The following is a 106,529-nucleotide window of genomic DNA, read 5'->3' as shown; positions in this document are numbered from 1 at the left end:
TTACAGAATTGTATATAAAAGAAACACTAATTCATTGCATATTTGAACAATTAACCAAAAATGAAATAAAACCACAGATTAATTTGGTACTAGATATTTTTGAATAATATGAAATATTTTGATATACAATTTAAAATATTTTTGTACGCAATCTAAACTATTTTGCTACTTGATCTAAAATATTTTGGTACTAGTGAATAATCTGAAATATTTTGATATAGTACAATTTAAAATATTTTTGTACGCAATCTAAACCATTTTGTTACTTTATCTAAAATATTTTGGTACTGGATTTTGATATACAATTTAAAATATTTTTATAAGCAATCTAAACTATTTTGTTACTTGATCTAAAATATTTTTGTACTAGATATAATATGTGAGCTACTTGTTTCTAAAGTTTTTCAAGATTAATTGTGAATTTCTTTATAAATAAAGAGATCACATGGTTAATTCGACACACCGAAAAAGTTTATGAGTTATCAATCCTTTTTTCTAAATTGTTCTTTTATTCATCTCCTTTTTATGACCTTCGAAATTAAGAGTGCTCTTAATATCATAAACCATTTTTAGATATAACGTGCCTCGCATATTAAGAATGATCTTAAGGGTGCGTTTGATTTGCTAAAAAATGAAGGACAGGACAGAACAACTCTAGTTGTCCAGTGTTTGATTTGTAAAACTGTTTCAGGTACAGAACAAACTGGAGGCAAGGGACAGGACAAAAACTCATATTTTTGTCCCTCACCAAACCACATCACAACTTTTTGTTTCACGTACAAATTGTCTAAAATACCAAAATAGCATTTTGTCCCTCAAAAATCGCATAAAACAAAAAATTACTCAATGCCATAAAAATTTTGTCATGTGTTGTTCTGCCTTGTGTTGTATTGTTCTATCTTGTACTGTTCTTGTTGAAGCAAAAATCCCTTTGAACTTGTTTTTAAATGATAAACAAACTCTTGTATTAAAATTAAGATTATAATGTTATTTGGTTATTTAATGTGTGCTTTTGAGTGAATTCTATTAAAGATAGGAAAGTCCAATTCTCACACATTATTAAAGCCATGTATCATTGGAGTTTCAAGCTCAAGCTCTCAAGAAGAATATGAGTTCATTATTAATCAAGAAAGGGTAATTAAATGATTTAATCCAAGAAAAAATCACAAAGAAAGCCATGCGCAAATGCAAGGGAAAATTGTCTTTCAATCATGTGCTAATCATTTGGAAAAGAAAAGGATGATGACATAAGCCCTATTATGTATCTTGATGAGCAAGCAAGCAAAAAAGGCATAAAGTACAATGACTTGGTGACCAAGTATGCAAATATAATTTATAAATGGTATCTTGGAGACAAAGCTTTGCAAGGACAATGACAATGATGCATCTTGGAGAACAAGATACAAACAGTAGTAAAAAGAAAATATATTTTCACTGTTCATGTACTTTTCACTGTTCACACACGCTCCTGGTCCATTTCAAGCTCAAGCTCGAGCTCAAGATCTTAGTGTTAAAAGTTGAGGCCGAGGCTGGCAAGCTCAAAACTCAACGAACAAAAGATGGGACAATGGCAGTTTTGCAATTCCTTTCAACAGCAAGGGCGTCTACACAAGAATGAATAGTTGCAGATATTGAAGGATGAAGGATGGCTATAAATAGAAGCTTTCTCTCAACAAAGAAAGCATGAATTTCCAATACAATCACAAGCCTACTTACAAGCAATAAATTCATCAATCTCAATATCAGAAATACTCTTACAGAACCAAATCAGATTTTCGGATCATCTTTCTAAGAGTATTACAAACTACAATCTCTCATTCTCTTAAGTTTGAAAGTTGTAATTAGATCCTAACATCAAATCACATTTTGATTGTATATCATCAAGCCTGTAAAATCTTGAGTGATACTGTAAGCTTGCTGAAGCTAATAATATCAGTGGTGTAAGCCTGGTGAGGCTTAGAGAATACATAGTTGTTTTAGCCTCAAGCTCAGAGAGAGCTCGAGAGTCAGTGTAAGCCTGGTGAGGCTTAGAAAATACATATTGTTTTGCACATTGCAAAAAGGAGGAAGAAACTCCCAAGAATTAGTGGATAATCTCACAAAAGCTGTGGGGACTGGACTAACCCATATTGGGGGAACCAGGATAACTTCTCTGTGTGATCTCTCTTAAACTCTATTCTTTACTTTCTGCTTTGTTTATTTTAGTATTACATATTTATTTATTGTTTTACAAATCAACCTACTCCAAGCAAAGTCTTGAGAGTTCAAACTCTCTAAGAGTACAGAGAAATTTTTAAAGGGTCACTATTCAACCCCCCCTTCTAGTGACATTTACTTCAACTTCAATTGGTATCAGAGCTCTACCTCGATTAGAGCACTTAACAGTGTAAGAGGAAAAGATTCAGGAAGAAGAAAATGTCAAAAACAGCCAAGTTTGTACCTGAAGGAGGATCATCAAATAGACCTCCATATTTTGATGGAACAGACTACTATTATTGGAAAGGAAAGATGAGATTATTTCTAATATCTCAAGACAATTATATGTGGCCAGTCATTGAACATGGAAATTTTGTTCCAATGACAACTGGCACAGCAACCGCACCCTCAGTAATAAAGCCACAAGCAGAATGGACAAAAGAAGAAAATGAACAGGTACTTCTAAACTCTAAAGCTCAATTATTTCTAACATGTGCTTTAAGCAGGGAAGAATATGATAGAATAGAAGAATGTACAACCGCTAAAGAAATATGGGAAGCTTTAAAGACTCATCATGAAGGAACTAGTCATGTTAAAGAAGAAAGAATAGACATGGGAGTTAAAAAATTCGAAACCTTCGAGATGAAAGAAGATGAAACCATTGATGAAATGTTTGCAAGATTGACAATCATTGTAAACGAATTACGCTCTCTTGGTAAAAAGTACACAACTCATGAAAGAGTCAGGAAAATCTTAAGAAGTCTTCCAAAGGTTTGGAGACCAATGGTTACAGCAATCACTCAAGCTAAGAATCTTAAAGAGCTTGAGCTTGAAGAATTGATAGGTTCTTTAAAAGCTCATGAATCCATCCTCATGGAAGATAAACCACCACAAAAAACCAGGATGGTTGCTCTGAAAACCTCTCAAAACCATGAAGATAAAGATGAGATGTCTTTTTCACAAAATCTTGAATCAAATGACGATCTCACAAATCAATCTGAGGATGAGGTTGATCTAGCCTTAATTTCAAGAAAGATTCAAAAAATGGTCTTTAGAAGAAATCAAAATAGAAGACCATTTCAAAACAGAAGAGAGCCTAAAAAAGAAACAGATAAAAGCAAGGTTCAGTGTTTCGGATGCAACAAGATAGGACACTACAAATCGGAATGTCCTATGGAAAAGAAAAAGAAACCTCCATTCCAAAAAGCTATGCCTGCCACTTGGGATGATGCTGACGACCAAAATGATGGAATAGAGGTTGAAGAAGCAAACTTATGTCTTATGGCAAAAGATGATGCAGAAGAGGTAATTTTCTCAAACTCTTGTCTCTCTTGTCAAAAGATAGAAATAATTTTTGATAACCTCTTAAACGATTCAGAAACTTTATCTCAAAAATGTTTATCTCAAAAAAATAAACTTATTGAAATGAAGAAACTAAATGAGGAGCTACAAAAAAGAAATGAAGAATATCTTCAAACCATTCAAAATCTAAAATTAGAAAATCTTAGATTGTCTGAAACAAAAATTACGTTAGATACTCATCCTTTGAAAAACATTGAAAATATCGATTCTCACAAAACTCAAATGGAGGAATCCACAAGTAATATTACAACAGTCAAACAAACCACAAAAATGTTTGAAAAATCAAGTAGAAGGATTAACGAATGACATTTCTAGTTTTGTTAAATCAACTGAAACATTTCAAAAAATTATTGGTTCTCAAAAAGGAATGCTCGATAAAACTGGAATAGGGTTTAACATTTCAAAGAAGCAAAAAATATATAAAGACTTTTTTATTCCTAAACCAGGTAAAAAAATCTTAGTTCCTAAAATAAAAAAGGAATGCTCTTTTTGTAGAAAACATGGTCATTCTAAGGATAACTGTTATAAGAAACCTGCACACCTTGAAACAAACTATCAGGTTAAGAAAAAGAGAAAATGTTCATATTGCAACAAATTTGGTCATCATGAATCCAAATGTTACAATAAAAACAAAAATCTCAAGAACACTAACCCTCAAGGACCCAAATCTATATGGGTACCTAAGTTACTACTAACCTCTGACACAGGAATGTATGCTGGCAACCAAGAAAAGGCATTGGTACTTGGACAGTGGTTGCTCAAGGCATATGACAGGGGATAAAGATTGTTTTCTCTCCTTCGAAGAAAAGGAAGGAGGATCAGTAACTTTTGGTAACAATGATAAAGCTAAAATCAAAGGTATGGGTGTCATTGGTAACAATAAATCTGCTAAGATTAAGAATGTTCAATATGTAGAAGGTTTAAAACATAACTTGCTAAGCATCAGTCAACTTTGTGATAGTGGCTTTCAAGTTATCTTTAAACCAAGCATATGTGAAATTAAGCAATCATCCTCAGGAAAAATCATCTTTACTGGATCAAGACATAAAAATCTATACATTTTATTCTTAGATGAACTTCCAACTGAATCTTGTTTCATGTCCATAGATAAAGATAAATGGATCTGGCATAGACGAGTTGGTCATATAAGCATGAAAACTATTTCAAAACTATCCAAACTTGATCTAGTTAGAGGTCTTCCTAAACTCAGTTATGACAAAGATAATATATGTGAAGCTTGCATAAAAGGGAAACATGTTAAAAGTAGTTTTCATCCCATAAATAATATTTCCACAAACAAACCTCTTGAGCTTCTTCACATTGATCTCTTTGGTCCTATTCAAACTGCTAGTCTTAGTGGAAAAAGATATGGGTTTGTAATTATTGATGATTTCTCCAGATTCACGTGGGTTTTATTTTTGAAAAACAAAGATGATTCATTTGAAGCTTTTAAAACATTTTGCAAAAAAGTTCAAAATGAAAAAAATTCATGCATCATTTCTGTAAGAAGTGATCATGGAGGAGAATTTGAAAATTCATCCTTTAAATCCTTCTTTGAGGATAATGGGATCTCTCACAATTTTTCTTGTCCCAGAACTCCTCAACAAAATGGTGTAGTTGAAAGAAAAAATAGAACTTTACAAGAAATGGCCAGAACCATGTTAAATGAATCAAATGTTGAAAAATATTTTTGGGCTGAAGCAATAAACACATCTTGCTATATCCTGAATCGTGTTACTATCAGAAATTTTCTAAACAAAACCCCATATGAACTCTGGAAAAATAAGAAACCTACCATTGCATACTTTCATATCTTTGGATGTTATTGTTACATTTTGAACAACAAAGATAATCTGAGTAAGTTTGACTCTAAGTCAGACAAAGCTATTTTTCTTGGTTATTCTACTACTTCCAAAAGTTATAGAGTCTATAATCTAAGAACCAGATGTACAGAGGAAAGCATGCATGTTGTCTTTGATGAATTTAATGATCTTAATGTTGAGAATGTAAATGAGGATGAAGATGAACCTTGTCATTCTAGACATCAACAAACCTCTGATGTATCAAAACAGAAGAATGAAGATGAACCAAATTCATTCATTCCTCCAAACTGGAAATCAGTTGTTGATCATCCTAAAGAATTAATCATTGGTGACACTGCTGATAAAGTAAGAACAAGATCATCATTCCAAGACAAAACAAACATGGCTATGATTTCTCAAATGGAGCCAAAATCCATAAATGAAGCTATCATTGATCAATCATGGATTGAAGCCATGACTGAAGAACTTTCTCAATTTGAAAGAAACAAAGTCTGGAATTTAGTACCTGAACCTCAAGACAAAACTATCATTGGAACAAGATGGGTGTTCAGAAATAAACTAGATGAAGATGGTAAAGTGGTAAGAAACAAAGCAAGACTAGTAGCTCAAGGTTATAATCAACAAGAAGGTATTGACTATGATGAGACTTATGCTCCGGTCGCAAGGTTAGAAGCAATTAGAATTTTACTTGCTTATGCTGCACATAAACAAATCAAACTTTTTCAAATGGATGTTAAAAGTGCTTTCTTAAATGGTTTTCTGAATGAAGAGGTTTATGTCCATCAACCTCCTGGCTTTGAGGATAATAAAAAACCAAATTATGTTTTCAAACTTTCAAAAGCCTTATATGGTCTCAAACAAGCTCCTCGAGCTTGGTATGAAAGACTAAGTACTTTTTTACTCAAAAATGATTTTTCTCGTGGACATATCGATACAACTCTCTTCAGAAAAAGTCTTAACCAAGACCTTTTAATTGTTCAAGTCTATGTTGATGATATTATTTTTGGATCTACAAATGAGAAAATGTGTGAAGATTTCTCTAACCTCATGCAAAGTGAATTTGAGATGAGTATGATGGGAGAACTTCGCTTCTTTCTGGGTTTGCAAATCAAACAACAAGAAGACGGCATTTTTATCTTTCAAGAAAAATATATTAGAGATCTTCTCAAAAAATATAAAATGAATGAAGCAAAAATGATGTCTACTCCCATGCATCCTTCCTCAAGCTTAGACAAAGACGAACAAGGTAAGTCTGTATCTGAAAAAGAATACAGAGGAATGATTGGATCATTATTATATCTAACAGCAAGCAGGCCAGATATCGTTTTTGCTGTGGGACTTTGTGCTAGATTTCAAACAGCACCCAAAGAGTCACATCTTACTGCTGTTAAACGTATTTTCAGATATCTTGTCGGTACTACTAATCTTGGTTTATGGTATAGAAAGGACAAAAAATTTAATCTTACAGCATATTGTGACGCTGACTATGCCGGAGATAAAATTGAAAGAAAAAGCACAAGCGGAGCATGTCAATTTCTTGGTCAAGCTCTCATAAGTTGGTCATGCAGAAAACAAAATACAATTGCTCTGTCTACTACTGAAGCTGAATATGTCTCAGCTGCAAGCAGTTGCTCTCAGGTATTATGGATAAAAAATCAGCTGGAAGATTACTCCGTAAGGTACACAAAAATTCCTATTCATTGTGATAATACAAGTGCTATAAATCTGTCTAAAAATCCTATTCATCATTCTCGCTCTAAACATATTGAAATAAAACATCATTTCATCAGAGACCATGTTCAGAAAGGAGAAATTGAATTGATTTTCATTGATACTGAAAATCAACTCGCAGATATTTTTACCAAACCGTTGGTAGAAGATAGATTTAATTTTTTAAGAGATAAATTATCTATTATTAGTTTATCTTTATTAAAATAATTATTTTATAATTCTCTCCAAACATTAAAATAGAGGATCAAAAATTTTACTACACCTAAGCTCATTTTTTTTTTAAACCTCTTGTTGTTATTTCCCTCCAAATACCACTTTTTTGAATGTCCCCTAAAACCACTATTGGTCATATCAATAGATGCCTTTTGCATCAAAAAACTTTTTCTTCAAAACTTTTGCCCTCACGTTTTCCCATGGAGTGTGTCCTTTGTATCATCATTGATTTTTTTTAATCCTTTACAAACTCTATCTTTTCATTCTTTGTCTACAAAAAGCTCTTCATCTTCTCTTATCTCTCAAACCAAACAACTTCAAATTCTTTTTTTTAATCCTGTTCCGCCGCCACTCTCACCACCACCTTCTTCTTCTCATCAAACCGAATCACCCGCTCCTCTTTCTCAACAAACTGATTCGCCACCATCACCACCACCAAACACTCATCTGGCTTTGGTACCATTTCTACCAAACAATCCCAAACCAATGACAACTGTTCCTCCTCCTAAGAACTCTTCTCCTTCTTCTGGTTCCAAAACTATTCCAACTGTTTTTGCTTCAAAAGCCCCTTCTGCTTCCTTGTCTAAATCAAATCGTTCAAAACCAAAAAATGCTAAACCTAAAAACTCTTCATCATCGATCCCTACTAGAAAGTCTCAAAGAATGAGGTCCGTGAACAAACCTCCAATAATTGATTCAACTGTGCATGTTATTGATTCTGATGGAGAAAGAACCGAACCTAGGGTTGCAGCAATGGACGAATCGCAAACTCAAAAACTCGCTGGACCAAAATCTGTTGAATCTCAACCTCAGAAATCACCTCCTAAGAGAAAGGCAGTTGAAACCGCTGTTGAAACATATCCTCCTCCTTCGAAACAGTCCAAGAAATCTGTTTCTAAAAAGAGGAAACAAACTGTTGAGCCTTCTTCGCCTCAACCTCAGAAAAAATTAAAGGACTCTGGCTCAAGCTCTCCGAGAGCTCGAGATAAAGGAAAATCTGAAACTCCAAAAAAGGACAAAGCTGCTTCTCTGGACTTTGTTTTTGGAGATTCTGCTATCAAGGCTGCTTATCTAAGCAAGTGGGCGGACAAAGCAATAGCAAATGGAAGGTTAGTGGATGTTGCTGATATGGCTTCAAGAGGTCAGAATATTAAACCTTACTTTGATGCCTTAGGTTGGACACCTATTCTATATGTAAAAGAATTACAGTATCCACGCCTCACTCGAGCTTTTTATGCTGCTGCTAAGTTCAAAGCAAACTCTATCTCTGTCACTCTCAAAGGCGTGACTTTCAAACTCACTCCAGAAATCCTGTGTAAGATATTTCACATAGAAAATAAGGGTGTTCATCTCTATGGAGATAACTGGTTCGATCATTACAAGCTAGATAGTGATGATGTATTAGCAAGCTTTCTAAAGGAAGGATCTGATGAAAAACCAACAGCTTCCAATCTTACTCCTTTGTGTCACTTATTTCATAACATAACCGTTCGCAACATTCTCTCAAGAGCTGGTAGTTGGGACAAGGTAAACAATTCTGACCTAATTGTCATTTATCATCTGATGAAGAAGAAACCTCTAAACCTAGGTTATTTGATTTTAACTCACATGAAACACTCAGCCTCTCGTCGTAGAACAGCTCCTTATGCTATGTTGTTAACTAAAATTTTTAGAGAGTTTAAAGTTCCTTTAGATGATGAAGTGAGCTTAGATGAATGTGCTGTGATTGATGGTTCAAATTTAGGACGCCTGGGTTTTACTATTGGTCCTAAACTTAAGGGAAAGAAAACTGCAACTCATAAGATTAGTAAGTCAGTTAAGAAAAAAGGGAAAGTAGGTGAACCTCGAGCTGAGGCTGAGGCTGAGGATGAACTACCTGAGCATGAAACAGATTTGTCTGACTCAGGATCTGAAACTCCTGAGCCTTCTGAAGAGATTGAGTACTCAACACCTACGCCAGAACCTGAATGTCCTAAGGAAGGATCTGGATCATCTGAAGCTGAAACTGGAGAATCTGAAGATGATTCTGAATCTGAGAAAGAACCAGGAAATGAGAAAAAGGATGTTCAGCAAGATCATGCTTTAGCTGAAGATAATTTCACTCCTGAACACAATACTCCTCCCATTCCTTCACCTAGAAAATCCCCTAGTCCTGTTCTTTTTGATCACCAATCCTCACCATTACCAAACTTGAATGAAGATGTCCAAGAAGGTTTTAACTCTATGTTTTTTGATCCTGCTTCTGTCATACCTTTCAATCTCAATCCCTATCAGTACTATTCCATGACTGGTGGATTTCATCCGGATGATGAAATGCAAGGTATCTCTCAAGGACAAACCAGTAACACTCTTCCTTCAACCTCTTTCATCTCACCAATAAAATCAACTGATAACCCTCTAATGGAAGCTGCTCGTGACTACATTGCTTCACCATTAATTGATCCTAAGCTTAACAAACCTTCTTCTTCCTCTCCCTTACCTGAACCTAGTCATTTCGGCTCACTTGGATCTTTTGAAAACAATAACTCTGAAAATGCTAATGCGCCTGTTGCTGCTCCTACTGGTCCCACTAATGCTGATGTGATTCTGAATATGGTTGGTTTGCAACAAACTGTTGCTAGTTATGGAAATAGGCAAGCTTTTATGAACAATTGGTTGCTAAGTGAATTTCTACCTGCTGTTGCCCCAAATCTCGCTGCTCCTTTTCTACCAGAAATTGTCTATCCCATCCTTCCAGTATCTGCAGCTCCTGCTCCTGCTCCTACTGCTGCCCCTGCGCCTGAGCCCTCTGATCAAGCTCCTCCTCCAGCCTGAGGCTGAGGCTGAGCTTCTGACCACCCCCTTACTTTTTTGGTTGCTGACAATAGGGGGAGAATGTCTTGAAAAAATCTGGTGTCTGCTGTTTTTATGTTTTTTATTTCTTGCTTTCTAAAAATTGCAATCAGTGTGCAATTCGTGCTTGTATAAACAATTGTTTAGTCCAATCTTTTGAAAACTAGGTAGAACTTAGTTTTAACTTCTTTTGAAATTTCCAGGATCTTTTTTGAGCTTAAACATGGTGTATGTAGCAAAATGATCCTCTGAAATTTTAATATTATGCCTATGCAAATATTTATGAATCAATTGTAATCATGAACTATTATGAAATGAATGATTCTATGCTTTTAAATCCTTCCATCTTATAATCATATCATTACATATTATATGCATAATTTGAGGGGGAGCCCCAAAATTAATATGATGCATAAATTAAGGGGGAGTTTTCATTCTAAACCTCCTTATGCAATTTTAATTTCAAGAAGTTTGTCATCAATCAAAAAAGGGGGAGATTGTTGAAGCAAAAATCCCTTTGAACTTGTTTTTAAATGATAAACAAACTCTTGTATTGAAATTAAGATTATAATGTTATTTGGTTATTTAATGTGTGCTTTTGAGTGAATTCTATTAAAGATAGGAAAGTCCAATTCTCACACATTATTAAAGCCATGTATCATTGGAGTTTCAAGCTCAAGCTCTCAAGAAGAATATGAGTTCATTATTAATCAAGAAAGGGTAATTAAATGATTTAATCCAAGAAAAAATCACAAAGAAAGCCATGCGCAAATGCAAGGGAAAATTGTCTTTCAATCATGTGCTAATCATTTGGAAAAGAAAAGGATGATGACATAAGCCCTATTATGTATCTTGATGAGCAAGCAAGCAAAAAAGGCATAAAGTACAATGACTTGGTGACCAAGTATGCAAATATAATTTATAAATGGTATCTTGGAGACAAAGCTTTGCAAGGACAATGACAATGATGCATCTTGGAGAACAAGATACAAACAGTAGTAAAAAGAAAATATATTTTCACTGTTCATGTACTTTTCACTGTTCACACACGCTCCTGGTCCATTTCAAGCTCAAGCTCGAGCTCAAGATCTTAGTGTTAAAAGTTGAGGCCGAGGCTGGCAAGCTCAAAACTCAACGAACAAAAGATGGGACAATGGCAGTTTTGCAATTCCTTTCAACAGCAAGGGCGTCTACACAAGAATGAATAGTTGCAGATATTGAAGGATGAAGGATGGCTATAAATAGAAGCTTTCTCTCAACAAAGAAAGCATGAATTTCCAATACAATCACAAGCCTACTTACAAGCAATAAATTCATCAATCTCAATATCAGAAATACTCTTACAGAACCAAATCAGATTTTCGGATCATCTTTCTAAGAGTATTACAAACTACAATCTCTCATTCTCTTAAGTTTGAAAGTTGTAATTAGATCCTAACATCAAATCACATTTTGATTGTATATCATCAAGCCTGTAAAATCTTGAGTGATACTGTAAGCTTGCTGAAGCTAATAATATCAGTGGTGTAAGCCTGGTGAGGCTTAGAGAATACATAGTTGTTTTAGCCTCAAGCTCAGAGAGAGCTCGAGAGTCAGTGTAAGCCTGGTGAGGCTTAGAAAATACATATTGTTTTGCACATTGCAAAAAGGAGGAAGAAACTCCCAAGAATTAGTGGATAATCTCACAAAAGCTGTGGGGACTGGACTAACCCATATTGGGGGAACCAGGATAACTTCTCTGTGTGATCTCTCTTAAACTCTATTCTTTACTTTCTGCTTTGTTTATTTTAGTATTACATATTTATTTATTGTTTTACAAATCAACCTACTCCAAGCAAAGTCTTGAGAGTTCAAACTCTCTAAGAGTACAGAGAAATTTTTAAAGGGTCACTATTCAACCCCCCCCTTCTAGTGACATTTACTTCAACTTCAGTTCTGTCTAGTACTTGCTGTTTTGCAAGCCAAACACACCCTTAAGTATAATCCCTTTGACATTTTTTGCCCCTTCAGAATAAAGAGTATTATTAAGATCATAATCCCTTTCGAGGTATAATGTCTCTTTCAGAATAAATAATATTATTAAAATCATATTCTCTCTTGAGGTATAATGTCTGTTCGAAATTAAGAATGTTAAGAGTATATTCTCCTTTGATTTTTGGAGAAGTTAGATGTTGGAATGGTGGTAGCACCGTATTTGAGTGGTGGTGGTACTATATCGATATTTTGAAGATGTTAGAGGCTAGATATTTTGGAGGTGTTAGAGGTTAGAAGAGTGGTAACACTGAATTTGTGTGATCATTCTACCACATTAGAGTGGTCATAGTACCACATTTGAGTTGTTTCAATATTAAATTTGTGTGCATATTAGTAGAGGTGTAATTCCAGAACAGTTTTCTACATGGCAATAGTAAATCACAATAGTGAATTGAGTTGTTTTATCCTGGATGTGGTATAATTGACAATCTACCTTGCACAATTTTGTTAAGTGTCATGAAACATTTTAAATAGAGTGACTTTGTCGTAACTCAATCCAATAATCTCTTTGATGGTGTTTTAGGTACTATTTTCAAGGTATTTTCGAACTCCAAAACAAACTTTTCAAGGTACTTTGGAATTCCAAAACCTACATATTCTGATCAAAATCAATCATATATAATAAAAAGGCTTAATTGCACTTTTGGACCCCTATCTTTCTAAAAGTTGCGGTTATGACCCCTAACTAATTTAAATACAAAACAGCCCCCTTGTTTGATTCTTTGGCAGTTTTGGACCCCCAGTCCATCAGTGAGGTGCCACGTGTATTATTTAGGGGGCCACGTGGCACCTCACTGATGGACTGGGGGTCCAAAACTGCCAAAAAATTAAAACATAGGGGGCTATTTTGTATTTAAATTAATTAGGGGATCATAACCGCAACTTTTGAAAAGATAGGGGTCCTAAAGTGCAATTAAGCCTAATAAAAACAATAGTAATAATCTCGGCACTTTAAACTCAAACTTCAACAAGTTCTTCAAAGTTTGGAAAATATTGGCTAAATGTGTTAAGATTTTTTTATTTTATTTTATTTTTAGTCAAATAATGACTACAGTTAAAAAATGTTTGATCCCTATAAATATACCAACTTTTTCATTTTAAAAATGTTATTTAAATGATTACTGAAGTGGCATCCGTGTCTGGACTTCATAGTTAAAAAGTCTCCCATCCACAATAGGTTTGTTGAAAGAAAAGGTCAGTTCAGTCCAGGGGCGGTTCTACCGTATGGCGACTCTGGAGGTCGCCCGGGCTCGATCGATAATTTTTGAACATTAGACTCAACCAAAAGCTCATTAACACATTTACAAAAAGAAAAATTTGGGCAATTTGAAAATTGTCACACGCAAATAGATCTTGGATTTTTTTTAGCACACTATTGACGGGTTCATCTCTCTTATTTTAACGGGTTAATTGTTCAAATTGACCCTGTAATATACTTTATGTTTGAAAAATGACCCAATAAAATACAAAACATATATTCTAGCATTGTAACTTGAATTTCTTCTTATTTAATTTTGACCACCCTATAGTATACTTGTAGTCTAAAAATGTGACCTACATGTTGAATTTTTTCACTATTTTTTTCATACATGTTTAGCACGTTAAAATGTAGCTTTACACAAAATTAAATTTCTTCGACCAGGGATAAATTAATTATGAATTTTTATTCCCTCATAATTATGAATTTCTTAAACAATTTATAATTAATTTGTATCTCGTTTAAAAATTATAAAATTTCATTGTGAAGGTTCTTATCATGTTCTAGTCATGCCTACAAAATTAGGGAACTAAATTTGACTTGTGAGTATACGCTTACGCGGAACAAAATTTCAATTTTGCACGTTTCAGTTGAAAAATCAAAATAAATTTAAACGACTTCGAAATGCTATGAAACTTTACAGATCTTTTTTATGTATTTTTATAGATGTCTCTGCAAATAATGAGCTCAAAATTCGATTTATAGATCGAGATTTCCGTTGTTTTGTTTTTTGAGCTTTTGACACTTTAAAAATTGATAATTAATTGGTCGTTTGTCGAAAATTTATAATTTTTTTGTTAAAGTCATATTTTAACATTCTTAACTAGCCTCTAGGAAATCATGAAAAAATTCAATCTCTCGGTTGCTTTTTTGGACTTCGCGTATATTACAAATTATAAATAATAAAAATCTCGAATTACATGGTCAGAATATATGTTATTTAATTATATGGTCAATTTTCAGACTTCACGTATATTACGTGGTCAATTTCAATTAATAACCTTATTTTAAATTGTACTTTTGTTGACAAAATGATAAACCTTTTTTATTTCGATTTTTTTTAGGAAAAAAAAAATCGATTTATGATTATTTATATATTATGTCACATGTGAATTTACGTTTAATTTTTTGCCCGGCTCCATAAATTTCCTGGCTCCGCCACTGGTTCAGTCTTGATGTACTGAAATTGTTGACGTTGTAGATGGGAAAGTAAATGCTGAGTAAGCGCAAATATACACATTGACATTGTCACATTGATATACCATTTACATGGTCCAAGGGCATAGTATTTTCCCATACGATTAACTAAACTATTCTGGGTTGGAAATTGTAAGCATCACATGAAACATCTCCATAACCAGCTCCCTATCTGCGTGCTGGAAAAGATTATTTATTTCATCAGTTTTAACATCATATATTTTACCAAATTCAAATAAGAATGTTAAACATCCTTTCTTTAACTTGTGTAACTGATAAAGCCAAGCCTCATTTAGCATCTCAAGAACATTGTCGGAGTTAATATCTTCAAGAAGGTTTTCCTCACATAAATCTTTCAGACCACCAATATCATACTTATTAGCTGCTCCAAGCAATGCAAGACAGTGTTTCCTGAAATCTACTTGTTTAATTGCTCCATACAAGTAACTAAGAAGAGCAGTGCAGGATTCAAGTGACATGTCTTCAATATGGATCGTTGACGACTCTTTTTCCTTCAGGTTGTGATGAAACATGCTTTGAAACACAGGAGAACTCGCAGACAAAATTGCCTTGTGAGCTCTCAATGTACCATCAGAAGTGATAATGGTTAGGTCAGCATGTATAGCCTCATCGAGCATGCGGGAAAGGCAATGGAGAGTACTTCTTTGAGCTTCATTGCATTGCGAGGTTCCATCAGATGACCATATAGAACTAGGTTCACCGCCCTGAGTTCAAAAGAATAGATCAATGCATAAGCAGAAAAAATATGATACCAGTGCAGAGGTTCAGTGTCAATTCTGTATACAGGGAAAAGTCAAATCGACTACACTTGTAGCTATTCAAAAGATCATTCTCCGGAATAATTGCTATAATTTTGATATAAAAAAGGTACTTCATTTGATATTTAAAATAGTCTAAGTGTTGGATAATAGGGAGTTCAAGGGATAGCACAAAACTGTAAATTTTTGCTACCCACGATTCCAATTGACATCATTTTGCACACAGCAGACAAAAAAATACCAAGGACCCTTTTCTTTCATTTTCCCAGTTATATTGCATGCAAAACACATAATCCACAAGATAATCAAGTAAATTTTGCTGCACATCAATTAGCAGATACATAAAATGCAAGTCCTGTGTATTGGTAATCAAACAGCTAAGATCACTAAAAAGTTACACAATGACTCGATCACTTTGTGCTGGGTTATTTTGTTTATTAAGCCACCTACTTCAATATTGGTATTTGAGAAAACAAGTATAGGTATTAGAAACTCACATTCATATGGCATATCTTCAGGTCAAGAAATTCAACATCAATGATGAAGCGACCCACGAAAGCAGTATCAATAGGCCAGACAAAGTCATCTTGTGTCCTAAGCAGCCTTTCATAAACTGCATACAAGCAAACAAAAATGACCAGGATCAGCATTTCATTATATACTCTTAAAACTGCCATAGGTAATTGCAATGGCAAATTCCTCATTTGCCAAATTGAGGATGCAATATGAAATTATCCATATTTCCTCATAGCACATAGAGATGCAATGATCAAGGAAGACAGGGGGCACCAGGCATAGAATACCATTTCAGGCGGAATTTCCTAAGACCGCTATAGTTGATCCATCTAAGACATTGGATAGAGATCAAACAACACTTTAGTAATTAGGGAACTCAAAATATCAGCTATCTGATCTAGATTATCTGCCTGAGTCAATTTGTATTAGAGACCTGATTAAGGTTATCAAATTCACGTATTAATACGTAAAAACATACAAATTTATGTTAGATGGAAAAAAACGAATGAATTCGCTTGTATATTCGAAATCCGGTTAATTCGATTTCAAAACCATTCTAATTTGGATAAATTCAATAATTTAAGGTAAATTCGCATGTTTTTGTGTTTTTACCCTAATTTCAAATTTTGCCCAATTTTTGAAGCACAATTCCAAAACGCAGTGTTTCCATCTATTAAACCCAAAACGGAGAGTTTCTAAAAATCCCATTTTTCTTTTCCCCTTATGAAAAACGAAACTGTAAGAGTCAAGTAAGCAAGTAAAGATAGTAGCATAGAATTGCAGTACAACTATACTATACCAGTGCTATATTTCTGATTAATTCTGCTTGCTTCATTCATCATCATGAGTGTACATTTATAGCATAATCTCAACAGTACTATTTGATATCTTGTGCCCTCCACACGGGATTCCCTCTAACAGAATCGGGTGACAGCCTAATAGATGACTCACCCTAACAAACCGAGTAAAATAGCTAGTAAGATATCTACAACCTTCTAGATATTCTCATTTCTTGCAGACATACCGCTTGCTCCTAAGCTGCACATAATCCTTAAGGTGTTTGAGTCTTGTAGTGTTCTCTTGACCCTAACTTGAGGAGTTGACTCTTCCATGTGTTATTTTCCTATAGCCCATATAGCTGATCCATATGGACCATAACAGAAACACTGCACTGGAATGATTCAACGATCGCCAAACGGAGTGAAACCAAACATCTTCAACAATCATCGGCAGCGTTTGCAGTGGTTCCTAGGGCGGCGTGAAAGGTGTACTAGTAGTAATTAGTTACTGTAGCCTAATTAGTTAGTTTCTAGTAGTAAGTTAGTTACTAGTTAGTTAGCCTATATAAAGATTTGATGTTACTACTTTGTAAATCACTTAAATCATTTCAATAGAATATTACAATTCCATTAAATGTGTATGAAAATGCAGAGTTAGAAATTCAAAATTCTGAAAACCATCTATATGAAAAAAAATCACCATACACAAACTTTACAGTTTTATCACATTTATACAAATAAAATGTCATGTAATGAAATCAGCAACATAATGAATTAACGAAAAAGCTTTGGTGCATATTTACTTTACCAGGAGAAACAATAAACTTGCGGGAAGAACCAGCAACGGAGACACGAAGTATGAAACGAGCAACGGGTGGGTGGTCCTTAGAAACTTTAGAAGGTTCTGGAAAGAGATGAATGGAGAAGAACCTATTCCTTACTATTGAAAAATACCTGAAAATAAATGAATTGAGGATTTCAAGTTTGATTCAAATATACAGAGAAAAATGAAATAAATGAATCGATACTACAGCAGACCAATTCCAGATTCCGAGCTTGAAAGGATCAGATTTTTTGTAAGAACAAGGACCGAAGTTTTCGATTTTCCATTGTGCTAGTCTTGCAACAGTGTCAACCCTATCCGCCATGGATGAGAAATTGGAGAGATGGAGTGTGTCTTTCTAAACTATGACTAAACCATTCTCATCCTGACTCGTGTTCGTTTCTCCAAGTCAAGTAAGAAAAGAAAAAAAAGAAAGAAAGGAAAGACAAACGTGAACGCATTCTACTTTTCCTTTTCTTACTTCTCCATTTACAAAAACAAATTGAAATTAATAAATTAATCATTATTTTTATGAATCAAATAATCTTTTTTTTTTTTTTGACTAGATCAAATAATCATTTGTTAAGGCGTGCTTCGTCGTACCCGGATTACTCCTCTTTCATTGGCTTCTACTTATCTTTTACTGGCTTATTTGTACGCAGCTTCATGATTGAACTCCCCTCGGCCAATCGTCACTCGACAACAGCTTCGTCCTAGTGTAGGCTAAAGAAGTAAAGCATCTGCCTCTCTCGCTTGATTGAAAGGATTAGACACTTTCCCTCTACTTTTGATAGCAGAACGAATTATATTATTAATATAAATAAGGTAAACTTATTTTTGCCGATTGCACTCGAATAGCACCCTGTTTATATTTTAGGAAAAATCAATTCACAAAATAAAGATATACAGAGATCCTCTCTATTTTTTATAATATATATGTCAATTACTAAAGTTCAAAAGTATGTCAATGATATAGAATATGCATTTTAAAATTTGGTGATATATGAAAAGTTTTAAAAAAATCATATGAAAAAAAAATCACATATTATAACTTTGTAATTTAAGATTTATCTATTTTTTATCTCATATTTTTTCACGCAGGCATAAACTTTAGAAAGTGGCCAAGAAGTTGATTTTTTATGATTTTTATTACACATGTTTAGAACATTAAAATATAATTTTTTACGTAAAATAATTTTTTTTGATGAGTATGATTTTCTTAAACAATTTATAATTTATTCCTCGTTCAAAAACTTTAAAATTTTATGATGAAAGTTCGTACGAGGTTATAAACAAACTTAGATGAGTCTTGACTCTTGAGTAAAGACTTAGGTGACCTGTAATATATGTTTGATAAGAACAAAATTATAATTAGTCAAAATTCAAAATACAATAAAACTTTGCATATTCTTTCTATATATTTTTTTTATAAATGTCCGGAAAAATACATAATTAATCTCTCCCTTGTCAAAATATCATACTATTGTCTTCGGTTTTTCGGTGAGTTGAGGAAAATGGCGAATATTGTTGGAAGTGGAAGTCCAATGATCGTGTGGAACGAAGGGACAAAGAGGTTTGAGACAGAAGACAAGAAAGCGTACTTGGAGTATGTCCTTAGAGACAACGGAAAAGTGTTGGATTTGGTACATACTTTTGTTCCTCCTTCCAAGAGAGGTTTGGGTTTGGCTTCTCACCTCACTCTCGCTGCCTTTAATCATGCCACCTCTCACTCCTTATCTGTCATCCCCACCTGCTCTTACATCTCTGTGAGTTCATTTTCACACCCCCCCCCCCCCCCCCTTCTTTTTTATTTGTCCCAATTTCACTATTTTGATTTAATTTGGAATTGGATATATTATTTAATTAGAATGATGTGAAATGTTTGTTTGGATTTCTGATCGAGGGTGAAGGAACTAGAATGGGATGGAAACTAGTAGAACCAAGTGGAATAGAATTATTATTTTTATACATTATTTGAATGTTTTAGTAATAAAAAATAGAGAAAATTATTGATTTGTTTCATGTCTTTTTCTGCAAATTGGAAATTGCAAATTGGAAGTAATAAAAAATAGAGAAAAATAGAGAAAATTATTGATTTGTTTCATGTTGGATGTGATGGAATGAAATTCATTCATGTTCGTCTTTTTATTAGTTACTGAACCTATGCGGATGTAACCTTATTCGAGACGTGTCGTACACTAATTGTGAGTACTTCTCTCAGTAGGGATTCGAACTTTAGTTCATTGCATGAGAGATGAGAGTCTAGCCCTCTCCACTAGACCCATCCTCCGTCCGTCGTTTTCGTCCTATTTTAAACATATCAAACAATAGAATATTTATGATTGCATTTCATTTCGCTCTATCCTGTCACATACTAGCGGTCCAAACCTAAAATTGACAACTATTATTGCATTTTTTTTGCTAAAAGACAGCTACTTTAGCATTTTGCTAATGTGAATGATACAATTTTCCAGCCGTCAACTATTAGAAACATACACTATAACAGATAATCCAAGGAGTAGTGAGTAGTCACCCCCAATTTCATTTTCAAACATGAATGAACATTGTGGTTTCTAGTATTTGTATGTAGGCCGCAATAGAAGAATATCAATAAGAACTCATTACCCTGAGACGACAAGTTTAACTCTTGTAAAATAGATTTGTTGAACTAAATTTGTGGTCTATGAAGTGCTCATATCAGAACCTACAGTTGTGTAATGTCACATATCACAACATAGTTGATTTGCTTAGATATCTTTAAGTCACCTAGACTAGAGATAGTTCACCAGGGAGGCAGGGATTAAAGACAGCCTCCTGAAATATAACGGGAGATTTTTTCCCAACGTATATAAAAGAATGTAGGGTTAGCTTATTTAGCTGTGAAATTTAGATGATTATTATGTCAAGCAACAAATGCAAAAGAAGCTTGAGTGTGTCTGGATTTTGCAAAGTATTTTACTTATAGAATGGAAAATATAGTGGTAGAAATAGAAGTTAAATGCTTGAGCTGAAATAAAGAACAATGGTTCATTTGCTCAGTTTTCTTGATTGTTAACTACTGTCTCTGGTTGTTAACCACCTTTTATGCTTAGTCTATTGACATAATTTTAAAGAACCGTCACTTAAAAAGATATGTTATCATCTAATTGATTTATACGTCCCTTTAAGCTTTTACTTACACACTACAATTCACAAATTTCCGATAAATCCCCACCTTAACTTTGTTATCAGCAACTTTATCAATTTTGCAGTTGACCTTATTCGGGGATTTACTCAATGATAGAGTTTTTGTTTTACTTTCACTCATGTAATGATTTCTGTTGTTGACAGGAAACATTTCTTCCGAAGAACCCATCTTGGAATTCTGTGGTATACAAAGAGAGTGGTCAATCTCATATCTGAAATCTCATATTCTAAATGCTTGTATGTTTTCATCAAAATCTAGCCATATGTGGTTAAGTGGTTCTGCTACTCAGAATAAATGTGCTTAGATTTATTGCACAGGATACCAAATTTGATTTTCTCTTTTATCAAAAGTGATCTTAATAACACAGTTACACAGTTGTTTGGTAATTGGTTTCTCCCTTGAATCCTCAATTTAACGGGAAGAGATGGAAAATAGTTATTGTATGAGATTGAAAGTTTTACACCAAGTTTATATCAAACTTATTTTTAGAATAAAAATATTTAAACATAAACCATTTTGCTTAAAGCTCAACTTTATAAAAACACAGATGTTTGGTAATTAGTATTTGCCTTCAAATCTTAATTTAATTGGAAGTGATAAAATAGTTTTTCTATAAGATTGAATAATTTACAGTTCATTTTATATCAAACTTGTTTTTAGAGTGCAATATTTGAATATAAACTATTTCACTTAAACTGAATTTTGACCAAAATATTGTCACAAAATCAAGTTCATTAGAAATTACATGTGGAATGTCCTTAGATTTGGATTCTCATGTTGAAATTAAGGTACATAATCCCCTCATATTTTATAAATTATAAGTTGCAACACCTAATGGATTTTAGTAGTAACTAAGGTACATAATCCCCCCATATTTATTCTAATATAAGATACGAATACAGCATCTTCAAGCATACACGGAATACTTTGTTTTTGAGGGTGTGGCACACAATAATGCAAATGAAGCTTTGGCCCGAGACTTAATGACTTGCTTATCTATTTTTCTTTAAAAATTACTAATGATCAAAATATAACTATGCTTTTCTGAAGAAAATAATCCTTAAAATGGACATGCCAATTGCGTTTTGGACAAATTTTAGGTGAAGAACACCAACATATGTAGCTAGGTTTTGTCCTTGTTTACCCATAAGTTGACATGAAACAAGACAAATTATTCTTGGCAGTTCAGGATTGCTAATAAGTAATGCATGAAAACAGACGGTTGGATAACCCCAGCAAATTTAATTTTTAAAGAATAAAATCAAAAAGTGCATAATCTGATCTTCATATACTGATTGTGATTCACTCATCGTAGTGACTGATAGTTTGAACTAAATATCTTCTTAGCCTTCGATTGTTTTCGTTTAGCCCGACTTTTTTAAGGTTTAAAAGCTATTTTGAAAACAAAGTTAAAACTAAGAACTTTACAAATAAAGTTAAAGTTGTTTAGTCTTCTGGACATACGCATCAATAGCACTACTTTCGTGCAGATTAAAGCTGCCTATTTATAGTCTAAACATTTTCAAATTCCGAAAATAAAGGATATATGATTCAAAATACAACTTGACAGTTAAACACATTATTTGTATGCAACAAATTACAAATTTCAAAATACAACAACTTGACAGTTAAACACATGATTTGTATGCAACAAATTACAAATACAATTCTTCCCTTATGTACAAACCGTTTTTATAGTTACATAGGCACACAAAGCAGAACAAAAGATAAACTCCGTAACATGAACGAGAATCAATCACGTTACCACTTTTTCCACACATGCAAGTACGCAGATTATTATTATAAATATTGAAAGTTATGGGATATTTACAATTGAACCAGGTATATTTCAGGGGCATCATTCAACCAGGAACATAATAATCCATTTTCTCCACGGGCAAATTCAAAAGAGATGTCTCCACCTACACAAAGAGGCAAAAATGTAAGGGATATATATAGTCATATTTGATAATTTAGTAATTAGTAATACTTATAAAAATATTATCCAGCATCACCTACTAATGGATGCTCTTTTCTGAACATTTTTTTGATAACATTTGCAAATATAATATACTTGACTGACTCAAATAGAAAATATTATAGCATAACATAAAGTAGAGTACATTCTTTCAAAAATAAAGTAGAGTACATAATCTAAAACAAATTAAGACAATATTTAGGCAAAAAAAAACTAAGATTTAATGCTCATTTAGAAAGCTAATGAGTAAGATAAAATTGTACCTCCTCAAATGGAACAAAGACAAAGGGAGTCATGCCCCTCTTATGTGAGACTGCTGGCACATCGGGGTTGTGTGTTTCATCATCCTGCCATCCTTCAACGACTCCAAGAATGTCCTCTTCAGATGTACTTGCCTCATTAGTGTCCACACCACTAGTGACAAGTGAGATCAAATCCATCCTATTGTTAGCCCCTGTAGTTGTTCCTCTTAACCTATACCACATGGAGATCCATATAAGCATAGTGCAAAAGGAAAGTCCAACTTATTTTTATACACATTTGTAATTCTCTTGTCTAATATTTGGCACCACTAATATTTGGCACCACTTGTGCTAAATATTAGTTTCTGTATTTTTTTAGCTTACAGAAAGGTTTAGTTTCAAAGAGTAAATATAACAGCATACTTTCCTTGTTCAAATGCTACCTACATTCAGAGGCTAATGAACTCTTCTGTTTGTTCGATTATGCATTCCATTTTGAAGTACACAACTGTTCAAATTCATGCAATCAAAACTTTTTCACGGCTATGCAAAAGCCAGTGTAAGTGATGTAAGATAGACAAGGGTCAATCGCAATTACATTTTGGAATATGATGATTCCATTCCAACTTATATTAAGTGATTTTGTAGACTTGTTAAGGTGGTTGTGATATAATATAACCCTTGTAGATGTGGATTAATGAATTTACATGTGATATTATTGGATTATCATGCATACCAAATGTAAAATAAGTTGAACATTCATGTTTAAATAAGCTTATAAACATTTACTTTACACTTTAAAAAATATATATATTATATGTTTGTAATAATTAGATCCCCGCCCATTTCATATATATAATTCTTATGTTTTATTTGTAGTGGTCTGACATGACACCGAGTTTGGACCTAACTCCTAGGCCCAACAACTAAGCTGACTAGGGAAGTTTGAGAAAAAAATGATGATATGGCAGTTAGTTGAGGGAATACATCGTAGTTAGAACCTGTAATTTTCAGTTAGGACCTTCGAAGTTTGGGCAAAGAGAATTATCTTCTCTATACGAGGAACTTTGCTCTCCGATTACTGGGGTTTTCTTTTGTAATGTTGCTTACTGTAATACTATACTATTTCTCTTTAATTTGGGTTCTACCATGGTCAAACACATCCTTCCTTGTCACCTTGCTTCCCTTGATAGTTGGTACTCACTTAATAGCTAATATGCAGGCTGAATTATGGAAATGCATTTCTTTATTGAAAATTCTTCTGTATTCTCTTTGGAAGTGTTGTATTTCATCTTGTCAGGGTAGCGGTTCCTTCTTGCCATCTCTATGGTGACATTGTAAGTAGGGGAATTCTCCTACCTTTCCATTCAAATTGAATTGCTTATCAAATTTATGTTCTTTGTGAAGGGAATCTAACTTCCTTGCTAGATAGAGTTCAACTAACTCCTCCAATCTCTGTCATTTGGATCAACCTAAGTCTGGTTTGCAGTTGATTCTGTTTTAATACCCTAGTTGTTCTATGTAGTATCATTTCAAGTTTCATGTTTTCTGGGTCAGCTATACTGTTCAAGAATCGTTTAAAATGTAATGTGAATCACACTAGCATGTAACAACCTTGCAACGATCTAGGGTGTTTGTGGCTTATTAAAGATACTTTAAATGAATTTCGATCTATTCTCTTAACAGAGGACATATTGGCACATCAAATCCAACCCAACCAGATAGGGAATACGAAGTTTCTTTTCTGGTGCTTGATGTTAACTTAACAGGATGTGCTATCAAGAAAAATTTGTCAATTACCTCATGCGTATCCTCAAAACAGTAGGTCGCATGCCTGGATACAGGACAGCAGCTTCAACCTGCAAATATGATATCAATAGCAAATGCCTCAAGATCCGTATATAGATTTAAATAATGCCCAATATTTTTTTCTAGAAAGAAATGCCTACTAGATATGCAAATAATGAAGATTAAAGAGAAAAAGAACATACCTTGTCGTCTGTCAATGTGTAGTGTCCACCAAAGACACAGTCTGTTTTAGATGATCGAAAGTTCATGCTCTTCACCACATCTTTTATCTTTTGAGAAGAATTCTGTACAACACGATCAACTTCTCATACAATCACATACAGGAAAAACATATATTTTTAAAATGAACTCAAACTGCACTAAATTATAACCTTGTAAAGAAACTTCCCAGATGGAAAAAATCTCAGGTACCGGTAATAACAGACCTGCAGAATATGGGGGTATATAAAGAAAATATGTGAAAAAAATGAAATACTTCACAAGATTTACTCATGGCTTGCTATTACTATGTCATTATTCATATGCTAAAGATTGGAGAAATGTGTAAAATCACATTCATATATAATTTTAAATAGGTTCAAAGAAACCTCCTAAATGCAATGCTTGGATGAAGAAAAAAAACAATGATTTCTTTCTCCTTGTAAATTTATGTTTACCAATGGCAAGGAGGAACCAGATAGCATACGGTATATCCACTATCCAGATCAACCAACCAACACCACACATATGGAATACATGAGCAAAAGACACCTTCTGATGAAGGGGCTGGCTGGAAAACCAATTTTTACATGGAATTCCTCCATCTATGAGGATGAAAAACACAAGACAGACTACAAAAGCCATCCACTATATCAAGGACAATACAATATACTTACCAGTGCCCCTCAACAATTATAATGGTTAACAAGGAGAAGCCCTCTATTCAAATACTACAATTCTCTATGACTACTTTAGCAGGCAGTACAAGAGATCATGTCCAAAATTCTTTGACATGCCCAAACACTATTGGGTATTACACACTTTATAGAGGTTTCAACAAAACTTATTTTCCTATACTCTGGGGAAGAGCAAATCAATTGATTCACATTCTTCCATTTCTCTAGAGTTTCATGGAATTCATCGTCAAAAGTTTGTACCTTAAATTCATTTTCAGCATGATATTCTTAGTTCAGATCCTTTTAATTCATGAGATTTTCATTCAAGTGCATTATTTTCTTCTTTGTGCCCTGCTGTTTGCATGAAAACAACTTTAAAGCTTTTTTTTTTTTTGAGGTAACAATTTCATATCATCTAATATCTTAAGTTGCCTCATAAAACTAGTTTCTGATCTTAGTAGAGACTATCTCTTAATACATCTTATTTCTAAGATATTAAATTGATAAATAGTTGACATTGAGCTAGTTAATCACGTGCTACCGAATGCAGATCTAACAATGAACAAAGACTAACAGAATTTAAAAAAGGATGTCTATTTCGTAGTAGGATAGTACATGTAGAGATATGAATGCATACCACGTGAACTGGATTAGTGATTTTCCACTCTGCAACTCCAACCCGAATGTAGGTATTTCTACTTGCATAAAGACCTATGATGCAGGACCTTAATAAGACAAATTGGCATAGACAAAATAGTAGAACAGAAAAAGAAGAGTAAAATCATGTAAATCTCTTGTAAGCATGATATTGCAGCCACTTTAAGAGTATTATTTTTAGTCTTGTGAAGTGGAGAGGGATGATCGTATAATCTAGAAGAGAATCACACCTCTAAATACGTTAAATTTCCATACAGCATTTGTTTCAACTAGAATAAAAAACTTAACCATCACCGGTCACCAATCAATATGAGGAGCAGGAAATAAGGTTATGAAATAAGAGATAGCTGTGCTTACCATCAAATCGCAACCTTGGCCGTAAGAGCCACATTTTCCGCCATGAGCCATCGTATTTTGATTGAAGTATTTTATAGTTTTCAACCGCTCCAGAGAGCTTCATAAAAAGGCTCCATAATCAGAAATTAGACTTATAAGCAGTAAAAGATCCATATTCTAAACCTCCAATGACATTACCTGCCAACCCTTCAAGCATGCATTGCGCCAAAATGCAGGGTTACGGATTGTGTACCGCCATTTTCGACATACGCACGATGCTTTTCCCATATCATATGGAGTCATTCGAGCAAAGACCTGCAAAATGTTTTCAATTAATCTCCCTCTGAGAGATTATTCTAGCATAAACTATAAAACCTTCTGTGCATAAATTTTCACACATCTAATTTGTCCAAAAAAATGATTTGAAGGCCTGAATAATAGTTTATCCACATTCTGGTTCCTATGTTGAGAACAGTTTCTGTTCTCAAAGCTGTTGGAACCAACAATAAAGCACCAAATACAGTCAATAAGCTTGGCAAGAGAGAAAGATGATTTTTCTAATATTGTAAAAATGATGCCTTCATTTAAGTTTCAGGTGTATGAAGAGATCTGCCAATGTCTTCTAACGATGTTGCATAAAAATGACCAAACAGATCCACATCAAATATCGCATATGAGTTGTCTGAAGTAGGAACATACAACACAAATAAAGTTAACTAGTGTCACACAATATCAAGAAGTCATGATCAAATAGTGTAGCTGCATCATATGAAATGCAATACCTCAAAGAGCAGCTCATCTGGTAAGCAACGATGTAAAAGAGAAGAATCAACATGAGGCTTTCTACTTGCACTTCCAAAAGGCGCGACAGGTCTCACATTAACCCCGTAAAGATCTTTAACCAAAACAAGAAAAACAATAAGCGAATTTGACCAAACAAACATCTTAGACTGAGCAAAAAATTCAATAGTACTTCAATAGTAAATAATCATGGTAGCAGCGTTGTACATACCAAGCCATGGCCTCCTTGTAACAAAGTAGTTAACAGTCTTCAACCTCAAAACCGATTCCAACTCAGAAGGGACTGTTAAAGCAAAATCTACAAACAATAAAACGAAGATACAGTTCGACATCAAACAGGTAATCCATCCGATTTAAAATTATTATTAATTAAGATGACACCGATCATCATTTTACAACCGCCTCCGAGAGAATTTGAACTCTGTCACAAGGTCGTACTCTTAACAATAAGCTGATAGCTTATGGACATAATCCTTCCAATTTCATTTATAATATGCTCAAAGTTAATTACTCTTCACAGAAAAATATAATTCAGAACATGAAATGACCTCAAATGCATATTCAGCTGAAAGCACCGGGGTCTCAAAATTATTAATTTAAAAATATTAAAATTGAAAAACAATAGACACCAAAATAACAATTAGCGCAATAATAGACGGAAAATTGAAAATCTAAAGCATTGAAGAAGGTACGGATCGAAGTGGTGAGAGGAAATTGAAATATACCTGAACCTGAGGCCATGAGTGAAACGAAATTGAGGTGAAAGGAATGAAATGATTCAGAATCACGGTATCTATTGAAAATTGAAAATTAGAACCGACTCTGTTGAAACGACAACGTATCAACGTTAGGCACCAGAGTTTTGGTTTCGCGGAATTATGAAATCTGACATGCACATGCCACACGGTTGTAATCCGAAAACATTGGCTACCGTACTACCTTTTTTTTTTTACACATAAGTGAAAATAAAAGACATAAGTTCGCTAATTACGTCCAGATACATTACATTAATGGATGAATAACCTTCACAGACGTATTATTAATTTTGTTTGGGTTAATGGTGCTTTACCTTCCGTAATATAGGTTATTTTTTGTTTTCGTCTGTAAATTTTTATTTTGTTTAAAAATATTTTACAGGGGAAAACAAAAAATGACCTATATTACAGGGGGTAAAGCACCATTAACCCATTTTGTTTTAAGAAATGAAATTTAATGAGTAAATAGTCAATTACCCCCCTGAAATTGTAAGTTTCGTCAATTACCCCCTTGAAATTAACAAAACTTCAATTATCTCCCTGAAATTGCACAACGTTGATCAATTTACCCCCTCCGTCAAATTTTTATGTTAATTAACATGACATTTTGCAAATACCCCCCTGAAGTTTTGTACTTATGTTCAAAATGCCCCCTAAACTTGAAAATTTATATATTTTTTTCTTATCCTTAAAAGTTACTGCATTATCACTGAATTGTGGAGCATATTAGCTAAGTTTTGACGGTATAGAACCATATATGTTCTTTTAAACGATCAAACATTAACCATGTATTAGAGTCTAACGATATGAAAGTCAACATAGTAAAGTACAACCACACTTGTCAAATGGAAAACTAATACATGTCATACATAATGAAGCACATAAATAATACATGATTGGTGTAACCAAGAATTACCAAGATGTCAAAGTATATGACTTTGATATTGCTAATTTTAACCACACCAAAAATTTCCACTTCCTTTATATTGTGAGCGGTGCACACCATCAACACACTTCTCTCACTTTCAAGAAAAAATATATAAACTTGTTACTTCTCTCACTTTATAAAGGATCTTGAAGGAACCATGGTCTTCTTCCCCCGTTAGGATTCAAAGAAATGGTAATAAAATTATATTATGTATATTTCATTTCTTTTTTTAAGAGAATAAAAAAAACATGATAGCCACCATCTTTTTGATCTCTAATGGGGTTAAGGACAACTTGAAAAAGAAAAAACAACATCTGATGTTGGAACAAACAAATACTTTTATGTTTGTTTTGTAAATATTCTTGAGTTTTGAACATTATTGTAGGGTTTACCAAATACTGCCAATTTATTCTACAATACGGTCAATATATGGTTGTATATCGTCAAAACTTAGCTAATATGTTCCACAATTCAATGATAATGCAATCACTTTTAAGGATAAGAAAACAAAATATAAATTTTCAAGTTTAGGGGGCATTTTGCACATAAGTGCAAAACTTCAGGGGGGGTATTTGCAAAACGTTATGTTGACTAACAGAAATATTTGACGTAGGGGGTAAATTGATTAACGTTGTGCAATTTCAGGGGGGTAATTGAAGTTTTGTTAATTTCAGGGGGTAATTGACAAAACTTACAATTTCAGGAGGTAATTGACTATTTACTCGAAATTTAACCGATCTACTATTATACACCCTCCGTCGTTGTTATAAAAATCATATACATAGGATTCATTCAATTAATGATGTATATGGTCTTTATTATATACTACATACATCATTCAATGAATGAATCTCAAATGTTAGATATTTACTTATAATAGTGACCGAATGATGTTTTTTTTTTTTTTTTTTTTTTTCATATTTCCCCTGTTACCATATTTTATTGTGAGAAATGATATTTGAACGTGACAACTTTCTTTCTCATATTTATATTGAGTTTTTATTTTCTCTTTTTATTAATTTGATTTTTGTGTTAATGTCTCAATTCTTTTGTATATTTTGGTGGTCGAGTAAAATTTTTTTTTTTTTTTTTGACAGAGGTGGTCCAGCAAGTTATTCCAATCTTTTTTCCACGTTAGCGTTGCATACCAAGGTGTCTTTTTGTCCAAGGGGAAGTTGTCAAATTCACTCACTAGTAATTCACATCTAAAAACAAATTAATTTACATCTACTTATCGGTGCCATTTAGGAAGACTTTCCCATGAAGCTACCGACTGTGTTACAATCAAGCTTTTACAACTCGAGAGTTTACCTCAACTCGTTTTAGGTAAACTCGAATCGTAAACTCGTACGAGTTTATCCAAAATTAAATTATATAAAATTTATTATATATATAACATATGTAAGCTAATATTTAAACAAAACATAACCAATTAACCACGTTTAAATAATAAACTCTAACAATAAAAAACAAAATTTATCAGTACATTTAAACTCTGCTTCATCTTCAGTTGTAATTTTAACTTCAATTGTTCCATTTTCTCATTTAAATACTTGAGCAAATAATATATTTGAATGATTTCAAATCAATCAATAATAATAAGCTTCTGAATGCATTCCCTAAAATTCAATGTATGTCATTGTCACACATTGACGTAGCTCTACATAACAAGCATGGAAAAAACGAGTTATGTTAACCGTAAAGGTAACATTTCAACACTTTGGGATTGAAAAAAGAATTGGATTTTCAAAGAAAATGAGACAAAAAAAAAAAACCAAAAAAAAAATTCAAAGATAAACTCAGACGAGTTTACACGAGTTTACCGAGTTTAACACGTGTTAACTTGGTCAAATTCGTCAAACTTTTCGATTTCACCAAAAACTAAATTTACCTCCAAGTTTACACGTTTTTGCCACCTAAAAACGTAAACTCGGACGAATTTACGAATTAACACTCGATTTGTTAAAAGTGGTTACAACCATAGACTTAACATATTTTTTTAATTCAATGGCCGAGATCTTAATAACATTTTGAAATTGAACATAAAACAAAATAGAGACCCTTAATGTTTAATTGATCAGTCTTTGCTCTTTCCAGCTAACTTGATTTTTCAGTGCTCTCTCTCAGATAACACACGACGAATGCAGAATTTCACTCACTGTTTCTTGACCAAGTGACTAACTTATGGCCAAAAGATTTGCTAGGATCACACCTTGTGTTGCTGATTTCCTTCACTGCCATGAATGTTTTCCTGACATTGTATCAGATAGTAAAGACACTTTTTTAAGCAACAACCAACATACTTGAATATCTATTTTGCACTAAATAAATTGATGATTCTTTTTAAGTTTTTGACGTTTTTTTTTTTATTATTATGAATCCAATTTTTAATATTCAAATAATTATTAGTTAGTGAAGTTCAACATAAGTTAGTTAATTTCTCCTATATAAACTTACATTTTTTAATTTTTTTTTGAAGAAGCTAAACTAAACCCCCTCAAATTGGCACTGGAGAGAATCGAACTTGAGACCTTAAGGAGGAGCATACTCTCAGATCCCAAGCCAATACTACTAAGTCAACCCAAGTGGGTTAACTTACATTTTTTATGTTATTTATAACTTAAATAGATGATTATAATTGCTTAAAAAAAATCTTGTTTTTTCATTGAGGGTCTTTTCTAATATTTGAACATGACCTCCGATTTTATCGGAACGATCCTATCCCTTTATTGAGTTAGCTTATTTTGATTCAGCCCACTATTTTTTATTTATTTATTTGTGGGTCTAGCGTGAAATATTTGAGTATTATTTTTGCAAGAAAAAAAACATAATTAGAAACATTTGTAAAAAACAAAAAAAAAAACTTATAATAATAATTATTTACAAATATTTTTTTATTAATTAAAAATATAAATCATAACCACCACCGTCGTAGGCCCGTAGCGCCGCCGTGTCACTGCAGAACCGACATGGGGTTGTCGAATAGCACACAAAACTTGGTGTTCCAACGTTGACCACTTCCAGCAAAAAATAAAATATAATCACACAATCAGAAAAAAAAAACAAAAAAAAAAAAATTTGGGCCTTGTAGATCAACATTAATTTAGGGTGCTTTAGATTTTTTTTTTTTACTATTACTTTTTCCACCTATGATATTCTCATGCGCCCTATAAAATTTCCATGGGTTATCGGATTATAAAATCCAGAAACATCCAAACTGAGTTCAGATTTTATAATCCGAAATATGTTTATATAATCAGCAATCCGAATCTCTCCCATTTTAGCAGTTTTGCATTTTGCTTTTAAAAACAACCAGAAAATAAAGTAAAAAAATGATAAAAATCTGTCGAATAAAATCATAAAAATATCACCAAAAAAAAATCTAAAAATCGAATAAAACTAATGCAAATTTTCTCGGATTTTTATGAGAATATGAAGAAAAAAAATTAAATACAGGTCTAAATGATGGAATTTTAGATTTTGAGAGACAAAGTACCGTAAGAAGTCCCTTCTACGAGAGTCTTGATCCTTGATGTTTTTCCTGATTTTCTAGGGAAATTTCGGTGCAATCTGATCAAGTAGCCCGAAAACCAGATTTTTGACTAAGAACAACTAATAATGACCTAAAACAAAAGGACCAGAGTTAGGAAGATTAATATGGTCTTTAAACTAGTTATCCATGTTACAAACAAACTCAAAATTTGTGCTGATATAGTTCGGATTATATAATCCGAACTATTTTTTTAACCTGAAAAGGGGTGTGTAGGTGTTCGGTTTCACAAAAAACAATATAATTACGAAGAAAATATAGAAGTTTGATATTATCTAATTATTTTCTAAATAGATCTTTACACGGGGTCACTGCAAACTCTCGTCCTTTTGTTCTAGGTCATTATTAGTTGTTCTTAATCAAAAATCCGATTTTCAGGTTACTTGATCAGATTGCACCGAAATTTCCCTAGAAAATCAGGAAAAAAATCAAGGACCCCGTGTAAAGATCTATTTAGAAAATAAGTAGATAATATCAAACTTCTATATTTTCTTCGTAATTATATCGTCTTTAAATTAGTTATCCATGTTACAAACAAACTCAAAATTTATGCTGATATAGTTCGGATTATATAATCCAAACTATTTTTTTAACTTAAAAAGGGGTGTGTAGATGTTCGATTTCACAAAAAACGATATAATTACGAAGAAAATATAGAAACTTGATATTATCTAATTATTTTTTAAATAAATCTTTACACGGAGTCACTACAACAATCTCTAAAAAAAATTACACAATCTTTGTTCAAATTTGACTAATTTATTGCAATCAAAACCATTTGTTGAAGAAGGACTACTATCCAGTAGATTGCGAACTGGCGACTCCCATCGTGATCAAACATCACCACAGGACACCCTTCACTATTCCTAACTTAAAATCCCCCTTTTGAGTTATTTATAAGAGGATGAGAACAACAATAAAAAATGGCATGTAGTAGGTTGGGAATTAATGAAAATCAAACATCATTTGTTTGCTCATGTAAATCTAAAAACATGGATATTTCTGGTACTTCAATATTTTCACATTATTTGTAGATAGTTTGAAGCTTTATGCACTAACCTCGTGCAAGTTTATTTGTAGATTTATTATTTTCAATTTAAATGGTATTGAAGTTGTATTTGTACGTCATAATTCATATTACATTTGATTTATTTATTGTCAGATTTTCGTTAATAAAATAATTTTTAACGCAAAAAAATAACTACTATGTTTTCAAGCCGATAACAATTTGAATGAATAATTTTTGTTTAAAGTAAACAGGAGTATTTATATATTTTTTTGAAATTTAAAAATAGATGGCGTATGCATCCTTTTGATTACAGTGGAAATGCTGCTGAAAGTGGGGGGACCCAGCTACCGCGGTTCCTGCACTGCATTTACTTCCATGTCGTACAACGTGCTCCAATTGTAGTAGTATTCTCAATCATCAAATAAGAAAACAGAAAAAGAAAAAAGTAAAGTAAATTCTCTTTCTCTCTCTCCGTCCAAATTTTTTAAAGTTCTTTTATCCGCACGTGTTCGAATTCTCCATCCTCCTTCTTTTTCTATCTCACCTTCTTCATGACTCTCATCCTTAGACCTTACCCCTCTCTCTTATGTTCCTTGCTTTGCTTCATGTACTTTCTTCCAACTGAAAAATAAAAAAATAAAAAAAATGAAATTCCGAAACTCTTTATTTTACTTTATGATCATATTTTCATCAACCGTTATAATTCTGGAACACTTCGCGGTTTCAACCGCCGTGAAAATACCTTCCGCCGCTTACGACCGTGTTTTGTTCTCCGATCGGAGATGCTGCGATCGAGAGAACAACGAGTTAACTCTCTCACCGTGCAAAAACGTGACACGGAAGGCTAAGACAGCGACGAACTGCGAAGTTTGGAACGAAGCATGTTCAGAAGCGGTGTTAAGCGTAGCACGGTTGCCGGAGACGGTGGAGTGGTTGAAAAGTGTTCGGAGGAAGATCCATGAAAATCCGGAGTTAGCTTTTGAGGAAATCGAGACAAGTCGTTTGATAAGAAAGGAGTTGGATCTGATGGAAGTTAGTTATCGTTACCCGCTCGCGAAAACCGGTATTCGTGCTTGGATCGGTACTGGTGGACCGCCTTTTGTTGCCGTTAGAGCTGACATGGATGCACTTCCCATCCAGGTAATTGCACTTCTCTATAATATTCCACTATCCACTCTACTACTACTATTTTTTTAATTAATTAATTAATTTATTTATTAACTTGTCTATTTATTTTCTCCATGGAAACTAGTATGAAAACCTACAAATAGTAATATATTTGATTTTTTTTAATTGTTTTCTTGATGCAACTTGGCTAGGGAAAAACATATATGTTGCTGAGATTTATATGATTTAGAATGAATGAAGTCTAAAAATTGAATATCTTTCTCACAAAAGATTATGATTAAACATTTTTTTTTCCTTATTAAAATTTTTAGTGAGTTGGATTTAAGAAATTCTTCGGAACGATGAATGTGAACACGACATATATTTTAATATATTTGATTTGACTTCTTCATTTTAGGATATCTTATCTCTGACATGATTTGTCTTTTTCTGTCTTGTGTTAATAATACACTTCAAAAGTATGTGTTTGAGATGTTTGAATCTATTTCTGACACATGGATAAACTTTTAAATATTTTTAAAGTTTTGTCAGAAATCTTTTAGATTGTGTACTTTTTATTTTGTCTTTTGAATTATGAGTAACATGACAATTATTCTTTTTGATAGAGGAGTACCATGAATTAGAAAGTTTAATTTGTGCACTTGTTGGAGACTTGTGTTTTTTCACAATGTTGGAATTGAAGAGTGTATATTTTTCTTGGTCAAGAATTTAAGAGTAGTTTGGTGTCTTTCATTCTTATTTTAAGAGTACCATGGAATATTTAGAGCTTTAAAATTCTCCCACTTGTTATTAATGATTCTATTAATTTCTAGAGCTACAGCTCTTTGCTGTGATTCTATGGACCATAAAGTGTTTCAAGAATTTATTTTGATGCAAAAATGTCCTTAGCTGCATTATTTAATTCTGTTAGGGATGTTTTTAGCTTTATTGTGGCAACCTAACTTTGTTCGATTGATTTTATCTTCACAAGAAATTAAAAACCACAGTACTATACGTTGTTTGGATTCATTGTAGGAGGGTGTGGAGTGGGAGTACAAGTCTAAAGTTGCCGGCAAAATGCACGCTTGTGGGCACGACGCACATGTGGCGATGCTCATTGGAGCTGCCAAGATCTTGAAAACTCGAGAGCATTTATTAAAGGTTTGTTCTTACCTTCATCCTTTTTTTTTTTTGGTCAGGTCTTACCTTCATCCTTTATTGACGCACATGTAGTTTTATTTACATTATTATTTCCAACGACAAGAATCTTTGGGTTTTAAATCCTTGGACTATATAGCTTGCCAAACAAAAGTTATTTCTATACAATACTTGTACTATACTATTCCTTTAATCCCACGATAAGTGACAAATGATACATAAAAATTAAGAAGCATAATTTATAATTTACAGTGATTAAAATAATGATCAATTTGTGAAAGAGAAATTATTAATATTTAAAAATATTAAGTAATAAATAATAGATAAAACAAAATTATTATTTCATTCATTTTGTATAATGAGATTTTTTTTACAATCACATAAAATATATATTGAATTTTTAATCAATAAGTTTATACAACATCCTTCATTCAATATAAATCCTTGTTGATTAAATCACGATTTTTTTTAAAAAATGATACAAGTAGGATATTAGATTTGTTAAAAACAATACTATTTTTACAAATTTATTATTTAGACGAGAAAGTTCTTTTAGGAAAGGAGTAGTTTTCATAGTTTTAGTTCAGCAAACAGGAGTTTGATTGTAAAATCCTTGTTCTTTACATTTCATTGATGGTTGACCAATTAAAAGTTTCAGCTTTTCTGACCCATCTTTGGTCCATCCATTCTTAAAGAACTTCACGTATCTTATCTGTCCAAACATTCTGCCACTTAATAGGGACAGATCCTTCATGTGAGGCGGCATTTCAGCCAAAAGATCAAGTTACTTCCTCAGATCCTTTGCCTATAACAATTTCATCTGTGAACAGTTAAGATATTTAATCTCTTTTGTAAAAAAAAAAAAAAAGATATTTAACCTCTATTACTTACTATAAGACAAGCTACAAAGGTATCACTTTCAAGAATATTTGTAGGATGAGTACTAGTTTATTTATACAAGTGTTTGATCTAATTTATAAAGAGTAATGCTAATTATAGCAAATTCCTTTTGTGGACTTTCAAAACAAGAGAATAGTTACAATTCACGGTTTAGTTGGAAGAAAAAAAAGTGGCCAACGGGTGATAATTAGCCGATCAATTCACATATGCATTTGACGGTGAGAGTATATGTAATATTGTTCGTTGCGGGTAATTTTGTGGGTTTGTTGAAGAATTTGGAATAATTAATATACCATAAATTAGACTCAATTAAAAAATTGCAACACCAATTTAAAATTTCAAATAAGCATGTATTTTGTCAACTTAGCAAAACACATATGCATTTTTCCACTGTGAAGTTCTACCAAAGACCAAAAGTAAAAGAATTTGAAATAAGGGAGGTTGAATAAAAAAAATAGCATGAAGACGAATGATTTCCAATAACTAAAATTAAAAATACAAAAATTAAATAAATGAGATCTAAAAGATAACAAAACAATTCATCTTAATTTTGGGACTTCTAAGGGATCCTACCTTGAGCTTTATCGCCACATTAGACTAAGAGACGATACACAAGTGAAATTGATATCCTTTCATCTCGCTTATATGTTGTCCAAAACCTACCCTTCCATCCAATATAAATTTTTAACTCACATTTGACTCATTTATACCTCCTATTCAAATTTGCAACTCTCTGTGTCCCTAATTATGTGATATAGTCAAATAAGATCAAAGGAAGATGCAATATGTTTAAAAAAGTTCGTTTGTGATGGTTTCATTGCAAGAGGTTTATGTTCCTTTCTTACATTAGAAGGGGGAAAGGAAATTAGAAGGATTAGAAGGAAAAGCATGGATACCAAAAAAGAATTTGGATATGAGAGAAGCTAAAGGAAAAAAAATAAGTATTGTGTGTTTTGTTTGTGAGAGTATTGGAAATAGTGTGAGTTGTTGATAAATCTACGAGTTTGTCGAAGATTAGAAGGAAAAGCATGGATACCAAAAAAGAATTTGGATATGAGAGAAGCTAAAGGAAAAAAAATAAGTATTGTGTGTTTTGTTTGTGAGAGTATTGGAAATAGTGTGAGTTGTTGATAAATCTACGAGTTTGTTGAAGAAGTTGGAGATTTTTGGATAATTATTTTACCAAAAAAATTAGATTCAATTAAAAAACGCCACATAATTTTAAATATGTAATAAACATGTATTTATCAATCCAGCATAAAATATCTTCAATTTTTCATTACCATTTGTCACCATTAACCAAAAGAAAATGGCATCCAAAAATCACAAGAAAGAGAATAGCATCCAAAAACTAAAATTTAAAATTGAAAAATTAAAGACTTAATTGCAGTTTTAGTCCCCTATTTTCAGTAACTCTTGAAATTGGTCTGTTCGTTTTTAAATCATTCAATTTTGGTCTCTTTGTCCTATTTTAAGACTAAAAAACAGTGATGGACATATTTTAAATGACATGACATACAATCCAATGATGTAAAATGATCAATACCAATGTAATTATTTGAAAACTCTCCATAAGTTTCAATTTTAACATGACATATCACCATCTTTAAGTTTAAAAATCTAAAAGAGGGACCAAAACTAGGTGATTATGAAATGGAGGGACAAATTATCTCAGTGAGTGAAAATGGGATGACCAAAGCTACAATTAAGCCAAAATTAAACAAATAACTTCCAAAAACTAAAAAAAACAGTACATCTTAATGTTGTGAGTTTTGGGGGATCCTATATTGAGTTTGATCATCACGTTAGATTAAAAGAAACCACACAAGTGAGTTTGACACCACATCTTCACCATAAACCTTAAGTCATTAATATATGGGTTATATCACTTATATGTTGTTCAACATCTATTATTGCATCCAATGTGGAACTTTAAATCACACTTGACACGTTAACATCTTTCTCTCAAGTATGAGACTCTCTGCATCTCTATAATCTACCACAAAGAACTACTATTGTTTCCCCCACAAAGTTGAACCGGGCTATGGTATTGTCGTTGGACCGTACAGGAGAGACAACACTGGTGTGGATTGACTCATTAAACACAAAGCGACCATACAAATGTGCATGATGCCACATCTTCACCCAATATATTAAATTTGGCGAAAGTCTAACCCGTGCTTGGCACGAGTTTCCATACTAGTTACTATAAGACAAACTACAAAGGTATCACTTTCAAGAATATTTGTAGGATGAGTAATAGTTTATTTATACAAGTGTTTGATTTAATTTATAAAGAGTAATGCTAATTATAGCAAATTCCTTTTGTGGACTTCCAAAACAAGAGAATGGTTACAATTCACGGTTTAGTGGGAAAAAAAAATGTGGGCAAAGGGTGATAATTAGCCGATCAATTCACAATGCATTCGTGATAGAAAGTCTGGCTATATTAGAATTTTTTTTATATAAAAGGATTCTTATACGATTTGATCCGTTAAATATTTATCTTCATATACTCCATATGTAAGTTTATATATAAAATTAAATAATTTTTTTGACAAAATATAGACTGGTTTACATAGTTTACTCATATTTTCTTTGATTTTGATTTTGATTTTTAATAAAAAGTTATTACTACTACTTGATAAACATTTACCGAATAAATACTTTAAATTATTTATCTAATTACTCCCCTTTGGAGAGCCATCGAGTTGTACTTTTTCTGAACTTTCATTTTTAGGGTCTTTTCAATGATAGTACTGTTTCACAAATTTAGCTAATTTTTTTTTGTACTTTTTCCCTTCTCTAAAAACATGAAACGTCAATTTTGGTGTTTAGTCAATTCATTACCAAATATTTGTACTTTTTGAACCCCTCGTTAGACCACATGGCAATTGTGTCGTATCAGAAATAATTAAGGTTTTATGATGACGTATACATTTTCTCTTAAAAAACTCAATATCCTGAAGTAAATCTTATATTAAACCTATATTTGGTATACAATTGTGGTGATCCATCTTAATTTTATAAAAACTACATTTTATGACTTCTTCAAAATTATGATGGATAACTGTCAATGTGACATATCGATTTAGATCATGATATCAAACACACGCTAAAACTCTTTTCAAAAAGGAAATTAACTCTTCATTTTTTGGAACCAGAATACTCTTTTCCCTCTAATAATAACTCAAACTATTTTTTTTTTTTTCTTTTGACGAAAATAACTGAAACTGTTTGAAGAGCTACTGTAGTGGTATGTTGTACATCTACTCAATTATTCTCACATCACATGGATGAATACCGACATGACGTCAGATCTAATTAAAAGCTTTGTTCAGTTGATTGTTTGGTTGGTTATATCCAATTACTCGGGAAAAACTTGTTCTGACCGAGCCAATGTTCAGTGCACAAACAAGAATTAAACAAGATATTAGTTCATTAAGATTTGATTTTTATAATTTAAATGAAATATTTTTAATTTTAGTGCACAAACAAGAACACTTGTTACTTATCCAAGAACATTTGGATGTGATATAATAGATTTCTCTCAATTTAACTAAAGATTTTAGGTTTGAATTCAACTCTGAAAATGTAGCTGTGTTAAATTTCTTGAGGGAAAGTTTTGCCATTCATTACTGTTTTACTAGGTTTAAGATATTAGATTCTGCTGTTGCACGTAGATATTAAATAAAAAACACTTGGTACTCTTACCATGAATGATTAAAGAGAATATGCACAATGAATGGAAACCAGACATGCTTTCCGCTCAGAACTTTTCAATAAAAATTGACTGTCGTTAGCAAAATTGCAGCAAAAACCATTGAAAATATAGTTTCATTAAGACGCCGATTTTTTTAAAATATTTTTGCTTGTAGAACTTGAAAGAACTGCTTCTTTTTGTGAGTTTCTCTTTCTCGTGGCAAGCTACTTGTAAATTTTAGAAACCGTGTTTTTAAAATGGTAATTGCAACTCCTGCAAATTATGCCTGCTCCACTATGCAATATTGGATGAAAAAAGAAATTGTGTCACTAAACTAAACTTCATACTTCATAGCATATCCCTTACAACCCATGCCTTTAACTCAGCATTTTTGTTCTGTCATCACAGGGTACTGTAATTCTGTTATTCCAGCCAGCAGAAGAAGCTGGGAATGGTGCAAAGCGAATGATACAAGACGGTGCTTTGGAGGATGTGGAGGCTATATTTGCAGTTCATGTATCCCATGAGCACCCGACTGGTATGATTGGGTCGAGGCCTGGACCCCTGTTGGCTGGATGTGGATTTTTCAGAGCCGTGATAAGTGGGAAAAGAGCCTCTGCTGCGAACCCTCGTAACTCTGCTGATCCTGTTTTGGCCGCTTCAGCAGCAGTTATCAGCATACAGGGCATTGTCTCCCGCGAATCAAATCCATTGGATTCACAGGTATTGCCTCATTGTCTTTTATACTTCTCAACAAATTGCCGATCTTGTATTCTCTTGTGGTCTTACTTGCTCACCTTCCCTAACTAACTATTTGGCTCTCTTTAAAACTCAGGTCGTGTCTGTAACTTCATTTAATGGAGGCAATAGTCATGACATGATACCAGACTCAGTGGTCATTGGTGGGACCTTCAGAGCGTTTTCTAACACCAGTTTTTACCAGCTGCTAGAAAGAATAGAGCAGGTTGGCAACTTGGTTTATAAATGTAACTTGATTTCTATTATAACTCTAATGGCTGAATGAGCTTAATTTTAATCCTACTATTGTCCCAACTCTTGAACAGGTAATTGTGCAACAGGCTAGTGTTTACAGTTGCTTTGCAGAAGTTGACTTCTTTGAAAAGGAGTACACTATTTACCCTCCCACGGTTAATGATGACCAAATGTATGAGCATGTGAAAAAAGTGTCCATCGATTTGCTGGGTCAAAAGAATTTCAGGGTAGTCCCACCTATGATGGGTGCTGAAGATTACTCTTTTTACTCCCAGGTCATTCCTTCAGCTTTCTTCTACATAGGGATAAGGAACGAAACACTAGGGTCTACTCACACAGGACACTCTCCACATTTCACGATCGATGAAGATGCTCTACCAATAGGAGCTGCTGTTCATGCCACCATTGCAGAGAGGTACCTCAATGAACATGGTTGATCTCGGAAACCATGTCCTTTCCACTTTGTACAAAACCAGTACACTGGTTTATCCGTCCTCCTCATGTTCTCTGTTTATTTGTTGCTTGAGGTTAAGGAACGGTAGAAACCAGGTTATGATTTCCTTCTGTAGAATGTAGGCTCAAAATAGGAAAGGGAAGAGATGGGGGCACAATATATGTATAAAATATGTTCAGTTTCTGGAGGCAGATGTCCTTCAGTATAAACTATTAAATAATAATTTAATCTAAGGAGATCCTGGTGTAAGATTGACTTTTCCTTAATGATATCAGTCTAATACGTAGGCTAATGCTATACTGGCAATACTGTAATGCCAGCAGACTGAGGATAACAGAGTAAATGAAGTAATAGTTAGTAGTATGATAATGGAAATTAGCGATTTGGTCATACTAACCCCTGGTGAGATTTGCTATTCTACAATATTAGCTGTGCCCAACTCATGAAACCATGCACCAATCATATCCTCCTTTGCATGGTTCTAACCATAAACTGCATTCTATATGACAAACAGAATGCTAATGCAACATAAACATTCGCTGCAAAAAACTTCTATATTCCAGCACTAAATACATTACAGCTCTCATTATTCTGCAGTTGAGTACATTCTGTCATTTATGCAGTACTAAATATTCTGCAGTTGAATAAATTACACCGTTTATAAGGTAATGAGTTGACAAAAACTACAACAACACATTTTTGGGGGAAAAATGTGTTTGAACCCAGCCTACTGGCAAATGACAAAAAAAACATGCATGGAACTAATTACAACAACCACCAATCCATCATGTTAGTCATAATTTCTATTTTTGCAGAATTGATTCTCCAATGTGCAAATCAGTGACAAGTAAGTAGAAATTAGCAAAAATAATGAGATGATCATGGCAGCTACAAGATGCATAACCTATGAAGCACGAACACTCCTCGGATTAGGCGTGTCCCGGTGTCGGACACGTCGACACTTGTGATGAATTATGTGATTTTTTCAAATTATTAGCTGTGTCGGCGTGTCAGTGTCGTGTCCGTATCCGTGCTTCATAGTGCATAACTAAAGGAATTTGAATGATATGGTTTTCGACAAGATAAAATTGTTTATAACTTGTATAAGAAAGAAACCAGCTTGTGCAAAATGGAAAATTATTACTATGCCAAACATTTTGAATATTCACACTGATACCCGATGCTACTACCTATAATAGATAGCCATCGATTCCAAGTCTAGATCCTTCATAATACAAAATTTTGTAAGTTTATACCAGATCAATAAAAAAAAATGGCCACTGTTAGCAATTGTCGATTTCAATTTTCAAATAATTTCCTTCTTTTTGCTAAACTTATTTCTAAAGCTCGTGTAATTGATGTAATCTTCAATAATTTCCAATGCATGCAGGCAAAACCAGAAAGTAAAATAAGGAAAAAGACATGGCCAAGTGACCAAATTACTTTGCTGTATATAACATAATAGAAAGCCTTCAGCATCGAGAGCTACTCACATTGCTCCTACCCGACCATCCATCATATCGTTGGGGCTGACCACATCTGCTCCAGCACGGGCCTTTCATAAAATAAAAACTAGACCTCTACCCGGGCAACCCCCGAGCAATATTTATACAGTTATGTTTAATAGTAGATATACTTTAAACATAGAGTTTTTAAATATTGGTACGAATGTCTAATATATTAGTTGTGAGTTCAATTTATAAATAATAAACAATAAGTTATTTGTCAGACTTTTTTCAATTCAAAAACATGTGAAATAGAAGAGAGGTGGAATCGTGAAATTAAAATAAAAGAAAAACAAAACAAAAATAAAAGCATGAAATTAATATAAGGAAAACATGAAAGCTCCCAAAGTACATATACTCAAAGGTATACAGTTCTATTTTGGTGAGTGACCATAAATATTATCCTCTTTTTATTGTCTCATCACCTCTTCCTTTGAAATGCCTCAAAGTTGCGCACAAAATTTAGTACATTTTCATTTTTTTACTATAACACATGCATCGTCCCTACAACAAAAGTATATAGGAAAATCATAATAAAAGAAAATAATAATTTGAGATAAGGAAGACTTAACAAAATTAATAAGGATAAGTGTATAAAATATTGTAAAAAAAAAAGTAAGAGAATATGAATGAAATTGGTGTGATGTTTTTTTTAGTATTAAATAAGTGTACAAAATATTTTCTTAAAAAAGAAAGTGTACAAAAAGTTGTCAAAAAAAAAAAAAAAGTATAGAACAGAAGGCATCAAACGTAATCATCGATATTGTCATAGTTTCTAGAACAATCGTGCAACATCAAATAAGTGTAAAAAATATTTCGTTCAAAAAAAAAAAAAAAAGGCAAGAGGATAGGAATTAAATTGGTGCGATGCATTTTTGTAGATGAATTTGTTAGGTTAAATTATTGCAAACCTAATAAAGCAAATGAGCGGGAAAAAATTAGGTTAAATTGCTGCAGAACTAACAAAATAAATAAATAAGGATACAAACTAAATTATGTTAATGTCTTGGTGCGGGTAGAAGTGTAGCAAGAAAAACTTTGGAACATAGAAGGCGAGTAATTTGTTTGATGAGTTTCCTATTTTGGTATGTTTAGTTAGTCTGGGGCATCGGTTAACATGACCCTTTGATTATTTATGAATTTATTTATCGAAAAGTCGTTAAAGGATTCATTGATTTGATTATTTATGAAGAATGATACGTTTTTATTGAATTAATTAATGCTTAATTAAAACATCCTTTTTTCTACACAAATAAAAAAAATTCCTTTTCAGAAAAAGAAATAAAAACCGAATTTTAGAAATCTCCCGTTATACAAGGGATTTGATTGAGAAGAATCAATGCATCAAAATTTACTTAATACATAGATTTTTAAGATTTGGTCTCAAAATACTTATAAAATACAACAAGTATGAGTAACCTACCTCTCAAAAAACCAATATGAATAACGTAAAAGTACAAGCCTTTGTCAACATTTTTGTCAAATAAAATTCTTGGGAGATAGGAGTAACAACCGTAATTACATTTGTTTCAAAAAAGTTGCAATTTTTTGTTGGATGAAGTTAATAATATATAGAAAATTGAGTTCAAAGGCACTCCAACCCAAATACAATAAAAAACCAGGAATTGAAACATGGAAACAGAAACAAAAGCTAAAAAGAGAAACAAGCCAAAAAAACCAAATTGCATATCTTATAATCCTCTTTTGATAATAGAGGTTAATATAACTCAAAGAAACTAAAAATGCTTCTAAACCCAAAAAAATTACGGGGAGCATCTAAATTATTAAAAACCCTAGAAAACTAATTAACTAGGTCACATAATAGTGCACGAACTTGGAGTCCAAAATGGGTGAACCGATGCTGGTGGTGGTGGTTGAGGGAATGCCAATAGTGGTGTCTCATAGTAAGCTTGATAGCTAGTGTAAGGATCAACTCTTCCATGAAAAGAATACCTTGAATCATAAAAGGGATAAGGCCTTAATCTTCCATGACGATCATATCCAATTTGACCAGCTCTCATAGGATGACTAGGTTCCACCATTCTTCTATCAAAATATGGACCATCAAATGGATATGGATTTCTTTCCACAATATTATAATCCTCGTCATAAATAACATTTGGTTGATGATGATATGGATACTGTGGTTGTGGGTAATAATACCCGTGATTAGGCTGGACATCAAGTATAACAAACAATTAATAATTGGTGATATAAAAAATCAAACAAGAAAAAGAGAAAAAAAAAAAATTGATAGATCAATAACCGAAAGGTTAAATAAAACCTATGAAGCACACACCGTGATGTGTACAACATAGGCACCGACATATATATAATTATACTAAAATTATGTGATTTTTTTTCTAGAATTATTAGTGGTCTGTGTTGTGATCTGTGCATCAAAGAATAAAACTAATGTTTGAGTCAACTTACCGCCCTAGCCGCTGGATGTGGATACATATCTATGTGACACAAGATTGTAACTTATAACTTAGCAAAACCAATACGTTACAGAATTGAAATGAAATGATGAAGGAACAATTTTGAACTGAAACGAAAAGGTTGTAGCCTATGGTGTCTATATATAAGGAGAGAAATGTTGGTGTGTATGTATTGGCTGGGTTTGAGCAAAAGGGTATGGGTCAAGCCTTGAAACAAATGTTACAGTTTGCAATCATACCATTTCCAAATATAAGTTCCTCTTTTAATTTATTACTCCCTCCGTTTTAAAATTAGTGTCGCTTTAGCTATTTGCACACGAATTAAGGAATGGAATGAAATAATCATTAGACATAACACTTTTATTAAATTGCCTTTACTTTATAAGAAAAAGACAAATTTAAAGTTGCATTGAAAATTATGAGAGAAAAGTTGGAGAGGGTAAAGCTGGAAGAAAAAAATTAATGGAAATGTAAAGTGACATTCATTTAGAATTTTTTTTTTTGGCTAAAGTGACACTCATTTTAAAACGGATGGAGTACCTTTTTTATGAGCCAATAAAATCTTTACTTTTTTTTTTAAGGAATAAAATTCTTACTTGTCATCTCTTTCTTTTTTAAGTTCATGTTACTGATATGGATTAACCATTTAAAAAAAATGTTATTGATCCCTTAAAAAAAAATGTTATTGATGTATGAACGTTTTCACCACTATTTTTTTTAAGGAAAAAAATCATCTTAAACTTAGGAGGTCGTGTGAAATCCGCTTTCATAAATTTTATGGACGTCGTTTACAATATCTTTTTCAGATCGTGTTAACTAATGTCACATGATCGCTAGTTAAGAAAAAAAAAAATTACATTGAAAAGAATATGTTTAACTACAATGGTTAGTAAAATTAGTTTAATACAAGTGTCATGTCATTTGTCAATTTTATTGCATTTGAAACAATGCTCATATTTTTTTTTTATAATTAAATTACTACTTTTAGATTAAATAACAACGTTTATTTTAAAACAAAGGAAGTTTGTGATCGTAAAAAAAAAAAAACAAAGAAGTTTGTGACCGCCGATGTCTATTTTTTTGGATAAGAAGCTAATCTTTTCATTTAAAAATAATACTATATCTGTCCCTAATTACAGGACCCTAATTCCAGGACCCTTTTGATTAAATAGAGAATTAAAAAAATTGATTATAATATTCAATTTGTTTGAAATTACTATTGTTTTTACAATTATATCCTTTAAAAAGGGAGTTGGTTTATATTTTCACAAAGTATTTTTTTATTTTTTTTTCCTAAAAAAAACAGTATTTATTGCTGATTGAAGAAAAATATGTAAAATAAATAAGTGTATGTTAGTAAATAAATAATTAATGTAGTTGAAAATAACAAAAGAGTCTTGTAAAAAGGGTCAACAAAAATTTTCTAAAGAGTCTTGTAATTTGGGACGAAGATAGAAATAAGCGTCCTTGTGAATTTAACTCATGAAACTACGAACCAATCATATCCTACAGTGCATGATTTATACCATAAACTGCATTCTACATGACAGGCAGAAAGCTAATGGATCATAAACATTTACTGCAAAAAGTTGACTTTATTAAAGCACTAATGCATTACAGTTCTAATTATTCTGATGTTGTGTACATTCTGTCATTTATACAGTACTGTTTATTCTGCAGTTGAGTAAATTACAACGTTTATAAGATAATAATGGGTTGACAAAAACTACAACACGTTTTGGGGGAAAAAAAAATCTCAGCATATAATTTGAACCCTGCACACTGGCAAATGCTTTGAGCTCTTTAGCCTTCTGGGAAGAAAATTGTCCTACATATTTGAAGATTCTTACCTCTTCTCTCCACACAAACATCTGGCAGCTTGTAGAGCAAAATATGTTAGGATGATGTCAGCACCGGCCCGTCGGAGGCACAATAATGACTCCATCATGACCTTTTCTTCGTCAATCATTTTCAGCGCACCACCAGCTTTAATCATAGAGTACTCACCAGAAACCTGTTCCGTAAATTAAGACGGATTATATGAAGGGGGTTCAAATTAATAAAGCAAAGCAAACATGTTTTCAAACTGCTCAGAAATATATCTTATCATCATTCACATAAAACCAAGGTTTCTCTAATTGACAGCTTTAAACTTAAGGGTAGGGTGTCGAGCATCACACCATTGATACTATCTATGAAGAACAATATTTGTATGTTGTTATCGTATACTTGTTCTCATTCTTTACCAACTGCGTTTGTATTTATCTTCTTATCACGTATTTTCCAGTCTAAACGAAGCTCCAGACCTTGCAAATGGGTAATGGAAGAGGAAGAAAAAAGTCGACTGATCTTTCTAAAACACAGACATCCAATTTTTTTTTCAGTAAAAGTGTTTTAGAAAAACTGTAAAATTACTATCAAACAAGCTTCTTCTTCAATTTGAGCAACTTTAAAATCTTGTTCATTTGTTTCGGCAGTTAAAATGTTATAACCAGCATATGCAGTTCAGATTCCCAAACAATTACACAAGACAGCAGATATATGATCACTGCACAAACAAATTCCCAACCAACCATTTTGGGAAAGAATCAGAGTAAAATTTGATGACACTTAATAGCAAAACAGCATAAAAACAATAACCGTTGAAGCAACCATAAAACTTGTGATTGTGACCCAGCTTGGTATAAAAATATAAGGATCATTGTTGTGTATTATTGACAGGCTTCTGTAATGAGTATCTAGCTTAATGACGCATTCATTGGTCATAATTAGTTGAATAATTGATCAACTTTTCAGCAGAAATATTTTTACTACAGCTAAAATGGGCCAGAGAAGAACCTGGTATGCTGCAATTGGAAGTGGAGAATTATCCCTGAGTAGCCTGATGATATCCAAATAGGGAAGACCAGGCTTCACCTGCACATGCAAATGTTCCAAAGTCAGTGCAAAAATGAGAAGATGAGTTCCATTCTTAACTATGATCGTATTCATAAAGACACAAATAAAACTAAACCAACCAAGAGGATGTCGGCTCCTTCAGTTTCATCTTCCCTCATCTCAGTCAAAGCCTCTCTATAATTTGCCGGGTTCATCTGATAGCTTTTGTTCAGCCAGACCAAGTATATGGCAAAGTAAGAATCAATAATTTAAAATAGAGTACATATTTGATATTAAGTTCAATTTCAAGATAACACATACGTCTTTTTATCTCCAAAACGGGGGTTTGAGTCCAATGCTTCCCTAAATGGGCCATAAAATGAACTCGCGTACCTGTTGGCAACCGATAAATGACATAAATTAGGACTGAGCTATATAACTGACAAGAAAATATGCATGATACTAACATCAACATCCACCGATCCATCTTGTTAGACATAATTTCTGCTTTTGTAGAATTGGTTCTCCAGTGAGCAAATCAGTGACAAGTAGAAATTAGCAAATATAGTGAGATGCTCACGGCAGCTACAAGATGCATAACTAAAGGAATTTGAACGCTATGGTTATTGGTGAAATTAAGATAAAATTGTCCATAACTTGCATAAGAAAGAAACCAGCCTGTGCATGATGGCAATGCTTCACTTATAAAATTATTATTAATATGCCACAAATTTTACACATCTTCACTGATACCCAATGCTACAACCTATAATAGATAGCCATCGATTCCAAGTCTAGATCCTTCTTAATACAATCTTGTAAGTTTATACCAGATCAATAAAAAAAAAAATGCCCATCTTTAGCAATTGTCGATTTCAATTTTCAAATAATTTCCTTCTTTTTACTAAACTTATTTCTAAAGCTCAGGTAACTGACATAATCTTCAATAATTTCCAATGCATGCCAGGCAAAAACAGAAAGTAAGATAAGGAAAAGGAAATTGCCAAGCGATCAAATTACTTTGCTGTATATGACATTATAGAAACATGCTGAAAGCCTTCAGCATCGAGAGCTGCTCGCATCGCTCCAACACGACCATCCATCATATCGCTGGGGCTGACCACATCTGCTCCAGCACGAGCCTTTTATACAGTAAAAAAAACAAACTAAATTATGCTGTGTCTTAGTGCAGATATAGAAGTGTAGCAAGAAAAACTTTGGAACATAGAATGTGAGTAATTTGTTCAAGAATCCCTGAACAAAATAATGGTAACTTCCTAGTTGAAGATGTACACATGAAAGATGTAGTTATATTACCTGGGCTACAGCTTGTTTACAAAGCTGATGAACAGTCTCATCATTCATGATAACTCCTACAAGATATTAAGGATATACATTATAATTAGTACTTTATTGACTACAATCAAGAAAGGCCACATGCCACTTCTTTCAAGAATAGTTCAAATCATGCAAATAGCTCCTAGGCTTTTACCAACACAAGTTCATACAGGAAGGAGGTAAAGCCACAATTTAATTCCCGACGATTTCTTTTTTAATTTCTTTTCCAGGAATAATATTAAAGGTACACACACTGAAAACATATTCAGCAAGTATTAAACTAATGCTAGAAGTATGCTGCTGGCATGACTTACAAATTCCATCATCCAAATGTAAAATGTTTAGATTATATGCTTCACATTCACAGAACATTTCTTATGAATTATAAGCCAATGAAATGAATCATGTTCTGTAAAGGTTTGAGAAAAAGATTTTGACTGCAAAAGGAAAAGTTCTTAGTGTACCATCTTCTCTAACAATGCCGTCATGCCCATCTGAAGAATATGGGTCTAATGCAACATCTGTATAAATAACCTGAACAAAAGTTGAACAAGGATATTGGATTAATCTTCTTACATGCACCAGAAAAATATCACATTCTCAAATCATAAAACTGTGTTCACTTACAAGATCAGGGTATTTATCCTTAAGTAGTCGTATAGTTCGAGGCACTAAGCCATTCTCATTGTATGCTTCATCTCCTGTGGGGGTCTAAAAGGGGAAACTTGTAAGACTAGATTACATATATTCTAACCAAAAATTTATGGTAAGTGTGAGAGAAAAATAGAACCTTCAAAGCATCTGGAATTTTGGGGAAGAGCACAACACTGTTAACACCAACATCCCGTGCTTTTGCAACCTGAATTACAAAATGCTCACTGAAATTAAACTAAAATTCAATACTAAGGGATAACAAGAATAATGCCACCATCACCCATGCAGTTTAGGAAGATAAAAAAGAAAAGGTTTTATGTCTGTGTGGGTTAGAATACTCATCAGTTATAACTTAAAAAAAATATTCAAATTAAGAAAGAAAAAAGTTCTCCAGAAACAAGCAAGCAATGTAATGACAAGATTCAGCATTGGAAGTAAAATATCCAACAAAATCTGTCCGAACTCCCAGACCAAATAGATAAAGAACAAAATTATGCAAAAAAAAAAGTCTGCACATCCCTTTAAACATGCTTTGTTTACAGCAATAGACGTGTTTTATCCCGATTCAATATCACTTTTGAATGGTTTGATCACATTAGCTTGTGATTAATCCTGCTACAAATTCAAAGTCCCACTTCATAACCATTTTCTTAGCTAATATTTAAAATTCAAAACATAAAAACAATGCCTGAGGTCTCAAAGGGGTTAATATTTCAGTCAAACGGCAAAGAGGGGATTTTATTGAAACTGTGCATGAGTATGTATGAGACACAGAGTTGGCAGATAAAAACCTCTTCAATAAGTCCATGTCTCCAACCAAGCCTGTAGCATCCGGGCATAGCACCAATAGGGGTGTCCTCCTCACCTGCAAAAAGGGTTCAAATATTCTCATAATCTAAGTCGAATCATAAAAAACACACTACATCACAACCTAACTCACACATAGAAGCTAACATTGTATGCGTATATATATATATATATATATATAATTAACAATCACAAAAGCTCTACTGAATAAACAGCACAAGCAATAAAAAAAAACTAACCCTCGTGTATAAAAAGTGGATAAACAAAATTAGCAGGTGATAAAGTTGTTTCCTGAAACGCCGATCGATGTGTAGCTGATCTTCTATTACGACGAGGACGCCTCTGAATTGGCTGAAAGAAAACCAAAACACACAAAAATCAATTGAACCATTCTTTAGCAATGCAGTTTGATTTGGCAGTAATACTCACAAGTGAAGTGACCACTGGCGTTCCAGCAGGTGCAGCCGGTGTAGGCGGTACAGGAGGCGCATCCGGCACATTACCAGCGACAACAGCGGCTTCAAAATCTGCGTCACTAGCTCTGACAGTAAAAAGACATGGAGGTCGACGCTTTGATGAAGAGAAGCTCAAATAGTTCTTCAATGGTAGTGCTGGTTTAAGATCAACGTAGGTATGAGAATTTAAGGTTAAGGGTGTGTTTGGGATTGTTGAAGAAGAAGCCATAATTGATGATTGAGATCGGAGAATGAGGCGTGGAAATGTGAAAGAAGGTGCGGAAACTGAGAGAGAGAGAGAGAATCTAGATAACAACCAATAAGGTGAAAGTGAATGATGGAAGAAGATAAGTTATTGTTATTGTTATTAAGGTGAACAAGTACACGCACGAGACATGGATTCTTTGTTCCAGACAAATTTTTATTCAATTTCCATTTCTACCCTTCACCAAACTACTCACTCTCACCAACTATAACTGCTTGCTTACAGTTACGTTGGATAATTTTAGAACAGTAATTTATTGTTTTACCACTTGGTGTAACGTAAAAGTCCACCAGCAACGTTCCTTCTCTCTCTCTCGTGCGTTTCACGTTCGGCCACCGCAAGCTTGGCTGTCATGTCATAGAGAAAGATGGAGAAAAAGAGCAGGGACAATGGGTCGGTTCGGGTCAGTTCAGGTCCAAAATCGCGGCTGAAATCGTAGGCTCGGTTTGACACTAAATTTTGGAAGATTTCTTTTTAGACCCCCTCATATATCTTTAAGCCCCCTAAAATTACATTTTTCACCTCAATAACAAGTTATTAAAATGAATAAATTATATATATATATATATATATATATATATATATATATATATATATATATATATATATATATATAAGAGTAAGTAAATATTCTTTCAACGTCAATCAACAAAAAAAAAAACCTAATTTTTATGTTTTTGTTTTTGTTACATGTCATGAGTTGGTTGTTAAAGCAAGGAACTTTCTTATTTTTAGCAGCTTGGATGAACCTTTTTTGTTTTTATTATGCAAGGATATTTTAGCAGCTTGAATATTAGATTTTTTGGCTGCAAATGAAGTGTATGGATATTATTATGCAAGGATATTATTATGTTTTGGTGAAAAGAAGAGAATGAATGTGATGGTTAAATTTTAGGTAGTTATAAAAACAAATTCTTTTAAAAAAGAAATTAATACTTTTAAAAAAAATATTATCCATGGATATTTATATATACTTGTTGATAACTCAAAATCTGTGGATTAACCACTTAGAGGATATCCAACAAATATGATGTGGGAACATATATCATATACATTCAAGGAACATATATCATATAGATTCAAGAGAGCGGACATAAAGATCATACTATACGTACAAATGAATATTCATTTACATCCATACTTGTTGTAACGCCCTATTTATATTAAAGTGATAAAACACGCGAATAAAACATTTATTCAAGAAATAGACGCTGCTACGTCTTCAACAAAAACCAAATCAATCATGCATATATAAAAATTCTTAACAGTCGCATCAGATATAAATCATACACCTCAAAAGTATATATGTCAAGAGATCAAAATACATTATCACATAAATTCTCCAAGTCCTGACATATGAATAAAATCTCAATAATAAATAAATCCAACAAAGACAAAAAGACCAACGTCCTAATCAGAGCATAAATCTAGGACTCCAAGAAACGATAACGAAGATTAGCTCCTGCTATTCAAGCACTCACCAAAAACAAACTACTCCTGCACTCGGTCTACCCATTCATACAAACAAGTAGGCGCTCAAAACCACTGGGGGGTAAGCTTCACATCAATCATAATCAACATAAACAAACATAAACATTTCAAGGATTTCATGCATAACACACATACATAACCATCTCAATCCTTAATCAAGACATCGACATAAGCTCATCATATATCAACAATTAATCAATGAAAGGATTACTCACCTTATTCTTCAATTAGCATACTTAACTCAACAAGTATGATTCATCATTTCAAAATTATAAGCAAACAATCATCATTATCAAAGAAATCACCACATCATATATATACATATACATATACGATTCTCACTTCATTACTATTACCAAAATAATTATCATTAAATTGTTTCACCAAGTGTATAAGCACAAATAAATAAGGCATGCAATTAGAGCATAGTTTAATTATTCACAACCGTCAATAAAGTCCACCAATGTACATATACATGAATCCACATAATCACGACATTCAACAAATTTCACCAATGTCACATATTCAATTATGTCACAATTAAGTCAATCACCAATCACATCAACAACGAGCATAAAAACATTTATGACTCATTCCAAATCATCATTATGCACTTAGACACGATTTCTATATGCACACGATACCATCAACTACGACAAAGTCGTCAACTCATGATGCAACAAAAACATCATTAACACGGATATAAAATCCATCAACTACGACAAAGTCTTCAACTCATGATGCAACAAAAACATCATCAACATGTATGCATGAATATATGACTCAACACCAATACATATATTCAACAACACATTCAGTAACACCATTGGATATAATATCATATATCACATTCAATTTGCATACATGCATTCACCAACAATATCATCATCAAAATTAGCATGTGCGGATTCACCACCAACAATCTATATTTAACATGTTCAATCAACAACAAAAAATAACCATGTTTGTCACAATTCATTCATCAAATAATCATCACCAAACATTTAGCATATATGCAATCATCAACAAATCGCCATTACTTAACATATATGCATTCACCGACATTATCACAATCAATTAGCATATATTTATTCACAAATATCAACTTCATCATATAATTCAACAACATCATATGATTTATCACCATCCAAATAAAGGAGAAAATACTTCACACTATGAGAAACATCATATTCAACACCTATCAATCATTCAAATATCTCCATATAATCATAACCAACTATCCACAAAATATTTGCCAAGTATTTGATCTTAAATATTATGTCCGACAAAGTTCGTCTCTCATTTTACAACTTTAAAACAATTGAGACAAATGAACCAAAACCAAGTAAATAAATTCTAGGGCCTCGACTATGTATATACTTAGATCACATATGAGTGTAGTTGAATATACACGTGCGTTTCATCGGCCGACTACGACAAAAACTTCAAAATTACAAAGTTACGACAAGTTCGTATCCTTTTGCAAAACCAAATCACTATCAAAGAAAATTAAGTTTGATTCAACAAGACATAGATTAATTACTCTTTAACATCCTAATAGGACTCTTAATACTCACGTTTTGAAACTTGGAAACAAACCATAAGTTTTGGGTTGACTTGGAAATAGTTATGCTAAGTTTCCTTAAAATTTCTTCAAGACCCTCTTGAAGTGTTTTCATCATAACTCAAAATCCATAAAATATTTTCAAGTCAAACCAAATCCATTGAAAAGATAACAAAATTATCTAAAACTTTCATGTTTACACCAAAGACCAATTCAAAACAGAAATGGGTGAAAAAGCACAAAACGCAGAAAATCGAAGTTCTGATAGCACGCACGGCCCGTGCCGTGCACACGCACGGCCATGCCAAAAAAGGCAGAGTGTACACATGGCCCGTGCCATGCACACGCACGGCCGTGCTCGTTCGACAACACAACTTTTTCTTCGTTTTTCCGTTTTCACTATTTCGCGCATAAAATTCAAACCGTTAATCAAATTTTGATGCCGCTTTCGCCCACACGCTCCTGACACTTAGCTCTATCATAATCTACAGAAATTTCAAGTTTAAACCATCCCAAGAATCATTTTCCAAAACCTCACATAATCACTTATTGGCGAAAACGCTTAAACATCGACATTTCACACGAAAAACCCATTTTCTCCCAAACGATTCAACTAACACAACCACAACATGAAAACAGAAATTCATCTAGGCTCAATTCATCCAACAACATCAAAAATTCAGTCAACAACCTCATGTAACAAAATTCATTTTGGTCCTTCACATGAACCACTTAACACAACTTCACCAATTCAAACTACAACTTCACAAAATGGAATACTCATGATACAAATCAACAACAACAACATATCTAATTCAACAACAACTTTATTTAAACATGAATTCATCACAATCAACAACAACAACGCTAATTTATGCCAATTTGAGCAAAATCAACAAAGTATACATATAAACATATATTGAACATGTAATTTCATCATCAACAACTTGATTATCAATAAATTCATATACCTAAACATCACATCAAAGCACAAACACGAATTTTATCAATTAAATTCAAAATAATCATTTATTTCAATTAAGCACTTATGCATAGAATTAGGGTAGAAGCTACAACTAAGAGATTATGATTGAAATCTAACCCCCTACCTCAATAAGCAATAATCCTAGCAAAAACTTCAATTTAGCTCCTAGAATCTCTATCACCTCTTAGTTCTTCAAGCTTTCTCCCTTGTAACCCTTTTGCTCATTCTCTTGAACCTTCTCTCTCTACCTCTCTCACATTTTTATGAAATGAATGAAAACCTATTTTTCTCTAAAGACTAGAACTTATATAGGTTCCTCTCAAATGGGCTTAACCCTTATTGCCTTAGTGGGCTTAACTAACTCATTCGCTATTTCAAAAATGTTTCTCCGCACTTAACGGTAAAATTATAACAACGATCACTTACCGGCTCAAAACTAATTACCACACTAGTAACTTAGTAAAATAATGGTTCTCACTTGAAACACTACAAAATAACTCTCACCATAAAATTACTAATTTACCCTAACTCACAAAATGATCAAATTACCCTTTTTGTATTAAAACCCATTAAAATGCAACCAATGATAAATAATAACACACAAGCACACATAAATACATATTAAAACAATCAAAATTAAATTTAGCGAAAATCGGGCTGTTACACTTGTTATGAAAAAAAAAGTAAATTGTACATTAAAAAAAATTTCTTAAATTTGTAAGAGATTGACTACACAAATTCGAAGATAATTTCACTATATTTAGTTCCTTAACAAGTACACTAGAGGCAGTTGTTAGATTTTTCTTTTATACTAATAACTAAATGATATAAAATCAAACAAATAATAGAAAAAATATTACCTCATTGTTTTTTTAAAAGGGACTTTAAACTTTCTCGTGAGTATAACTCAGTTGATATGGACGATATAATATACATGAGTCGAAGTTTAAATCTTGATTTTCCACTTATTCAATTATAAAACACTTGCGACAAATGAACAACCATCACATTACCTTTTTGTTGTTGTTGAAGGACACATATATATCTACTTTTTTTGAAGGACACATATATAACTATCACATTATCTTGATTTTCTACTTGATTTGTGGTTAAATTGGTAAAAGTAAATAAGCATACCATAAAAATAAATCCTGTATCAATCCCTATCCCCATTTCAATTTAAAAAGATAAACCATTTAAAAGTTATGTTTTAATTATTGTTGTATAATCATGACATTTTTTGATAAAAAAACAAAGCCAATATCTGTAAGGAGATTGTGGACATTATCATCTTCATTCCTTACTCTTTCTTCACATCGATAAATATGGTTCACATGTCTTAATTTGGAATAAAGAAATGGACCAGCATACATGCATGTTCACTTACTACTGTACTAAGAGGTTGCTCAGTCATCCAAAGTCGGTAAAATCCAACATTATAATCACATTAAGGAGAAGGGGACCATGCATTCACTTTTATTTTTTTCCTTCCATATCTTTTCATTTTATCTGTCACGTATTTGTAAAGCTTAATTAAGATGTGCCGTGAAAAAAATGATGTTAATTTCTTTTCACACGACCTTCAACTAGGATGGGCTTTGTCAAAAGTTTCAAACATGAGATCTTAAACGATCATGCGTAACATGAATAAGATAAAGCAGATCGATATGTCCCAACAATGGATGGGGTTTCTTGATTTGAAATAAAGTGAGAATATATCGTACCATATTCTTACTATAATTAGGTTTTTTTCATTGACATTTTTAAAGTCTTGATTTTCTTCTAGAGAATTACCTTTTTTTTACAAGGAAAAATATCTCTCTTCATGCTTGATTACCATGAATTAATACTATAATTCCTTAAAAAAAAATGAATTAATACTATAAAAAAAAGGTTTAAATGTGTCATTGGTCCCTGCATTTTCATCAAATTTTGGCATTGGTCCCTGCACTTTTTTTTGTTTGGCATTGGTCCCTACACTTTGTAAAAATATTGGTATTGGTCCCTCTGTTAACTTTCTGTTAAAAAAAAAAACACAAAACTAACAGAGTGCCACGTGGCCCAATCATTTCACGCCATGTGGCACCAATACCAATATTTTTACAAAGTGCAGGGACCAATACTAATATTTTTACAAAGTGCAGGAACCAATACCAATAGTTGTGTTTTTTTTAACAGAAAGTTAAGAGAGGGACCAATACCAATATTTTTATAAAGTGCAGGGACCAATTCCAAACAAAAAAAAGTGTAGGGACCAATATCAAAATCTAATGAAAGTGCAAGGACTAAAGACATATTTAAGCCTAAAAAAAATGTAAATATCACAGGATTAGTTTAGCGGAATGAGCTAGTTACACTCTCATAACATGACAAACAAATGTTTGAATTTTATCTAGGAGAGGCATCCACATTAGTGTCCAACACACCTCAAATGAAATTATCTTTAACTAGAGGGAATCCATGGGTAAAATAAAGAGTAAATTACACTCTCCTACCCTCAAAGATGCTTGAATTACATTCCCCTCCCCTCTTATGTTAAAATATACACTCCCCTCCCTTGCAAAGTAAAATTTATACTCCCCTCCCCTATAAGATACTTGAATTACAACCCGATCCCTTAATAATTAAATATGTACTACACGTTAATCTATTTTAACATAAATAAATATTTTTATGATATATATTAATTTTGAACCACCATTTTAGAAAAAATAATTCATTTCTTTATAATTTAAATGTCAATGATAATTAAATTTGAATATTTTGCTATTGATTTTATAATTTAGATTATAAATTAACTTTTAAATGTTTTATTGTCTTTAAAAAATTTCACATGTTTTAATTCTATTTTGAGTTGTTTCATATTTTATAATAGGGAGTATTTATAATGAAATTGTGAATAAAAAATAGCGAAAAATATGTATTCAATTTCTTATTATTTTAAAATAGACCCATAATACTATTTTTTTTAAGTGTGTTAGATTATTGTTATTTTTGCTAGATTATTAGAAATAAAAAAAAATATTGAAGGAGTAAAGTGTAGATTTTAACATAAGAATTAAGAAGGGAGAGGAATGTAATTCAAGCTTCTCTTAGGGGAGGGTAAAGTTTTCTAATATGTTTTGAATAAGAGGGGAGGGGAGTATATATTTTAACATAAGATGAGAAGGGATGAGAGTGTAATTCAAGCATCTTAGAAGAGAGGGGAGTGTAATTTACTCTAAAATAAAAGTGTAATGAAATACCAGCCATGATGATATTAGGGCTTGCTTTTTTTTTTTTATGACGAAAAAGGAGTCATTCCCATATTAGGGCTCGCTTGTTACAAAGTATATAAAATCAATAACTTAGAGTATAACTTCTCTTAATATTCACCATAACTTAGTGGAGGCATTTGTCTGAATTACATGGTAAATTTTTTCTTTTGAAACGACCAACATGGTATGTTAATTGTTAGTAATTTTTTAGTTTGTGTTAACGGTGAGAATTGAATTTGAAACCACTCTTATTACTCAAATCTCTCATCCTAACCACCAAACCAACCTTGTATCCCCTCAAAACACTTTCTAAATAAATATTCCCTTCTATTATTGAGGACGATGCATATAGATATATCTTTCTCTCTATACAAATGCTGCCTTCATGTACTTTCTTGCCGTATAGAGTAGTTCATTATTTGGTGGTGTGGCGTGTGTGATGCCAAAGCAAAGAGGCCTTTATGACCATACTATTTGGATTGTCCTAAAAGAAAAAGAAACCAACAAAGACAATTACTACAAGAACAAGAGTTACGGGAAGGTAAGAATGAGGAAACAAAGTAAAATAATTGTAGATGATAGTGATGTGATCTGACGGTTCATGTGCTACCACGTTAAAACTATGTCCATGTTATTGTCAGAAGATAATTAGGTCTACACATGGAAAAACAAACACGTGGCAGACAACAATTGGGTCCCGCAATCAAGTGTTGAAAAAGGATTTTGAACAAACTGACCGAGGAGTAGCATAGGAAGAAAACTTTCTGCTTTGGACACCCTTAATATGGGAACAGATTCCAAATATTATTAGAATATCTATGTTATTTGTACATTTAAAATTGGACAACCAATGCAACAACTTTTAATTTTATGAGGAGCACGGAAATTAAAATCATGTAAAATATTATTAAAAATAATAAATAAGTTGTTGGTTGTACAATTTGAATGTTCACATATCATTTCTCTGTCTAATATATATTACCCAAAGAGATGAATGAGTTTGGGACCCTACAAAAGATTATATTTGATTGGACCCACTAAAGATTTCAAATAAAACTCTACGGGACCCCATTTTGGTCCCAACTCCAACCTTTATTAATTTCTTGTCCCTTCATATTTATCATTAAACATAAATGGCTTTTTTTTCTATCAATGCAATTTTTTATTATGACATTTTTGCATGCATAGAGGTCTTTCAGTCGATTTAGTTGATAAAAATTTGACTCATATTTTACAATAGTGTGTCTCTAATTTATATTGTCAATACTAAATACTCATCGGTAAATAATCTATAAATATTTATGTCGGTATTCTTTAACATCGAAGTTTGCTCTGATCTAAAATGAAGTATGAGGATTGAACATATATAAACTTAACAAAATGCATAGTGGTCTCTCTTATATTGAAGTGATGTGATATGTTTACCCGAAGTGAACAATTGAAAAGATGAGTTCTTTATTCCTTGTTTTCTATCTTCATAATTTGAAATGGGAATTAATTGCAAACTAATTTTTGGATCTGTTCTTTGGCGATGTCAACATTGCGTCCATTTTCAGGTAAGGACACATCTTTTTGTGATATATTGGGTAGGATTTCGTGAAGATTTTCTTATTGTTTGTTTGCGTAATTTTGGGTGCAAAGTAGCTAACAATATTAATTAGATTAGGCCATGATGCTAGTAAAAGAAATTTCACAAAAAAGAGGTGAAATGTCACGATAATCACCTTGGTTAAAGTAGGAAAAGGATCATGCCATAAAATCATATTTCAAATCCGTACATAAACTATTTTTTATCGTATTTAAATATAGGCTTAAATATGTATTTCATCCTTGCAATTAGGGGTCGTTTAAAAATTGGTTTCTATAATTGCTAATCCTGGCAATTTACCCTTGCATTGTTTAATCATTTAAAATTTTGTCCCTCTCCCCACTTAATCACTGTCACACATGAAATTCCAATTTTACCCATGGGTTTTCAATTCTTTCTTCAATATTTTGTCCTCTTCTTAAGGGCAAAATTGAAATTTCATGTGTGGCAGTGATTGCCACGTCATCAGTGATTAAGTTGGTCAAATGACGAAATTTTAAATGATTAATGATTGCAAGGATTAGCGAATACATGGATCAATTTTTAAACGATCCTTAATTGCAAGGATGAAATATATATACACGCCTTAATTATATGTTTGCGGTCCTTCAAAATATACAGGCCAGCTCAACATTTTTAGATATCAAAAACAAATATTATAACAAGGTCTTTTGAAGTAAAAATAATAGCATAATAATGCTTATAAAAAAATAAATTTTTACTGACTCCAAGATTTGAATTTGAGGATACGAGGCTCTAAGCTTGACTAATCAAGCTAAACAATTCTCTAGAATTAATCTATCATATTTTATATTTATAATTAAGTTAAATATTTTGAAGTCTTTTTATGGTCTAAAATTTTGGAGCCTAAAACCCTAGTTAAAGCATTTTAGTCGATCAAAAAAGTTTAATTAAGGGTGGATTCTCACAATGTAATATAGACCTCTCAAAAAGGTTCAAATGTAGAATCTTAGAGCATCTCCCGTAAAGGTATTTCAATTGAGTTTGACATGTTGACACATGTTTTTTTTACCGGTTTACTCTTGGAGATCATCACAAGTTCGACAAGTTGTCATTACAGTTCGTTCAGCAAACAACACTATTTTGAGTGTATTTTGATTAAATATAAATATATTTATTAAGATAAGAGGTAAAATTAAAGGACCCAACATGAGATTTTTAGTGTTGTACCCTTTGATCACTATTAGAGTTGCTGGCTCAATGTAACCCACAAAATAACTTTTGAATAGAAATCACTATTGGAAATTTTATTAAAAACGGTGATAATTCACATTTGAAAAATATTATTGAAGCCAATATTAGGTGAGTGAATCTTTAAAATATAACTAATTTTGCTTTTGTTTAAAAAATTTGTTTATCCCAATTTGACAGAGTTAATTGTGTCTCTTTCTAATTCCAAAAAATGCGTGTCTCTTTGTGCCCAAAAGAAAAGTAGCGTCTCTAAGTTGTATCTTACAAGTAGTGTTTATGTAGTGTTTGTTGAAATCTCCCTTGACAGACTCCAAAGCAGACTTTTAGATTGTATCAAGGACCAAATAAGATAAAAATTGGTCCAGTAGCTAGTATCATACAACACTGAGTATTCATTGCAACATGGTTTTCTTACTAACGGAAAGAGATAAAAGAAGTATTTTTTATTTTTTATTTTTTTAAAGACAGATGAAAGAAGGTTAGACAAATTATTTGGTGTGTTGTCATATTGGATTGTTTGGTTGCTGCGTAGCAATATTATTTATCTGGGAGGAGCAGCAAGCAGTTGTGATGGGTTTATAGCTCAGATTATAATAACATCTAGGGTTGGTAAAATTAAAATAAAAATCTAGGGCTGGTTCTTCACGCGGAAGGGTAGAAAATCTAATCTTGGGGTTGGTTCATCGAGCAGGATTGTTCATCTTTTAATAACTTTTTTTTCTTATATATATATAATTCGAATTATATCTCAAAAAATAAAGAATACCCCTCATTTGATATGACATTATAAAGTTTAAATATATGTGGTTAAAGAGTTTGGATGGCGAAAGAGTTTAAGAAAGGAGTTCAATCTCTCTTAATATTTTTTCTTTCCTCTTTTAACAATTTTTTTTTTTTTTGAGCAATCTTTAATAATATTGTAACAACTAATATTTGCATATTTCAATAAAAAAAAAGTTAATTAAGTACAATCATATCAACATTAATACATCGAATTTCATCGTAAATTCCGAAATTAACCATACTTGAGTGAGAGAAAGTAGTGTAGGATGAATACCTCATTATATGTCTGTGTTACACTTCATCTACCACCATCTTGGTAAAAAAATAACTACGATAACTGAAACCAAAAAAAATTACCATGATAAAATGGTCCTATATACTATGGGGTCACATCCTACGTTCCTCACGAGATATTTTGCTAAGGTGGGTTTAGGCTAAATTAATTGGAGCAAAAGTCTCCTAAATTAACTCATCCTCGTGCATGCAATGGTATAATGTCAAAATTCTTACCTCATTTCTTCTATTTAACTATTACATTACTCGTAATATTTATCATATTCTTTGTCATTTTTCTTTTAAATATATCTCTTTCCTCACAAATATGAGATACACGATTTAACAACATGCTTCTTTAACAGTATTTTACCGGCCAAAAGAAAACAAAACAATATGTTTATTTTGTTACGGTGAATGTGAAGAAAAGTAACCCCACTTATAATTGGCACCGGAAAATTAATACATGTCGTTGGGAAAATTAAGACTAAAGTAATAAAAACAGTTTAATTAGTTAGAAAAGAAGGTTGGTTTTATTAATTTTGAAAGTGATGCACATAATATTATAATATAATTAGGATTAGAATAAAGAATCCATCCTATCCACACACACACACACACTATCTAAATCTATCTACCAAAATTCAACACCCACCCTTTAACTTCCATCAGCATGATGACCCAATGGGAAAAACAAATCTTGAATTTTTTGCTTTGTAATCAAATAAAATCCAATTGAAAGGGGAATGAGAGAGAGAGAGAGAGAGTAGTTGTACCAACGTGGTGGAGAGAATCTAGGGACAAGATCTTCTCTGAAAGAAATTACACAAAAACAACAAAACATCCATACCACTGTTCCACTACAGTTTTTTTCTCTCATGCACCCACTAATAGAATAAAGCTACTAGTACAAGATAATTACATTCCACCTCTCTTTTCCCACTCTCATTCATCATCTTCTCCTCTCTCTCTCTCTCTCTCTCTTAATACTTTTACTTCTATATACTATATAACTTCAATCAATTACTTAAGAAGAAGTATTCATCAATATCAAATTGATATGGAGCTTGGTTTGGATAGTAGAAAATTACAATTACAACCACAAAACTTGAAGCAAGAACACTTTCATGTGTTGGCTGTAGATGATAGTGTCATTGATAGGATGCTTCTAGAGAGGCTCCTTAGAGATTCTTCATGCAAAGGTAGTTAGGTTATACCAACATTTTTTCCGTACAATCTCCATTATTAGGATTATTTTTTTTAGTTTTAATTTTTAGAAAGCAAATAAATTGATACATAATTTTGTATAGTGAATTTGGTTAGTTAATTTTTTTTTTTGTGGTTAATTGTTAAAATAAACAGTTACCTGTGTGGACTCTGGAGATAAGGCTTTGAAATATCTTGGACTGAATATTGATGAAATTTCCTCAACAAAGTCTTCTATTTTAGAATCATCATCTCCTTCTCTTCCTCAACCATTGCAGTTGCAAGAGGTAATAATCTTAATTTTCTTCTTCCTCATCCTCAAAAGTTTTCAATTAAGATAGTTGAACTCGTGTTGTGTACAACATTTAATTAATTAGTTTTGTCCAGAAAAAAAGGTATATTTGCTAGCTTCAAAAACAAGTAAAGAAGAAAATTTGAGTATGCAAAATTCTAGTATGTGCTTATCTTGTTTGCAAACCCCATAGAATTAATAAAGCTAAGCTCAATTTTCATAATTAAATATCAACACATCCATTTTATCATGTTGACTAAGCTACTTTTTCTTTCTTAATTAAATATTCATTCAGTTAGGACTTAAGAGACACGCATTCTGCGTTTATTTCTTCTAATTTCTCCCTTACATTGTTGAAATTGTTAGCAGTATTATGCTGAGTGGGGATATTGAACTTTGGACCTCCTTATCAAATTACTTTCATTTCACATATATAATTGATTGATAAGGGTACGTGTTATATATGGATATGGAGATTTCTTTCTCCCAAACTTACCTTCATTAACAACATATATAGTTCCTCTTAAAAAAAAAAAAGTTAGGAAGGAAAATCTCATCAACAAATAATTAAAATAAAGCAACTTTATATGGAGTTGCCAATTTCTATTTCAGATCCTCCCTACCCTTCATCTAGGTCACGGATGCATATTATAATGTATCAAAATCAAAATGTACTACATATATGACATATGATACATGGTTAACAAACATAATTATATCAATAATGCACAATAACTATATACATATATATCCTCTCGTTTATAGGATTGACATTAAATCAGATTAGGAAAAAAAAAATACAATTCAATAGTAAATTAAATTAACTTTGTAGAAAAGTATAAACCTTTTCACAGCACTGTACGTACTCCTAATTATTGTTTTGATCCATGATCTCCACGCAAGAATATAGTGTCTGCTATTGTTGTACGTTCTTCTATTTTCTTTAAATCCCTCTTTTGTGAAAAAGGGTACGTACGGAAATGTTTTAGTATATATTTAATGAACATTAAATTGATCATGTGCAATATTTTGCAGGGAAACAAAGTGAATTTGATCATGACAGATTATTGCATGCCTGGGATGAGTGGCTATGATTTACTTAAAAGAGTCAAGGTCAAAATCTCATCTTTTCCCCGACATCTTCCCTAAATTCCCTCTCTCTTTTTAAACTTGAATAGGATGCATGCATCGCACTGAAAAAGATGCTAAACATTCTTTTCTTTTCTTTTCTCTGTCAGTCAATACATATAGTCACAATTTAAAGTTCACTAGCACTTTGCATAGGAATAAGAAAATTAATTTTACTTCAAGGCTGGTTTTGTTCTTTATCAAGTACTACTACTACTACTATATAGCTTTAGAGCTTAATTTTCACATCTTGTGGTTATAAAAAGCTTTACATTGTCACGGCTAATTATACGTGTGTGATTTAGAGATAGTTACGATTTTATTTTTATTTCATTTATTTTGAATGGCAACAAATATATAAATAAATAAAAGAAAGTTGCTTATGTGTAGTTATATATATTTTTTAACATCCAATTTTATTAGATATATGAGAAAAGTACAAAGAATACTTTACCGACAACTCGGAAGAATATAAGGGTTTTTGACCACTAAAACAAACACTCTAAATCAAGAATTGAGATATGAAAAAGGGTTTGAAAACTATTTAAAATACATACAAGGTCTCTTTTTTTTTTTTTTTATAGGGAAACCACCGATGTTACTTTGATGACATACATAATCTCTTCCACCTTCAAGTTCTTTGATAAAAAAATAACCTCATTATGACCCTGCCAAATCTTCTAAATTGTTGCATGTCATATTAAATTAAATATTTTCAGTGATTTTTATTCCACGAAAAATGATAAAAAATAATCATGAAGAGAGGCTATATTTTTGGATAATATCACTCCAACTATGATCCACTTAAAAATCAAATATCAAATTTTATCGACAGAATTAAATCTACAAAACAAATGACCCTTAACCTCATGTTTTCTCATACACCTTGGGTTACAATTAATTAAAGTTAAATATTTTTAATGATTTTGCGATTATTATTGATTAATATTGTAAAAAAAAAAACTTTAAACCATATATGAACTAAATCTATCTTCACATTTCTTGTGATAAATTAAATCCTAAAATTTTCGGTAGAAAGAGTAAGAAAGAAAATGGAAAAGTTTAGATTTCTGAATCTGAATTTGCTTTTGCTTTTTCTTTTCTTTTATCCATGTATCTATTCTTTTTTTGTTTTTCCATTAATTTTTTCTTCTTTTGACACTGCTTACTGCACTGCAGGGATCTTCTTGGAAAGATGTTCCAGTTGTGGTTATGTCATCAGAAAATGTACCTTCCAGAATTAGCATGTAAGTTTCTTTTTCTTTTTAAATTCATCATATATACTTACAACAATATTTATTTATTTCATCATCCTTTATTATATCCTAAATACTTTATCACATTAGAAGAGGAAAAAATGAAAGAAAAAAATGCATCATTTAATTTAATTAACAACTTAATTTTTTGCTAACAGGTGCTTGGAAGAAGGGGCAGAAGAGTTTCTAATGAAGCCTCTTCAGTTATCAGATTTGCAGAAACTTCAGCCATATTTCCTAAAATCCCTTGAAAATTCCTCTGATGAGCAAGAATCTGCTAACAGTTCCACTACCACGACAGACTCCGACGACGACAACGATCTCATCGACAGCAACAATAACAGTAATGATGATAACAGTAATAGTATCAGCAAAAGGAAGGCCATGTCTCCTGAGCCTCCAGAGAGATCAATGCCCAAAATGAAAGGGTTGGCGGTGGTGGTGTAAACATAAAAAAGTACAGATTAAGAGTGGTTGTTGCATGCATATTATTTAGTTGATTACTATGTTTCTATTTAATTTTGCTGTGAGCACGTACTAATATTATATTTCACTATTACAAGTTATAACTACCACTATCCACTTAAATTTATGTACGAATGTATGTGTAATCCTTTGCGTGCAATCTTTAAATTACTTTGGGACATAACTGACAACTTAAAAGGAACAACTATGATGAAGAATATATAACTTGAGGATCCAATTCTTAGTGCTAAGTCCTACATGGTGTTGTTTTTGTAAAGAATTATTTGAATTCTCTTTTCTCATCCATTGAACATTGTCCAAAAAGTATGGTTACTAAAAGGATCTTGGAATCTTGAACCTCCAATCATGAGGCTTTTTTCATGGTCACCATACTTCAATTTTTTCATTCTTGTGCGGCTTACTAATGCTCCATGTTGGATAAGATTCTTGGTTTTTCTCAAGAACATTAGAGGCAAAAAAAATCAATATCTTTGCTATTTCAAGGAGTATTGAAATTTCTCTTTTTATTGGATTTGATTATAACAAGACGGTCAGTCACATTGCTAGAGTTTCGTAGCTGTATACCAACTTAGGGATCAAATCCTTGTTGAAAGGGATCATATCTTTTTTGAAATATTAAAAACGGCAAAATATATTAAACCAAAGAGAGCACAAAAGGAAGCTAAGGGGGCGGATGGGATGACACATGGATACACACGATCTGCTGAGTCAACAAAGTCACACAATCATGCAGTCATGTTTCGATGAACATTCGATCAAAATTGGATGGTTCTGATTTGTTCTCAGATTTTAGGAATTAAACATTAAAAATAAAATCTATTTTTTTAACCATTCGATCAAGATCCGACGGCTATCAATGTCTTGACTGCGTGAATGCATGAAAAAAGCGACTGCATTGAATCCTATTTTATGGATACAACGACACCAATTGTTTCACCAAGCCCAAGCGGGATCAAAATATAACATCCACCCACGATACATAAAGAGAACTAATTCATGATCAAGCACATAAGAGGTTCAGCACACCATCCATAAAACAATGATAGGAACTCTACCAGAACTAGGAATCAATTCCAACTCAAGATCATAATTTACTCAACAAGGGTATGGCCGTTTGGAGATATTTTTAAAGAAGAAGACGTCCATTCTTATGACTCATGAGTGTGTTAGATGATTGAATTCAAAATTTTAAAGTTGGTTAGACTTAAGTTTGACAAAGTTCAACTTGGCCTATCCTATTTCCATTCCTAAGGTTATGTTTGGATTGGTGGAGAGTGGTGGAATGAAATGGAATGAATTAGTGGGATATGACCCTATTCCATTGTTTGATTTTGTAAAAAATGAATAGAATGGAATGGAATGTGAAGGAACCTATTCCATCCAATGCGGACATTTTTTTTCCTATCCTATTTTATCTACAAAAATACAAATCTACCATACTTTTTCAAAAAAATTCAAAAATACCCTACTTTTTAGATTTTTCTGCTAACACACAACTCCAAGTTGTGGGGGTACCCTAAAAGTTGCAAAAAAAATTGTCTTTATTATACCCCACAACTCGGGACTTTCTTTATTTTTTTTTAAATTTTTTTAATACCTCACAAGTCAAGATTGCAAGGTAGTTTCTTGTCTTTTTTTTTTAAAAAATTGTATACCCCACAACTCCAAGTTGTGAGGTACCTTAAGGTGGGACCCACTTCTGTCTCCCACATTTTTTTTCTATCAAAATTTTTATAATATGATAAAAAAAAACTTAATTGTAATAATAAACTAATAAAAATTATATAACAAATAAAATACAATAGTTTTCCAAAAAAAAATATTACAATAAAATCTACAATTATTATAAAAAATGTCCTGTTCCACACCTTCCTCTTGTGACTTGTCTTGGATCATTGCGACGCGGTTCGGGAGTTGTTTGACGGCGATTTCTTTTACAATGATTTACTTGAGGGTCATGTTGGGCTTCGTCATTGTTATCTGTAGTTAATTAAAAAAAAAAACTTAATTGGAATAGACTAATAAAAATTATATAACAAATAAAATTACAATAATTTTCTAAAAAAAATTACAATAAAATCTACAATAATTATTATTATTGTAGATTTTATTGTAATTTTTTTTAGAAAATTATTGTAATTTTATTTGTTATATAATTTTTATTAGTTTATTACAATTAAGTTTTTTCTTATTCTTTTTTTCATATTATAAAAATTTTGATAGAAAAAAAATGTGGGAGACAAAAGTGGGTCCCACCTTACGGTACCTTACAACTTGGAGTTGTCGGGTATTTAAATTTAAAAAAAAAACAAGAAACTACTTTGCAATTTTGACTTGGGTGGTATTAATTTTCTTTTAATAAAAATAAAGAAAGTACCCCACAACTTGGAGTTGTGGGGTATAATAAAGACAAAATATTTTGCAACTTTTAGGGTACCCCGCAACTTGGAGTTGTGTGGTACCAGAAAAATCTTAAAAGTAAGGTATTTTTGGAAATTTTTGAAAAAGTAGGGTAGATTTGTATTTTTGTGGATAAAGTAGGGTGGGAAAAAAAAATTTCTCCAATGCCACTCATTCCTTCAATTTTTCATTCCTCCCAATTTGGGGTGTATCCAATGGAATGGAACACATTAATAATAATATTACAACTTTATCCTTAGTATTTCTGTTTCATTACCTGCATGATTCTCTCAAATTGGTAGTGATTATTCTTTTCTTGATCTTAATTATATTGAAAACCACAAACAAGAGCACGAACAATGGTTTTGCGATTCGCGGTGGTTTTTTGGGAGGTTTTGTGAGTGCTGGTGTTGGCTTTTGTGGAGGTGCTAGTGGTGGTTTGTGGTGGGGGATTCGAATCTGGATCGAAGTATGAAACCAGAGCCGGATCTGGATCTTCAATGTTTTTTGGTTTGGGTGACCTTGGACAAGCTCTTTCCCTCTCTGTTTTCGGCTCTCTAACATATCTTATATGCCCCTCTCTCTAAGTGGTGGTCAGGTGGCAGTTCGCTGTTCTTTTTTGTTTGTGTGGAGGCGACGTGATGGTGGTGATAGGTGGTGGTGGTTGTGGTGAATGGGTGGTGGCTGGTGGTGGCCAAACAATAGTGGTCCATGGAGACTTGGTGGTGGTAAGGCGGTGGTGATCCGGTTCGCTACTGTTTCTGTTTGTGTGGTGGTGATACGTGGTGGTGGGTGGAGTGGAGGGGGTGATATGTGTGATTTGTTTTCGGCAGCTGTAGGTGTGGCGTTTTATTCCATTCATGATTAATCCTCCTTCAACAAACTCTCGGATCGTTTGTCGTCGTAAGGATCGTGATGGTTGTGGTTGTTCACGTCGGTGGTAGGGTGCTTCGAATTGTGCTTGTTTGGTGGCAGACTTTCTGGTTGTGTTGTGGTGGTGGTGGGGGTGGCTTAGCTTGAGGGATTGTGGGGTTGTATTGCTGAGATTTGGTGTCGGAGCGGTTTGCGGATGGGAGCGATATAAGGGGCTGGGTGTTTGTGGGGGTGATTCCTTTTGGAGCTGACTCTGTTGCTCGGGTCCTTGTTCGTCCTCACTAGCTCTCGTTTTTTTGTTGGGTTGTTAAGGTGTTTAAGGTGTTTGGAGGGTGCGTGTCCGTTGTGATGAGCCTTTTCCTTTTTTTGCTTGTTGTTTGCACCAATCGCACATCATGTCTATCGTCTTACATATTGTGTATTGGTGTCCGGTGGACCGGTTATTTTTGCTTCGAGATCGGAAGTTGGTGTCTAGCTGCAATCATGTTTTGACTTGATATGGTGTTCTCTAGTGTACCGGGGGCGAGGGTGCCCTGCTGATTTTGTTTTAAAGTCTGGTGGACCGATCACTTTTGATTCGAGATCGGGAGTCGATTCTTTGGCTTAAGTTGGTTTTTGGGCTTTTGTTTTGTGCTCTTTCGGTGGATCAGAGGACGGGAGGTTGTGGAAGCTGCATGTTCATTCGGTTAGGAGCTTTTCGAATGTGGCTCAGCTAGGGTGTTGTAGTCTGGGAGTTTTATTTTGAGGGGCGTTCTTTTGGGATGAGTAGTGACGATGGATGGTTGTGGATACCGTGTTTACAGTGTTTTGTTTCTGTTAAGGTGTCTGTCTTAGGTGGTGATGTGTTTTGATGGGTTTATCTTCAGGGGCTTTGTTTGGTGGTTATGGTGTACCGTCTATATGCGGCATCATTTGTATCTTGTTTCGTCCATACAATGCGTCTTGCGGGGATGATGTTTAATAATATTTGTTGATTTAAAAAAAAAAAAAAAAAAAAAAAAAAGCACGAACAATGCATTGTCTGCAAAATCCCAAAATGTGTGAACAACGCTCATAACATGGAGCAGAAAAACTATCCCAAGGCCTTTTAAAAGAACATGTCAAAATAACTAAATAATAACTACTGCATATTGATTAAATTGTTATTGCTTTTTTAACAAAAGGGTAAAATTAGAATAAAAAAATTATAACTCATTATGTTCCGTCCACTTTTTAAATAGTGGAATGAAAAATTAGTTCCGTTCTATCGTAAAATATCCAACAATGCAATGGAATCATTATTCCGTTCCATTCCGTTAGTTTTAAGTTATCCAAATTGAGCCTAATGCAACCTAACTTGTTGTTTATTGTTGCATTCAAATAACTTATTTGAAATAACTTTTAAGCCACAACAATAAATATCTTTTTCAAAAAAATTCACAACCCCATCAAGGGACAAAAAGAGATATATAGATACAAATGCAAATAAAATAAGTGTGCAAAATAATAGATTAATATATTTTGAAAGTTCCACTTTCATAAAGCCATTTTTCATCTAAATTTATTATACACATATGTAATATAGATATTTTTTTTACTATATGGAATATAGATAGAAAGGGCAAAGAAAGAGAAAAACAGTGATACAAAATATATTAATATAAGAAATTAAAAAGTCCAAAGAAATTTATACTCTCAATATCTTTTCCAATTTAAATAGTTCCACGTGCGACTTTTGAATACAATCTCATTACAAAGTGTACTTAGAGTGTTGTGAGCAATGCGATAGGATTATGGCTAGAGATTGAATCGTTGGAACCTCCAAATTATTATTGGTCTATTCAAATAACTTATTTGAAATAACTTTTAAGCCACAACTATAATTTTTATAAAATAAAAAATAAAAAAATCACAACCCCATCAAGGGACAAAAGGAGAGACTTATAGCTACAAACGCAAATAATAGATTAAGGAGGCAACTACGCTACCCATGAAAGAATGATGAGTAATTTACCCTAACCAATACACATTAGCCACATAAGCACATATTCATGAACTATCTTGACCCCACAAATAAATTGCTCATTTTTATTGGTTGGTGGGTAAATTATCCATCATTCTTCAAAGGTAATTTAGAAAAAATCATAGAGTAATAAATTTTGAAAGTTCTACTCTCATATAACCACTTATAAGCTCAATTTGCACACATAGATAAAAGATAAATAGAAAGGGCAAAGAAAGAGAGAAAGATCGTGAGACGAAATATATTAGTATAAGATGTAAAAAAACAGTCCATAGAAATTTATACTTTCAAAATATCTTTACAAAATTAATATTTTTTTTTTAACAAAATATATCTTTTTCAAAATTAAATATTGTTACATATGACTTTTGAATTGCAAAGTGTGCTTAAAGTGTCGTGAGCAATGTGATTGATTGAGTGAATAGATTCAAAAAATTTGGTTGTATAGAGCGAGTTGAGGGATAAATAATTTGTATTTAGATGTGATTGTGTAAAAATAAGTTGAACCATAAAATGATTGCAAAAAACAATTGCAGAATCAAAAGTTATAAATTCTTCCTTAAAAATAAAAAAAAAAAGCTATATATTCTATCTACTTGAGAATTGTGAGACAAAATCAATTACACTCAAAATCAACAAAACACTACAACAAAATCAAGCGGCATTAATTCATTTCCAATTCTACTCGAAAGCAACCAATTAATTAAGGGAACTTCTATGGTACGCTCACAAAGTGAGATGTATCGGTACTCTCGCTTCATGATTTTACAAATTAACGATCATTTTTCATGTAAGAAATAGCTATTTTTCAATATTTATATTTTATAGAACATTATTTCGTAAGAAAAAACATCATTTCATTGTTTATAAGAATCATAGTAATTTTTTTACATATTATCGTAAAAAATAATCAATGTTCTTAATCATGAGTGATAAAAATTCAAAAAAAATAAATTTTATTTCGTTGACACTTTTGATGAATAAGATTTAGTTATTATAATTATAATTGATAAAAAAAAAAATATTTTTCTTCAAAAACAACTCATTTAACTATTAATTTAAAGAGTGGATGTACCAGTACACTCAAATATATTGGATGTACCATAGAATTTGCCATTAATTAATTACTAATTCTACTCGAAAGCAACTAAATACGTAGAAACCTATTATAAAATTAGAATACATCTTGCCTCTTCCAAAGTAGAATCATACATTCAATCCGGCAAATCGTGTTCTAGTCTCGTAACCGGTGCAATAGGACGATGACTAATATGCACCACCAAACTGCTAATTTTATTTTTCAAAATGTTTTATTTTGTAATAATTATTATAGATCGTGTCTCTCTTCTCTGTAAAATTACAGTTTACCAATTTTATTTTATAGAAGATGGTAAGAATATGTTTAATCCTTCAGTAAAGTTCCGAGAGACTAGGTCCCCATTTTGATCACACCACGTCCTTTTTATTTAATTAGAAAAGAGAGCATGCAGGGTTTTCGAAACATGTATTCTTCTTCGATTTAACTTCTAAAACTAAAAACATAAACTAATTTTAACTCGGATAGAATTTTACGGAAACAAAAGTTCCAGTACTAAACTCCGCCAAAACTCACATTATTCAGTAATACATTAGAGTAAACCAAAAAGACAAAATGAAAAGCAAAAATAGATAGATTGGCACTAAGATTTCCTAACTTCTGATTCTGAGATACAAAAGAGTTGTAAAGCCCGCAGATGACTGTGTGCCTATATCTTCCAAGCGGAACTGTAAAAAGAATAAAAATATGAATGAGAAACTTAGAAAGAGTTTCGGATTAAGTCGGGTAACCAATAAATGAATCTAGGGAAAGTTACCTTTTCAAAGCTCATCTTTTGCTTGTTCTGCTTCTGGCTGAGCAGCAGCAGCTTTTGGTTGTTCTACTTCTTGATGAGCAGCACCAGTTTTATCCTTGTTCTTTTCAATGAATTCAATGATGTCTTCCTTTGTCCTACCGCCGTCATATTGTGATAGTTTTCCACTTGCTGACCTGAAGTACAAGGTTGGATATCCTTGGACTTCAAAGGTGTCGGTTGGGATATCATTGGCAGTTGCATCCTGGAAAGCGACACAATAAGCATAGAATAAAGTTAGCCAAATCAAAAAATAAAAGAAAAAGGATGATGTTATGATCATCAAAGGCTATAAAACAAGTCACATATCTCATCTTACCAGTTTTGCAATAACAACATCAGCATCACTTTGGAATGAGACAGCTACTTCATCCAAGATTGGAGCCAACTGTTTGCAGTGACCACACCATGGAGCATAAAACTCAATCAAAACTGCAAGTTATATAGTTTATGTCAGTAAATTATATTAGTCTTAACTCTGAATGATTAAGGCAAACAACTAATTAATAGAAGTCGTGAATGAGAGATGGTGATCTCCGTATGGTAATTACTGCCACATAATGGTATCCGAAAAACATTTTACTTTCCATGTGTAATTTATGCTATATACATGATCACAAGTTTGTAATAGTAACAGCATCAAAGAAACATGTTACGAACTTCCATAGAACATATACAAGAAGTGCATAAATCTTTAGCTTTACAAAAAAGCGATTCTGGTTTTGAATTTTGACAATCTTTACATGAATGCATTATCTAATCATCTCAAATATATTTGTCAAACTCTTTCACATGCAGGGAACAAAAATATTTTGAAAAATCATATGTTGTTTGAACACAATGAATACCAAAATCTATTAGAATAAAGCCAAAAATAAAAGGGAATAATTTAATACCATTCTTCCCAGACTTGAAAACTATGTCCTCAAGAGTTTGCCCAACCACTACTTTAACAGGCTCGTTGTTAGTTTCAGGAATAGGTTCAGACTTGACAAATGGCTCAACCTTACCATCCTGAAAAGAAAATATGATATATTTAAAATCTTCAAGACTAACAACAGAAGTAAAGGTACCAACTTAAAGAAGTCAAAGGAAATAAGCTACTAAGAGAAATGAGCTAATACCTTGTATGCCTTCAACCAAGTTGGGAGTTGATCAAGTTCCAAATTGGGTTTGAAAAATTTCTTGCCATCATTATGCTGAATAATAATTAGAGGTACTTGGTCTTCCTTCAGTCCAAAATACTGCAAAGAAAAGTCATTGACATTGACAATGTCAAATATTAATATTAAGCAAAGAATAACTTGAAAATATCTAAATATTAAATACTTTGATTTGATACAAACCTGGAAGGCACCTTGGCTAGACTCAACATCTCCAACAAGAAAGCTAACTCCCTGTTGTTTGTATTGCTCAGCAATTTCATGGTATTTTGATTTGAAAGATTCAGCTCCTTCGGCAGTAAAGTTGATGAACAACATAGCCTGCCAATTTTATAACCTTAATTTAGATTTACAGGATAACATGGGTGAAAAACAAAGGCAAAGGAAACATTGTGTGTTTCGACCAGGAAATGTAGCAAAAGCAAGCAAGGTTCGCAAAATGCTTTGAGACACAAAATGGTAAACTAAAGGCACATGTATCAACAATATGCTTCTATAAATTAATAACAAAGATGAATCATAAAAATAACTTAAATAGCACATTACCTTTGCGTTGGGAGTGTTAAAGAATTTGACAACAAAAGGGTGATTGCTAGGTTCATTGTTGAAGACAGTCACAATTGGGATACTGGATTCTTCAATGAATTTCTCTAGAGCTTCAACATTGAAATCCTACGAGCATGAAACAATTTTAAACACCAAACAAAAAAAAAAACTAAAACATGTAACATGGAACAGTCAAGCTGCAGAAATCAGAAATACCTTTGAGTCCACAGAGAGCTCGTCAAATGGCTTAAACAACCTAACCACAGGCCCAGACACTGATGAGTCTCCCTTTGGAAGGTGTTTGGCATTCAAAGTGTGACCAAAGTCATAGTCAGAACGCAACTTCTCTGCTAATGCAATGAAGTTATCGTACTCCTCTCCAGAAAATTTAGGGAAAACTCCGACCTGTAAACATTGAAAGATAATATTAAGAGTTTAATTTTCATGCATCGCATTTTATAAGATTTAACGGTATATATGAATTAAATTCTAAGATTTAACTACAATGGGTGGATACTTACAATAACAACTTTGTTGTCACCAACAAAAGCAGTAGCATCATCAGCAGATTTAATTTCTGTTGATGCAGGGCCACTTTGCTTCTTCAAATACTCAACGATACCATCAGCTTCACGGGGACCTTTGTATTCTTGAATGTTCTTTCCACCATTCCTAAAAATCTTAATGGTTGGGAATCCCTTAACATCATTTTCCGATGCGAGGTCTTTGTTGTGCTCCTCATTGGCATCAACTTTAGCCAAAACAACTGGTGGCTCGTGAGTGCTCAAGATAGAAGCAGCCTTCTCATACTGCAGATATAAACATAACAAAAAATCAGCATCAGCATAAAATTCCTTCATTTTTTAACCAAAATAATTAAAGAAAATAAAGGAAAACAAATCACCTCTGGGGCTAGCTTCTTACAGTGTCCACACCTAGAAAGATAAAAAAAAAACAAAATCAAATTAACAATTATAAGATAAAAGCAATGCAATAATATTCATAACAATTGGTCAAAATGAAAACTGGATTTAATCACATTCTATTACAGAAATATTAACAGCCTTAATCAGGTGCATGCAACAAATACAAGCTGAATAAAAAAAAATTGACAAAAATCTAAAAATAATTTTAAGAAGACATTTTCAACTATGAAACACAAACACATGCACCAATAACAATTTGAGAAAATGACATAATTCAATGTAATAACATTTGTTAGTAGTATCAGGGTGTCGTGTGTCAGAACACTGACAACACAGGACACCTGACAGGCCATCGACATAAGATCATAAGTGTAGTGCTACAGGGATTAGCAAGTCTACCAAAGGATTATCTCTAATCGTTGAAATTAGTACAGAAAACGAAAACTAATAATAATTAGACCTAATTTAGCATAATTACCAATTTCTAACATAAAATTAGCAAAATTAAGATCTAAAACACAATAAAAGCAAATAAAACAGATCAGAACAACAATTGATGAATCGAACATTAACAAAAACAAAAAACAACATAAAAAACAGGAGAATCGAAACATACCAAGGTGCGTAGAATTCAACGACGATGAAATCGTGCTTCTTAACAGTATCATGGAAATTAGTGTTATCCAATGTAAGAACAAATTCCTTAGCGTCAGTTGATGATTCCTCAGCGAAGATCTGAGAAGGAACCAACGCAAGAAGAGAAAACAATAAACCAAAAATCGAAACGTTTTTCGCCATTGTTGGTGTTGAAAGAATGTTAAGGATTTGGGAGATTCTAACAATTGAGATGGGTTTATAGTGTGTGAGAAAGTAGTACAAGTAACACACACAAAAACTAACACTGTTCAAGACACGTGATAAGTGAGCAATTCACGTGAGTAATCGTTTTTTAAGATATTTTTGGTGTTTGTGTGTTCTGGTTTTGTACAATCAACGAATCTCTAGTCTCCACGTTGGCATGTGTATTACGTGGCTTTAGCTCATAGGGTACATTCTTGTCATATGAACGTTTTTCGTTTTTTTTTTTGTTTAGTTTTTGTTTGGAGTAGTAATTGTTTTTTTTTTTTTTGGGTCAAACCTTGGTGTTAATTTTATGATTTTATCCTTCTTTTGGGAAAAGTTAATTAATTTTTTAGGGATTAATTTATTGTAAGCTGTTTTTTTTCTACAAAATTAATAATAAGCTTATAAACTACTTGACCGAATTCCTTTTTTTGCTAAAGTAAATACCATAAAAACTATTTGACCGAAATATCTTCTTATCTTCTTATATATTAAAGTTAACAAGTAAGCCCTAATTTTAACCTAAACCCTATTGCATAATTTTACTGTTTTAACCCTAATGTTCACACCTAATCTCCTATTTTCATGAACAATCCTAATGCTCTCTCCTAATCTTCTTATATATTAAAGTTAACAAGTAGGCCCTAATTTTAACCTAAATCCTATTGCATAATTTTACTGTTTTAACCCTAATGTTCACACCTAATCTCCTATTTTCATGAACAATCTTCTTATATATTAAAGTTAACATGTAAGCCCTAATTTTAACCTAAACCCTATCTTCTTATATATTAAAGTTAACAAGTAAGCCCTAATTTTAACCTAAATCCTATTGCATAATTTTACTGTTTTAACCCTAATGTTCACACCTAATCTCCTATTTTCATGAACAATCTTCTTATATATTAAAGTTAACGTGTAAGCCCTAATTTTAACCTAAACCCTATTGCATAATTTTACTGTTTTAACCCTAATGTTCACACCTAATCTCCTATTTTCATGAACAATCCTAATGCTCTCTCCTAATCTTCTTATCTTCTTATATATTAAAGTTAACAAGTAAGCCCTAATTTTAACCTAAGCCCTATTGCATAATTTTACTGTTTTAACCCTAATCTTCTTATTATATATTAAAGTTAACAAGTAAGCCCTAATTTTAACCTAAACCCTATTGCATAATTTTACTGTTTTAACCCTAATGTTCACACCTAATCTCCTATTTTCATGAACAATCCTATTGCTCTCACCTAATCTTCTTATATATTAAAGGTAACCCGTAAGCCCTAATTTTAACCTAAACCCTATTGCATAATTTTACCGTTTTAACCCGAATGCTCACACCTAATCTTATATTTTCATGAACAACTCTAATGCTCACACCTAATCTCATATTTTCATGAGCCCTAATTTTAACCTAAACCCTGTTGCATAATTTTACCGTTTTAACCCTAATGCTCACACCTAATCTTATATTTTCATGAACAACCCTAATGCTCACACCTAATCTCATATTTTCATGAGCCCTAATTTTAACCTAAACCCTGTTGCATAATTTTACCGTTTTAACCCTAATGCTCACACCTAATCTTCTATTTTCATGAATAACGCTAATGCTCACACCTAATCTCCTATTTTCATGAACAAAGCAAATCGGCATCGCTTTATTTCCCCTATTTCTTCAAAACAAATCGCCCTATTTCTTCAACAAAACAAATCGCCCTATTGGAATAAAAGGGTTTTGAAAGATTATAGCAACATTTTTTTTTGTTAATATTACATTTTTCATCCAAATTAGAACTGAACTCTCTTTGTTAAATATTTACCACAAAATGCACCTGAATTTTGCAATCTATTTAAACAGGTGGAAGAAACATTTCAACAAACAGTTAAAGGGTATCATTTACGGTAAAGACCAAATATTCGATAAAAGGAAAATTATTTAAATAAAACATTTTACATGTTGAGTTTAAGAATGAACTATTTTTAGGTACATAATATAATTTTTACAAAAGAATGAAGTAAAATTTTTTCAAAAAAAGAAAAGAAAAATATGAAGTAACATACCAATAATATAATATTGACATATAATTTTAACAAAAGAATGAAGTACCACACGATTGATAAAAATTAATATTTTTTTGGTGAATAAGCGTGGTGTCTGAGGTTCGAATTCCAACATCTGCATATATTTGGGACCACATATTTCATTCTCTTTGATATGCATTGAGATTTGTTTTTGTTTACTATATCTACAATGTATATGACCCGTGCGGCAGCACGGGTGGAAAGTCTAGTAATTATAATGGATGGATACTCTACTAAAAAATTAATGGATGCTTTCTTTTTGACGGGTATTTTTCTTCAATAACTTTTTTTAAATTGAAAGGATAACAATTTTCTTGAATAACTTTTCTTCAAAAAAAAACAATTTTCTTGAATAACTTCTAATGGATACTTGATAGTAAATGAATTATTATGGTTAAAAAAGCGAAAGAGGAAAAATTATTATTTAAAGTAAAACTAACGATAATTTTTCAAGCGTCTTTAATAGAATTTCAATATCTTTCGTAAGGTTATATTGTAAAACTCATATCATGAATTGACAACTAATTACAAGATGATTTTAATAATGAAATGGTTGGTGAATAAAATTTTAATTATTTGATAAAATTGAAAAATATAGATGTAATCAAAGAACATTTTTTTTAATAATTATAACTTTTTTTTTGTAATAGGATAATCTTTTTTCCTGGAAAAGAATAGAACAAGTATAAACTTCTTTAATGATATTAAAAAGACATTTGTAAATAATTTTGAATTAATATATAAATTTTTTCTGATGTTAAACTTTGAAGTTTTTTTCTTAATAATTATATTTATTTGTTATTATTAAAATGTATTTGTTAGGTTTATTAGAGATCCTCTCCATTTTTTTTAAAAGAAATGGAGTACCCACTATCATAGTTTTAAATGGTGATGTCCATTTATTGGATTTGTGTCTTAAGGCATTCTTTAAGGATTTTCAATGAAAAATGTTTATTAAAAAAGTTAAATAATTTAATTTTTAATGCATTAAATTCATCATTTTTTATAAAAAAAAAATCTATTATTTAAGATTGATAAAACGTATTCTTAGGACACTTGTTAACATTTTTAATTAGAAGTGGTTCAACCCGAGTGGTTAATATACTAACCTCCACCTAAGGTTAATTGTTAAAAAAAAAAAGTTTTAATTATTAGATGAAATAATTTTTTATCAGATTTTATTTTTCTTCCGATGGAATTTCGGATTACCCCATATTCATTTTCTTTCAAAATCGAATTGTTAAAAAAAAATTGAATTGAATGTTGAAAAAAAATCACCTACAGGAATCCTAATTCTTATGAGGGGGCTCAAAGTTTAAAGTTAGGTAAACATTTAATTAGAAACCAGTTAAATAAAACATTTAATTAGAATTTTTCTTACTTTCTCTTCTCTCCTTCTCAAACCATAGTCGTCACCATTTTCTTCTTCTTCTTTTCAGATGGTGATTTAGTGTCAATTTTGACCCAAAAATCACCCATTCGAATTGTTTTTCCTTCTATCCTCCTAATTGAATAAGTGATTTCACATATTTTCTGTTTTCTTTCGTTTGTTTTTGTGATTTCGTCGTCTCTGAACAACTCCGTTTGTTTTGATTTACCGTCTTTGCGCGGTGTGTTTTTGATTTCCCATCTTAGTGCGGTGTTTATTTGATTCAGGTTGAAAGATTAGCTTTGAGCAAGTGCAGATTCAATCAATGACAATGACTTTGACGTCGTCAACGTTGCAGATCCGGAGACATGAGTATTCCGGAGACATGAATATAGTCAAATTAGTCATATTTGTAGGGATATGTACGTTGCCGTTTTATGCTATTAACATGGATGTTGTGAGTTTGATCACAGATTCATCCTTTTTGTTTTTAGCGAATTTGGATTTGTATTGTATCGATATACTCTATCAATTTGAATGAATAAATATCGTTTATTTTTGTCCAAAAAAAAGTGATTGACGGACTTTTAAATAATCAATAAATGGAAATTGATATTTGATTTTGATATAACAAAATTGTAACTTCCAATTGAAAATCAATAATTACGAATAAACCGATTAATTGAATTATCAAAGTTTGATATATAATTAACGTTTGAATCATGTGATAAATGTATGGCTTAACTTCCCCTAAATAAAATGTATGGCTTAACTATGCTGTTTTTGTTTTGTCAAAAAACAAACTATGCTTTTTTTTTTTTCCTTCAAAAAAGACTATGATGTTTTCCTTTACTACTACTATAATGTTCCCTTAAAAAAAACAATATTTTTAAGAGGAAAAATATAACAATTTGTTTAAATAAAAAATTTCTTGAACCTATTTATGTGACCCAAACAACTACTTATCTTAGGTTAGCCGATGAAAATGCATGTATATGTTGGATGTGCAATTGCCCATCAAACATGTTTTGGAGTTCAATTTCAAGAGTAGCTCTAGCTCTAAAAGATGGCTATATAATTATAGAGTTGGCGCTGGTGATTCCCTATTTTGGTACTCTTCTACTCTCTTTGGAGTATAAATTTGGTTAACTTTATAATTTGGTTGATTATGTCCACACTAGTGATACTCAACTTCAAATCAATTGGACCTCTATAAGGATATGCAAATGATTTATATTTTTCTATTACTGGATGGTAAATGAAACTTTACATGTCTTTATACTATTTATTTATTTTTTTTAAAAAATGTCTTTATAATATTTTTTATAACAGCCATGTCTTTATACTATTGTGCCAGCTTCGGGTATTTTAGAAGATTCTTTCCATGTAAACAATAGGATATTCCTGATGCTTTCATAAGGATTGTGATACGGGGGAGTTACCTTGGAAGAAAATTATAGTGCTAAAACAGGATATCCTTGGTTGATTGAACAATATATGGTATCGAGTATGATAATGCTTTGAATTGGCTTTGGATTTGGAAATTAAAGACACGAGAGAAGTTCCTCGTTTGGCTTATGTCACAACTCACCAATCAATTAATCCCACTTCACAACTCTTTTTTTAGGGACACTTTACAATTCTTGTATCAATACACAATCAAATATTTGTCCTAGGCGTAAGAAGATTAACAATGTGAAACTTCAATATACACCCTTATGTTTAATTTGGGTCTTAGTCCAATCTCCACGTCACAATCCTTAATCCCGTTTTGATATCAAATAGTTTTTCAGATTTTAAGTCTATTTAATAAACAAAATGGTTAATAGACTTTTATCCCATGTCATATATGCGAAATTTGGTTTATTCCTTATAAAAAAAATTGGAGATCCCTTTGTAATTTAAAGATTCTTTTATTTTGGATCCTTGGTGCATATGATTCTGCATTTTCGCTGATGTGGCAGGGGTAAACCAAATTTCGCTTATATGTCAGGGGGTAAAAGTCTATTAACCCATAAATTTCTGCACAGTCATATGCACTGAGGGTACAAAACTAAATAATCTTAAATTACAAGGGGGATCTCCAAAAAAAAAAGTTACAGAGGATAAACCAAATTTCGCATATATGACAAGGGGATAAAAAGTCTATTAACCTAAGCAAAATGTAGATCAGATCAACCCATTTAAATTTAAATTCTATTTCATTTAGTTTCTCCTATATTATACATAATTATAAAAACATAAATTTATCTAAAATATTCCTTCAAAAAATATATCTAAAATTTCATACACAACCGCTAATAAGAAATATGATTCAATCAAATTTCACAACCATCGCCATTGCTTCAAATAATCAAGTATCTTCAAAGTCTTTCAAGAATCAAACTTGCACAACTTTCTTAAACATTTGTAATTTCATCACCTGTAAACGGGCTTTCGTCTTCAAATATATGGAGAAAAAAAAAGAGTTAAGATACCATGTTAGAATATCATATTAACTTAAAAACACAATAAACAAATTGTTGAAATATTTTGTTACACAAAAGATCCCATGAGTAGATAATGCTCCGTCAGTTCCTATTTAAGTGTCACTTTAAGAGAAAAATTTTGTTCATATTTAACTTTCATTTTCAAAGTTCAATGCAACAATAAATGTTGTTTTACCGACATTACCCTTAGTTATTTATTGCGGAGAGAGAAATATATGAAATAAGATATTAAATGACTAAGGTTATTATAGTAAAAGTACTAATTATTGTATAAGAAAAAGTAACATTTATTGAGTGTCTTGGTTTGTGTAAAATATCAAAAAGTAACACTTAAAAAGGAACGGAGGTAGTACCATCTAATACATTCTTCAACATTGTCTTTGGCACTATAATTGTCATAAATATAAAATTATAGCGGGCGAAAATTATACATACAAAACTTATAAATTCTATATGAATTTCTTTATATGAAATGTTTTACTTACTATGAAAATGTCCTACATTGGCTTTTCTCAAACCACTCAACTTATCATATCCCATTGTAGCTCTACAATAATAAAATATATTTATTAAAATTGTCTTGTAAAACCTCATAATTAAGTTACATGCAAGGTAAACACTTACGAATTAACAAAATGTTTGACATCTTTCCTTGGGTAGGTTGTGTATTCTTCTCGCTTTGTGAAGGAGCCGATGGATTATCCATGAGTGTGTTAACTCTTTTTGGTAGGTTAAGTATTGAGTAAATAGGTAATTATCCTCTTGAAATTGTAAGTTTTGTCAATTACCCTTTCTAAAATTAACAAAACTTCAATTACCCTCCTGAAATTGCACAACGTTAATCAATTTACCCCCTCCGTCAAATTTTTCTGTTAGTGACGTTTTGCAAATACCCTCCTGAAGTTTTGCACTTATGTGCAAAATACCCCTTGAATTTGAATTTTTTTTCCTTCTTTCTTATCCTTAAAAGTGGCTGCATTATCACTGAATTGTAAAACATATTAGCTATGTTTTGACGGTACACAATACACATTGGTGTTTACTGCTCTCCATTCATAATAAATTAACAGAATTCTCAATAACAGGTGAAGTACAAAAGTTGGTGTTTACTTGTTCTCATGCATGAGTACAAACAAGAAAATTATTTTGGTCTGGATCGATAGTAGCATCAGAATAATATACAGTATGTTGCCATTAGCTTATTCAGCGGTCTGAAAATACTAATATACAGTGCTGCAAGAAACTTTCCTTAAGAAGATGTTATGTTTTAAAACTAAGCTGAACTAAATATGTACTTAATAGAGATGTATGGGGGAAGAACAAAACTTAGAGAGCTGAAATAAAAGCAAAGCTATAAATAAAAACTTAGCTAATGTTGGAATAAATAAATGCATTTATGTTTGTTTTGTAAATATTCTTGAGTTGTGAACATTATTGTAGGATTTACCAATATGCTCTATAATTCAGTGATAAAACTTGAAAAAATATAAATTTTCAAGTTCATGAGGCATTTTGTACATAAATGCAAAACTTCAGGGGGGATATTTGCAAAATGTCATGTTAACTAACATAAGAATTTGACGGAAGGGTAAATTGATTAACGTTGTGTAATTTCAGGGGGTAATCGAAGTTTTGTTAATTTCAGGGGGATAATTGACGAAACTTATAATTTCAAGAGGATAATTATCTATTTACTCGTTAAGTATTCTTCTTGATCCGTGGAGGAGTTGATGGATCACCCATGAATCTATATAAAAAATATAATAATAGTCAATACCAATTTGAAATAATGAATAAAACGTGTTAAGAATCAAAGTAAAATTTATTGATAAAAAAAAATGTTACCGTATATGAATAGAAGTATTTCCTAATATTTTCATGTTTGAATATTTTCCCATATCCCTTCGTGATGATCATCATGTGCGGCGTACACATCGTCCATTACAGTTTGCTCAACAAAAGTATGTATCCCTTGAGAGAAAGAAGAAGTCTTAAAATCTAGGGTATCTTGACTTTCATTAGGTTCATGTATATTTTTACCTTGGAGAATCACTATTGCACTTTTCACATTTGAAGAGTAACCTTGTGGCACTTTTATGTCTTGTAAACACTCACAAAAGCTTCTTATCTAATTTTTTGACAAGTATGACAAGCTGGAGGCAAATATGTTTGGTTACCATCTCAACCATATCTAGACGAGCATTCAAACCATGTTGTGTTTTGCCCTGAATGTTGATAAGTGTTTCGATAACACTATGACAAACATTTTTTCCGACATGCATCACATCGATCGACACAATGTCTGACATATAGACTACAACAATAAGGAAGATCAAATAACACATACCTCTTCTTCAATATTTGTTTTCAATGGACTTTTTTGGGTTCTTCCCAAACATAAAATTGACATCTTTCTTTCAAATGTTGATAAACTTGCGCTTCAGTTAAGACTTTTGCAACAATTTCATTTCATGGGTGTCCATTAATGCTTTTCTCAACCTACAACATGGGTGGTTCATTTTGAGAAATTTATGATGTCCAAGGTAAATTGTCTTCCTTCCATCTGTTCAATTGTTGGTAGCAAGTGTGCTCTTCACATATAGAACTTACTTTAATTGTGCAAGTTCCCATATGTGGAAAATCGTTGAAAAACTTCACGAGAATGTGCATCAAACACATCAACATCTTCAATCAAACTTATGTTTCTGTACATATTCATTCCATATGTAGCAAGTCCAAGCCTAAGGTATCTCACCTCTTTTCCAAAAATCCGGATATAAATCATCAATTTTCTTCCATTGCAAAGTATCTTACTTAGTCCTCTCTCAGGTTAATAAATATCTTCGGGGTAATGAGAACAAAAAAACAGGACTAAGTGTACTTCCTATTTAGCATCAATCATCGTCGTCCCTCCACAAACTAGAGAGTATGGCAGATAAATTAGTTCGATCAACCACAGTTGAGAGCATTAAAAGCATTTTACTTACGTAACTTATTTAATATAATCTGATACAACCTGCTAGCTCAGTAAGATCAGCGATACACTCTTCGAATAAGTGCAAACTCCTTGAATTATGAAATGGGAGTAGTAAAATTTCTTGAGGGAAAAAAGAGAACCTTATTGATATTCATCATACTCAATGGTTCACAAGTACATTGTATTTGAAGCAATGGTTTACTTCTGATAGAATAACTCGCGAGGTCATAAAAATAAAAACAAAAAAATAAAAAAATAAAAGAATAACAACTTGCAAGAATTGTGGAAATGAAATAACAAGAGATTGAAAAGAATGGTAATGACTTTGCTTGTTCCAAGTTCTCAAGTTCAGCAGTCATGTTGAGCCTTTCTGCAGTGTCTTTGAGGGTCATATCACTCCCCTCCCTTTCCAAACTAACCTTGTCATCAGGGTTGTGATAAACCCGAGCCTTGAGCCGTTCTGTATCATCAGTAGAGAGATACAGTGCACCTGGCTATTCCATTTCCTCTCCATATCTTAATGTTCACTTCCAAGGTTGAGACGATAATGCTTAAGGTGACTGAAACACAGCTTAATGTTCATTTCCAAGGTTGAGACAATAATAATTAACATGGATTGTCGCTGGTCGGATTGAAAAGCTGAAGGTGGTACTCTCGCAGGGAAATCCTGGTCAACAACGTCATCTGCTCTTGCAAAGGAAGATCCAAGGAAAGAATTGGTCTGGCTAACCTAAAGTTTTTTCTTATGTCCAAACAATATCAAATTGGGTTAATTATGTTTTTGGTCTCTATAAATATGTCAACTTTCCGTTTTAGTCTTATATTTTAAATAAATAGTTGTATTTTTTAATGAAATTGTGCAGAAGTATATATTTTAATATTGTAAAAATCACTCCAAAAAAAAAATAGATTTTTTTAACCAAATATGAATTTTTTACCAAAAAAAATATAAAAATTCATATTTAATTCATGTTTTGGTAAAAAATTCTAATTTTTTTGGGAAAAATCTTATAATATTATACATTTTTCTGCAAAATTTTATTTAAAAATGTGAATTCTACATATGAGTTTACTTTAAAGGAAGAACCAAAAGTAATGATTAAAAATTTTATAGAGATTAAAAGTTGAAGAAAAATTTTAGAGAGACTAAAACGAAAAATTGGTATATATATATAGGGATCAAAAAGATATTTAACCCTATCAAATCATGTTTAGAATAGAGTTTTCTTCTTAACCCTTCGGTTTTTCAGTTAAAAAACGGTCTGACTAATCTAAAACCAAGAAGTAAATAAAGTCTAAACTAAACATTTTGTTCTAATTAGAAGTCTAACTCGGATACTAATATCCAGAGAATTCTTGTGAAATTATTGCACTGCAATAATTCAAGAAAAGTAGTCCCATCATCCCATGTATTGTAGTTGAATCTAAACGAGTACACCACAATTTAATGTGGGGTAAACCATTTTTCCTGAATAGAGTTGGGTATGATCAGGAGAAAGAAGTAATAGAGAGGAGGGTAGAAATCAAAACTGCAGGAAAATAAAGTGTATTTCAATTCACTAGATCGTTATTGAACTTCTATTAAAATCCCTTGCTTCCTCCTACTAAGATCCTACTACTCCTAGACATATTAAACAGCATATACAATCACCTACAATCAAATCAATAAATGAATTATTCTGTACAAAATTTTGCCTAACTGTAGATTGGGTGTTACAGGAGCTGAATTCAAGATAACCATGTCCTGACGTTTACACACCCAAAGCTTTAGTTGCTGAAACTTGATCTAATCAAACCTCTTCAGAGAGTTTTAAGAGGTTCTTTCCTACATACCAAGATTAACTCTAGCTGCAAAATTGGTGGTTAGTTCTAAATCTTCCATGTTCTCTACGAGGCTGCAGCATTTTGAAGTCTGACTTCCTCATGAGCTTTCACCACCTCTGAAGTGAAACTTTCTAAGGTCTTAAAAATGGGAACCAAACCAGTTTGTAAACTATTAGAAGCTGCATCACGGACAAGCCTAATGGCTTCCTTATGTTTGGCCCTCTCATCATGCAATCTCTTCTTCATAGAATCTAAATCCACCTTTAGATCATCCAGTGGCGAAACACCACTATCAGAATTGAACTTCGACAATGAATTCTTCCCTGAAACTTTGTCATGCTCGTGTTTTGAGGCTCCCATTTCGGTGCGCAAAGCTTTAAGTTGTTTCTCAAAATCCTTTGTTAGATACTCTGCCCTGATTTTCCGCCTTTGTTCCTCATCTTGTCTCTCCCATAGCTCATGCAGCTTTTGAGCAAATTCGCCCATAGCATCTGCCACCCCTCTTTCTGAAATTCTATTCATTGCTTGCTGCCAATCATTGCAGATAATGAAAGCTTGTGGAGCTCCAATCCGACTTGGAGAGTAAGGGACAACACCATCATCTGTTTCTTCAGGTTCATCATGAAGGCACCTTCTGAGCCACCCATTCAAATTTTCAACATAAGATTTTTGAGTCCTGACCCAATTGTTGAACTGTGTGCACCAATTCAGAAGCTCCCTTTCGAGTTCTATAATGGCTTTCAAACCTTCATCTCTTTGCAAACCAGTGTTTAATTTGAGAGATTGAGTTTTACTCTCCATGATAGCCTGGAACTGTTTCTGGTGGCATTGGAACATGAATTTCCACATTCTTATCAATCTGCTGACAAAAAATACATTTCATTACACTTATGAACAACATAATGCTATTAATATATGCTGATGTCTATGTGTCTATCAAATCTATGACTTCCAACTCCATAAAAACACTCAACCGTGTAGGAAAAACAACAAATTTTGCCATCCCAAAACCAAAAATGATGATAATTATTAATCATGAAGATTTAAGGGTGCCTTCAGCCACTTCCCACATAATGTGAGATAAACGCCGAAGCCTCTCATCAATCTCTCGAGGTATAATTGGAATCAATGTCATCCCTCTATACCACGTGACCATCTATTCTCAGCATCTTATAAAGGCAGGCAGGCTCCTACATTATCATTAATAGTGACAACAAGGCATCTAACTTGCAAAATCAAACATTCCATTAGGGATTTCTGATTCATAGATGGGCATACGAGTGACATTAATGAACTAGTTGACTTTGGAGGGACAAAACTGTCAACTAAAGCATTTTTGGAGGATCAAACTATTGCAAATTTGCACCAATAAAATGGAATTGGATAGCTAACTTTCATCAAAATTCCTAGAGACTTCAAATCAAGGCTATCAATAATGTGAAACCTTGAATTTGGATTTGGATTTGGTGGCTCTTGTGAAATTTAAAAACATTAACACATCATTACCCCTTTCAGTCTAATCCTTTTAGACGAGAAGAAGAGATCTTGTCAAACAGATTGCACTGTTTGACATGATATTAAAAAAAAAAAAAGCCCTTACCTGAAAAATTTCTACTCATAAGAGATGAATATTAACATAGTAGTGAAGAAATGAAGCAATTTCATACCCATTAATTAATGCTGCAAGCTGAGGCTGTAATTCTTCATCCCTTAGTTTATGTATCCTCCCTGATATAGTTTCAACACTTTTGATGCAAATGTTTATCTTTGTAAGCAACTTTCTTATTAATGACTCAGCAGCATCAATTTTAGTAGCTTCGGCTCCACGATTATCCAATGCTTTCAATCTCTTGCATTGCTTCTCATAAATAGCTCTTAACCTCTCTTCATCCTGAGAACAGCGTTAAATACAAATACAAATAAGAACAATTTGAAAGGAACCGTTCAATATTTACTAATTTATTAATACAAGCAGTTTGTCATATAAAAAAACAAGGGTTAATAGTGTTTTTCACCCCTGTAATATATGTCATTTTCGGTTTTCGCCCCTACAAAATTTTTGATTTGATTTGCACCCTCGTAAAATTTTTATTTTCCGGAAAACACCCCTAATAGGTCATTTTCAGAATTTTTTTTCAAGAAATTTTGGTTTTTGAATGGCCTATTAAGGGTGTTTTTCGGAAAATAAAAATTTTACGAGATTGCAAATCAAACCGAAAATTTTATAAGGGCGAAAACCAGAAATGACATATATTACAGGGGTGAAAAGCACTATTAACCCAAAAAACAATGCTGATTATGCAGGACATATTGATCATGAGAGAGTACATGTTATTGATTTATGAAGATCCAATTTATATCATCTCTCAAACAACATAAATGTATAAAGGGAAACTATGTATAGGAATTTCAGAAGCCTTCGTCCCCTAAAAGAAGGATACACGGTAAATCAGCTAGATGGATATCAAATTATCAATCGCTCCAACGTTATCTAATTTCATGAACAATTTCTGCTAAAGAATCCTAACATTTAACTAATTTCAAAGCATTCATATTTACACCTTAACTTCCTTGTATAATTTCTTTTCCCATGCATAAAGTAACTAATTTCAAAGCATTCATATTCTTACCTTAACTTCCTTGTATAATTTCTTTTCCCATGCATAAAGTTTCTCCAATGTAGATGAAAGGTTTATCGGATTTGATATCAACTCTTTCTCAGGCTCCCCACAGTATGCTTTGGCCAATTTCATTGTCCTAGAAGAAAATTGTATTGGCGGACCAGATGGAGGATGCGAAGGTGGCTTGGAAGGTGCTAACATCTCTAATATCCTTGAATAGATAACTGCATAAAAGCACATAGCAAGACATTAAACCTGTAAACAGTAATATTTACATCATTTACTTGATTAATATTTCAAACCTGATTAAATGACAGTATAGAGAATAAAAATTGAACGAAATTAGCAATAAAGTTCAATATATATGCAGAAAATTCATTTGAAGTGTGCATTTTACTTTGACCTTCAAATCAAACTGTAACTGCATTTTCTTGAAGCACAAAACTGGGAATATAAACCCAAACAATGCATAATGAAAAATAAAACCCTACCACCCCCTTATCCTATTGCTTAATGTTGTAAGCAATAAACCTTCTCCTACATAACATGCATAAGTCATAACCCATGGTTATCCTAGCACAATCTATAGCACCATAATGAAGCCAAATCCAAAAAAGAACTCAAAAGAAAAAAGCCTTGATACCTCTAAATGCAGCAAGTCTTGACTGATAAGGTGGTTTGTAAACCTCGAGAAGAAATGCAACCTCTCTTCCATGATTAGAAGCAGTCTCAAACTCATCTCTAATTTCCCTAACAACCTCTTTTAGATCCCTAGTTCCATGTGGAGACAAAGTGCTTAAGCTACTCAACATAGAAGATTCACCATCAACCTCCACTGTTGTAACCGTCGCATCTTCATCACCCTCAATCTCAAAACTCACCCCTTTCTTTCTAGGAGGAGATCCTTTAGGAACAACATTATCAGGACTCAATTTTTCACTAGAAGAAATCGAATCACCACTACCTTCGCTACTATGAAACCGCACCGTTTTGGAACTTCCCTCACTACTACTCACCTGTTGCAATGGCACTTCCTTTGAATTCGAAGTACCTTCACCAAAATCTCCACCTTTAACAGCCTCTGCCTTTTCCTTTTCCACTTCCTCTGCCACTTTCTTCTTCTTCTTCTCATGACGAACCTCCTTCACAGTTTCCTGCTCCGTTTCATCTTCTAATTCAGGAATCCCTTCTCTCTCCCTCACTTCTTTCGAATCAGGACTACTCCCACTCGAAGCTAACCCTAACCCTAATCCATAACTTCCATAACCAGAATAACCATTGTCAACACTCTCAAAAAAGTTAAGAAAATCCCAGGTAGATACTCTCGGCGGTGAAGGTGGAGCCGGAGCCGGAGCCGGTGGAGGCGGCGCCGGCGTAGAAGGTCCCGCCGGGAAACCAAAAAAACCACCAGCACTCCCATTCATACCATTATACCCATAACCATAAGGAGAACCAGTCCATCGTCCAGATTCCGCCACGTGTCTCTCCGGTTCTTGATAGATCACAGATTTTCCACGAGGTGCAGATTTCTTCATATAGTAAGCATAACTATTAACCCCTGCTTGATTTGGATTTGGATTTTGATTTTGATTCCAATCTTGTTGATACGGATATGGATATGGATAATTATACCCGTAAGAAGAAGATGGTTCGAGTTGGGGTTCGGGTTCGTATTGAGGTTCGTGTCCATATTCAAATCCTCTGTCTCTTTCTCGTTCAGGTTCGGATTCAGCCTCGGGTGTTTGATGCTCATGATGATGATTAAAATGATCTGAAGAAGGTGAACTTAACTCCGATCCAGAAGAAAGATGCAAATGAGAATCATCATCATGATCATGATCATCATGGTGGTTACTACTATTCTTAGAAGATTTACCTTCACGAGAAGGCAATGTGAGAACAGGGGAAGAAATTGAAGAAGAAGAAGAAGGAGTAGAAGCAGTTGGAAGAAAAAGATCTTGATCGGAGAATCTCCTCAGAGCTTCCCCGATGTCTCTAAGAGACTGTAAATAAGAAAGATGCGCGGCGGCAAGAGCGTATCGTTGATCGGAAGCGTTTTTGAGAAAGTTTTTGCGTTCTCTGCAGAGAGTTACCACGGGGAACTCCTCCAGTTTGGAGCCCCCGCAGCCCATGTTAATTTACAAATCTGTCGTGGTTTTTGGTGGTGTTGTTGAGAAAAGGAAGCATAATGAAATGGAAATGGAAGAAAGATGGTTGTTCAGTGAGGGTAATAGTGGAATAACACTAAAATGGAAGAAGCATGGGAAAATGTGGGTGTTGTTTTGTGTTGTTCTGCATTTTGTGTTTGTTACTAACTGAGAGGGTGAAAATTAGTGAAGAAAAAGGATGAGAGTGAAATCTGACCGTTGATGGGTGAATAGTGATAGATCGTGGATCGATTTGGAGGAGAAGAAACAGCCAAGGATTGAGTACATAACAGAGAGGGTGTGTGTGAGATTTGGAGATTTAAGAATTAAAAAAAGAGGGAAAATGGCATAGAGATTGGTGATGTTGGGGATCTGTAAATTGTTGTTGTTGGTGTTTGTTTTGGGATAATATTAATTGGTGGAGATTTTTCAGAGAAGGAACTTTCTTTTGCATTTGGAAGTGCAAGTTGCAAACCCGCCATTAGGGTTGGGAATAGGCCAGGCCAGGCCAGGCTTTGATAGGCCTGAGCCTGGCCTACGAAAAAATTTGCAGGCCTGAGCCTGGCCTATGGCCTTTCATAGGCCTATTTTTTTGGCCTGGCCTGGCCTATTTATAAGCCTGGTCTGGCCTGAAAGCCTATTTACAGGCCTACTTACTATTAAAGTCACTAAACATTCTATTTTATCTACTTTTAAATAGGCTTAATAGACCTCAAAGCCTATTTGAGTGTAAGACTTGTCTATCACTATAAGGCCTTAAAAGCCTATTTCACTATAATGCTTTAAAGCCTATTTAAAAAGTCCACTATAAAGTCTAACATGCATAAACAGGCCGACCTATTAGACTTCATAGGCTTTTTTGATAGCCTAAACCTGGCCTATTTACTTAAATAGGCTTTTTAAAAAGCCTAAGCCTAGCCTTTTTAATAAACAGGCCAGGCCATAGGCCCCTGTAGGCCGGCCTAGCCTATTCCCAACCCTACCCGCCATCACCAACGGAACCCTTTTCATAGAGTACTTGTTGTTTTTTATTTTATTTTATTTTATTTTGTTGCATTAAATTATATCTGTGTTTCGAATTAATTAATTAATAGGGTGCATTCACGCTTGTAGTAATTTCGCCGAACCCCGACTCAAAATCATTCCACGCGTTCATTACTCATACATACAGTTTTGATGTCGATCGACGCTAGCGGATTACTCTTTTGATCACAAAAAAAATACACTCAAGTACACACATATATCGCATGAAAATTAAAATATTTCAACTGCTAGTCATCACAAATCAATTAGAACACCCTACTGATTAAAAGAAAATTAAAATAGCAAACGTACAATTTGGGGAACTAAGCCAAAAAAAACCCAAGAAAAAAAGGAGTAATGATGATTGTCTCATTAGAAAAACTTCAAAAAATTTCAGTTTGGATAAATTATAGTAAAACATACCTAAGGGAAAATAGTATTGCTGTTGACACATTTGGTAGAAATACGAGTAAATTACTTAAATATTCCTCGATAGTTAACTGCCGAAATTTTAAAGAATCGGCTGTGGTTAACTGCCGAGGAAATTCAAACCTTAAATTAAATAAGAAAATACACCTAAATTTTCCTTAATTAAATTTAATTCTTTAATCCTTTTAAGAAATTATACATAATTATTTTTATGATTTCATTCATATGATTTTGTTGCCATAAATGAAGAAATATGAGAGATAAATAATATCTGCAATCGGTAGTTAATGGACCTAAAATGATGATTCAATAAAAACAATGCAACAACAAAAACGTTACAAATGATAGAATAATTATATTTGTAATTATTTTTAATTAATTTCGTTGATGTCTGTCATTATTCATAGGTTTGACTAACCTATTATTACTTTATACTAATATTTCAGATATTATTACTTATTTAACATGAAAAACGCAACAACAAAAAATAAAAAAATTTGTCATCGATAATTAATGGATCTAAAATGGTGATTCAATAAAAAAAAAATGCAAAAACAAAAAACATTATAAATAAAAAAAACATTTCAATAAGTGTAAAAATTAAGCATTTGAATATTGTTTTGCAAATCACTTAAATAAAAAAAATCTTTGTGCACAATTATTTTAACGATTTTTTATTATTATTTTTATTTAAATAATGTGCAAAACAATATTAAAATGCTTAATTTTTACACTGATTTAAATGCTATTTTTATTAAGATATATGTTCATAAGTATAATATTGTAATTATTTGAAACGTACTAAAATAATGATTGAAACATTCAAAATCAATAAATATTATTAATGACAATTTATGATTTTTGTCAAAAATAAAAAAAAAATAAGTTTGAGGTTTCCTCGGCAATTATGCTCACCCATCATATGGGTCCCGCATTGTTAACATTTTCAATCCTCCGGTCTACATCAACCTCTTTCATGGTTTTCAAAAAACTTCTTTTACAAATTTACAGGAATCCATTGCCTTCACAATTTAAAAATGAGTATATTATGCTTAATCAAATTAAACTCGTGCATTAGTAACTCGAATTTTGTGGTGAGTTTCCTTTATGAATTAGTTTGGCAGGAAACAATATTGGTCTGTACTGTGAATAAAGTGACTTTAATTAAGAATCTAAGATATCAATATTCGTTTCTTTTTTCCTTCACACCTTGGTAATACTTTTGGGAACGCGGGGACTGCATGATACCAACTTTTTTTGACAGAACTATATGGTACAAACTTATACGGAAAGAAATATGTGCCTTTAATAAAAACAAAATGCGGGACTTAGTGATGTTTATTGGATTATTAAATACTAGTTACACTAAATCATTAAGATTTTTCTTAATTTATTTAGAAGTAAAATCGTCTGCAAGAAACATTTTGTGTTAATCTATTCAATCATTAACACAGTATCCTCTAAAAAAAAGTAACATTGTCTGCGAGAAACCTTTTGTGTCAAACCATTCAATAACTCAACCAAAAAAAAAAAAAACATTCAATAATTAACCTTTTGATTTTCATATTCAAGTGAGAATAAGCCAGGATTGCCAAGTTTTGAGTGTTGACTACTTTAAAATTGTTAAGCACGTCTTAAATTAGCCCATTACTTGTTATAGGTCAATTTGTATTTTGTGAGGTAGACATGGTCATTTGGAAAGCATAACAAGCATTGTAGTAACCAGTAAGTATCCCCCGATATGTATCCCGATGCGATACAAAAACAACCAGGGTCGATACGTATCATAGTTTGTATCCCAAATGATCATGTATCGCAAGCGTATATCATTAGTGTATCCCATGTATCCTGATTCAATCTAGTATCTTACGATACCTATGACATTCACGTTTAACTTGCAAAAATCGGATTGCACGACCCATATTTTTCCATTGTTTTACATAGCTCAGTACAGGAACCAGGACAGGTTTGTGTGACCCATCCGATATAACAAGGTGAACCGTTTTGTATTCAAGGGTTTTGTTTTATATTCAAGGGTTTACATGTCAAAATTTGATGTATGTAGTTTGGTAGTGAATTAACAACTTAATACAAAGTACAGAATATAATATAACAAATAAAATAACAATTATTTAAACAAACCGACCTAATATAAGTCTAAAATGTTTTTTCAATGGTCATTAGATTGACCCTTTTAGATAAATAATTTTTTTAAAATATCTTAGATCACATTAAGCTTTTATGTGAGTATAGTTCAAGTAAGACCTATGCACGACTATCCAAAAGCATTGAAATGAGTTTGTAAGAGATTTCTTTCGGCTTAATCGAAAGTTATAAGTTTAAGTTTGAGTTCAACCTTAAAAGTGTATTAATGTTAAATCTTTTGAGGAAGAATTTTATCACATATTTTAATCATATCCGACTCACAATAAATAAACCTATACACTGCACATAACTACTTTACCACGTTGGTAGAAGAAAAAAAAACTTTACCACTAAACTTTGGACAAATTCATATATTTGGATAATTGATATGTTACGGAACCTTGTCTTTGGATAATTCAACTCAACGCTTTGAAATAGAGAATATAATTTACTAGTTTTCTACGTTACACAAGCATGTTTTGGCTTTGTTTGGTAAGCTGATTGTATGAATCAACCGAACACACAAACATTTAATTTTGGTGGGCGAGGAAATGCCGTTGATAATTGCTAATGCTGACAAAGTAAAGATGACATCAACTACTGCACTAAACGCAACCATTCCATGAGCTACACCTTTTATAGTGAGACATACTCCATCAGCATCAAGACAGTCTACAAAAAGTCTTGATTTTATATACTTTTTTTACACTCAAACTAATCATGGTGTGAAAAATACTTTTATATTTTAGTACTATCAATTATACTCTACTCCTTAATTAATGTCAGTTTAGTTTGCAATTTTTTACCCTAATTACCTTAAATGAAGCATTTGACTTCATAACATTTTTTATGGGTTAAATATATTTTTGGTCCTTATAAATATACTAATTTTTCCTTTTTGTTCCTTTACAATTTTCCTTCAACTTTTGGTCCTTTAAAAGTATTTTATTTTTGGTCCCTCCTTTAAAGTAAACTCATATGTGGAATTCATATTTTTGAATAAAATTTTGCAAAAAAATTCATAATATTATAAGAATTACTCCAAAAAAAATTAGAATTTTTTAAGAAAACATAAATTTAAAATGAATTTTTATATTTTCGACGGTTAAAAATTCATATTTAATTTATGTTTTGTTAAAAAATTCTAATTGTTTTTGGAAAGATTTTTAAAATATTCTACAAATATCTGCACAATTTCATAAAAAAAATACTAAAATTAACTTAAAAATAGGGACCAAAAGTAGTGATTGAAAATTTTATAAGGACTCAAAATTGAAGGAAAATTTTAGAGGAACTAAAAGAAAAAGTTGGTATATTTATAGAGACTAAAAACATATTTAAATTTTTTTTTTATTGTAACATCATCTTATTATAATATCGTTATTAAAGCATCTACAATTGCGGGTATATAAACTAGCAATAAGCTATGCAGACACTTCCATTGTGAAGTATATTTTGGGATGGTTATAGCTAATGATAACTATGAAAACACTATCTCTTCATTTTTTATAGGCTCCATTTGATAAGTTGTATTAAAATAAGGGCAATGTTGACCAGTGCCGTCAGCATTGGATAAGGAATAATTAATTCATGGATTCCATTTATTTTACCACAATCAAAATGTAAAATAAGTCAATTAATTAAGATTAATAAAAACTTTATTCAATACACTCAATTCTCAAATTCATGGTTATTACTACACATGTGCATCCTTTCCATCTCAAATGGCTATCTCAGTACCATATTTCTACAACTTCTAATCATTTTAAAAAACAGTAGATTTTTTCTCCGGAAAAAAATAATTCATGGAAAAAAAAATTGGTTTGGGCATAGGCTTTACCGTGAATTCGTTTGAAAGAAAAAAGTGATTAAAAAAATTTACGAAAAAAAAAACCGATTAGAGTAGAATTCATAGGAAGATTTTTTTTTTGTTAAGATATAAAAGGAAACAAGTGGATTAAAAAAAATGATTCAAAGAGTTCCAAAGAAAAACAAATGAAAGGAAACCTTTGTTGTGTGTAGAAGGATCACCATTGTAATTAACAGTACTAAATGCACCGTTTCCCTATTTTAATTAAGAGAAAAAGAACATCATATAAATATAAAAGATAAAGTTGTTTCAAAATGATTATACAAATATTATTTCTCTTTTGTAAAATGGACATAATTCTTTCTTGGATCCTTAAACTTTGACATTCACCTCAGCAACCTGTCTTATCATTTGATAGAAAATGAACTTCGTATATCAAGACGGGCTCATACACTATGCAAACAAGGCTAACGCATTGGTCCAAAATTAGCGTTGTCTTAAACTAATTAGTGTTGTCTTAAACTAACACTCCTCTTAATACAAAATATTCAACCTAGTTTAAGAGTAACTAATTTCTATCAACGAGTTTCATATAATAATGGGTAGCGGGAGTAAACAGTACTACTCATGAAGTTTTTAAAGCCTAAACTGATATTCAATTATTTTTATGGGAGTAAAATACTCTTAATTTTTTTGGGTCTTAAATTTGACCATTAGACATTCATGCATTGGAAATTTCAACGTCACTTTAATAAAGTTCAAATTCCAACCATTCAATTTTTAAAGTTTCAATAACTACTGTCCTTTTTATTAAAATAAATGAAATGGTCATGGAATTCAATTTGTTTACAATTTGACACAAGACTTTGTTCCCTTCATTGTCAACAATTAAACCGGTAAACAGAATCCAATTCTCCTGTGGCTCTTGGAGAAAAAAATGAGGCATTTGAGGGTCTTGTGGCCGTACATAAAGCATGCATAGTCTTTGTTCACACTTTGTGATTTCGCCGATTAAAGCGTCCATAATGGAGACCATTTAATTAAAAATCTTAATCAGGTGTCACTAGTACACATTATTTTTTATTTTATTTTTTAATAACAGTATCTAATAAGTACTCATTCACTCCAATGGAGATTTTATAGCAAAAACTCTAAATGGATCCCACAACTAACTCTTCCTCATTTACATTTCATCACTAACATATTATTATAATAAAAAAAAGTGTGTGGGGACCACTAAAAGATGGTTAGACCTTGGTCTTAGAAGACTCCCAAATTTTTCCCCACAATGGAGTACCTATTAGGTATTAGTTAATAAATAGTGAAGATCTCGCCATTATAGATGCTCTTAAAACTTTTTATCTCGTTAGAAAGCTTTAAATTGACATTTTGATTTAAATAGTAAACAATTTGGGGAAATACTTGGGTGCCATAGTTTTTTGGTGTCATTGGTGACATAAGTTAATTTTAGATGAAAGAGAATGATTAAAATAAATTATTTAGATGAGAGAGAATGAGTTGTTAAAAGAGAGATAGATACAAAGTTACCTATGGCACCAAAAAACTATGGCACCTAAGTGTTACCCAACAATTTGAGTCACTTAATTAAATGTTTAGAAGTTTGATCTCTAACTTTTATGAAGAAAATTTGATTGAAAAGAAAGAATTTACGTTATGTGTTTAAATTGATTCTGCAACAGAGATCAACCATCACACGAAAATATACTCTAATCGTATATATGGTAACAAACATACTCTAAAATGACTCATCACATTATTTGATTTTGTACTTCTTATTAGTAATCGATCCTTTGTTCTATGTGTTAGTTTTGATATTTAAGTTCCTATTTTGTTTATTACTATACCTTACTCCTCACTATTGGACTTTGACCTATGGTAACACACATTCAGATAGGGAAAATGGCTTAGAGAGAAAGTGAAATGCAAAATAAAACTACTTTATTCATGGGTACAACCTCTGTTTATACATTGCTCATTCTATATGGATTTAGGCTCATTCCACTCAACAAGGCTCAATACAATCAACACAAACAATTACTTGCATAACAAGTAATTTAACTACTTAGTTAACTTCTTAACTAACTAATACTACTTTGATTTATATATGCTCCAACACTAATCTACAACACATCCCTTTAAATCAAAGTCTTTAAGCTAAGAAGTAAGAACATTGAAATGATGCTCACTCAACTAGTCAATCTTCAAAGGCTTGTTATAGATTTTTTTTTTTAAATGGATTTTTCTTTGTAGTTCTAAATATATTTTTTTTTTGGAAATTTACTTAAAAATAGTAGAAGTTATTTCATACTCATTTGATATAAGTTAAAAAATCGATTTTGACATTCATTAACTTATATATTCACTGTTCGAGATTTTACATAGTAAAAACCATATATTTTTTCAAAATGACATCTCTCAAAAATGATTTTTATGAAATCTATTTGAAATTGTTCTTTTTTTATAGATTTTTTCAAAATTTCAGTATCCAAAAAAATTAAAACAAAATGATGAAATACTTAGAATGACATTTTAAGATAAGCTATTAAAACCAATTTTTCATTTGAAGCTTTCCGAAAAAAAAAATTGATAAAAAAATTATAACAAAAATATATTTTTAAAAAAGCTATAACAAACGGACCCTTAATTCAGTCTATTATCTATAGAACTCTTTTTTTCGTTTTTTTTTCTCTCGCAAAAGTACTCTCTAAAAAACTTAAACGCTTAAAAGTTCAAACACCCTAATGAAGGAACTAAACGTGTTTTGTTTTTGTGATTTGTGATATTGTAAGTTTTTTACTTAAGGTCTAAACTTAATTTCACATTTTTTTATGGACTAAGATATGTCTTCATTAAAAAAAAAAACAAATTTTTGATGAAATTCATTCGTTCAAATTTTTTAATTTTGACCATAGACATTTATGTATTGGTGAAATCAACATCGCGTTTACAAAGTCCAAATTCCAACCATTTATGTATTGGCATGCTCGTGGAATTCAATTTGACACAAGACTCTGTTCCCTTCATTGTTAACAACTCCACGAGCAAATAGAATCCAATTCTCGTGCAGCTAGCTCATAGAGAAGATGAGACATTTAACAGTCACCGTACATAAAGTATACATAGACCTTCAGCTCTTTATAATTTCACCAAGTTAAAATATAGGCTTAATTACTATTTTAGTCCCTTAACTAATTTTTTGGTATCACTTTTGTCCCATAATTAAAAAAAAGACCGTTTTGGTATTTTAATTTTTATTCTGTTTCTTGTTTTGGTCATTTCCGTTAATTTTATTAAAAAAAACGTTAGGGTTTATTTTCTTCATCTTCTCCATCTCAATCCTTCATCTCCTTCAACTATTTCTGGAAAAATAGGAAGAACAACAATAATAGCATCAACAAAATTAAGCAGCAGCAACAATAATTTTGACATCATCGTCATCATGAAGTAACCCATAAATCCTCTCATACAACAACAACAAAATCAAATGGTAGCAACATCAAACAACAGCAATTTCAGCATCATCATCTTCCTCTCATCCAAAGTTTTTGCAACAACAACAAACAATTTTTGCAACAACGTCAAACAACAACAATTTCAGACCCATTTTACAATCATCTTCTTTAAGCTGATTTGATTCAGCAGATCCAGAATTGGGAAGAGTGAGGTGAACATGTTCAAGTATTGTAGTATTGTTCCATATGAACAAACATCTGAAACAAAAATCCAGATACAATAAAAATTGCTCCAAGAAGAAAATTGTTTATGTTGTTTTCTGGGATTGTGTTTGAAAAGAAATGATTGTAATTTTGTGTTTGGCAGAGAGTGAAATAGAGGAATGGGTATCAGATTGGAGAAAGAAAAAAGATGAGATGAAAGGGGAAGAGAGGGTTTGAATTTGAATTAACCCTTTCACAACAATTAAAAGAACTTGGGAGTAAAATAAAGTTACAGTTTGAATAACATTCATGTGAATCAATTCTGGGCTTTTCTCATGAGTTTTTTATGAAGGTAGCTTCAAGATGATGAAGAAGGGGGAATGAAGATGAAGATGAAGATGATGTAAACCTTAACATTTTTTGAATAATATTAACGAAAAGGACTAAAACATGTGATGGAGCAAAAGTTAAAATACCAAAACGGATTTTTTTTAGTTATGGGATCAAAACGATATCAAAAAATTAGTTAAGGAACTAAAATAACAATTAAGTCTAAATTATACAACAACAATCGTATTTTATCCTATTGAGTGAGGTCGGCTCACCAAATTAATATTGAACTCCTGTTTAAATTGACTGATTTGGTAGTATATTTGGTTTACGTAAAAATATTGTATGAGTATATTAAACTAGATTGATACCACTGAGCACGAAATGCACCACTTCTCCGAACTAGAATTCAAATTTTGTTTCACCAAATCTTGTTGTATAAATATACTTCTTACTGGTAGTTGATTTACTTTTTATTTTTTTTTATTTTTTAATATTTGCTCTTTTGATATTTCAATTTACAGTATTTTGTTTACTATACTCTTATTCCTTGCTAATTATATAACACATTTTCCATTGTCGATTGGTAAATGTGGTTTTTTACTGAATTAATAAATACAGTACCAGTTGAAAGACCAAAAATACACATGCAGTACCAGTTGAGATTATACACTCCAGGAAAAAGCATTTTTAACTTAGATGAGAAAAATATATATATATATTAGTTTGATGGGAAGCAAAGTTATTATTACTTCGTGATACATGTGGTGAATATAAATTTGATGGGAAGATGTTAATAGAAATTTGCTTCAAAAAATGTTTATAGAAATAGAAAGTAAACAAAAACTATATTGGTGACTTTGAAATATTAGGAAATGCTAACTTGTGCCCTCAAGACACAAGTTAATGAATCAAAGATGAAAATAATTTATTGAAATGTGTGAATTACATTTAATATTAAACTTTTTAATGAGTGAATTATATTAAAGATTGGAATGTGTGAATTATATTAAACTACCCTAAAATATTTAAGTGGGAAGCAACATCTTGTCTTGAATTAATTTTGATCGAGTTAGGGGTGGAGCTATGGAGGAAGGGATGTGTGGTGGGTGTAGGATATATCATATATCATTGTATGGTTTTGGTAAATTCAATAGTAAATAATTAGCCCATTATGATTTAAGAACAATGGACATGAACAATGAATGTGCATTAATCAATTGATTAACATAGTACATTTTCCACCTTAGAATCAACCAAATGGTGATGGCTCGTCATGATAATTGAGTAAGTGCAACAAAAGTGGAAGAAGGATAAGGAACTTTGCACTTCCTTTCATCAATAAAAAAAGCTGAAGAGCTTTTTACCAACAAAAAAGAAACTGAAGAGATAGGTAAAAGAAAATCTTCATAATTCACTGGAACAAAAAGCTTACAGAACGTGATGCATCTACGATAGTGTTATAGTCAACACAAGAGCCCACATGTTCCTAGTTTGGAAAACAAACTCCAAATTTTCGCAGCTTTGCAATTTCGGATGAGAAAAGCAAGATCCAGACACGGCGGACCCAATGTTGAGAAGCCTAAAATAAACTTTATATTGAGGTGTGTAGTGAATATGAACACTTGTGTTAAACCAACAAGACAATATGTGAAGCAAATAACAATGACAATCAACAACTAATCAGTCAAAATAATATTCAACCAAGAATAAATTTAACAACATAAATTTATTGCAAGACCACAATCAAAGCAAAGAACAAAAACAAGGGACAAACGCACCAATATTATCTACTCAACTCTGTCCAAATTGATTTGCGTATGAGGGAGGAGAAAACATACGATCAACTCTTTAATTCATTATTAATGGGTCTTTACAAGAGATACAAAGAAGTTAAAAAAATATACATTCTTTAATAGTAAACTCTAATTTCTAGGCATGTGTTATTTCTCTCAATCCACATGAAGATCTTTTAAGAAGACAAAAGAGGAAAAACTTAAATCCTTCTTTGTATGAAATCTCTCTACACAAGGTGTTTAAATGTGTTCCCAACCCTAATTTCTTACACAAAAGCTCTCAACCATTATCTCTTACATTTTTCTAAAAGTTCTCTCTTTTGGTGATCTCAAATAATGATGTAAAAAAACTTTATTTATAGACAATTTATAAATAGGCTAAACTACTCACATTTTCAAGTCAATATTTCATCATAATTTTCAACATTGACTTCAAAACAACGATGATGTCAATTTCACGTCAATCACTTTACTTCTCTCTCCATCCTTGAGTGAAGCTTCAACAAAATTGATCAGGTCTAAACAATGATTGGACCTTGATCTAGAGGACTTGATGACCACATCCATCAAATTGTCTTTCAATGCAATTTTTTCAACAATTTCCCTAGAATCAACCTTGTCTCTAATGACATGTAAAGAAATGCCAATGTGCTTTTTCCTTTCATAATACACCAGATGATTTTCCAAATAAACGAGACTTTGACTATCACATTGTATCTTCACACATCCTTGAGTAATTCTTAGCTCCCCAAACATACTATTCAAACTACATGGCTTCTTTCACCCATTCAACAAGAGCAACTTACCCTCTTTAAGTTGTAGATAGTGTCACAACTGATTATTGATTTATCTTCTAATTAATATTCGTTTAAACAATGTATACATAAAAGTAGACAAGGATTTTCTAGTGTCTATATTTCCAACATGGTATGCATCTACACATTCCTCCAAAACATCTTTCCCTTGAGTTGTTATTGTGTATTTCAAACCTCCTTTCAATTACATATTCAAGTATCTCAACACCCACTTCAAAGTTTACCAATACACTTGACTTGAATTCGCTACAAACCAATTCACTATTCTAATCGAATGTACTAATTCTAACCTACTACAAACCATGTCATACATGATGTGCTAATTCTAGCAGTTTTAGCATCAAGCATTCTAAACTACTTCATCACTCTCTCCAAGTAACTATATTGAGGTAAAAACAATTCACCCTTGTGTCAATTCTTCGTGATATCCATTATCCTCTTAGAAAATCCAAGATCTTTCATCTCAAATTCACCACATTCCACGGCACACTGGTCAGTTTCC

General features: G+C 32.3%; 9 protein-coding genes across 12 annotated transcripts; 3 read left to right on the top strand and 6 right to left on the bottom strand.

Moving 5' to 3' along the window:
- Positions 1 to 14,663: 14,663 nt before the first annotated feature.
- On the bottom strand, positions 14,664 to 17,983 carry LOC11414808 (BTB/POZ domain-containing protein At1g21780). The gene is made up of 4 exons (XM_003602015.4): positions 17,759 to 17,983; positions 17,529 to 17,674; positions 15,923 to 16,038; positions 14,664 to 15,371 (listed from the first exon to the last, which is right to left on the bottom strand). Exons 1-4 carry the CDS (start codon positions 17,866 to 17,868, stop codon positions 14,760 to 14,762), a joined length of 984 nt encoding a protein of 327 aa, XP_003602063.1. The 5' UTR covers positions 17,869 to 17,983; the 3' UTR covers positions 14,664 to 14,759.
- A 970-nt stretch (positions 17,984 to 18,953) lies between these two features.
- Positions 18,954 to 21,140, top strand: LOC11408950 (acetyltransferase At1g77540). Its single transcript, XM_003602016.4, has 2 exons — positions 18,954 to 19,309; positions 20,874 to 21,140. The coding sequence occupies exons 1-2, from the start codon at positions 19,058 to 19,060 to the stop codon at positions 20,943 to 20,945; spliced, it is 324 nt and encodes a 107-aa protein (XP_003602064.3). The 5' UTR covers positions 18,954 to 19,057; the 3' UTR covers positions 20,946 to 21,140.
- A 1,153-nt stretch (positions 21,141 to 22,293) lies between these two features.
- LOC11419134 (F-box protein 7) lies at positions 22,294 to 28,359 on the bottom strand. The gene is made up of 11 exons (XM_003602017.4): positions 28,154 to 28,359; positions 27,640 to 27,726; positions 27,410 to 27,522; positions 26,826 to 26,942; positions 26,649 to 26,745; positions 26,272 to 26,345; positions 25,131 to 25,184; positions 24,942 to 25,043; positions 24,751 to 24,809; positions 22,972 to 23,182; positions 22,294 to 22,652 (listed from the first exon to the last, which is right to left on the bottom strand). Exons 1-11 carry the CDS (start codon positions 28,167 to 28,169, stop codon positions 22,593 to 22,595), a joined length of 990 nt encoding a protein of 329 aa, XP_003602065.1. The 5' UTR covers positions 28,170 to 28,359; the 3' UTR covers positions 22,294 to 22,592.
- Positions 28,360 to 34,095: 5,736 nt separating this feature from the next.
- Positions 34,096 to 42,348, top strand: LOC11414033 (IAA-amino acid hydrolase ILR1-like 6). Its single transcript, XM_003602018.4, has 5 exons — positions 34,096 to 34,810; positions 35,813 to 35,938; positions 40,947 to 41,261; positions 41,374 to 41,502; positions 41,603 to 42,348. Exons 1-5 carry the CDS (start codon positions 34,316 to 34,318, stop codon positions 41,966 to 41,968), a joined length of 1,431 nt encoding a protein of 476 aa, XP_003602066.1. The 5' UTR covers positions 34,096 to 34,315; the 3' UTR covers positions 41,969 to 42,348.
- A 2,698-nt stretch (positions 42,349 to 45,046) lies between these two features.
- Positions 45,047 to 46,050, bottom strand: LOC11419135 (uncharacterized). Its single transcript, XM_024778008.2, has 2 exons — positions 45,924 to 46,050; positions 45,047 to 45,664 (listed from the first exon to the last, which is right to left on the bottom strand). The coding sequence occupies exons 1-2, from the start codon at positions 45,948 to 45,950 to the stop codon at positions 45,305 to 45,307; spliced, it is 387 nt and encodes a 128-aa protein (XP_024633776.1). The 5' UTR covers positions 45,951 to 46,050; the 3' UTR covers positions 45,047 to 45,304.
- A 1,440-nt stretch (positions 46,051 to 47,490) lies between these two features.
- On the bottom strand, positions 47,491 to 52,440 carry LOC11422203 (delta-aminolevulinic acid dehydratase, chloroplastic). Of its 3 annotated transcripts, XR_005645251.1 has the most exons (13): positions 52,037 to 52,438; positions 51,847 to 51,958; positions 51,592 to 51,665; positions 50,937 to 51,005; positions 50,774 to 50,857; positions 50,611 to 50,680; positions 50,126 to 50,181; positions 49,829 to 49,950; positions 49,130 to 49,201; positions 48,949 to 49,030; positions 48,770 to 48,847; positions 47,693 to 47,945; positions 47,491 to 47,606 (listed from the first exon to the last, which is right to left on the bottom strand). XR_005645251.1 is itself a non-coding variant. In XM_003602020.4 (12 exons), exons 1-12 carry the CDS (start codon positions 52,289 to 52,291, stop codon positions 47,778 to 47,780), a joined length of 1,242 nt encoding a protein of 413 aa, XP_003602068.1. In that variant the 5' UTR covers positions 52,292 to 52,438; the 3' UTR covers positions 47,507 to 47,777. The 3 variants fall into 3 exon arrangements, 2 of the variants coding, with proteins under 2 accessions (XP_003602068.1, XP_039687574.1); XM_003602020.4 differs by having other exon boundaries at positions 47,507 to 47,945; XM_039831640.1 differs by lacking the exons at positions 47,491 to 47,606; positions 47,693 to 47,945 and adding an exon at positions 48,167 to 48,237 and having other exon boundaries at positions 52,037 to 52,440.
- An 11,693-nt stretch (positions 52,441 to 64,133) lies between these two features.
- Positions 64,134 to 67,987, top strand: LOC11427812 (two-component response regulator ARR17). Of its 2 annotated transcripts, none has more exons than XM_039831639.1 (5): positions 64,134 to 64,682; positions 64,861 to 64,973; positions 66,014 to 66,091; positions 67,286 to 67,353; positions 67,521 to 67,987. In XM_039831639.1, the coding sequence occupies exons 1-5, from the start codon at positions 64,541 to 64,543 to the stop codon at positions 67,807 to 67,809; spliced, it is 690 nt and encodes a 229-aa protein (XP_039687573.1). In that variant the 5' UTR covers positions 64,134 to 64,540; the 3' UTR covers positions 67,810 to 67,987. The 2 variants fall into 2 exon arrangements, with proteins under 2 accessions (XP_039687573.1, XP_003602071.2); XM_003602023.4 differs by having other exon boundaries at positions 64,144 to 64,682; positions 64,843 to 64,973.
- A 6,660-nt stretch (positions 67,988 to 74,647) lies between these two features.
- On the bottom strand, positions 74,648 to 78,521 carry LOC25489685 (protein disulfide-isomerase). The gene is made up of 11 exons (XM_013605823.3): positions 78,264 to 78,521; positions 77,626 to 77,656; positions 77,243 to 77,530; positions 76,938 to 77,126; positions 76,722 to 76,847; positions 76,359 to 76,496; positions 76,137 to 76,256; positions 75,909 to 76,026; positions 75,332 to 75,444; positions 74,977 to 75,217; positions 74,648 to 74,887 (listed from the first exon to the last, which is right to left on the bottom strand). Exons 1-10 carry the CDS (start codon positions 78,443 to 78,445, stop codon positions 74,981 to 74,983), a joined length of 1,542 nt encoding a protein of 513 aa, XP_013461277.1. The 5' UTR covers positions 78,446 to 78,521; the 3' UTR covers positions 74,648 to 74,887; positions 74,977 to 74,980.
- Positions 78,522 to 88,940: 10,419 nt separating this feature from the next.
- Positions 88,941 to 94,478, bottom strand: LOC25489683 (protein ROLLING AND ERECT LEAF 2). The gene is made up of 4 exons (XM_013605821.3): positions 92,499 to 94,478; positions 91,865 to 92,079; positions 90,902 to 91,125; positions 88,941 to 90,093 (listed from the first exon to the last, which is right to left on the bottom strand). Exons 1-4 carry the CDS (start codon positions 93,985 to 93,987, stop codon positions 89,298 to 89,300), a joined length of 2,724 nt encoding a protein of 907 aa, XP_013461275.2. The 5' UTR covers positions 93,988 to 94,478; the 3' UTR covers positions 88,941 to 89,297.
- Positions 94,479 to 106,529: the final 12,051 nt, after the last annotated feature.

This window comes from Medicago truncatula, chromosome 3 (genome assembly GCF_003473485.1).
Source record: "Medicago truncatula cultivar Jemalong A17 chromosome 3, MtrunA17r5.0-ANR, whole genome shotgun sequence".
Classification (NCBI taxonomy): Eukaryota; Viridiplantae; Streptophyta; class Magnoliopsida; order Fabales; family Fabaceae; genus Medicago; species Medicago truncatula.
Note: the sequence above shows the minus strand (reverse complement) of the source record. Positions and strands in the feature narration are given on the sequence as shown.

Coding starts and splice junctions, on each gene's coding strand:
- LOC11414808 (XM_003602015.4), bottom strand. CDS start 17,868: ATGGCGGATAGGGTTGACACTGTTGCAAGACTAGCACAATGGAAAATC. Junction 17,675..17,758: donor AAGCTCGGAATCTGGAATTG/GTCTGCTGTAGT, acceptor ATTTATTTTCAG/GTATTTTTCAATAGTAAGGA. Junction 16,039..17,528: donor CAAGTTTATTGTTTCTCCTG/GTAAAGTAAATA, acceptor GCTTGTATGCAG/TTTATGAAAGGCTGCTTAGG.
- LOC11408950 (XM_003602016.4), top strand. CDS start 19,058: ATGGCGAATATTGTTGGAAGTGGAAGTCCAATGATCGTGTGGAACGAA. Junction 19,310..20,873: donor CCACCTGCTCTTACATCTCT/GTGAGTTCATTT, acceptor TGTTGTTGACAG/GAAACATTTCTTCCGAAGAA.
- LOC11419134 (XM_003602017.4), bottom strand. Junction 26,346..26,648: donor GCCAAGGTTGCGATTTGATG/GTAAGCACAGCT, acceptor CCTGCATCATAG/GTCTTTATGCAAGTAGAAAT. Junction 25,185..26,271: donor TCACTAATCCAGTTCACGTG/GTATGCATTCAT, acceptor CATATTCTGCAG/GTCTGTTATTACCGGTACCT.
- LOC11414033 (XM_003602018.4), top strand. CDS start 34,316: ATGAAATTCCGAAACTCTTTATTTTACTTTATGATCATATTTTCATCA. Junction 34,811..35,812: donor TGGATGCACTTCCCATCCAG/GTAATTGCACTT, acceptor GATTCATTGTAG/GAGGGTGTGGAGTGGGAGTA. Junction 35,939..40,946: donor CTCGAGAGCATTTATTAAAG/GTTTGTTCTTAC, acceptor CTGTCATCACAG/GGTACTGTAATTCTGTTATT.
- LOC11419135 (XM_024778008.2), bottom strand. CDS start 45,950: ATGTATCCACATCCAGCGGCTAGGGCG. Junction 45,665..45,923: donor CACATCCAGCGGCTAGGGCG/GTAAGTTGACTC, acceptor CTTGATGTCCAG/CCTAATCACGGGTATTATTA.
- LOC11422203 (XM_003602020.4), bottom strand. CDS start 52,291: ATGGCTTCTTCTTCAACAATCCCAAACACACCCTTAACCTTAAATTCT. Junction 50,858..50,936: donor AAATTCCAGATGCTTTGAAG/GTTCTATTTTTC, acceptor TTCCCCTTTTAG/ACCCCCACAGGAGATGAAGC. Junction 48,848..48,948: donor AAGGAGCCGACATCCTCTTG/GTTGGTTTAGTT, acceptor TTGCATGTGCAG/GTGAAGCCTGGTCTTCCCTA.
- LOC11427812 (XM_003602023.4), top strand. CDS start 64,541: ATGGAGCTTGGTTTGGATAGTAGAAAATTACAATTACAACCACAAAAC. Junction 64,683..64,842: donor TAGAGATTCTTCATGCAAAG/GTAGTTAGGTTA, acceptor TAAAATAAACAG/TTACCTGTGTGGACTCTGGA. Junction 64,974..66,013: donor AACCATTGCAGTTGCAAGAG/GTAATAATCTTA, acceptor AATATTTTGCAG/GGAAACAAAGTGAATTTGAT.
- LOC25489685 (XM_013605823.3), bottom strand. CDS start 78,445: ATGGCGAAAAACGTTTCGATTTTTGGTTTATTGTTTTCTCTTCTTGCG. Junction 77,657..78,263: donor GTTGAATTCTACGCACCTTG/GTATGTTTCGAT, acceptor TTATCTTTCTAG/GTGTGGACACTGTAAGAAGC. Junction 77,127..77,242: donor GTGACAACAAAGTTGTTATT/GTAAGTATCCAC, acceptor CAATGTTTACAG/GTCGGAGTTTTCCCTAAATT.
- LOC25489683 (XM_013605821.3), bottom strand. CDS start 93,987: ATGGGCTGCGGGGGCTCCAAACTGGAGGAGTTCCCCGTGGTAACTCTC. Junction 92,080..92,498: donor AAGACTTGCTGCATTTAGAG/GTATCAAGGCTT, acceptor GCTTTTATGCAG/TTATCTATTCAAGGATATTA. Junction 91,126..91,864: donor AATTATACAAGGAAGTTAAG/GTAAGAATATGA, acceptor CGCTGTTCTCAG/GATGAAGAGAGGTTAAGAGC.